This window comes from Rhineura floridana, chromosome 1 (genome assembly GCF_030035675.1).
Source record: "Rhineura floridana isolate rRhiFlo1 chromosome 1, rRhiFlo1.hap2, whole genome shotgun sequence".
Lineage (NCBI taxonomy): Eukaryota > Metazoa > Chordata > Lepidosauria > Squamata > Rhineuridae > Rhineura > Rhineura floridana.
In genome coordinates, this window is record NC_084480.1 from 321,002,510 (window position 1) to 321,142,633 (window position 140,124).

General features: G+C 48.5%; 5 protein-coding genes across 15 annotated transcripts; 2 read left to right on the top strand and 3 right to left on the bottom strand.

Moving 5' to 3' along the window:
• Positions 1-2,641: 2,641 nt before the first annotated feature.
• On the bottom strand, positions 2,642-13,877 carry LOC133376332 (ras-related protein Rab-13-like). Its single transcript, XM_061608253.1, has 6 exons — positions 13,765-13,877; positions 11,499-11,604; positions 7,595-7,917; positions 6,544-6,706; positions 5,774-5,893; positions 2,642-3,375 (listed from the first exon to the last, which is right to left on the bottom strand). The coding sequence occupies exons 3-6, from the start codon at positions 7,781-7,783 to the stop codon at positions 3,251-3,253; spliced, it is 597 nt and encodes a 198-aa protein (XP_061464237.1). The 5' UTR covers positions 7,784-7,917; positions 11,499-11,604; positions 13,765-13,877; the 3' UTR covers positions 2,642-3,250.
• Positions 13,878-14,081: 204 nt separating this feature from the next.
• On the bottom strand, positions 14,082-21,926 carry TMEM276 (transmembrane protein 276). Of its 9 annotated transcripts, none has more exons than XM_061607147.1 (5): positions 21,853-21,873; positions 20,171-20,304; positions 19,892-19,998; positions 17,755-17,857; positions 14,082-16,816 (listed from the first exon to the last, which is right to left on the bottom strand). In XM_061607147.1, the coding sequence occupies exons 3-5, from the start codon at positions 19,897-19,899 to the stop codon at positions 16,307-16,309; spliced, it is 621 nt and encodes a 206-aa protein (XP_061463131.1). In that variant the 5' UTR covers positions 19,900-19,998; positions 20,171-20,304; positions 21,853-21,873; the 3' UTR covers positions 14,082-16,306. The 9 variants fall into 9 exon arrangements, with proteins under 9 accessions (XP_061463131.1, XP_061463129.1, XP_061463130.1 ...); XM_061607145.1 differs by lacking the exon at positions 21,853-21,873 and adding an exon at positions 21,681-21,795; XM_061607146.1 differs by lacking the exon at positions 21,853-21,873 and adding an exon at positions 21,579-21,670.
• Positions 21,927-26,838: 4,912 nt separating this feature from the next.
• LOC133376335 (flap endonuclease 1-like) lies at positions 26,839-49,367 on the top strand. Of its 3 annotated transcripts, none has more exons than XM_061608266.1 (11): positions 26,839-27,010; positions 32,195-32,285; positions 33,163-33,286; positions 33,917-33,953; positions 34,166-34,251; positions 36,080-36,213; positions 38,386-38,446; positions 39,316-39,447; positions 42,458-42,609; positions 46,163-46,310; positions 48,736-49,361. In XM_061608266.1, exons 1-11 carry the CDS (start codon positions 26,929-26,931, stop codon positions 48,805-48,807), a joined length of 1,119 nt encoding a protein of 372 aa, XP_061464250.1. In that variant the 5' UTR covers positions 26,839-26,928; the 3' UTR covers positions 48,808-49,361. The 3 variants fall into 3 exon arrangements, with proteins under 3 accessions (XP_061464250.1, XP_061464259.1, XP_061464269.1); XM_061608275.1 differs by having other exon boundaries at positions 33,163-33,265; positions 48,736-49,360; XM_061608285.1 differs by lacking the exon at positions 46,163-46,310 and having other exon boundaries at positions 48,736-49,367.
• A 3,475-nt stretch (positions 49,368-52,842) lies between these two features.
• Positions 52,843-102,422, top strand: KIFC2 (kinesin family member C2). The gene is made up of 20 exons (XM_061612186.1): positions 52,843-53,061; positions 69,142-69,232; positions 70,267-70,430; positions 72,479-72,734; positions 72,947-73,134; positions 74,127-74,192; positions 77,824-77,961; positions 79,725-79,916; positions 81,358-81,519; positions 84,829-84,879; positions 85,908-86,055; positions 86,641-86,771; positions 87,153-87,264; positions 91,273-91,454; positions 93,018-93,122; positions 93,654-93,784; positions 97,536-97,659; positions 98,500-98,629; positions 99,489-99,718; positions 101,239-102,422. Exons 1-20 carry the CDS (start codon positions 52,918-52,920, stop codon positions 101,362-101,364), a joined length of 2,871 nt encoding a protein of 956 aa, XP_061468170.1. The 5' UTR covers positions 52,843-52,917; the 3' UTR covers positions 101,365-102,422.
• A 4,912-nt stretch (positions 102,423-107,334) lies between these two features.
• Positions 107,335-109,916, bottom strand: LOC133376349 (forkhead box protein H1-like). The gene is made up of 3 exons (XM_061608298.1): positions 109,580-109,916; positions 108,909-109,013; positions 107,335-108,256 (listed from the first exon to the last, which is right to left on the bottom strand). The coding sequence occupies exons 1-3, from the start codon at positions 109,838-109,840 to the stop codon at positions 107,408-107,410; spliced, it is 1,215 nt and encodes a 404-aa protein (XP_061464282.1). The 5' UTR covers positions 109,841-109,916; the 3' UTR covers positions 107,335-107,407.
• Between the last annotated feature and the right edge of the window lie 30,208 nt (positions 109,917-140,124).

The window sequence follows — 140,124 nt, forward strand, 5'->3', positions numbered from 1 at the left end:
CCACTATTTTTTTTTTTTACTGATTCTGGGTCGTGGACCTTGAGATAATAAAGAATGGATGTTGTTCCTGCAGTCCTAAAGCCAGTGAGGCTGGTGGCTCCGATGTCAGTGGGGCAGTGAATCCGGGTTTTAGTGTAAACTTTCAAGGTGCTGTCAGGGACATCTCCTAAGACTTGCTATCTGGGCTGTATCCGTAAGCTGGGGCAGGGTCGTTGTGATCCTGTAGATATGTCTTAGAGAGAAAAGGTTGATTGATTAAATCAAAACACGCCATTCTACAAAATGCTCTTTGTATAAAACAATTTATGCGATTATCAATGGGCATATTGGTGTGCTCTAGCTCACACCAGTGAAAAAGACTAAGCACATTCCAAAACACATAATCCAATGAAACATCCCCACAATACAACTGCTACTCAGAGCTTGGAAAATTTACTTTTTTGAACTATAACTCCCATCAGCCCCAGGCAGCATGGCCACTGGATTGGGCTGATGGGAGTTGTAGTTCAAAAAAGTAAATTTTCCAAGCTCTGCTGCTACTGTATTACTACTAGTAATTGGGTGTTAGAACAAATTAAAGAACTATCACTAGAAGCTAAAATGATGAATCTGAGATTGTCATACTTTGGACACATCATGAGAAGACCTGATTCACTAGAAAAGACAATCATGCCAGGGAAAACAGAAAAAGAGGAAGGCCAAACAAGAGATGGATTGATTCCATAAAGGAAGCCACAGACCTGAACTTACAAGATCTGATATGTATGTATGTATGGACTGCCTTCAAGTCGATCCTGACTTATGGTTACCCTATGAATAGGGTTTTCATGGTAAGTGCTATTCAGAGGAGGTTTACCATTGCCTTCCTCTAAGGCTGAGAGGCAGTGACTGGCCCAAGGTCACCCAGTGAGCTTTGTGGCTGTGTGGGGATTTGAACACTCCAACAATCCAACCACTACGCCACTCCAACTCTCCAACCACTATGCCACACTGAGAGGTGTGGAAAAGAGGAAGACCAAACAAGAGATGGATCGATTCCATAACGGAAGCCACAGACCTGAGCTTACAAGATCTGAACAGGGTGATTCACAACAGATGCTCTTGGAGGTTGCTGATTCATAGGGTCGCCATAAGTCGTGATCGACTGGAAGGCATATAACAAGAAGAACCCACAAGATCTGTGTGTATATCACACCTCCATTTTGCCTCTATGTCAACAGGCCAGTCCATTCAGCCATCCTTGTGGACTTTTCTTTCTACGAAGCACCATTGAGACCAAACAGTGGGCCCAAGAGAGCCACAAGGCTGAGTTGTCATAAAGGAAGAGGTGTATTGAGTGTGAACATATTTTGATTATTGGGAGGAAACGGTCCAGCAGCTGGGACAATTTACTAACTGTAACTCCAAGTGCTGCTCCCTTTTGAATATGGCTCTGTGGGGTATCCTAAGTAGAGCTGCTACATATGACTTGTGTGATTGAGGTACTGAAAGCTGGCTGAATGGACCATAAAGGTGAAAAAGAAAAGAGACTGTGGCATGTGAGGAGGAGAACAAGTACGGCATACCGCAGTGGATCCCAACCTGGGGGCCGTGAAGTAATCCAGACGGGGCCACAAACAGTATAGAAATGAATTGTTTTTTTTTAAAAAAGGTCTTCACTCCCTGAACGCTGTCTGCTCCCCACTGCTGCTGCAGATAATGCCCCTCCTTGCTCCAGAAGAGAGGGGAGGACTTTTGCTGAAGCACCCAAGCGTGTTTCAGGCACACCGAGGGCAGGAATCTGCCTATAAAACACATGGCAGATGCCGAAGTAGACTGAGGATTGATCTACCAGGAAGAAGAGGGAATTACTATCACCGACTCCCATCTCCTTGCACTGCCGCTGCTGCTGACACCCTTACTCAGAATGAGAGGAGAGGGCTTTTTGTGGAGCAAAAAGGCTGCAAGGAAAGGCTGCTTTCCCCCTTCTTAGAATTATAGAATCATAGAATAGTAGAGTTGGAAGGGGCCTACAAGGCCATCAAGTCCAACCCCCTGCTCAATGCAGGAATCCAAATCAAAGCATTCCCGACAGATGGCTGTCCAGCTGCCTCTTGAATGCCTCCAGTGTCAGAGAGCCCACTACCTCTCTCGGTAATTCCTCCTGGCAGCCAGCCTGTCTCCCTGGGGGGAGGGGGTCACAAAAAATTTTTAGCTTATAAAGGGGGTCCCATACTCATAAAGGTTGGGAACCACTGGCGTACCGCTATGCATATGCGTTTTGGAACACTGACGAGCCAAGGGGGAAATTACAGCATTCAGGAAAAAGGCAAGTATTGCACTCTCGTGTCCACATCTGGTTCCATGGTAACTCAGAAGCTACAATTCCCAGACAGTGGTCATGCTTAAGCAGTGCTTTTCATAGGGGTCTGTCTATCTGTTTAGCATCCTGCAGGAAATGGTCCACAGTAACAGTAAAGGACGCTGGGCCCAATGTCCTGTAGGACCCTGCAGAGTTGCGCTGCGGAACAGATAGTATTGAGCAAGGTTATGTGTGTGTGTTTGAATCTTTACTAAGATTCTACCTTCCCTGCAAATTAGTCAGACACAGACTTTAAGCTTTAAAATAAGAAATAACTACTTTATTCTGGAAGTACATGTTTGATAGGAAAGAGTCCTATATCTAGCTAACTAGTTATGTTGAAGCAACGAGCACTGAGCCCAGTGCTCGCCCTCATGCTGGAGGAGAGGGAGAGATAAAGGAAAGATGTCTGCTCCCCTCTCGAGAGAAAGAAGAAGACTGGGAAGGAGGGAAGGAACTGGGATCAACATCCTCTGCATATCAGTCTAGCACGAAGAGACAGCAGGAGATCAAAGGACAGGTGTAGCCTGGCAACCAAGAGGTCTCCTCTCTAGCTACCCTTTTTAATCCCACGCAGCCTCAACCCACAAGCTGGAGTTGAACCTCATACATTCCAACAAACAGAAGCATCTCTTTGGAAGTGAAGCAAGAGAGTCTGGCCAGTACCAACCAAGGGCACCAGCACCACTGGGGCACTGGAAACTGCTGAGCCCCTCTGAGTCGGACTTCCTCCATAAATAGCCCGCTCATCTCCAAATATCCAGTGGCAAATAACCAGATCTGACGTGCAGCAAGTGCACGGAGAAAGGCTGCCTGGGATCCATGGCACAGTTTAAGAGGCTCTTGGGCAGTCTGTTAAACCACATTGCAAAAGGATTGGGATTTTGGCCGGGAGAATTATCCCACCCCTCAGCACCCACAGTGGCTGTAGTAGCCAACTTCTTGCAGTGGGGTGTGGAGGCCACTGCGCTGGAATTCCTTCTTGACAAGGAGGTGCTGTAATATCTCTTGCAGGCTCCAGTCCACGTTCTCACCTGGAAGGGAAGAGATGAGAGGAAGCCTCAGACAGGCAGGAGCCAGGAGGCTGTGGTTATGTAAGCCTTGTTTGCATATGTTTATTATTAAATCTATATCCTGGTCTTCCTCCCAAAGGAGCCCAGGGCAGTAAACACACAAGTAATAAGAAACCTAAAAAGAGATCTTCCTGAAAAAAAGATACTGCCCACCCATAGAGGAAGAGCTGGCCGTTTTACGTGGGGAGTATGGAAGCCTTTGATGTATGTACTTGAAAGGCAGACAGCCTGGCTTGGATAGAAGTCTGTCTTCTCTGGAAAAGCACTTAGGGGTCATGAATTCTAGTTCCAGTTTGCCAAGAGAAAGGTCTGCATTCCCAACCATCCCCTTTCCTAATGCAGGACTGCCCTAGTATTAGTCTGCTGCATAGACAGTTGCGACCCTAAATTGCAATTCTAAGCACACTTACTACTACGGTGTGAGTCAGACAGCAAACATACTTAGCATCATACAGCATCTGACCCATCCTGTCTACACAGATGTATCCCCCGGGTCAAGCCTGGGCTGAACCAGGAGCTGCAAACCCTAAACAATTTCCAGGGGATTCAAAAGACAGGGGGTGGGGTGAGCCCTGAGGCCCTCACCCCACCCCACCCCACCCCGTCTTTTGAATCTGAGGGAGGCTCTCCGACGGGATGGTGACGCCACAGTCATGGCAGAACCATCTGCACAGACCAGTCTCTGCTCCACCCAGGCACTGACCCAGAAAACCATGCAATTATTCAATATTAGCAAAGCATTTTCCTTCGCTGGTGCTTGTCGGTCCGGAAAGAGAACCTGCACCATGCACCCAGTCATCATTTCCGCCTTGAGATACGGGCAGTCCTTCAGAAGTCTGGTGACCCCATTTGCAAGCCCTGACCCCACCTCTAGCTTCCTCTGCCTGTCAGATTGGCTCTGTGCTTCCTTGTGGCCTTGCTTGGTTGCCAGAGGGATAATTAACACCTTCCCACCCTGCTGCAAATTTTGCATACGAAGCTGGTGTCAGCTCATAAACCCTATTTAAAGCAAGGCTAGGCAGCCCAGGGTGGCCCTTTGCCTAGTTCTGTGCAGGGTGGAATTGGGGGGAGTCCAGAGGAAGAGAAGAATGGTGGGGGGGGGAGTCAAAAGAGATGGAGCAATGGAAAAAGGTACAGGGTGGGAAAGCGCCCTGCAAGCTGTTAATCTGAGCCCTGCTAGGCCCATCAGCACTAATTCAGAACTAGGGTTGCCAGGTTCATGGCCTGAGACGGATCCTGTATCTTTAGGAGAAGAGAAAGTCAGCCAAGTGCAGGTGTTCTTGCAACCCTGTAATGGGACGTATCTTTAAAAGTTGTGCAGGGGGAAGGGAGAATTCCACCTTGTGGTTTTTCCCATTACAGGGTTGCAAGAACACCTGCACGTGGCTGACTTTCTCTTCTCCTAAAGATACAGGATCCGTCTCAGGCCCTGAACCTGGCAACCCTATTCAGGACTAATAAAATGGATGCTAAATTCGGCTCTGCGCCACTTTGTGGAGGCTGCATGGAGCTTTCTGCTGACTTTCGGTAACAGCCGTGTGTGGCTCTCTTGGCTTCTCAGGAAACGTCCTCAGCGGCTCAAGGACACGAAGAGATCCAACGGGGGTGCCTCAGCAAATGGGGAGTCACAACATCATTGGAACTGGAATAGGGTGGAATATGTATCCGCGTGATCCAAGTACAGAAGAAGCGCTGGAGACACAGAGGTCTCTGTCGCGGACACACTGTATTTCCCTTCACCCCCATAGGTAATAGATACCCCTAGTGGTCTCTACATTGGGATGGGGAACCTTTTCCAGACCAAGCCTCCTTTAGGGGGTGGGAGGACATGCCAGTGGTGGGCAGGGCCAGAGACAAAAAGTGGGCGGAGCAACTAATGCAAATTGTACCACTGTCCCTCAGGCCCTGTGGCCAAGTGCAGGCCTCTCTGCCTGGCCCTTGAGATTCTTCCTATGCCACACCCCCTCCCCAGCCAGACCTGTCACTGGCCCTGCTTCGCACCCTCAAGTGTTTTTTTCCTGGCTCAGATATGTCCTTGAACTTTGACGATGCCTCTGGCTCGGCTGGCTGTAAGATAAAGAGGTGCATGCAAGTGTGGATTGGGTCTAGAAACAACCCCACCCACTTTTGGCTCTGGGTCCTCCCATCCCAAGCATGTGCCCTTCAGAAGGTTCCTCTGAAAAGAATGTGGCCCTTGAATTGAAAAAGGGTCCCCCACCACATGTGGGTTCTTTTCCTGCGCTGCCTAGAACTGTTTGAACGACTGACCCAGCAACAGTTCCCCTGGCGACCTTTTGCAAAACTTGTCTTTCATCTCAGCAGGGTCAGCTAGAAGGCCAAGGTGACCCTTGGACCTTACCTGTCTTGGCAGACACTTTGAACCTCCCGGATATTCCATGCTCCGCAGCAAACCTCTCAGCCTTCTCTTCCGGGACGTGACTCTCCAGGTCGCTCTTGTTACCCAGGAGGAAGATGTCAGCTGGTTGTGGGGAGGGGAGATGGTGAAGAGGAAGCACAGGAGGTCATGAGGACTGGTGTGGTGGTGGGTAACGGCACTGAGCCACTGCCAGGAAGGGAGGTGGCCAGTTTATGTACTGTAGGTGATCTTTGTAGGTCTCATAATTGAGGAGATTAATTCCAAAGGTTATTGGCAGTGCTTACTATTATTTGTGAGGTGGGACTATCTGTGGGCTTCTTTACTCTCCCTCACACAGACCCCCTCTACCCAAATATATCATTTCTACCCCCTCCACTTTCACTGTGTCTTTCCTCCAACTACTGAACTGCTCCGTGTGAAGGAAAAAATCACTCCACGTTTTGCCTAAATTCACATTTTGGGTTTCAAACCCATCAGCTCGTGCTCAGAATCTGCTCGTAACAGGAGAAGGCCATCTTTCCCACCACCAGGACTAGCACCTTGTGTCTGGCCCTGTGCCTTTGACATCAGCTTCACAGAGTGGAACATTCTTGGAGATTTTTTTTCCTGGTGTGAAGGTGAAGCAGAAGTTTTCCCGGCAAGATGTCTGCGTGTCAGATGCTGATGAAAGGGACAGCGGCCAAGGCAGAGAGAAAAGCGGCAACCGAGCCCACTTGCGCCCACCCACCACTCCTCCCTCCCCTCTTGCCTACCATCCGTGCAATACTGCCGGGCCATGTAGCGCCAGTGCGAGAGGTTGTCAAAGGAGAGGAGGTGCTGGAGGCTGTACACCAGGAGCACGGCATCCGCACTGTGGTAGTAGCAGTTGCTCAGAGATAGGAAGCGCTCTTCACCAGCTGTGTCCCACAGGGAGACCTGCATAGGCCAGAAGAGCAGACTGTTAGAGGGGGTAGCAGAGGAACTCCCTGCTGCATGTAACGGCTCAGGCAAGTTTAGAAATGGGACTCTGCACTAGAGAAAGACTGGAAGTAGGAAGAGGATTTTCCTGTATACCTGTAACCGCCTCTCAAGGCGCCATGGGACTCTCTTGTTTTTGTTGCAACAGACTAACATGGCTGTACCCCCTTTGAAGTTCATTCCACGAGTTAAACAGCAGGGAGTAGAAACAGAGGAAGGCCAAACAAGAGATGGGTTGATTCCATAAAGGAAGCCACAGACCTGAACTTACAAGATCTGAGCAGGGTGGTTTATAACAGATGCTCTTGAAGGTCGCCATAAGTTGTAATCAACTTGGAGGCACATAACAACAACAAATTTGGTTGTGGACGGTGTGCTGTTCCCACCCCCTTTCCTTCTTCCTTATGAAAAATTCCACAAAGGTTCTGATTATTTAACAGTTGCAACAACAGAAAGGAGAAAGACTGTAGCTCAACGGTGGAGAACCTGCCTTTCATTCAGAAGGCCACAGGTTCAGTCGTTGGCATCTCCAAGTTGGGCTGGGAGAGGCCCCTGCCTGAAATCCTGGCAAGCCGCTGCCAGTCAGTGTAGACACTTCTGAGCTAGATAGACCAATGGTCTGTTTTTCCAAGCTCCCCCTCCATTAAATCACATGGCAAAGGGCACCACAAGCAGAGGGTCTTCAGTGCGAATATCCCCAAGTTACCTTGCAAAGTAACATACGCTCTTTTGTTTGTCTCTCTCTCTCTCTCTCTGTACCCTCCTGAGGCAGAGAGTCCCAGGGGTGAGATGCCAACCAAACGGGTCAGGCCATTTCCCAGAGCTGCCTGGGAAACGGGCTCTTACCTGCACCTGGAAGTGGCTACGATTGAGTTTAATTGGCAGGGTTTTTTCACACATGCAAAAGTGCTGGCCCAGGGCATGTGCCACCTCCAGGAAACATCCTGTCCTGACGCGGTGGAAGAGTGTGGTCTTCCCAACGCCAAAGTCCCCCAGAAGAATCAGCTTGAACTGTGGGCTGTTGGAGGCTGCCATGCTAGGCTCTCCCTGAGTGGGGCACAGCTCTCCTAGAAGCAGGTGCTGAGTTCTTGGTGGGCAGAGACGCCCTGGCCGAGTGAGATAAAGAGTTCTCCAAGCAATGCAGGTTGACAGCTCCTGCGAGGAGACAACTGCAAGGAGGAGGACAAAAGGAAACATTGTGTACAGTTGGGCACAGGCAGGATGTTCGCAGGGTGGCGAGTTGGTTTTTGGAGGAGGAATCCATTATGCAAACACTTACCGGTTGCCTGAAGTGGTATAGTGCATACACAAGTTCACCATCGCCTCCACTAATGATGAGAACTAGGCCCACGTTGTATCACATTTGTCTGTACCTTACTTGAAGTACAGCAACTGCTGCTTGACATTTCTTCTGTAGTAGCTTAACTTTGGCTAAATTACAGCCACAGCACTTCCTCTTGGCAAAGCAACTCAGCCAGAGAGCAGCCACTACTGCATGCCATCTTTAAACAAAAGAAAAACTAACTGCAGTGCTAAGGAAAATGAAAATGGTAATGGCCTGCCTTCCAGTCGATCCCGACTTATGGCGACCCTCTGAATAGGGTTTTCATGGAGAGCGGTATTCAGAGGGGGTTTCCCATTGCCTCCCTCTGAGGCTGAGAGGCAGTGACTGGCCCAAGGTCACCTAGGGAGCTTCATGGCTCTGTGGGGATTCGAACCCTGCTCTGCCAGGGCGTAGTCCAGCACCTTAACCACTACACCATAGCTGGTCCCTTTTTGTTGTTCAAGCACTACCTTAAATTAATAAAGAGACTCTAATGTCCGGTTTTGACAGCTTGCCTCTTAAAACAAGACTATTAATTCCTTAAATGTTGTCCTAGCCTAAATCTCTGGTTTTATACAGGTAAAGAAAAAGTTTTTTTTTAAAAAGCATAATCAACAATACACCATTGTCTGTATTTTTATTTTGTACATTGTGTTTTATGTTTTAACGTTGTAAAGCACCCTGAAAAGTTATATGGCAGTATGGAAATACTCTTGTAAGTAAAACAAATCAATAAATTAAAATTTCTGTTAATGCATGTTTCTGAATAGCACAGAACTGTTCATCAAGTAGATGAAGCTATTCAATTAACAGAATTCTCTGTTACTTATAAGCTTGCATGTCCTACCAACATGAACCAGTGGATGCGGTCACTATCTCTACAAGACCGTGTTACCAAGACAGTGTTATTGCTGTCTTAAAAAAACTAAACACTTGCAGATGCATTGGAGAGTATTAATGTATTGAACACATTAAATGAAATTGGATAATTGCCTTGTCCATGTGAGAAACATACACTTGAGGCACAAAAGAAATTATATGCATGTGAAGGAACAGGGGTTTTAGCAGTTTTGTGTTGGTTTGTAAAACTTGGGCTTTCCTTTAAAGACTCTCCTGCATAAGACAACCAGAAGTTCAGGTCACAGTACAAGATGCTTGCCACATGGTGCTTCCCTTCTGTTTTCCCCGGCATTATTGTCTTTTCTAGTGAATCGTGATTTGTTTATATCTGTTAAATTTTGCTTTAGATTATTTATTGCGTTTTATTGTTGATCGATATTTTTAACAGTTTTAAAATGTTTTTATTGTATTTTTTAAAACACAAGTCCTGGGCTTCCTTGGGAACAAGGGTGGGATAATGAAGAAAGAAAGAAAGAAAGAAAGAAAGAAAGAAAGAAAGAAAGAAAGAAAGAAAGAAAGAAAGAAAGAAAGAAGGAAGGAAGGAAGGAAGGAAGGAAGGAAGGAAGGAGAATTTTAGGAACTTGGCAGTTAAGGAGAAATAGAAACTTAACCAAAACTCTCCTTTCCTTTCCTCCCAATTGGCTAAAAGATAGGGAGGGTGTGTGAAAAAAGTGCACATTGTACAATATCGCATATAAGTCAAACTGGAAAATGGGGTAGTTAGAAGCATGTAGAGTCAGAAACCTGAAGATCTGCAAGAGAGAGAAAAGGCTGGATCAGTTTTAGATAGGTGGAATGCTGGAGAGTGTTGATGGCATCATTGGGTAGTACAGTGGGAAGTAGCCCGGAGAAGACCACAAAGGGGACCCAGAAGCTAAACTGAAAGATCCAAATTGATAAGTATTGGCCTGGTTAGGAAAACCAGTCTAGGAAAGATATACTGGGATTTGTTTTATATCTGTTTATTTTGTTATTTGTTCTAATAGGTAATTATGGAAATTGGAAAATTGGTCCCACACACACAAATGATTTCCTCAAAATCCTTTTTTAACTTGCTGCCTTACCAAATCCTTAAGAAGCACAATTTGTGGGGGCTTTTTTGGGGGGGAGGGACATGGTCTGAGGCCTTTTTGTCAACCCTGTGCCTAAATGCCATACACTCTACCCATGACTGGTTGGGCCACTTCAAGTCCAGAAGGATATGGCTGGTTTGTCCCCTTTGCCTCTTGCAACATAAGAGACAGTTGAGCTGCCACAGTGCACAATGCCCCTTAACTAGGGTTGCCAGGCTCAGGGCCTGAGACTGCTCCTGTATCTTTAGGAGAAGAGAAAGTCAGCCAAGTGCAGGTGTTCTTGCAACACTGTAATGGGAAAAACCACGAGGTGGAATTCTCCCTCCCCCCTGCACAACTTTGAAAGATACAGAAGACCTCTTGGAGGTTGGGCCTGGCAACCAAGAGGTCTTCTTTATCTTTAAAAGTTGTGCATTGAGAAGGGAGAATTCCACCTTGTGGTTTTTCCCATTACAGGGTTGCAAGAACACCTGCACTTGGCTGACCTTCTCTTCTCCTAAAGATACAGGATCCGTCTCAGGCCCTGAGCCTGGCAACCCTACCCTTAACAGTAAGCAGGTGCCCAGAGGAAGCTGCCATATCAGACTCTTTGCCCATACAGCCTGGTGTTGTCTCCTGGGTTTGTGGCAGAGAAAGATCTTAACATCTTCTACAAGGCCCTTTCAGCTGGAGATGCCAGGAATGCAACCTGGGACCTTTTAGATGCAATGCATCAGCTATACCAGAGTTACACTCCCTCACCAACTGCTAATTTATTTTCCACTGTGGTTTCTCCATAGTGCCATCCACCACAGGAGAACATGTGCAGCCCATTCCTGTGCATGCCCCACTTTTTGTGAGATTGTACCTTTAACCATTCCCAATGTAAGATATGGTTTGCCAGTCCTGAGGGGGAAGCACAAAAATAGGTGCCCTTGTTTGGAACAACCACTCAGCTGGGGTGGGTGGTAGTTATATAACACTGGGCCCAATGTCCTGTAGGACCCTGCAGAGTTGCACTTCGGAACCGAGAGTATTGAGCAACCTTAGTGTGTGTGTGTTTGAATCTTTGCTAAAGATTCTACCTTCCCTGCAAATTAGTCAGACAGAGACTTTAAGCTTTAAAATAAGAAAGAACTACTTTATTCTGGAAGTACATGCTTGATAGGAAAGAGTACTATATCTAGCTAACTAGCTATGTTGAAGCAACAAGCACTGAGCCCAGTGCTCGCCCTCATGCTGGAGGAGAGGGAGAGACAAAGGAAAGATGTCTGCTCCCTCTCGAGAGAAAGAAGACAGGGAGGGAGGGAAGGAACTGGGATCAACATCCTCTGCATATCAGTCTAGCCGGAAGGACAAGACAGCAGGAGATCAAAGGACAGATATAGCCTGGCAACCAAGAGGTCTCCTCTCTAGCCCCATGCAGCCTCAACCCAAGTTGGAGTTGAACCCCATATATTCCAACAGTAGTTACCTCCAGACTGTCCATGTTTTGCAGGAGAGATTCAATGGCATACCAGAAATTAAGATTTGCGCAATTAAAGTGGATTAAAGCAACTTGGTCCTCTGGCACAACAAATCTATTAAAAAACACAGAAACTTTTGTAGTTAGGGAAGGGCTCCTCCAAGCGATCTGTTTATTGAGCTTCCATCCTGATTTGCCTGCACAAAGCTTACACAGAAGGTGAATTTGTTCTGATTTGTTTGTGGGGAAATTATTTGACAATGAACATTCTGATTTCATCCCAATTTGCTTGTGCAGAGGTTATGAGTCTTCCCATTCATCAGTCATGTTATCGCACCCCGTTTTGTGCATTTCCCCATCACTTTGGTCATTCCCAGACTTTATTACAGCTAGTAAAGTGAAAATAGTGAAATGATGAAAAGGGTGGAATAAACAACTGATTAATTGTCCCAGTCTGCAGTCCATCTTCACTGGAATTGTATTTAGATGTTTTTAATGTTTTAGTGTTTGCCGCCTTGGGCTTCTTTGGGAGCAAAGGAGGAATATAAATGTAATACGTCATCTTTGTCATCATCTCTGCACAAGCAAATCAGAAATGACTGTTCATTGTTTGTTTATTTATTATTACATTTATATCCCACCGTTCCTCCCAAAGGCAGCAGAGGGTGGCAAACAGATGATAAAGCACAAAAATATGTTTAAAACAAAACATCTTAAAAACAGTTAGAATACAGATGCAGACTGGGATAAGGTCTCTACTTAAAAGGCTTGTTGAAAGAAGAAGGTCTTCACTAGGCACCAAAAAGACAGCAGAGATGGCGCCTGTCTAATATTTAAGGGGAGGGAGTTCCACAGGGTAGGTGCCGCTACACTAATGGCCCGTTTCCTATGTTGTGTGGAATGGACCTCCTGATAAGATGGTATCATCTCACCTGCATTGTTGTGTAATCTCCCACAACCAGAATGCTCAGTAAAGATGGACATGGTACTGTGTAACTTCTGCGTAAACTTTGTGCAAGCAAATCAGTATGAATGCTCAATAAATGGCCCATCTGGAGGAGCCCATAGTCTCCAACGCTCTGTAAAAACCAAACGCAGAAAATAACAGCTCTCCCAACTTCCCACGTCAGTGTGTAATGACAGAGCAGCTGCAGGGCTGCTAAGGCATGGTGGTGTTAGTGGTGATGCTTGGGCGGCGGTGGGGGGGGGAGGTCCTCCTCCTAGCAATTCTCCACTGGAACTTTGTCCCTCTACTTCCACCTAGTGTCGTATTCTGTGCCTGCCTGTCCTCTTCTTCGATGTGGTAAGTGATATCAAACTACAGTTGGCAGGAAGATCAGAATCCATGCCTTACCTAGAACTTTGTGCCTCCTCACCACAGACTGCAGCATCCAGCTGGCTTGGGAAAAGGCCTGAAGACTAAGAACTGAGGGCCACGGCAAGCTTTGGTGTAGCCAGGGTCAGTTGCTTTGGCCAGACATGCTCTTTAATGGCTTTAGTGGATGACGCTACGGCTCACGTTGCACGTCTACATCAATAGCCTTGGAATGGATTTCATCCAAGCCCAAGGGGTCTCCTAGATGGCTGGAACCTCCAGAGCCAACTGAAACCATCTCCAAGAGAGGGCAGTCCAGTCTCAGAAACCTCATCAGTCAGTTTCCACGCCTTCTTTGGGCAATGGGTCCAACAGCCCAGCCCTTCTTACAGTAGAACAGCAGTGAGGAGCCTCTATTATTGGACTCCAATTCCCCCCATCCTCAGCCAGCGTGGCCTATAGCTAGGGACGATGGGAGGTGTGGTCCAGCAACATCTGGAGGATAACAGGTTTCCCACTCCTGAGCTAATTTTTTTTGTTTCCAATAGCTGAACTGCTGAAGCCTGGCTCCCTTGCACCTCATCCTCCCATCACTGGCAAATGGCTGCTCTTAACCAGTGGCCTTTGCAGAAACCTGGTAACCTCTATCATACCTGTAAGAATGTGTCCCTCCAAAGGACCCCAGTAGGGACCCCTCACCCAGGGACCCCATACCTACTAATTAGCTACTGATCAGTCTGTCATCACCCTGCCCCAGCGAGGGGATTCCAAAGCTCACAGCCCTATAAGGCTCCTCTCTCCCCTTTCTGACAATGAGGAACACACCAACAGAATCTTTAAAAAGTGTTCCTGAGCCTTAAGGGATGAAAAGAGGCACGGCCCCAACCCGTTCCACTGATTGACACTTCACCAGCCCAACAGGGGAGGGTTGCTGTATGGTCAGGGGAGCCGTTAATCTACCTTGTGTCCAGGTAGCTCTGTCCTCGCCCCTGCAGTCAGTCACCCACTTGGCAAAAGCCTTTCTGCTCCAAGGGATCCCTGGACAACAGATCATCATCCTGCAGCCTCCTCATCCTGGGAGTCACATGCAAGTCACAATGACGCCTCTCAGCACACAGAGAGAGGGGTGGGGATCAAAGCACCATCTGATCTCCTTCGGGAGTGCCTGAAGAGGCCGTAAGCCTTCCAAAGCGTGGAAAGTTGTTGTCACTAAGGGCCACCTTCCTGTGACCCAGCCTAGTTTCCTGTCTCTGATGGCAAGAAGCAGGACAATTGGCAAAGAGTCCACAACAAACTAGGTATTTATTGGGTTTTTTTAAAGGTTTACAACTTTGTTATGGCCTTAACGTGCAACACTTCCTTGCCTCACTTCTGAGTCCAGAAAGGCCGAGTTTGTGAACCAGGAAATGCAGGCATCCAAAGTACCATGAAGAGCTCTTGAAGTTAGCTAAGTGGCGGAGAAAAGGAGCAGGTGGCAGGCTCAATGAGGGAGAGGCACAGCTTGGAGGTCTTAGGACACTGTGTTGCAAGTTACTGCTGCCTCCACAGATATGCCTTGCATGTGGGGAAACCTGCACGGAGGCAGGCTGGGAGTACGTTGTCGCAGGTGTTCCCAGAGCACAAACTCCCTACCTGGAAGCAATATCCATGCGAAAGATCACTGCATGTGAAGCACCAGCGCTTTCCACAATTTAGAGCAGGCCTGTGCAGTAGGTGACCCACCAAGGTGAAGAGGCATCCCACTGGCCAAAATATGATGGCCTGCCAAGATCACTAAACTGGACTTCTTGCATTTGCTGCCTGATTGAGCTGCTGGCAGACTTCAATTCAGCTTGGTGAATCGCCATTTGTGCAGAACTGGTTCGGACTGCAAGCTGTTTCAAGCAAGGGTCTGTAGGTTCGACACATATGGCACACCTAGTACATTTGCAAGATGCTACAGTGAAATCGTGCGTTAATAACGCCCATCGTAATCTGACACATCCCCCATTTTATTAGAAAGGCAGATCAATTATTCTGTTTCCTAACCTACGTAGGTAGGTTTTACAGCCGAATGTTTGGGGAGACAAGTTCATGGAGGCTACTGACGGCTACTAGCCATGGTGGCTGTGTTCTGCCCCCACAGTGGAGGCTGTAGACTGGGAATCGCAAGTGGGGAGAGAGTGCTGTTGCCCTCTTGACCTGTCTATGGGCTTCCCATTGGGGCATCTCATCCCATTGGGCCATTGGCCTGATCCAGCAGCCAGGCTCTCCTTAGGATCTTATACAGGAAGCCTGCAAGCCCAAGGCCAAGGAAGGGTTCTTGTTCCCCATCCTGCTGTTGTCAGTGAGGCTTGTGCAGAAGAACCTCCTGATGGATCGAGCCTGGTGATTTCAGATGGCTGTTAACATGGAAAGGGGGTGTCTGCTGCAATCCCCACCTTGGCTCTCAGTTCTGCTTTGTTTCCCTCCCCATTAAAAAAAGACAGAACGAGGGTGGGGGGGGGAACCTGCCATCAATCCAGCACTCAGTGCCACCCCAGAGGGAGGGAAGGAGAATCCAAACTGAGGGCCTGGGCCTGACTTCTAGGTGAGCTGGTGACATTATTATTTATTATCAGCTGCTTTCTTAAAACAAACAAACAAACTCAGAGCCACTCAGAACTGAGAAGCTGGCCCAGAAAGCTTGGCTGCATGCAGCTCTTCTGCAGTAGAGACACCCACAGCTGAACCAGGCCCTGCAGAAGCTAGACCAGAGGGGGTGAGCCAGGCTACCTATATTTGCTGCCTGAAGCACTGGAGGTCTCCCTCTATGGCCCTTGGCCAAGGACCTGGGAAAGGAAGGCTCCACCTCACACTCCAGAACGCTCCACAACCTGCCTGGGCCCTCCAGTCACGCCATCCCAGTGGCAGCACCTGGAGAATTTGTCAGGTGATGGCAGCTAGCCAATCCCCTCCTGCTACCTCTTGCTCAGCCTGTCCCATCTTGCTCAGACACCAGCAGAGGACTCCTCCCCCCATAACCTGACCTCTCCCTAAGGTTTCCCAAAGCCCCTTAAGAGTCTGCTTTTCCTGCTCTGCCCTCCTCAAATGTAAGGGGCCCAATTTCAAAGGAGAGTCATTCACATTCCACCTGGCTTCCTGACTCCTGAAACACAGAAGCACCAACAGGCCAGGCAAGGGATCCCAGCAGGGGTCTTGGTGGAACTTCCAACACACACCACCGCGGCACCCACACATCCCCACCAGCCCAGGGCCAGGCTTCTCATGGGAGGGGGGCTTATGCCTGCAGTTCCACCACTAACTCCAGCCATGAACCAGCCTGCGCTCCGAGAGGCGTAGTGCCCAGGATCCCTCGCACAGTCAGCAAGGATGCTGTGTGCACATCCCCCAGGGTTGCAGGCCAGCCCTCTTAGAGCCCACATCTCAAACTTGGGCCAAATTGCTTTGGCCAGATTCTCCTCCATCTAACGCTGCACAGGCCACACCGTCAGCTGGATGCCCCGGCCGACGCCCCCCGCCTTCAGTCCAGTTCTCGTTGCTGCATCTGGAGCGCCCACCGCAAAGCCAGGTTCGCTGCTGCCATGAGACCGCAAAGGGCGTCCCCTTTCCTGAGCACCAGCAGCTGCTGCAGCTGGGTTTCCACCAGGAGCTCAGCCATGCCAAGCAGGAGGCTGCCCACAATGCCGTAGGCGTTCCCAGTGAAGACGGAAACAATCAGGATGGTGATGGAGGCCACAGACCTGACGGAATGGGCCACCATGGCCCTGCCTTCCTCTGAGTAGTAGTCCGAGCCTCCAGCCAGCAGCAGCGCCCCTCCCAGGAGGACATTCGCCGTGGAGCAGTCCCCGTTCAGCCAGTGGAACCCGAATGCCAGCAGGGGGAGCCCCACCACCGTGCAGACCCAGGCATCATCTGGGCAGCAGCGGGCAGATTCCAAAGACAGCCCCAGGGGAGCAGGAAGGAGGGCAGCCGTATCCAACAGGGGCACAACAGCCTGGAGGAGAAATCCAGCGGCAGCCCCTCGATTGATCTGCAGACGGAGAGGCGGTGAATGTGAGTGGCAGACTAAGGCCATATGGGGAAAACTCACGGTCAAGCAGAGAAAGTGCAAAAGAGACACTCGCGGCAACATTCATGGTCAAGGTGCCTCTGATGGGATTTTATGGTAGCTTGTTCTAGTTAAGCTTTTCGTTCTAACATTGTTTAAAAGATGTTTATTCATATGAAAAAATGTACATCAGAAAGACTCCAAACAAGACAAAATAAAGAAAAGGAAAATTCAAAGCCTACAGTTCTTCCTAAGTGCATTACAGTAAAACATGGACCTGATAATCTTGTTATTCTGGGTTACGAAAGGTTTTAACATGTTTTTAGTATCTGTGGTTATAAAAAATATTTTATAAAGTTTGAAGGTGCATGTCTAAATTTATTACATATTTTTGATACCATGGGGTGGTATTCAAAGCTAGTCCTACTCAGACCCATTCAAGTTAATAGACATGTCTAACTTTGGTGCATTAATTTCAGTGGGGCTCCTCTTGAGTAGGACTTAGTTGACTACAACCTATATACCCTAACTTGGTGGCTGTTTTCTCCCCCGCTGCATCAGTAGCTGCTGGTGCACCCTCAAAATAACGGTGCTCACTGCCAGCTGTGTCACACAAGCACCCTCCTCCCAGTTCCAAGCTTTTCCCAACGGCAAAAGGCTTAAGAGTGGAGCTTCCTTTTACCCTACAACAGGGAACCTGGGGCTGTCACACAGCATGGCCAGTCAGGGATGATTGGAGTTGGACTCCAGCAACATCTGGAGGGTCACAGCGTCCCCATCCCACCCATAGAGAAACAGAGCAATAATTTGCTACCCTCATCCCAAAACATCTCTCTAGCAAAGGCCAGGGAACCAAGAGGTCAGGCTGGCAAGCAGAAACACCAGGTGCCTCCCCAAATAAAACTCCACCCCTTTCACACCTGGAAGGTTTGAGCCGCAGAGCCCAGGCACACGCCACACAGCAGGAGGTTGGTGAGCAAGGCAGCCACCTCATCAGGCCGGCCGGGCATCAAGGCAGAGGCTCTGCAAAAGAAGGCAGGGAAAGGGTTATTTCATGCCCTGTGGGGAGGCAGCCTGTGACCAAAGCTAGGTCAGCTGCAGGATCAACCCGAACAAGTCACTTGGGGCAGTTAATGATTTAGGGACAGCAGAGAACCCACGCACAATCCAGGAGGTGTACCCCACCATCCTCTGTGCCACTGCATTATTATTATTATTATTATTAGTAGTAGTAGTAGTAGTAGTAGTAGTAGTAGTAGTATATCCTGCCTTTCCTCCTGGCAGAAGCCCAGGGCGGCAAACAAAAGCACTAAAGACATTAAAACATCATAAAAACAAACATTAAAACAAAACATCTTTGAAAACGTTACTTAAAAAAGGCTATCAAAACATCTAAGATTAAAAACATTTTCAAAAAGAAAGTTTAAGAACATACTACAAAGCAATTCCAACACAGACGCAGACTGGGATAAGGTCTCTACTTAAAAGGCTTGTTGAAAGAGGAAGGACTTCAATAAGCGCCAGAAAGATAAAAGAGATGGCATGTGATCCCGAGGCACACCTGTCTGTGTTAGCACAACCACTGGAGATGGAAGAAGGCCTTTAGGTACTATGAAGGACCTCCCTAGTTAGCTGGTTCGGGGGCCACACGTTTGTGCCCTCCCCAGAGATCCAGGCCTTAGAGCCCATCTGACTTAGCCATAAAACTAGCAAAGCCCAGGGGCAAGGGGTTCTTGGCACCCTACCCTGCCTTAAGAGGAACTTCCAAACTGTTAGAGCCATACGACATTGGAACCAATGACCTAGAGAGGCAGTGGGCTCTCCAACACTGGAGGCCTTCAAGAGGCAGCTGGACAGCCATCTGTCGGGAATGCTTTGATTTGGATTCCTGCATTGAGCAGGGGGTTGGACTTGATGGTCTTATAGGCCCCTTCCAACTCTACTATTCTATGATTCTATAAGTGTGGCTTATTTACCAGCCAAAAGCAGGTTTCTACATGCCAGAGGGCTCCTGGCACAGACTTTGTCCTTGCTGCTGAAAAAAACTGGGCTTGTGATGGAATTCCTTTACTGCTACTTTAAAATTTGGCACAGAAGCAGAGTTGCCCCCCGCTTCTCTGATAATACTGTGTATTTTGCGGTGAACCAATGAAATGGATTAACAGGACATTCACGACACGAAGTCCTTCTTAAAAGAATTGATTTATGGAACTCACAGGATGCAGCAGCAGCTACTAGCTCAGACGGCTTTAAAAGGGGATTAGACGAATTCATAGAGGATGAAAATATTTATTATTATTGTTGTTGTTGTTGTTATTATTATTATTATCTTTATTTTTACCCCACCCTATTTTCCAAACTGGAACTCAGGGCGGCTTCCAGATAAAAATACATATAATTAAGAACATACAATAATCTAAATTAAACAGAATTACACTTTCAATATTAAAACCATTCAAACATACACTTAATAAATCAACTCAATTTAAAAGTACAATTAAACAATAACAATGCAGCACCCTCTTCAAGCCCTGACCTTAGCAACCTTCAGCTCCAAATGCCTGTTGGAATAAGAAAGCCTTTACCTGCCGACGGAAGGATTGCAAGGAGGGGGCCATTCTTGCCTCCCTAGGAAGGGAATTCCAGAGCCTAGGAGCAGCCACCGAAAAGGCTCATCTAGTCATGATGGCTAGGTACTACCTCCGGGATCAGAGCCAATGGAAGAGGGCAACTGCACTCATGTTGTGCTTGCAGGCTTCCTGTAAGCACCTGATGGATCACAGGATGCTGAACTAGGCAGGCCTTTGGTCTGATACAGAAGCCAGGCTCTTCTTACCGTCTCATTCAGCCCCCCTGAGCTCCTCTGGGAAGAAGGGCGGGATAGAAATTTAATAAATAAAAATAAAATAAAGTGTTGGGCTGCTTGTGGTTCTTATCTGAAGATGTCACAGAGAGCATCCTGGTGGAAGCAAGTCTGCAAACACAGTGAGAGGAGAAAAGCCATCCTCTGCAGCCAACCGATCCTCCAGCAATCTGGTCTGATTCAGAGACACTTACTCAGCCATGGCGACTTGGCGGGGGCGGCCTTTTTCTCTGAGAGGAAAGGAGCATGCACTTTAAAGAGCCCAGGACCCAGGATGAGGCAGCTTCACACATGTATCAAACTGCAAGACAATGAATGTGCAATTGAGGCGCTGGAGAGGAAGTTCTTGCTCTCTGCATCTCATAACCAGGAGACAATTTCAAAAGCAACACCTTAAATCTAATAAAACGTCCAGCACTTTCCCTAAGATTCAGGGCAAGGAATGCAAGAGGATCAGCTGAATGCAGACTCACCTGGGCTCAGCCCCAGAACAGAAATATCTGAGCACGGGTAGAGTGCTTTCCCCTCATTACAACCAGTCTCACACCCAGCTAGAAAGAGCTCAGCAATGCGATTTCTGGGTAGGCCTCGGAACCACCAGCTGTCACTTGAGAAACAGGGAACAGCATATTTTAAAAAATTTCCTTACACCAGCTCTGCAAGGCAGGCCAATAGAGAGGAACTGGCTTCACAGAGCCAGATGGTGAGTCCCTGGCTGAGTGGGCCCAAGTGAAAGATTGTAATTCCCAGGAGAACACGCCGGCCACTCTTGCCTACCAGGAAGGGGCTTCTACCTATCCTCCCTGCTGTCAGCAAAGGACCCCGCTTTTCTGCTCCAGGCCCTCCCTCCCCTTTCTCACCCAGAAGTTGTGAACGTGCTAGGGGCCCTGTCTCTAACCAGAAAAAAAAGAGGTGCTCTGCAAGATTGAACCCTCATCCTTGCTTAGGATATGTCTTATGGCCCGATTGTGATTGTTGGATGCAGAATGTGGAATACCATGGCAAACGCCCTGTGCAAATGCGAGCAGGCCAGCGCTGGCTTGGTGCTCAAGCTACCTTTTGTTATTATGCCCCCTATTGTTTTCAGAAGGCTTCAGAGAAAGAGACAGGCATATTTTGGCTAAGATGGGGTGAGGGGAGAGAGTCAGAGGATGGGGCTTCTGGATTCCCCCCGCCCAATTCGAACAGCGTGCTAGCTCCATCCAACTGCGATGTGCATAACCAGCAACGGTGGCGGCGGCGGAGTTAACCTGGAGAAGCTGCACTGGGTTCCTCAGTGTCGAATAGCTCCAGTGGGAGAGCACCTGCGTTGCATGCAGAAGGCCAAAGGTTCACCCCTTGGCATTCCCTTAAAGGCGTTTAGGAAAGACCCTTCTCTGCCAAAGACCCGGCCCAGAGAGCTGCCAGCAGTCAGAGGAGACAATACTAGGACTTAGTGATCTGACTCAGTATTTGGCTGTTATATCTGTTAAGTACTAATTATACAGCACAGAAGCCCAGATGCCAACGTGATGGGCACTTCATAAATAAGGAATACAGTAATGAGAGATCAGTAATATTCCTTCTATCCTTGAATTTTTCCATCCCAGTTGGCCGTTACAATAAGTCTGTAACTAAGAACGAGTGCCAAAGTTTGCTTTTCATTTCTCCTCCCTCCCAGCTCCTCTTCCTTTTGTGCCATATCTCCTAGCTGCAAGCCTCTGGGAACTCCCGCCTTCTTCAGCTTAACAGCAGGATGAAATCCTCCAGATAAGTAACCCAATAATGGCAGTTCAGAGCAATCCAATCTCAAAGAAAGAAAGACTGTATACAGGAGAGAGGAGCCCAGAGGCCAAGGGGATGGGCACGCCAGAGATAATGGCCCCACGCCTGGCCACACACCCAGTCAGGGGAGGAAGCCCAAAGGCGAAGGTGATGTCTGCCAGGAGTGGCAAGGGCCTATAATCCGGCCCGCGCCTCCCTTCCCAAGTCCCCGCTCCCTACCCTGCCCGCCCGTCTCTCCCCTGCCAGGCGCCAGCGGTCCTCCAAACGTCCGACAACAAGTTCTCCACGGCTAGAGCGGCAGACCGAGGGGGCGGGAGAGCGAGCGAGCGAGACCGGGAAGGCCATAGAGTGACTCAGGCTAGAGAGGCAAGAACGAACCATAGAGACTTACAGAGAGGTTTGTGGGTGGGAAACAAACCCATTCCGTGAAATGATAGAAGGGTAGAGTTGGAGGGGCCTTATAAGGCCGTCGAGTCTAACCCCCAACCAGAGCTTGGAAAAGTTATTTTTTTGAACTACAACTCCCATCAGGCCAATCCAGTGGCCATGCTGGCTGGGGCTGATGGGAGTTGTAGTTCCAAAAAAGTAACTTTTCGTAGCTCTGCCCCCAACGAATGAATAAGGGAGATTTCTGGCAGCGGGAGAGGCGCTCGGCCTTTCTCTTTACGTATTTTGGAGCCTTCTGAGTAATCCCCAGACTAGACAGAGGATAAAATGCCTTCCCCCTCCCTTCTTTCTTGGCCTGTTCTAAGTTAGACTGGAGCTTTCAAGTAAGGGCAAGGAAAGAGCATTGGCTTCAGGGACTGCCACTGGGCAGTCTCTCAGGGTGAACTGAGCACGTGCAGTAAGTTTATATTGTTTATGTATTTATTTATTACTATGTAAATAAATACAGCTTATATTTAAACCAAACTAGCTGGTTTACAACATAAGTTAAAACAACAAATACAGAAGAAGAAGAAATACCACAGAATTTCGACATTCTATAAAAGATAACAAGTTTACAGATCATTCCCTTTAGTATCAAAATAAACATACGTAAAGTCAGCTAAAAATATAAGAAAAATTAATAACAAACATAGCAGACAACTAAACAAAATATCCTCTAGGCATCAGGTAGTAAAATTACTAATAAAAGTAAATAAAAAGTATAAATTCATCCTTTTAAAATGACATGAAAAGTCAACTCACTTCTCAACCACTATAAATCAATCAGTCATATCATTAAACAAACCAAAGCAACGAATTTGCCAGGCACTATATTGTAATGAGCACGACTCAAACTTTAACTGGAAATACATTTTATTGAGTTCACTCAGGAATCCCTTGATATGATCAACACCTACACATCAATCAAACATTTCAGTACTCTGAACCAAGGTACTCAAGCTTAGAATTGCAGCACACCTCAAACCACACTCTCTCCAATCTAAAAGCCCTCCCATAATTTAATCTCCCATCCTACATCAACAATCCACTCACATGTCTACACACCATGAGAACTAGCCAAAGCTAAATAAATACAAGCAAGCAGTGAGAGCCAGTGTGGTGTAGCAGTTAAGGTGTTGGACTATGACCTGGGAGACCAGGGTTCGAATCCCCACATAGCCATGAAGCTCCCTGGGTGACCTTGGGCCAGTCACTGCCTCTCAGCCTCATGAAAACCCTATTCAGAGGGTCACCGTAAGTCAGAATCGACATGAAGGCTGTACAAAAAAAAAAAAAAAGCACACAGTGTGCACCCCTCCCCTAAATAAAACATACCAAGCACTCCTGGGGGAGAGGCAGAATCTATCCTCAATAACAGTCTCTCATCCACCTTTCCAACATACTAGGCAATGACAATTCCCATGTCTCTCCCCAGAGGGACCAAAACCTATCCAAATATTAAGCTTTCCCCCTAAAAAGAGTCAGGAATCAGTAGTACCTTACAGAAAACAAAATAAAGTATGTTTGCTCCAAAAAAGCTCAGGTTGTTTAAGATCAGGGGATGTTTGCATGGCCATCAGACCCCCCTCAGTTGGGAATCATAGAATTGTACAGTTGGAAGGGGCTTATAAGGCCACTGAGTCCAACCCCCTGCTCAATGCAGGAATCCAAATTAAAGCATCCCTGAAAGGTGGCTGTTCAGCTGCCTCTTCAATACCTCCAGGGTTGGAGAGCCTACCACCTCCCTAGGTCATTGGTTCCATTGTTGTACCACCCTAACAGGAGGTTTTTCCTGATGTTCAGCTGAAGTCTGGCTTCCTGCAACTTGAGGCCATTATTCTGTGTCCTGCACTCTGGGGCAATCGAGAAGAGATCCCAGCCCTCGTCTGTGTGACAACCTTTCAAGGAGTTGAAGAGTGCTATCATATCTCCCCTCAGTCTTCTCTTCTCAAGGCTAAATATGCCCAGTTCTTTCAGTCTCTCCTCATAGGGATTTGTTTCCAGTCCCGATCATTCTTGTTACCTTCTTCTGAACCTGTTCCAGTTTGTCTGTATCCTTCTTAAAATGTGGTATCCAGAACTAGACATAGTACTCAAGATTAGGCCTAATCGGTGCCAAAAAGACGAAAACTAGTACTTCACACTATTTGTATTCTGTTAATGCAGCCTAAAATAGCATTTGCCTTTTTTGCAGCCACATCAAACTGTTGGCTGATATTCAGCTTGTGATCAACAACAATTCCAAGATCCTATCTAGGTCCATCTAGCTCAGTATCATCTACTACACTGACTGGCAGTGGCTCTCCAGGGTTTGAGGCAGGCATCTCTCAGTCCTATCTGGAGCTGCTGGGGATTGAGGCTGGGAGCTATGGCCCTTCCCCATATTCAAGTAGCTTTCCCCCCTTCAGAAGGCTGTTTTGGACTACATCACCCATCAGATCATACTGGCTAGGGCTGATGGGAATTGGTAGTCCAAAACAGCTGGAGGGCACCGGGTGTGTGTGAGGAAGGCTGCTTTAAGACTAAGGCTGTAATCCAACATGCACACTCTCATTTTAATCAGTGGGACTTACTTCAAAGTACACATTTATTTATTTATTTATTTGTTGGATTGATTGATTGATATCCCGCCCTTCCTCCCAGCAGGAGCCCAGGGCGGCAAACAGAAACGCTAAAAACACTTTAAAACATCATAAAAACAGACCTTAAAATACATTAAAACAAAACAACTTTAAAAACATTTTTAAAAAGAAAAAAAAGCTTTAAAAACATCTTTTAAAAAAGGGGTAAAAACATATTTAAAAAAAATATATTAAAAGCAATTCTAACACAGACGCGGACTGGGATAGGTCTCAACTTAAAAGGCTTGTTGAAAGAGGAAGGTCTTCAAAAGGTGCTGAAAAGATAGCAGAGATGGCGCCTGCCTAATATTCAAGGGGAGGGAATTCCACAGGGAAGGTGCCACCACACTAAAGGTCCGTTTCCTATATCGTGCAGAACGAACCTCCTGATAAGATGGTATCTGCAGGAGGCCCTCACCTGCAGAATGCAGTGATCAACTGGGCATATAAGGGGTAAGACGGTCTTTCAGGTAACCTGGTCCTGAACTGTATAGAGCTTTGTACACCAAAACCAGAACCTCGAACTTGGCGCAGTAGGAAATGGGCAGCCAGTGCAATTCTTTCAGCAGCGGGGTGACTTGCTGGCGACACCCTGCCCCAGTGAGCATCTCGCCGCCGCATTTTGCACGAGCTGCAGCTTCCGGACCAACATGATTAAGATTGTAATTGTAACACGTTTGTATTGGCACCAGCTGTCTTGGACCACGGCTCACCCAGGTACATGAAGTTATTCCTAAATTAGCAAAGCATATGAACTCTGACATTACCAACCTGCCACGAATCGTTCTCCCCCTTTTGTCAAAGCATGTTTACACACAAGAGGAAGCTGCCTTATACTGAGTCAGACCATTGGTCCATCAGGCTTAATATTATGTACACTGACTGGCAGCAGCTCCAGAGTTTCAGGCAGGGAGTCTCTCGCAGGCCTACTTGGAGATGCTAGAGGGGACTGTCCTTGGGACCTTCTGCTTCCAAAACAGCTGCTTTAATGCAGAGCTGCGACCCTTCTCCCATATGCAGTTGCTGGGGAAGTGGGAGGAATGCGGGATAATTGTCACTTTCTCAGGGCAGGGACCTTTCTCTTAATGCCAGCTGCCTGCTCCTCCTCTGTCTCTCTTTTGGCTCTTTTCAAAACATGCCTACATGCAAAACCGCTCCTTCTATGGGGTGGGCCATAGTTCAGTGGAGAGCCCACCTTCAACCCTCAGCGTCTTTAAGTAAGGCTGGGCATGTCCTGTCTGAAACCTTGGAGAGCCGCTGCTGGTCAGTGTAGAGAGTACTGAGTTAGATGGACCAATGGTCTGACTCCGTATAAGGCAGGTTCCTGTGTTCCTCTAGCACAGCCTTTCCCAACCAGTGTGCCTCCAGATGTTGTTGGACCACAACTCCCATCAGCCTCAGCCAGCATTGCCAATGGTCAGGAAAGATGGGAATTGTGGTCCAACAACATCTGGAGGCACACTGGTTGGGAAAGGCTGCTCTAGCAAGAGAAGGCTTGTCATACTGCAAGCGCCTCAGGGCAGAGACCAGCCTGCCTTCTTTGCTGATGTCCCTCAGTCTCCCCCATTGCCCCGTGCCAGCCATTACAATGATTGTAGGTTGTGACTGGGTGCAATCCAATATCCAAATAAAAAGAAACCTGCATTAAAACATTAATTTTAACAATGGAATGCTCTGGCTATGTTTATAATTATAGATTACAACATAAAACACAGCGCAGCAGCATCAAATGAGATACACGCTTTTAAAAAAATTAATAAATTTATATTGTGCCCTTCCTCCCAGAAGGAGCCCAGGATGGCAAATAAAAACACTAAAAAAACACTAAAACATCTTAAAAACAGACTTTAAAATATATTAAAACATCTTTTTAAAAGCTTTCCACAGGGTAGGTGCCACCACTCTAAGGTCCCTTTCCTATGTTGTGCAGAATGGACCTCCTGATAAGATGGTATCTGCAGGAGGCCCTCACCTGCAGAGCGTGCAGTATATAAGGGATAAGACGGTCTTCCAGGTATCCTGGTCCCAAGCTGTATAGGGCTTTGTACATCAAAACTAGAACCTTGAACTTGGCCCAATATCTAATGGGCAGCCAGTGCAATTCTTTTAGCAGGGGGCGACATGTTGGTGACATGTTGCCCCAGTGAGGATCTCAACGCCATATTTCGCATGGATTGAAGTGGCTGGAGGGAGAGGCCCTCTGCACATGTTCAGCGGCGGCGCTCTTAGGTGCCTGGGCTTAGCCGTCATAGCGGACAGGGCTGCTTTTCCGGCGAGGTCCCTGCTGGGCCAGCGCTCTGCTTCCGCGCGCTCCCGGTTCCAGCCGCTCGGCTCGGCTGGCTCGGCTCCTCCTCCGCCGCCGCCCGACTTAGCCCCAGAGGCAGGGCGCGCCTGTCCGGGCGTGCTGGGCATCGGCCATGGGGATCTCCAAGCTGGCCGAGCTGATCAAAGACTATGCACCGGACGCCGTGAGCTCCGTCCGCCTGGAAGAGTACCGAGGTGAGCTGCGCCGCCGCTTTCCCCGCCCGTCCCGGGGAGCCAGCGAGATCGGGGGCAGGAAAGTGGGGAAAGGGAAAGCGGGGGGGATCGAGCAGCCCCTGCCCTTTGCGAAAAGCGCGAAATTGGGTGGACATAAGTTAAAGCCCCAGGTTTGCCGAGCCGGGGTGAGAACAGAGATTGACTCTGAGCATATGCAGAGTGCCTGTCCCTGCAACCCTTTCATAGGTCCTCCTATGCAATAGCGGGACCGAGTGTGAGCATATGCAGAACACCTTTCCTCCGGCTGTTTCATGGTCCTTCCTCCCCCACACGAAACGACCACCCGTTGGAAACGAGGCACAGCTGTGGCTCGCCCCTGTGGTGTTTCGTGTAGGAGAAACCGCACGTCTGAAGGCGCCCGGGGAAGCGGGTCTATCCGAGAGTCCAAAGCAGGGCTGTGGGGCCAGCGGGCTTGGCTTGCTGGCCCCACACCTGGCTCCTGGCACCTCTTCTTTCAGAGAGGAAGGAGCGGGGGTGGCATGGCAGACCTCAGCTCCTACAGGAGCCCCCCCTCCTGTCTTTGGAAGGAAGGGGAGGAGAAGAGAGTGGAGCCGTCTTGGACTTTTCATGCGGGGGGGGCATCTTCAAACAGACAGACACACCTATGATGCACCACTGCCTGGGAGAAAACCCATTGAACTCAACAGGGTTTACGCCCAGGCAATCCTCTGGGTATGGTTTGAGTGCCACCTACACCAGCCTTTGACAACCTGGTGCCCTCCAGATGTTTTGAACTACAACTTCTATCACCCCCAGCCAGCACCTGCTCTGTGGTTGTAGTCCAAAGCATCTGGAAGGCACCAGGTTGGGGGAGGCTAACCCACACAAACATCATACCTTTTTATTGAATTCATTTGGAATAAAAATTCATCTTAGAAAAACAAACAGCCCATTCTACCCTGAAAAGAAGTTTGGAAATGGACCAAAACTTGCTCCTTTGCCACTTTCTTTAACAGTGGGTTCCATACGCCACCATCTTTTCAGTGTGTGCTTTGAGGCTTGGTGGAGGTTCTGTTCTGCATTGTTCTTGTTATTTGCTTTATATCCCGCTCTTCCTCCCAGAAGGAGCCCAGGGCGGCAACAAAAGCACTAAAAACTTTAAAACATCATAAACACAAACTTTAAAACACATTAAAACAAAACATCTTTAAAAACGTTTCTTAAAAAAAGCTTTCAAAACATCTTCCAAGATTAAAAATATTTTTAAAAAGAAGGTTTAAGAACATATTACAAAGCAATTCCAACACAGAAGCAGACTGGGATAAGGTCTCTGCTTAAAAGGCTTGTTGAAAGAGGAAGGTCTTCAACAGGCACCGAAAAGATAACAGAGATGGCGTCTGTCTAATGTTTAAGGGGAGGGAGTTCCACAGGGTCGGTGCCACCACACTAAAGGTCTGTTCCTGCGTTGTGCAGAACGGACCTCCTGATAAGATGGTATCTGCAGGAGGCCCTCACCTGCAGAGCACAGTGATTTGACTGGGTATATAAGGGATAAGATGGTCTTTCAGATATTAGTTCCATAGCCTGGAACTGGAAGGAATTATTTATTTAGTCCATTTATATCCCGCCATCCCAGAAGTCAAAGGGGTGTACATGCGGCTTCCCAGGTGGTCTCCAGTCCCAACACTGGCCAGGTCCAGACCTCCTTAGCCTCATCACGGTGGCTGCATCATGTGCTCTCATGCTGTTTCCTAACACACGTATGACTAATCAGGGTGTGACACTTTGTGTTGTCAGTTAAGTGGTAGCTGATCTGTGTTAAGCGAGCTTGCAGAGTTAAGATAAGGCTACCAATGGCTCCTAGCTGTGATGGCTATGCCCTCCCTCCTGTTGGAAGTGGGGCAAGAGCAACTCCTGTTTTGTTCTTTTGTTTATGTTCCAGAAGGGAGATAAAGTCAGGGTCCTCCTGGATGGATAGGCTTGACTACCTTTACCTGGGATGCTCTGACTGACTTCCTTATATCTTAGGGAAGCTTATCTGCCTCTCCTCCTTCCGCCCTTCCCTCTCTTCTCTTCTTTGACTGTCTGCATCATGTGCTCTCATGCTGTTTCCTAACACACGTATGACTAATCAGGGTGTGACACTTTGTGTTGTCAGTTAAGTGGTAGCTGATCTGTGTTAAGCGAGCTTGCAGAGTTAAGATAAGGCTACCAATGGCTCCTAGCTGTGATGGCTATGCCCTCCCTCCTGTTGGAAGTGGGGCAAGAGCAACTCCTGTTTTGTTCTTTTGTTTATGTTCCAGAAGGGAGATAAAGTCAGGGTCCTCCTGGATGGATAGGCTTGACTACCTTTACCTGTGATGCTCTGACTGACTTCCTTCCGTCATTAGACTGATACGTCAGCAAAGAAGGGGTTCTTTGCTGCCTCTATTGCGTCTGCAGAGTGCTGTCCCAGGAGGTTGTTCCAAGTGGTCCGAAGCCTGGTTGGTCCAGTTGCTCAGGAACCCTTGGAACAGTCTAAGGCCTCCTGTGACAAAGCACAGCAAAGCACTTTGCTGACAAAATCGAACATTTACAGAGCTTGATTCCGTACGCCGTGGACACAGTAAATGAAACAGAGTTGGCCAGTTGCAATCCGGTCAAATGGGATCGGTTTCGACCTCTTCCTTCTGAGGATGTGGACAAGGTGCTCTCGACTGTGAAGCCTACCACCTGTCTAACTGATCCTTGCCCATCGTGGCTCCTTGTGAGCTGCAAAGAGAAATTGGGCGAGGGGATTAAGGCGGTGGTCAATGCATCCTTGGAGGAGGGTGTAATGCCATTAGCACTCAAGGAGGCAATTGTAAAGCCCATCTTAAAGAAGTCCTCCTTGGATCCCCAAGTTTTGAATAACTTTTGCCCAATTTCGAACCTACCATTCCTGGGCAAGATCATTGAGCGAGTGGTGGCTAATCAGTTGTCGACACACTTGGATGAAACGGATTATTTGGATCCATACCAATCGGGTTTCAGGACTGGACATGGAACTGAAACAGCATTGGTCGCTCTGGTTGATGATATGAGGAGGGCATTAGATAGGGGAGAATTCACCTTTCTTGTCCTCCTCGATCTCTCAGCGGCTTTTGATACTGTCGACCACAGTATCCTTTTACATCGCCTGGAGGAATCGGGAATAGGAGGCACTGTTCTACGGTGGTTCCGTTCCTTTCTTTCCGACAGGCATCAACAGGTAGCATTGGGGGAGGAGGTTTCAGACCCTTGGCCTCTCAATTGTGGTGTGCCACAGGGCTCTATCCTCTCTCCCATGCTATTTAATATCTATATGAAGCCGCTGGGGACAATCATCAGGAGATTTGGGCTGCAGTGTCACCAATATGCGGATGACACTCAGCTCTATCTCTCGTTTAAATCTTCACCAGAGTCTGCTGTGGAGACCATGTCCAAGTGCCTGGAATCCGTGAGTGGATGGATGGGAAGGAACAGGCTGAAGTTGAGGCTGAAGTTGAATCCTGATAAGACTAAGGTGCTACTCGTGGGAGACAAGGGAAGGCTGGGAGATGTTGACCTGGTGTTCGATGGGGTGAAATTGCCCCTGAAGGACCAGGTCCGCAGCCTTGGGGTTGTTCTTGATTCCGGGCTGTCCATGGAGGCTCAGATTTCGGCAGTGAGCCGGGCAGCTTGGTATCAATTGCACCTCATTCGTAGACTGCAGCCCTACCTTCCTGCTCATCAGCTCCCACTGGTGGTACATGCCCTGGTCACCTCTCGGTTGGATTACTGTAATGCGCTCTACGTGGGGTTACCCTTGAAAACAGTCCGGAAATTACAACTTATACAGAATGCTGCGGCTCGACTGCTTAAAAACTGTCGCCGCCGGGAACACATCACCCCAGTGTTGTTCGACCTACACTGGCTTCCAGTTATTTTCCGGGCCCAATTCAAGGTGTTGGTATTAACCTTTAAATCCCTATACGGTCTCGGCCCAGTTTATCTTATGGAGCACCTTCAGCGCCACCAACCATGCCGCCCAGCAAGATCAGCCACACAGGACCTTCTCTCAATCCCGCCAACTAAAACAGCTAGGTTGGCGGGGACAAGAGAGAGGGCATTTTCAGTGGCGGCCCCCACTCTCTGGAACTCCCTCCCGTATGACCTTCGACATGCCCCTTCCCTGAATGTATTCCGCCAAGCTTTGAAGACCTGGCTCTTCAGACAGGCCTTCGGGACTTACGGGGAGGGTTAAATTTTTACGACCAATAGCCTACTACTCTGTACTGGAACTGTTTTATTGTTTTATTGTTATATTGTATTTTATTATGTATTTTATTATGATGTAATGTATTGTTGTTAAATTGTACGTCGCCTAGAGTGGCCATTGGCCAGATAGGCGACCCACAAATTAAATTATTATTATTATTATTATTATTATTATTATTATTATGTCTTAAGGGAAGCTTGTCTGCCCCTCCTCTTTACGCTCTTCTCTCTCTTCTCTTCTTTGACTGTCTGAGAGAGAGGAGACACCTTTGTCTCTGCTGTGTCTCCTAGCCATGGGGGCAACTCCCACACCTGGGCGTTAGGTCTCCAACTTATCTAGTTAGGTAGAACTAGGTATGCCTTTCTACCTACTATGTATTTCTATAAATAAAGTAGCTTTTCTTATTTTACTAAGTCTTACGTCTCAGTGATCTCAATGCAGGGCAAAAGCCTGCTTTCTTAGGTAAACGCACACACTGGCACACGGACATTTCAGACCGCTGTTGTTCTCTGCTTAACAAATATACCAATTTACACAACAACACCTCCACAGTCTGAATAACAGTAGCTGGAAACTGCTCTTGAGCTCAGGAGTTGCTTGTACGCTTCCCAGAAGAGGCATCTGGTTGGCCACTGTGAGAACAGGCTGCTGGCCTAGATGGGCTGCGGGTCTAATCAAGCTGGCTCTTATGTAAAGCTTTGGGAACTGGGTGAGTGGATGTGAAAGCTTGGGAGCCAGTTGTGTGCCTCTTTCCTTGGCGATAGGAAGGGTGGAAGGTGTGGCCATGACTTAAGGTTAGTGACAAAAGTGGGAAGGTAAGTGGGATGAACAATTATTTCCTCCTGAAAATAATTGGGGTGGTTACATCTGCATCCCATCCTATCTGCGGCTCTGCTTAGGAAGCGGCAATAACCTTTGCCTTCCCCCTCCCCTCCTGCTTGGTTTAGGCCGTGTGGTGGCCTTGGATACCTCCGTGGCCATCTACCAGTTCCACACAGCCATGCCAGAGATCATCAACCGCCACGGGCAAAATATCAGGTGAGCAATTGCAAGCAAATAAAAAAGATGAATGTTTGTTTATTTAAAAGCATTTTAAAATGTAAATGTACTGCCTTCAAGTCGATTCCGACTTACGGCGACCCTATGAATAGGGTTTTCATGAGGCTGAGAGGCAGTGACTGGCCCAAGGTCACCCAGAGAGCTTCATGGCTTTGTGGGGCTTCGAACCCTAGTCTCCCAGGTCCTAGTCCAGCACCTTAACCACTGCACCACACTGGCTCTCAAAAAGCATTTATTAACTGCTTAATATTTTTTAAAAATTTCTGATGTACAACATAGAAAGAATAAACCATATTTTAAAAAAACACAGATACAACATGCAACTAGTAAACATTGGTATAAAAGCATACGGAAACAAATAAAAACAGGAATTCAGGAAATTCCAACAAAAAACATGTGCAATCTTATGAGTCAGGGAAAGACTGGGCAAAAAGATTTGTCTTTCAAGATGTTTGAAACAACTAATGGTTGCTGGTTCCCATCTGGCCGAGGGAAGGGCATTCCAGAATACAGGACAATTGCAGAAAGTGCCTGCTTTGGGGTCACTGCCTTGTGATACTCTGTAGTGTGTGGTACCACAAGCAGAATTTCCCTAGACGATCTAAGAGTGAACTGACAGGTCTTGCAAGTTTCTCTCACTTTCCAGGGCAATTATGGCTCCAGCTAGTTGTTAAGTTGTTGCCCCCAAGTCCCCCCCCTGGACCCTTCCCCAGTGGCAGTGAGGCATCGGTAGGGGTCCTACCTCAGAGCTTTGCCACTGTCTTCCTGCTCTCCCCTTATCCCCATCCCTGGTTCCTTCCATGGGCCTGCTTTGCTCTGCCCCCTCTCCACTCCACGGCTTGGTCTTCTTTTTCAGAGCGTTGCAGGGGCTGTTCTACCGGACGTTTCATCTGCTGGAAAATGGCATCAAACCGGTGTTTGTGTTCGATGGGAAACCCCCGGACCTCAAGCAGAGAGTGGTTCGTCAGAGAGAATCCCTGGTGTGCCCAGAGGGGTGGGAGGATGAAACCCAAACCTGACATGACGTCATGTTTTGTCTGGAGAAGGGCAGTGCTTCAAAGGAGTAAGGAGCTTAAAGTGGGCTCCTGATTGTTCCTTTGCTGGAGCAAGGCGTGCTCCTCTCCACCCTTCAGCTGATGGGTGGTGGGAGCGCAGCTTGTTCTAGGAGTGGAAGCGCCGTCCATTCAGTGGAAACTACGTCTCCCTCCCAGCACTGCTCCTTGAAGCTGCTTTGTGTTGCTTCTTTAAGCCTCTGAAGATTGGAGCAGCGTGCAGCTGTTTGAAAGCCCATTGCAAGCAGCCTTGCAAAGGGCTTTCAGACAACCCTGTGCTGCACTTTGAAGTCCCGACAATTGGGACTTTGAAGCTCAGCATCTCCTGGTGTCACTATGATGTCAGGTGATTGACAGGTGGGCAGCCTCGCTCACCCATCAAATTTCACATACCAGGGGTCGAGGTGATAACGATGTAGCCTGCTGGTCAGAAAAGGTTCCCCACCCTGGTCTACAGGAAAGGGCTCAGGGTGTCCTAGGGATTAGAGGGCATGTGGGGAAAGGAGCTCAGGAAAGGGAGAAGCAGTTCTGTAACTCTGTGCTCTTTCTCCCCTGCAGTTGGCCAAACGGGCCGCAGCCAGGAGGAAAGCTGCAGGTAAAACCATTCTGGACTCCCCCACAGTACCCCTACTGGTGGGTCACTGCCACTGCCCCTTTCAATGGTGGTGGTGGTGGTGGTGTGTTATGTTAGCACTGGAGCATGCTGGATCAGGCCAGGGGGCCCATCTAGTCCAGCATCCTGCTGTCACAGTGGCCAACTGGATACCCCATTGGGAAGCGTCCTGAAGCTGTCCTTGATTCTTTCAGATTCTACCACGGGTGAAGAACCACAACAGCTCCCAAAGAGAGACTGGGAGACCCTGTTGAGCTGCTTGGGAGTTCCCTATGTGCAGGTAACAGAGGCGTCCTCTGGGGGTGGATGGGTGACACTTCTGTGGGTCTCCATTTCTGCCTCTCCAGTGGGGGGAAAGTTAGTCTGCTGTTGAAACAATGTGAAGTTGCCACCCTGGGCTCCTACTGGGAGGAAGGGTGGGATATAATTTTTTTAAAATTATTATTATTATTATTATTATTATTGACTCATAGAATCATAGAGTAGAGTTGGAAGGGGCCTATAAGGCCATCAAGTCCAACCCCCTGCTCAATGCAGGAATCCAAATCAAAGCATTCCTGACAGATGGCTGTCCAGCTGCCTCTTGAATGCCTCCAGTGTCGGAGAGCCCACTACCTGTCTAGGTAATTGGTTCCATTGTCGTATGGCTCTAACAGTTAGGAAGTTTTTCCTGATGTCCAGTCAAAATCTGGCTTCCTGCAACATTATTCCGTGTCCTGCACTCTAGGATGATCGAGAAGAGATCCCGGCCCTCCTCTATGTGACAACCTTTCATGTCCTTGAAGAGTGCTATCCTATCTTCCCTCAGTCTTCCCTTCTCCAGCCTAAACATGCCCAGTTCTTCCAGTCTCTCCTCATGGGGCTTGGTTTCCAGTCCCCTGATCATCCTTGTTGCCCTCCCACCCCCTCCCATCTATTTTGGAGCCCCTTTAGCAGTGGGGTGGGGGTGGTAGGCAGAGATAGTTGTAACAAAAGCTCCTGCCTAGCTTAGGCATTGCACCCAGGGCAATATCTTTTCTACCCTTTGCTATGGCTTTAAAGAAGAGTTAGACCAATTCATGGAGGGCTATCAGTGTCTGCCATCCACAGTAGCTATGCTCGCGCTCCACTCTCAGAGGCAGCATGTTTCTGAGCGTCAGTTGCTGGAAACAGTAGGAAAGGAGAGGGCCCTTGTCCTGGGGTCCTGCTGGTGGGCTTCCCAGAAGAGGCATCTGGTTGGCCACTGTGAGAAGAGGATGCCGGACTGTGATGGGCCCCCTTGGCCTGATCCAGCCATAGGGCTTGTCTTATGTCCTTAACCTGTTGCCCTCCAAATGTTTTGACTACTCCTCTCATCAGCCCCAGCATACTGTGGACATGCTGGCTGGAGCTGATGGGAGATGTAGTCTAGAGGGCACCAGGTTGGTGAAGGTTGAAATCTGCCTCTCTGCCTTCAGGGTGAGCATTAGACATTAGTGTGGCAATATTCTGTGCATCAGCTGTTAACCTACAGGAGAGTGATGATGGGAAAATAATAGTCTGTGTCTGTGTTAGAATTGCTTTAATATGTTTTCTTCAACAATATGTTTTTAACCCTTTTTTAAAAGATGTTTTTAATGCTTTTAAAAAAATGTTTTTAGTGTTGTTTTGTTTTAATGTATTATAAGGTCTTTTTGTGATGTGTTAAAGTGTTTTTAGCATTTCTGTTTGCCGCCCTGGGCTCCTGCGGGGTGGAAGGGCGGGATATAAATCAAATAATGATGATGATGATGATGATGATAATAATAAAGCCTTTTGGGGGCTTTTTGCCCCCTGGGGCATTTATTCAACACCATTAGAGTCGCATTAATCCATGTTGCAGCTTCCTGCACTGAGCAGGGGGTTGGACTTGATGGCCTTATAGGCCCCTTCCAACTCTACTATTCTATGATTCTATGATTCTTTGTTTCTGTCTCTGTATAATGTTATGTTTTATAGTGTTGGTCTTTGACCGTAATAAGTAATTGATTGGTTGATTGACATTAGACACAGAAATGCATTCACATTTCTGTATCTAATGCAGTATATTTATGTAACTTCACTACAGGGGTCTACTCTCTCCCCACCCCTTCTCTCTGTCTTGGTCTAAGGCTCCAGCCGAGGCGGAAGCGACTTGTGCAGCTCTGGTGAAGTCTGGGCACGCCTGGTGCACGGCCACAGAGGACATGGATGCGCTGCCCTTTGGAAGCTCACGCCTCCTGCGGCATCTTAATGTTAAGAAGCGGTGAGCATTCTGGACATGAGAAGAAACAATGTAATCCCTGGGCATGTGCAGCGTGTCCTAACTCCCACAGATCCGAGGCAGAGAGCAAGTGGAAAAGACTTCCAAGAGCGTATCACTTCCAAACAGGCTTGAGCCCTAAAATGTTTATTTTAGAAGCAAGTCACTGAGCAGGTGGCGTTATATGTGAGGGGTCACAACCTGTTAGGGAGGCAACAATTGTTTGGAGTTAATGGCACCTTGCAGGAAGTTTTAGATACAACCTAATGAAACATAATAATTTTTACTCTCCCTCTGTTCAGCTTATCTGACCCTGTCTCTATAGCTGTTTCCTCTTCATGTTTCCCAAGAATCTGAGTTGGCCTAATGTTGCAAATGTTGCAACACACATTTGCAACAGGATATATTTCAATACATAGGGTTGCCATCCTTTCCTTCTGGTGCTGCTCCTCTGCTCTTGACAATAGTTTTTCCACACATAACTTTAGCAGGTGATACTGTTCCTGCAACTGAAAATGGTGAGAAAAGTCTCAACGGTTAAATTTCAGTGGGTTAAGGCAAGGATTATTGTTAAAGCTTAGGAGCAGTAAAAAAAAGTGTTAGCTCTAAACATGAGCTGACATCACAGCTCTGCTGGCTTATTTATTTAATAAATTTATATGCCACTTTTCAGGGAAAAGCCATGTGTTTTCAACCTGCCTTTCTATAGCTTTGTCAGGACTAGGCAAAGTGCACTCTTGTGAATGCTTCCTGTGTTCACAATGCCAGTTCACCAAGAATCAATCCACTGGCAAATAAATTCAAGTTTTTATTTTTAATTCATTTTTTAAATTCTGCTTTTTATGGTATTCACCCTTAGGTGGCTTATGAGCCTATCAATAATAAAGTCACAAATTATTAACAAAGCAAACCAACAAGAACATCAAAATAACAAGTAGAGAAAAGCTTTATTAAAACACCATGCCACAAAATTTCTCAAAGGCAAAGAGGAACGAATATGTTTTTTAAGGGTCTTCTAATAGCCAGCAAAAGCCATGGGAGGCATTACGTATCTCCTCAGCATCAGCATGTTGAAAGGTTAAGAACGGGATGGGGGTTAAGCTGGCGCTTTCTAGTAATGACTCCATGCGACTCTGTGAGTTGTGTAAATTTGTATATTTGTTAGCAGAGAACAACAGTGGTCTGAAATGTGTGTGTGCCAGTGTGTGTGTTTACCTAAGAAAGCAGGCTTTTACCCTGCATTGAGATCACTGAGACTTGAGACTTAGTAAAATAAGAAAAGCTACTTTATTTAAAGAAATACATAGTAGATAGAAAGGCATACCTACTTCTAACTAACTACGTTGGAGGTGTAACGACCAGGTGTGGGAGTCAGCCCCATGCTCGGAGAGAGCAGAGACAAAAGGGATGTCTCCTGTCTCTCGGACACTCAGAGGACAAAGGAGTGGAAAGGGCGGAAGGAGAGGGAGCAGATAAGCTTCCCTAAGACATATCAGTCTAGAGATGGAAGGAAGTCAGTCAGAGCATCCCAGGTAAAGGTAGTCAAGCCTATCCATCCAGGAGGACCCTGACTTTATCTCCCTTCTGGAACATAAACAAAAGAACAAAACAGGAGTTGCTCTTGCCCCACTTCCAACAGGAGGGAGGGCATAGCCATCACAGCTAGGAGCCATTGGTAGCCTTATCTTAACTCTGCAAGCTCGCTTAACACAGATCAGCTACCACTTAACTGACAACACAAAGTGTCACACCCTGATTAGTCATACGTGTGTTAGGAAACAGCATGAGAGCACATGATGCAGACAGTCAAAGAAGAGAAGAGAGGGAAGGGCGGAAGGAGGAGAGGCAGATAAGCTTCCCTAAGACATAAGGAAGTCAATCAGAGCATCGCAGGTAAAGGTAACCAAGCCTATCCATCCAGGAGGACCCTCACTCTATCTCCCTTCTGGAACATAAACAAAAGAACAAAACAGGAGTTGCTCTTGCCCCACTTCCAACATGAGTGTAATGAGTAGCCAAGCCATTCAAGAAACCTCTGGTGGAATGTGCCATTGAATGGGGAGGGAGGTCTTCCGTGGCTGGCCAGTGTGGGACAGGACAGAGAGGAGAGCAGGCAGGTCTCTTCTTTCTTTCCTTTCCTGAGTTGGTCCTGTGTGATTTGCTTTGCTTCTCTAGTGTCTTCGAAGAGATCTCCTTGCCTGTACTTCTGCAAAAGCTGGGCATAACTCAAGAGCAGGTAAGGGGAGGCGTGAGGGGAGGGGGTTGGTTTAATTTCCAGTGTCCAGCCCCCTTGCTCCACTGAGTTAGCACTGCTGAAACGACAGTTCAAGGGAAAGCGTCCTTCAACTCTGGCAAGCACAAAGACAACATAGACTCAGTGACCATGTTTACAGCTTCCCCCTCTGGCTAGCTCTGATGTGATCTTATGCCATCCCTTCTTCCTCTCGCCACATGCCAGGCCCCAAATTTGACCCCTCACCACACCAGGATCAGCTGTAGTTTCTTCATCACTGTGGGGGTACACAGACTGGCCTTGCGTGTGGTTCAGGCTGCTGGCACAGCAGCTCATCAACGTAGAAATGTGGGTTGCTCCAGGGTTAGGGGAGCCAATTCGAATTCCCAAGACGAGTGACCTCGTCTGTGTATCTCGTTGCAGAGAGGAGACAGGCGCAGGCAACGTGCTGGACTTCCACAGGGCTTAGTCTTGGGCCCGCTGCGTTCTTTTTGACCAGCCGGTTTTGTTGCTTTGGACCAAATTGTCACATTTATGCCTATGATGTCCGGTTGGGTTGCTCTGCTGCAAATTTGCCATCTTCTGTGATCTCCAGTGTTGCTTATCTCAGCTTTTCCCAGCCTGGCGCCCTCCAGATGTTGTAGATTACAGTTCCCAGCAGCCCACAACATCTGGAGGGCATCAGGATGGGGAAGGCTGGCTTTCAGTGTTGTTTGCAATTTCCTCCTGGGTGTCATCAGAGCGGAGAGGCGCAGGGAGGAAACTGTGGCATTGCAGAAGCAGAACTGCGAATGGTTGCTCATTTTGCTCTATGAAATGATGTTGGCGTCTTTCTCCCTCCTCCTGCCATCCCTGCCCTCTTCTGAATGCAGTTTGTGGACCTCTGCATCCTGCTGGGCTGTGATTACTGTGAAAAGATCCGAGGCATTGGCCCAAAAAAGGCTCTGAAGCTGTTGCAGAAGCATGAGAACATTGAGCACATCTTGCAGTCCTCCAGTCCTCAGGTAACAGCACTGTATCTCCTCTGTATTTGAGTCTAAGAGAGAGAGCTGATTGTTGGAAGTGGGGCAAGAGCAACTCCTGTTTTGTTCTTTTGTTTAAGCTCCAGAAGGAAGATAGAGCTCGGGTCCTCCAGATGGAGAGGCTTGTTCACCTTTTACCTGTGATGCTCTGACTGACTTCCTTCTGTCGCTAGGCTGTGACGCCTTTAGGGAAGCTTACCTGCCCCTCCTCCTTCCGCCCTTTCCATTCCTTTCTTCTCCGGCTGTCCACGAGAGAGGAGACATCCCTTTGTCTCTCTCTCTCCGAGCATGGGGATGACTCCCAAGCCTGGGCGTTGCACCTCCAACGTAGCTAGTTAGTTAGAACTAGGTATGCCTTTTCTATCTACTATGTATTTCTCTAAATAAAGTAGCTTTTCTTATTTTACTGTCTCCAGTCTCAGTAATGCTGTTGCGGGGTAAAAGCCTGCTTTCTTAGGCAAACGCACGCACACGCTGGCACACTTGCATTTCAACATCTGCTGTTACTCTCTGCTGCTGTGGTGCTGCTTTTAAATGAAATTAAGCAACACAACTACACACAGCGCAACAATTGGCACCTTACTGTTTTTAGGTATGCACTTAAAAAACAACAACTTAGGTACACACCTAAGCATACAGACTCCTCTGGCACAGTTCTCTGTTTTAATTGCCCAGCTGGTGTGCTTTTTTTAACAACAGCTGAACCCACAGGAAATTAGCAGGTGAAGCGTTTACTGCTATGGAAATAATCAACGGGAAAAAACAACACCTGTTAAATTTCTGTGCTCCAGACTGTTGCTAAAAGCACAGGAGTTGAGACAGTAAAAAAAAGTGGCAACCTTAAACATGCTGGCTTAATGAACTCAAAGGTGAAATTGCTGATCTGCTAACTAAAATATGTAACTTGTCCCTCGGGTCCTCCTCCGTGCCTGAGGACTGGAAAGTGGCAAATGTAACGCCAATCTTCAAAAAGGGATCCAGAGGGGATCCCGGAAATTACAGGCCAGTTAGCTTAACTTCTGTCCCTGGAAAACTGGTAGAAAGTATGATTAAAGCTAGATTAACTAAGCACATAGAAGAACAAGCCTTGCTGAAGCAGAGCCAGCATGGCTTCTGCAAGGGAAAGTCCTGTCTCAGTAACCTATTAGAATTCTTTGAGAGTGTCAACAAGCATATAGATCGAGGTGATCCAGTGGACATAGTGTACTTAGACTTTCAAAAAGCGTTTGACAAGGTACCTCACCAAAGGCTTCTGAGGAAGCTTAGCAGTCATGGAATAAGAGGAGAGGTCCTCTTGTGGATAAGGAATTGGTTAAGAAGCAGAAAGCAGAGAGTAGGAATAAACGGACAGTTCTCCCAATGGAGGGCTGTAGAAAGTGGAGTCCCTCAAGGATCGGTATTGGGACCTGTACTTTTCAACTTGTTCATTAATGACCTAGAATTAGGAGTGAGCAGTGAAGTGGCCAAGTTTGCTGATGACACTAAATTGTTCAGGGTTGTTAAAACAAAAAGGGATTGCGAAGAGCTCCAAAAAGACCTCTCCAAACTGAGTGAATGGGCGGAAAAATGGCAAATGCAATTCAATATAAACAAGTGTAAAATTATGCATATTGGAGCAAAAAATCTTAATTTCACATATACGCTCATGGGGTCTGAACTGGCAGTGACCGACCAGGAGAGAGACCTCGGGGTTGTAGTGGCCAGCACGATGAAAATGTCGACCCAGTGTGCGGCAGCTGTGAAAAAGGCAAATTCCATGCTAGCGATAATTAGGAAAGGTATTGAAAATAAAACAGCCGATATCATAATGCCGTTGTAGAAATCTATGGTGCGGCCGCATTTGGAATACTGTGTACAGTTCTGGTCGCCTCATCTCAAAAAGGATATGATAGAGTTGGAAAAGGTTCAGAAGAGGGCAACCAGAATGATCAAGGGGATGGAGCGACTCCCTTACGAAGAAAGGTTGCAGCATTTGGGGCTTTTTAGTTTAGAGAAAAGGCGGGTCAGAGGAGACATGATAGAAGTGTATAAAATTATGCATGGCATTGAGAAAGTGGATAGAGAAAAGTTCTTCTCCCTCTCTCATAATACTAGAACTCGTGGACATTCAAAGAAGCTGAATGTTGGAAGATTCAGGACAGACAAAAGGAAGTACTTCTTTACTCAGCGCATAGTTAAACTATGGAATTTGCTCCCACAAGATGCAGTAATGGCCACCAGCTTGGATGGCTTTAAAAGAAGATTAGACAAATTCATGGAGGACAGGGCTATCAATGGCTACTAGCTGTGATGGCTGTGCTCTGCTACCCTAGTCAGAGGCAGCATGCTTCTGAAAACCAGTTGCCAGAAGCCTCAGGAGGGGAGAGTGTTCTTGCACTCGGGTCCTGCTTGCGGGCTTCCCCCAGGCACCTTGTTGGCCACTGTGAGAACAGGATGCTGGACTAGATGGGCCACTGGCCTGATCCAGCAGGCTCTTCTTATGTTCTTATGTTCTTAACTCTGCTTGTGTATATGAGTCTAAGAGGGATTCTTTGCACCTGATCATTTTTAGGTACATACTTTAAAAAAATACATAGGTGTACTGTGTACCTAAGCATATGCACTTAAAAAATACTTTAAATATATACACACAGACACAACAGCTCACTGGCAGATCATGCAGAAGGTCCCAGGTTCAGTCCTCCAGTAAGGTTAGGGAAAGATTCCCTGCCTGAAACCTTGGAGAGAGCTGTTGCCAGTCAGAGTAGACTGGCAGGAGGGGGGAGTCCTGCAGCAGGGGGGGCACCACAAAAAATGCCCTTTCCCACTCGGGTAGCCACCCATCTAACGCCTGACTAAGGGCCTCCATTGCCAGTCCCGATTGGCAAGTCTATTTGGGCAAAGATGTTCCTGCTCCTGCAACTGGCACTGGCCTCAGATTGGGGCAGGGGGTGAAGGCCGTGGAACTTTCCCTCTTGCAGGTTGATACTGAAGACCTTCCTTCTCTTTGCAGAAACACAAGTTGCCTGGAAACTGGCCCTTGGAACAGACGCGGCAGCTCTTTCTGCAGCCGGAGGTGGCGGAGATGAGCCAGGTGGCCCTAGAGTGGAAGGAGCCTGACGAGGAGCGGCTGGTGCAATTCCTTGCACATGAGAAGCACATGAAGTGAGTGTTGCTGCCCTGGTGTGCCGTAGCAAACAAGTTAAGGAGAACAACTGTAGAAAGGATATAGATCAGGGGTGGCCCTCCAGGTGCCGCTGGTCTATAAGCCTTTTAGGTTGAGACCTATCCCAGTCTGAGTCTGTGTTAGAGTTGCCTAATATGTTTTTTAATAATGTTTTTAACCCTTTTAAAAAGTTGTTTTTTAAAAAATGTTTTTAACGCTGTTCTGTTTTAATGTATTTTAAGACCTGTTTTTATGATGTTTTAAAGTGTTTTTAGCGCTTTGTTGCCTCCCTGGGCTCCTGCTGGGAGGAAGGGCGGGATATGAATCAAATAATAAATAAATAAATAAATAAACTCTCATCAGCTCTGGCCGTTGGCCATGCTGGTTGGGGCTGATTGGGGTTGGAGTCCAGCAATATCTGGAGGGTGGCCCCCTGATACAGATAAACAAAATCAGTGTTTATCTGAACAGAAAGAACTAGCAATGATCCATAAGCGTACTAATCAAAAAATTTTTTGTGTGTGAAAATAACATTTCATAATAAATGGGGGGGGGGAGAAACTGAACACACTTCGATCTAATGGGTCTTCCTCAGCGGTGCAATTAAACATTGCACATTTGCAACCTCTCAAGCTACCACGTTTGGGGAGCAGTATAGGGGGAGGAAAGTAACGTTTTGTATATTAAAATTTTGGCAGTGCCAGGATCTGAAAAATACATTTAAAAATATTTTACTCACACATCCAGAGCATATAGCTCCAGACACATCAATGCAAATGGCCAATTTACGAAAATATAAATAGGTGTAGGATTTATATTCTCATTAAAAGGGAGTCAAACTCCAGGGGAAGGCAGTACAATGTCCAGAGGGCCATAGAAGGAAAATATGTACAGAAGGTTCTAGCCCCATATAAAGGCTGGATCAAAAATTATGAAATTAAAAAATATAGAAATTATAGTGTCTGATCATCTGCACTATACATTTAAAGCAGTATTATACCACTTTAAACAGTCATGGCTTCCCCTAATGAATCCCAGAAACTTTAGTTTGTAGAACGAGTTGAGAGTTGCTAGGAGACCCCTCTTCCTTTCACAGAGCTATGATTCCCAAAGTTTCCTGGGAAGAAGGATGGATTATTAAACAACTCTGGGAATTGTAGCTCTGTGAGAGCAGTAGAGGTCTCCTAACAACTCTCAGCACTCTTAACAAACTACAGTTCCCAGATTTGGGCAGGGGAGGGGGAGTCATGACTGCCTAATGTGGTATCTTACTGCTTTAAATGTATAGCACAGATGGGGGTCTAATCAATGAACAAAAACCTTAGACTCAAAAACTTGTAGGTAAAAAAACTGAATTAAATTGAATTTACTTTTGGCACTCAATCAAAAAATCCCAGTGGAATATATCCATCTGTCTACTGTTAAAAATGAAGCTGGGGTAACTTAATTAACTCTGTTTTCACTCTTAATCAGATTTCATGGAGGATAAGAGTATCAAAGGCTGCCAGCCACAATAGCTATGCTCTGCCTCCATGGTCAGAGATAGTATGCTTCTGAATACCCATTGCTGGAAACCACACGGCAGGGAGAGCGCTCTTGTGTTTAGGTCCTCCTTGCGGGCTTTGCATTGGGGCATCTGGTTGGCTGCTGTGAGAACAGGATGCTGGACTAGATGGGCCACTGGCCTGATCCAGCAGGCTCTTCTGATGTTCTGATGATGGAAATGCTTTGATTTGGATTCCTGCATTGAGCAGGGGGTTGGACTTGATGGCCTTATAGGCCCCTTCCAACTCTACTATTCTATGATTCTATGCTGGGGCCGATGGAAGGACAGATGTGCTAGCTGAGGCGGATGGGAATTGTGGTCCAAACAGCCGGAGGGCACCTGGTTGGTGAAGGCAGGCTTAGATGACTTTAAAACAGGTATGGGGAACTTTTGCCCCTTCAGATGTCATCTGAACTACAATTCCCATCAGCCCCAGCAAGCATGACCAATGGTCAGGGATGATGGGAGGTGGAGTTCAGCAACATCTGGGGGGGTAAAAGGTTCCCCACATTGGAGGTCTGGCTAGACAGGATAGCTAAATGGCATCTATGAATGCCAGCTGTTGGGGATGGGGTGGAGGCAGGCTGCTAACCTTCACGTGTTCTTTACGGGCTTCCTAGAAGCCACTGTTCAAAACATCCAGATCAGGGGCAGGGCACTTATTTATTTATTTATTTATTTTATTAGATTTTTAAACCGCCCTATAGCTTTCTAGCTCTCAGGGCGGTGTACAAAAAGGTAAAAACAGATTAAAATACAATAAACATGATAACAATACACTGTAAAATATAAAAACAAAATCAAGACAAAGACAAATTAAAATAAAATTAAATTAAAATGCCTGGGCAAAGAGGTAGGTCTTTACCTGGCGCCGAAAAGATAACAAAGAAGGCGCCAGGCGTATCTCATCAGGGAGGGCGTTCCATAACTCGGGGGCCACCACTGAGAAGGCCCTAGCTCTGGTTATTACTCTCCGGGCCTCCATATGCGTTGGAACCCGGAGAAGGGCCTTCGATGTCAAACGTAGTGAACGGGCAGGTATATAGCGGGAGAGGCGTTCCACCAGGTATTGCGGTCCAGTGCCGTTAAGGGCTTTATAGGTAAGAACCAACACTTTGAATCTGGCCCAGAAACATATTGGTAGCCAGTGCAGCTGGGCCAGGACAGGGGTTATATGATCATATTTTTTAATCCCAGTAAGAACTCTGGCCGCAGCATTCTGCACCAGCTGAAGTTTCCGAACCGTCTTCAGAGGTAACTCTACATAGAGTGCATTACAGTAGTCCAATCTAGAGGTTACCAGAGCATGGATAACTGTGGCAAGGTTCTCCCTGTCCAGATAGGGTCGTAGTTGGGCTACCAGCCGAAGCCCCCTAGACAGACCACAGCTCTCAACATCGCTGACTACTGGCCATCCTTCCTGGGGCTCATGGGAGCTGGAGTCCAGCAACATCTGGAGAACCATAGGTTTCCCAGCCCAGATCCAGATGCTCAATTCACCAGATGAATGTCTAATGGGACTGCTCTTTCATCCCTAGAACTGCCTCCTTGGCTTAAGAAGAAGGTATTGTTTCTCTCTGGAATAATCTGAGATACAGGAGCCCTTTTTACATCCACCCACGTGCATGCCATCTTCTAGGCACCACAGAAGCAATGTGCAGGCTGCTCTAGCCTGGGTGTGAGTCATTTCACAACAGCTGGTGCTTGGAATAGGAGCACAAGGATGTATTTTGGGGGAACGGCCGTAGGTCTGTGGTAGAGCATCTGTTTTGCAAGCAGGTCAAAGTTCAATCCCTGGCGTTTGATCAACTCCCAATCTTAAACCTGGGGAGCCGCTGCCAGTCAGTGCAGACAGTATGGAGCTAGATGGACCAATGGGCTGATTCAGTATAAGGCTTCTCAGGTTTCTTGAAAAAGACTGGTCTTCTTGGCTGTATTTCCTGGCCTTCCCTCCGTTTCCCTTGTTATCTGCTATGGCGAGCCTTTGACGTGAGCCCGTTTCACAGTGAGAAGCGTGTTCGTGGACGAATTGAAAAGTGGCGGAAGACCAGCCAGAAGAGCACCCAGCCCCAGTCACCTGGCCCCGTCGCTAAGGGCAGCAGGAGGCAGCAGAAGGTGAAGGAGTTCTTCCAGGTCAAGAAACGGCCACACAAGGTTAGAAGAGGGTCCTTTGCAAGGCAAAAAGAGGATTCATGAGGCAACTGAATGGCGGAAGTGACATACTGGCCACATTCACAATGTACATTTATTCCACTATTGTTCCACTTTAAACAGTCATGGTTTCTCCCAAAGAATCCTGGGAAGTGTAGTTTGTGAAGGGTGCTGAGAGTTGTTTGGAAAGCCGTATTCCCCTTACAGACCTGCAGTTCCCAGAGTTCTCTGGGAAGAAGGACTGACTGTTAAACCACTCTGACCACTGCAGCTCTGGGAGGGGAATAGGAGTCTCCTAACAGCTCTCAGCACCCTTCACAAACTACACTTCCCAGGATTCTTTGGGGGAAGCCATGAGTATTTCAAGTGGAGTTTTAGTGCAGTACATGTACAGCGTGAATGTGGCCACTGTCAATGCAGTGATGCACAATGGGCCAAAGATCCTAATGCCCCAGAAAATAGGGTCTGAATTGGCTGTGCCCACCCAGGAAAGAGATCATGGGATGTTGGTGGTGAAAATGTTGGCTTGGTTTGCAGCGTCTGTGAGAGAGACAAAAGTGATTGTTAGGAGTTATCAGGGAATGGACCAAAAATAAAACCACCAAATAATCTTTGTGCCACTATTTCAGGTCTGTGCCATGCCCATTCATGGAAGGCCGGGTGTGGTTTGGACAGATTCACAGTAGATAGTTATGAGTCTGGGGAAAGGGGTCAGTTCTGGCCTAGAGCACAACGACACGGAAGGGACGTGAAAAGGGTGTTTGAGCATTGTACGGAGTGGATGGAGATAGTTTTTCTCACCTGCAAAGTACTAGAACCTGGGATCATCCAACGAAATTGATAGGCTGTACATTCAGGGCAAACACAGGGAAGTAGGTTTATTGCAGAAAAAAACAATTTAGATTATGGCCTTCACTGCTGCTGGCTGTCGGTTGTGACGTCTGCTGCTCTGAAAAGAGTTAACACAAATTCATGGAGGGTCTATCTACTGGCTGCCCTCACTGGTAGGAGATAAAGCCACTCTCATTGGAGCTCCAGGTGTATGCAAATGGATTTCTGTGCACCTGTTTCCGTGTACACAGCCAACATGGGCATCACTGCTAAAACTCAAACCACATTTGGAGGCAGTGTTCCAGATGCTAGGGGCTGCTCCCATTTCGTCTTGCTTGGATTCTTCCAAGGGGCCTGTGCACTCCTGGGCTTGACAGACTGTTTGGATCTGTCCGAACTGAACTAGGTGATTCTTACATTCCTATGGGGCAGGCAGAATGGGGGTGTGGAAGGTCTCTTGGTCGTAGCGGGAACATCTTGCCACCCTCAGCTCCTACTTGGAGGCAGGGCAGGAACGCCTGCAGCACTGGCAGACTGGAGAAGACCTGCCCTGGGCGTGAGACCTGAACAACTGGGTGCTTGCTTGCTTGCTTGCTCGCCCCTTTGGGTTGTTGTCCCTTGAGACAGCTGAAGTCCCTGGTAAGTGCTGCAAGGACTGGGACCCCTGCCTGGCCCTGGCTCCAGAGAGAGGCTGCAGTTCATCTTGCAGCCTCCTGCATCAGCTGCTGGCCGGGTCAGGAGGCATCAAAGCCCAGCTGGCCTTGGGTGGTGAGTCTACCGCTAGCGGGGTCACCACCAAAGGGAATTGTCCCTTGGGGAGTTCTGAGGGCAAGGGCACTACCCCCTCCTGTTTCTTTTGTTTTTTAACGAATCTAGAAGAGATTGATAGTGGGGAGGGCATGTGGTGCATGTGTAGTTCCGGCAAAGGGTGAGAGCCTGTGCAGTAAACTGAATGATAGGAGAAGGTCTTCAGATGCCTTCATTGTGAGAGTCTGCAACTGGTAGAAGGCTGGCCCTCCCTGGGTGTGAGATGGGGGGGGGGAGTAGATGTGCCCTGTATGAAAGATATTGAGTGGGTCTGACTGTTCCCAGTTCTCTCAGAGGTCTACTGGGATAACTGGTTCAGGCAGGTTTAGTCTGTGTTAGAATTGCTTTTAATATGTTTTCTTTAATATGTTTTTAACCCTTTTTTTAAAAGATGTTTTTAAAGCTTTTTTAAAAAAAAGTGTTTAATGTTGTTTTGTTTTAATGTGTTTTAAGGTCTTTTTAGGATGTTTTAAAGTGTTTTTAGCATTTCTGTTTGCTGCCCTGGGCTCCTGCTGGGAGGAAAGGCGGGATATAAATAAAATAATAAATAAATAAATAGAAATATCTTATTGGGTATGTTCACAGGACACTGTTTACATGTTTGTAAAATGGAGTAATGATGATTGGAGGGTGAATGAGAATAGCTGCCATAGCACACTTTGTTCTGTAAGGTGTGCTGGACAAGATTAGAAGCAATAATTACTACATTCTTTGTCCTGCTCGTTACTGTCAAAAAAGTCTCATGTCAGAGTTGTGCAGCTCAGTCTGACTTGGCCATTCTTCTCTATAGGAACCAAACTCTCAGCCTTGCAGGAAGAGGAAGAAATCCCAGGAACAGTCAGAAACGGCAGTGGGGACTTGAGCAAGTAGCTCCCCTTCACTCCAGCTTGTGAGACCCGCATGCCAGCAAGGCCGCTTGAACATTGTTACCTAGGTGTCCAGTCTTGCTGGCATCCTGGGCATTTATTTTTTCTTTTTAACAAAAATTATATACCATTTACTTGACAGAAAAGCTTTAAGTGGTTTATAAAGAACAATCTAAAACATTCATTAAAAATACCTATAAAAGCAAACGTGAAAAGCAAGTCACCATAGCCTTTTGTAAAAAATAAAGATAAAATCTGGAATTTTAGAACAATTGGATGTAATAAAATTAGATTTTAAATATTACATGTGAAATGTGTCTGGGTAGACTTTCTGGAAGAAAAATGCTTTGAGCAGGCACCAAAACAATACAGTGAAGGTGCCTGTCTAATATTAATGACCATTAACTGCTTCGCTCTTTCAGCTTTGCTCTATAGGTGACTGTGCAAGGCAGGAGTCTTTGATAGAGGAAGCAAATCCTGACAGGCACTGGCTGCCCTATAAAGTCACGTTCATTGATTGGGGGGAGCAAGAGCTCCAGGTGTATGCAAATGGCTTTCTGTGCACACAGCCAACTCAGGCATGCATCTCTGCTGGGCTGCTCTTTGGCCCTAGCAAGAACAAAAACATATTTTCAAACAGGTGCTGTCCTGCTAATAAACTGATCAGCAGTTGCCCTGCATCTCTTAAGGTCTGGATCCTTCACCTCCTTTTTGCACATAGAACTGTGTTGGCACCTGCAGTTTTGCATTTGGCACTCTGTGTAAAATACAGTCTGGACTTAGGATCCCTTTTCAGTTTGTACATGATGCCCACCTTTGCTCCCTAAGTCCACCCCTCATGCCTCCCCTGTCCTGTTCTCTTGCCTCTTCTGTGTGCTTGTTTTACTTTCTTCGGGGCTAGTCAGAGACCTGAAGGGGACACTAAGCTGTTTATTCTGATAATTTTTCTGCTTTTTTGCAATTTTGGAAGGGTTTGAGAAGAACCCAGTTACTGAGTGCTGCACTGTGTGTGGTTCAGGGTGACCTTCCTTCCATCATTTCTGCCTTTCTGGGTGAAGCTCGGCCTGCCAAGGCAGATTGTGATTTGCACCCAGGATCCTGAGCTTAGCCACTCAAAGAACGCCGAGATACAGGAGTGACCCTAAATTCTCAGGTCACTGTGATCCTCAGGAAGCCCCGGTCCTCCTCTTCTCCTCTGAATAGGCAGCTATCTGCCCTTGGAGCCTTCCATTTCCGCCAGCTCCGTTTCCCTGATTTCCCTGCCCTTTCTGCCTTCATGTGGCCCCAAAGCCCTGCCCTTTGCATGTTCAAGTCCTCGCCATTGCTCCTTAGCCAGCATTGCAGCCTGCCTGATTCCAGGGGGGCCCGCCCCACTTCTTGCACTGCAACAGTAAGATTCCCTGCCTCAGTCTCTCTCTCAACTATAGAAATAAACAAATGCAAGCTGCTGGTCCAGGCAGGATGGTGGTTATGAAATCTAGGTACTGTCCAGTTCTTGCGGGTGCTTGAAGCTCAGATAAGAGGGGGAGCAGGCAATGAAGTCAAAATCAAATTTCACAGAAAAGCAGGACCTTGGACAGCTCCACGTGGGCCCTAAATGAGACATTCTCCTCTTAAAATGGAAATGGCCTGCCTTCAAGTCAATCCCGACTTATGGCTACCCTGTGAATAGGGATTTCATGGTAAGCGGTATTCAGAGGGGGTTTCCCATTGCCTCCCTCTGAGGCTAGTCCTCCCCAGCTGGCTAGGGCCACAGCTTCACAAACCAGCCCCTTCCTTGTCCGCAACTGCCTAAGGCAGCTGCAAAAGATGTCTCTGCATGGAGTGAGAGCCCACCGAAGTCTGACTTGGCACCATTACCTTCTTTTGGGGACCCTCCCAGCTGGAGAACACAGCTCTTTCAGCATCCTCTCTCTGGCTTAGAATGTGAGCCCTTGTGCAGTGCCTCTGTGACTCTCTCCAGCATTGCAGACGTCAAAGACTACCAGCTAAGGCTAGGGCCCTTGAAGCAGCCAGCCAGGTCTTCCAGGGAGGTAAAGCCCAGGATTTCAGACTGGGCATATTCCCAGCCCTGCTTGGAGATACTAGAGGGGATTGAGCCTCGGACCTTCCGCGTGCAAGGCAGATGCTGTACCACTGAGCTATGGCCCTTTTTGACTTTTTGCCATGATTATTATTTCTATAGCAATGCCACACCCTCTCTCTCTCTCTCCAGCTCCTTTCTCAAAGCCTACCTTTTCCCTCTGCCTACCCTGATGGGAATTGTAGTCCAAAACACCTAGAGAGCATCAGGTTGGGGAAGGCTGCCCTACTGTCTGTCTCTCATGGGTTAAAGTTCATCATGCAAGTTGTTGGCACCATATGAGGAAAGAATAAGCAAGGAACATGGGAAGCTGCTGAATACCGCATCAGACCATTAGTCCATCTAGCTCAGTATTGTGTGCACTGACTGGCAGCAGCTCTGCAAGGTTTGGGAGAGGGTCTCTCCCAGCCCTGCCCCACCACCAAGTATGGCCCTTTTAACAATGGCTGAACCTGTCACAGTGATAAAATTCTACACTGTATCTGAGTTACAAGCAACTTTCATCTTGAGAAGGGCAAAGAAAGATCAAGGCTAGAATACACAGGCATACCTAGGATTAAGCCCCACTGGATGCAGTGCCAGTGGGATTTACTTTTGAGTAAACATGACTATGATTGTGCTATAAGGTAAGCCTGGATACAGAATTATATTACAAAAAAAATTCTGAATAGCATAATAGACAACTCTTCTCTTCAGAATGGTGTACCTGCTGCAGTCATAGAATCATAAAGAGCATCTGTCATGAACCACCCTGTCCAGATGTTGTAAGTTCAGGTCTGTGGCTTCCTTTATGGAGTCAATCCATCTCTTGTTTGGCCTTCCTCTTTTTCTGCTCCCTTCTGTTTTTCCCAGCATTGTTGTCTTTTCTAGTGAATCAGGTCTTCTCATTATGTGTCCAATGTATGATAACCTCCATTTCATCATTTTAGCTTCTAGTGAAGATACATCCAAACTCAGAGGAAGGCAATGGTAAACCACCTCTACCTCTTACCACGAAAACCCTATGAAAAGAGTATCCAAAAAGTATGTAAGTTCTTTAACTAAATGCATGCAGAGGACATTGCCACTCTCTCTGTCCTGGATCAGGCCGTCTGCAGCAGTCAGAAGTGTGAAGCTCCTACACTGGTCTTGCTGAGGATGCCTCAGTCCTGCAGCAGGAATGATGGGCACACAGGCACCTGCCTTCTACTGAGTCAGACCATTGGCCCATCTAGCCCCATACTGCTTGCATTGACTGGCAGCTGCTCTCCAGGATTTCAAGCAGGGGACATTCCCAGCCCTACCTGGAGATGCCATTGGGGTTTGAACCTGGGACCTTCTACATGCAAGGCAGATACTCTCACCACTGAGCTATGATACCTCCCCAGTCTGGCTTTCCCAGATTAATTAGGAACAACCGAGGAAGGCAATAAATATAGCTCAGTATTGTCTACACTGACTGGCTGCAGGCAGCCCCCCCCCCCGGATTTCAGGCAGGAATCTCTCCCAGCTCGACCTGGACTGAGCCTGGGTGGGCCCTTCTTCCGCGTGCCAAGCAGCCGCAGGCAGAAATCTCGGGGGGGGGGCAGGAGACCGGCAAAAAAGGGAGGGGGGGCAACTGCACATGGACGTTGCCAGTCAGTCAGGCTGCCCCCTCCCTCCCTCCCTCCCTCCCTCCCTCCCACGTTGCCGGCGCCAGCTGGCCTGTGCATCCGAGGGAGGCGGCCGGGGGGTCCCCTCGAGGCTTCATCTGGATGCGGTGGGGGTGTGTGGAGGGGGAGCCCCCGGGCTGCCCGTGCTCCGGGCTCCGCGTGACCTGGACGTGACTCGCGCGGGGGTGGGGGCAGCTGGGAGGGAGGAGGTGCCAAGAGAGGCGGGGCCCGAGGGGGGCGGGCCAGGGCAGAGCCGGCGCCGCTCCCCCCCCCGATGCCGCTGCCCGACTGGAGGGGAGGCGCGCGGCTGGCCGGAGGCCTCCATTCCCCCAGGGGAAGCCCGGCGCGGCGGCGGCTGCTGTGGGGGTGCCGCGGCGGCAGCGCCCAGCCCCATGTACGCCTTCTATTCCCTGCTGGTCTACATCTTCTACACCCTCTTCAAGAAGGATGGCGGCCAGGGGGGGGCGGCGGCGGGGGAGGAGGGGGGCAGGCAGCCGCCGCCGCCGCCCCCCGAAGGACAGGACAGCAGCCCCCAGGTAAGGCGGGGCGCCGATCCTGCAGCTGGGGGGTGGGATGGGGCGGGTGGCCCGCAGGGCAGCACCCAGGCCCCTTGGATTTTATGGGACCCCTCCCCCCTCCCCGGCTCTGGATCTAGGCCGATGGGGCGGCCCTCCCCCGGTGGGCGGAATGCCAACGAGGCACCTCCCTGCGGCTGAGGAGGGGGCCAAGAGTGGAGTGGGGGTGGGGGGATCAGACCTGTGGCCTCTGCGCAGGCTTCCCCTCGAGGGTGGGGGTGCAGCAGGAGGAGGGGTGCTGAGGAAGGGCTTTCCTCCCCGGCAGCTCCCCTCCCCCTTCTCAGTGCCCCTGCAGCTGACCGTGCCACGCTGCCCATTTCTCCGTTGAAAGAGGCCCTTGCAACGGCAGCAGAGATGCTCTTTTACCTCCTTCATCTAGGGATGTGCACCAAAGGCAGGAGGGATTTGAGAGAGGTTTGTTGGCTTGTTGCTGCCCTGCTTAGCTTTCGATGGGCTCTGTTGCTTCTCCTTCCCTAGAGGTTGGCTGTTCTTCATACTGCAGGCCTGGGGACCACAACCTGCCGCGGCGGCTCCATGTCAGTGGGGCAGTGGAATCTGCTCGGGCTTTCAGTCCTGCCACTCAAGGAGCTGTCCACGGTGCTGAAGCCCCATTGTCATGGACTCCCCCCTCCCCCGCCACTGGCTGCCTGTAGTCTCTTTTGAGCTCAAGGTGTCTGTGCACATTCCTTCCAGCTCCTAGTCCATCCTTCCCCAACCTGGTGCCCTCCAGGGGAGTTGTAGTCCAAAACAGCTGGAGGTTGGGGGAGGACAGTTGGTCTTAGGGCTCATGTGAACTCACTAAAAGCTGTCCTATGCCATTAGACTGTTGCTTCCCATAGTATCACCTATAATCCGAATGGCTCTCCAAGTTTCCGAACTGGGTCTTTGATGGCCTGGTGATTCTTTGGATGGGAGATGCGGGGAATTAAGCCAAGGATTTGCTACATCTGGCACTGAGTAACACGGCAGTCCCTATGCCTCAGGCCTCAGGGTAGACAGACAGTGGCTCGCATATTGTAAAAACAATTAAATGCAACCGGGCAGAAATGACAAATTACTCTTTTTATTTGTTTCTATCTTGCCTTTTCTACAAGGACCTCAAGGTGGTATATATGTACATGGGACCTCTTTCCTCACTCCCCACACCCACTTAATCTTTACACTCTCCCTGGAGGTAGGTTAGGCTGAGAGTTGCTGACAGGCCCAGTCACCCAGTGGGCTTCATGACCAAGTGGGGATTTAAACCCACACCTCCGTAGAACATACTTCCTATTCCTGCTTAATTCTAGCTGCTAAAGGCCAGCTTTTTCAAACGGACTAGTTGCTTTAAAAATGTTCAGGTTCACAAGCTGAATATGAGCCAACAGCGCGATGTGGCTGCAAAAAAGGCAAATGCTATTTTAGGCTACATTCACATCCTGGTTTTCAGTGTCATGGAATATAAGAAAGAAGGGGAGGTAGTTGGTGTCTCCTCCCATCTTACTGGCTGCCCCCCCACCAGTCCAAACCCTCAGTCTCCCAGCTGTGCCTTTTATCTCTGCCTGTTCACTCCCTAGGTTGGGAATGCCATTTTCTCTCTAGGAAGAAGAGCTTAGCATTGCTCATGTGCTCGTGAGTTCATCCAAAGGTCTGCAATGTTTTTAATGGCTCATTGCCTGTCATGGAAACTGAGTGACAGAAACTGGCGGTCCGCAATGCTTCTGCATGGGTTCTGCCATCTTCCAGCGGGCAGGGAAGGGGTGTGCGACTTCTAGACTGAGGCTGGATGGGTACTGAAGGGGATGAAAGTTCTGCAGGATGTGACATGCTCCAAGCTGTCTTTTCTCCATGCAGTCCTGTCACTCTGGAGGAAGAAGGGAAGAGGCAGGAATTCTCCAGAGGGAAAGAATTCAGGCCAGCATGAGTGGCACTGACATGCCCAGAGTGAAAGGCATGTGATGTTAGTAGCTTCTTTATGTTTCTTGAAGGGGGGCATCTAATGGCTGTTTTTGCAGAGAGACGATGGGGGGATGATGGGAAGAAATGGCTGCAGACAGAAGATAGGAAATCCTGTATTCCCCACAGAGCAGGGAAGGGGCTCAGGACTGCCTGGAAGCCACATTTCAGGGACAATTCATCTTTTTGAATCCTTTTGGTGTCATTTTTACGGCCAACAACGATTGTTGTTGTTGTTATGTGCCTTCAATTCGATTATGACTTACGGCGACCCTATGAATCAGTGACCTCCAAGAGCGTCTGCCATGAACCACCCTGTTCAGATCTTGTAAGTTCAGGTCTGTGGCTTCCTTTATGGAATCAATCCATCTCTTGTTTGGCCTTCCTCTTTTTCTACTCCCTTCTGTTTTTCCTAGCATTTTTGTCTTTTCTAGTGAGTCATGTCTTCTCATGATGTGTCCAAAGTATGATAACCTCAGTTTCATCATTTTAGCTTCTAGTGACAGTTCTGGTTTATTTGTTCTAACACCCAATTATTTGTCTTTCTCGCAGTCCATGGTATGCGCAAAGCTCTCCTCCAGCACCACATTTCAAATGAGTTGATTTTTCTCTTATCCGCCTTTTTCACTGTCCAACTTTCACATCCATACCTAGAGATCAGGAATACCATGGTCTGAATGATCCTGACTTTGGTGTTCAGTGATACATCTTTGCATTTGAGGACCTTTTCTAATTCTCTCATAGCTGCCCTACCCAGTCCTAGCCTTCTTCAGATTTCTTGACTATTGTCTCCATTTTGGTTAATGACTGTGCCGAGGTATTGATAATCCTTGACAAGTTCAATGTCCTCATTGTCAACTTTAAAGTTACATAAATCTTCTGTTGTCATTACTTTAGTCTTCTTGACGTTCAGCTGTAGTCCTGCTTTTGTGCTTTCCTCTTTAACTTTCATCAGCATTCGTTTCAAATCATTACTGGTTTCTGCTAAGAGTATGGTATTGTCTGCATATCTTAAATTATTGATGTTTCTCCCTCCAGTTTTCAAACCTCCTTCATCTTGGTCCAATCCCGCTTTCCGTATGATATGTTCTGCGTACAGATTAAACAAATAGGGTGATAAAATACACCCCTGTCTCACACCCTTTCCAATTGGGAACCAATTGGTTTTTCCATATTCTGTCCTTACAGTAGCCTCTTGTCCAGAGTATAGGTTGCGCATCAGGACAATCAGATGCTGTGGCACCCCCATTTCTTTTAAAGCATTCCATAGTTTTTCATGATCTACACAGTCAAAGGCTTTGCTGTAGTCTATAAAGCACAGGGTGATTTTCTACTGAAATTCCTTGCTCCGTTCCATTATCCAATGTATGTTTGCGATATGATCTCTGGTGCCTCTTCCCTTTCTAAATCCAGCTTGGACTTCTGGCATTTCTCACTCCATATATGGTAAGAGCCTTTGTTGTAGAATCTTGAGCATTACTTTACTTGCATGGGATATTAAGGCAATAGTTTGGTAATTACTGCATTCTCTGGGATCCCCTTTCTTTCGAAGTGGGATATATATTGATATATATTGAACTCTTCCAGTCTGTGGGCCATTGTTTAGTTTTCCATATTTCTTGACAAATTTTTGTCAAAATTTGGACTGATTCAGTCTCGTAGCTTGTAGCAACTCTATTGGTATGCTGTCTATTCCTATTCTTCCAATAATTTTAAGGGCAGCTTTCACCTCACATTCTAAAATTTCTGGTTCGTCATCATATGGTTCCTCCGTGAATGAATCTGTCATCCTGGCATCTCTTTTACAGAGTTCTTCAGTGTATTGCTTCCATCTTCCTCTGTGTTTCGCTGTTGATTATTCAACATCCCTACTCGTGGTTTAAATTTCCCTTTCATTTCTCTAATCTTTTGGAATAGGGCTCTTGTTCTTCCCATTTTGTTGTCCTTTTTATTTCTATACAATAACTATTGTAATAGTTTTGTTTGTCCCTACGTTCTAGTCGTTGTATAGTTGCACTTAGGGTTCTGACCGTGTTTCTATCTCTTTTTGCTTTTGCTTTCCTTCTCTCTTTAACCATTTGAAGAGTTTCTTCAGTCATCCATTGAGGTCTTTCTCTCTTTTTAACAAGAGGTATTGTCTTTTTGCATTCTTCCCTGATAACATCCCTGACTTCAGTCCATAGTTCTTCTGGTTCTCTGTCAACTAAGTTTAAAGCCTCAAACCTGTTCCTTATTTGATCTTTATATTTTTCTGGGATGTTATTTAAATTGTATTTTGGCATTATGAGTGCTTTGTTGTTCTTCTTTAGCTTTACTCTGATTTTCAATACGATCAGTTCATGATCTGTATCGCAGTCTGCTCCTGGTCTTGTTTTTGCAGAAAGTATGAAACTTCTCCATCTTCTGTTTCCAATTATAAAATTAATTTGATTCCTATATCGACCATCTGGTGATGTCCACGTGTACAGTCGTCTTTTTGGTTGTTCAAAAAATGTGTTCGCAAGAAACAAATAATTGGCTTCACAGAATTCAATAAGTCTTTCTCCTGCTTCATTTCTGTCACCTATTATTATTATTATTATTATTATCTTTATTTATACCCCGCCATTTTTCCAAAACTGGAACTCATGGCGGCTTCCAGATAAAAAATACATATAATTAAAAACATACAATAAAATAAGATTAAACTATTTCCAATATTAAAACCATACACACATATAGCTAAAAGAGTTCAAACTAGTTTAAAAATAATAGACATTAGCAATGCAGCACCCTTCACGCCCTATCCTTAGCCTTCAATTCCAAAGGCTTGTTGGAATAGGAAGGTCTTTGCTTGTCGGCGGAAGGACGGCAAGGAGGGGGTCATTCTTACCTCCCTAGGAAGGGAATTCCAAAGCTTAGGGGCAGCCACCAAGAAGGCCCTCTCACGCGTCCTCACTAGTCGTACTTGAGAAGATGTGGGTATTGAGAGAAGGGCCTCTCCTGAGGATCTCAGGGCCTGGGCAGGCTCATACAGGGAGATACGGTCTGATAAATAGCCTGGACCTAAGCCGTATAGGGCTTTATAGGTCAACACCAGCACTTTGAATTGTGTCTGGAAACAGACTGGCAACCAGTGGAGCTTTTTTAACAGGGGGGTAGTACGGTCCCTGTAACCAGCCCCAGTTAACATTCTGGCTGCAGCACATTGCACCAACTGAAGTTTCCGAACAGTCTTCAGAGGCAGCCTCACGTAGAGCGTGTTACAGTAATCTAAACGGGATGTAACTAAGGCATGTGTCACCGTGGCCAGATCAGACAGCTCAAGGAACGGGTGCAGTTGGCGCACTAATCTTAATTGTGCAAAAGCACTCCTGGCCACTGCAGAAACCTGGGACTCCAAATTTAACGCTGAGTCCAGGAGCACACCCAAACTGCGAACCTGTGTCTTCAGGGGAGTGTAACCCCCAGCACAGGCTGTATCCCTATTCCCTGATTTGCCTTACGACTGACCAGGAGCACCTCTGTCTTGTCTGGATTAAGCTTCAATTTGTTCACCCTCATCCAATCCACCACTGATGTCAGATACCGGTTTAAAACTGAGACAGCTTCCTTGGAATTAGGTGGAAAGGAGACATAGAGTTGGGTGTCATCAGCATACTGATGGCACCAAACCCCAAACCCCCGGACAACCTCTCCCAGCGGTTTCATGTAGATGTTAAATAGCATAGGGGATAAAAGTTGTTTAAAAACACTATATTAGAAGCTCAAATGGAGTGCATACCGCAGATCAGAAAAGGTACCGCCAGGGCCAAGAAGATGCCAGCATGGTTAACGAGCAAAGTCAAGGAAGCTCTTAGAGGCAAAAAGTCTTCCTTCAGAAAATGGAAGTCTTGTCCGAATGAAGAAAATAAAAAAGAACACCAACTCTGACAAAAGAAATGCAAGAAGACAATAAGGGATGCTAAAAAAGAATTTGAGGAGCACATTGCTAAGAACATAAAAACCAACAACAAAAAATTCTATAAATACATTCAAAGCAGGAGACCATCTAGGGAGGCGATTGGACCCTTGGATGATAAGGGAGTCAAAGGTGTACTAAAGAACGATAAGGAGATTGCAGAGAAGCTAAATGAATTTTTTGCATCTGTCTTCACAGTGGAAGATATAGGGCAGATCCCTGAACCTGAACTAACATTTGCAGGAAGGGATTCTGAGGAACTGAGACAAATAGTGGTAACGAGAGAGGAAGTTCTAGGCTTAATGGACAATATAAAAACTGACAAATCACCGGGCCCGGATGGCATCCACCCGACAGTTCTCAAAGAACTCAAATGTGAAATTGCTGATCTGCTAACTAAAATATGTAACTTGTCCCTTGGGTCCTCCTCCGTGCCTGAGGACTGGAAAGTGGCAAATGTAACGCCAATCTTCAAAAAGGGATCCAGAGGGGATCCCGGAAATTACAGGCCAGTTAGCTTAACTTCTGTCCCTGGAAAACTGGTAGAAAGTATTATTAAAGCTAGATTAACTAAGCACATAGAAGAACAAGTCTTGCTGAAGCAGAGCCAGCATGGCTTCTGCAAGGGAAAGTCCTGTCTCAGTAACCTATTAGAATTCTTTGAGAGTGTCAACAAGCATATAGATCGAGGTGATCCAGTGGACATAGTGTACTTAGACTTTCAAAAAGCGTTTGACAAGGTACCTCACCAAAGGCTTCTGAGGAACCTTAGCAGTCATGGAATAAGAGGAGAGGTCCTCTTGTGGATAAGGAATTGGTTAAGAAGCAGAAAGCAGAAAGTAGGACTAAACGGACAGTTCTCCCAATGGAGGGCTGTAGAAAGTGGAGTCCCTCAAGGATCGGTATTGGGACCTGCACTTTTCAACTTGTTCATTAATGACCTAGAATTAGGAGTGAGCAGTGAAGTGGCCAAGTTTGCTGATGACACTAAATTGTTCAGGGTTGTTAAAACAAAAAGGGATTGTGAAGAGCTCCAAAAAGATATCTCCAAACTGAGTGAATGGGCGGAAAAATGGCAAATGCAATTCAATATAAACAAGTGTAAAATTATGCATATTGGAGCAAAAAATCTTAATTTCACATATACGCTCATGGGGTCTGAACTGGCGGTGACCGACCAGGAGAGAGACCTCGGGGTTGTAGTGGACAGCACGATGAAAATGTCGACCCAGTGTGCGGCAGCTGTGAAAAAGGCAAATTCCATGCTAGCGATAATTAGGAAAGGTATTGAAAATAAAACAGCCGATATCATAATGCCGTTGTATAAATCTCTGGTGCGGCCGCATTTGGAATACTGTGTACAGTTCTGGTCGCCTCATCTCAAAAAGGATATTATAGAGTTGGAAAAGGTTCAGAAGAGGGCAACCAGAATGATCAAGGGGATGGAGCGACTCCCTTACGAGGAAAGGTTGCAGCATTTGGGGCTTTTTAGTTTAGAGAAAAGGCGGGTCAGAGGAGACATGATAGAAGTGTATAAAATTATGCATGGCATTGAGAAAGTGGATAGAGAAAAGTTCTTCTCCCTCTCTCATAATACTAGAACTCGTGGACATTCAAAGAAGCTGAATGTTGGAAGATTCAGGACAGACAAAAGGAAGTACTTCTTTACTCAGCGCATAGTTAAACTATGGAATTTGTTCCCACAAGATGCAGTAATGGCCACCAGCTTGGACGGCTTTAAAAGAAGATTAGACAAATTCATGGAGGACAGGGCTATCAATGGCTACTAGCCGTGATGGCTGTGCTATGCCGCCCTAGTCAGAGGCAGCATGCTTCTGAAAACCAGTTGCCGGAAGCCTCAGGAGGGGAGAGTGTTCTTGCACTCGGGTCCTGCTTGCGGGCTTCCCCCAGGCACCTGGTTGGCCACTGTGAGAACAGGATGCTGGACTAGATGGGCCACTGGCCTGATCCAGCAGGCTCTTCTTATGTTCTTATGTTCTTAAACTGAGCCCTGAGGGACCCCACAGGTCAATGGCCAAGGGGTCGAACAGGAATCCCCCAGCACCACTTTCTGGGTTCGTCCCTCCAGGAAGGAATGGAGCCACTGCAAAACAGTGCCCCCAAGTCCCATCCCAGCAAGGCGGCCCAGAAGAATACCGTGGTCGATGGTATCAAAAGCCGCTGAGAGGTCCAGCAGAACCAACAGGGATACACTCCCCCTGTCCAGTTCTCTGCGTAGGTCGTCCACCAAGGCGACCAAAGCCGTCTCCGTCCCATAACCAGGCCTGAAACCAGATTGAAATGGATCCAGATAATCTGTTTCATCCAAGAATCCCTGGAGCTGGGAGGCCACCACACGCTCTATTACCTAAGCCCCATTTCCCCACAATTCCTAGTTCTTCTCTGTTCCCTGCTTTTGCATTCTAGTCCCCCATGATTATCATCATATCTTGTTTTGGTGTGTGATCAATTTCCTCTTGTACTTCTGCGTAAAATCTCTCCAATTCTTCTTCTTCTGCATTTGATGTTGGAGCATAGACTTGGATGATGGTTATGTTAATAGGTTTCCCATTTAATCTCATTGATATAACTCGCTCAGACCTTGCGTTGTAGCTCTTAATTGCTCTTGCTACATCACTTCTCACTATTAAAGCAACCCCATTTCTTCTTAATTTCTCATTTCCTGCATAAAATATTTTGTAGTTGCCTGATTGAAAATGTCCCACTCCAGTCCATTTTAATTCACTCACGCCAAGTATTGTAATGTTGATGCGTTCCATTTCTTGCTTGACAATTTCTAACTTTCCCTGGTTCATGCTTCTCACATTCCATGTTCCTATTGTGTGCGTTGTACAACTCCGGACTCTCCTTTTGCATCTGTGCGCATCAGCCTGTGGTCTTCCTTTCGGCTTTGACCCAGCTGCGTCATTAGTCACAGCGCTACTCGTGCTTGTCCTTTGTTCTTCCCCAGTAGCTCGGTGAGTGCCTTCTGACCGGGGGGGCCTCATCTTCCAGCACTATCTCGTGTTGCATTTTGGATACTCTGTTCATAGTGTTTTCATGGTAAGAGGTATTCATAGGTGGTTTACCGTTGCCTTCCTCTGAGTCTGGATGCATCTTAGTCTGGTGTCTCCGCTTTGACCATTCCGTCTTGTGTGCCCCTGCTAGGAGTCTAGCCTCTTGGTCTAGACTCCTGACGGCATTGCTCTCAGCTTCTTCAGCACTCTCAAACCCCCTCACCACGTTAAGGTGTGCATCCTAAAGGGGGCCAACAACCTATACGGTCAATAAATGCATTGTTTCTGTGACCTCCAAGCCTGGCCTGCTCAGGGACACGCCACATGCTGTGGATTTCTCAAACAGATGGTGCTGCAATATAGGATGTTTGCATATGTAAGCACGCATACGTAACAATCTTCACATGCGATATATAGGCAGTTGCATGTGCGCACACACACACAGAGGTTTCACATGACTATTTCTTACATGATCATTTCTTACATGCAAGTGTTTTCTGTCTAGGAAGTCCATGATGTATAAAGTGACCATGGTGCCTGATGCTTGGGAGCTGGTTGTTGCTAGTGAGTGTTGGGAGAAATGCACTCTGTGCATGCTCAGAGATGCCATCTTTATTAGTGCATCAGATGTCCCAAGGTTTACTGCAGGGGTGGGGAACCTCAGTCTCAGAGACCATTTGTGGCCCTCTAGGCCTCCCTGCCTGGCCCTTGGAACCTTCTCCAGACCAAATCCCTTACTGGACTTGCTTTGCACCACAAATATTTTCGCCTGGCTGAAAAGTATCCTCGAACTCTAATAATGCCTCTTGCTTATCTTTAAGGAGAATAGAGAGGGTGTGTGTGATTGGGTATCGAAATTAGCTTAGTGTACAAAGATAACATTTATATTTGTTGCTCTGCCCATTTTTGCCCTGGCCCCGCCTGCCAATGGCATATGGCCCTCAGAAGGTTTCCCAGAAGGGAATTCGGCCCTCGGGCTGAAAAACATCCCCCTCCCGCTGGGCTACTGGCATAAGAAAGTGATTTCAGAGCGTTGTTCTGGTGAGCCCAGGCTCAAGTTAACTTCTGAAGTGGGCCAGCCCGTTTGGTTCCAAGGGAGCTGCTGTTCCTGTCAGCAGTCGTGTCTGGCGGCTCCATGTCAGTGGGGCAGTAGAATCTGTTCTGGGTTTTACTCCAAGCTTTAAAGGAGCACCTGAGAGCTCCTTCAAGATGCGGACCAAAACCTGGAGTGGATGCCACTGCTGCACTGACATGGAGCCACTAGACACCACTGCCTGTGAGACGTCTTTATTTCTGTTCCCTGGAGCTTTTAAATTAGGCATGGGGACTCTTTGGCCAGCAGTGTAGTGTCATACTGAGAAGTGCAGGGTCCCTTCATGATAGTCGCAACCACGCCCCTCTCATCCTTTTGGTTTGTTTTGCTGCTGAGTTGAGAATGAAATCCTTGTCAATGCCTTCTTCCACAACAACAGACATCTCTAGGAGCCAATCAGCATGAAAGAAGAGAGTGTTAGCTACTGAGAAGAGTCTTCTCAGTGGCTGACTCACCTCCTTTCACTCTGGCTCCAATCAGCAGGAAACAACAAGGAAGCATTTTAGAAGAGTCTCAGTGACTAATACATCCCCCTTGCATGCTGATTAACTTGTAGGATGCTGGAGACATAGAGACCATGCTCCCAAAAAAGTAAAGGGTCTAAGACACACACCCCGAGTCCCTGGACGACTACACCCACCTTTGGCCCTCAAGATGTTGCTGAACTACAACTCCCATCACCCCTGTCCAGCAGCAACTGAGGACCAAAGGTTCCTCACACCTGCTTTAAATTAATTAGTCCCCATCTCTGTGGGTTGGATGTGTGTCCATTTCTTGTCAGGTGTGGAGAGGGAGGGATCAATCCGGATCTGCCTATCTGCAAGCAGGCCTCAGACAAATGGGCCCATCGCTCAGTGATGCTGTTTCCTTAGCACCTGTCACCATGGAAATGGAACTGCTTCCCACCTAGGGTGGCCAGGCAGGCGCTGCTGATTGGAAGGGGGGCATTTGAGACCTGCCTGCTGGAGAGACAGTGCCTGGGTGCGCGTTGGGTGTAAACGAACATTTCTCAGTTACGAGTGTTCTATTATTTAAACACATGCACATTTACCATTGCATGCACATTTACCATTGCATGCACATTTACCATTGCATGCACATTTACCGCGGGAAACACCCACCCGTCTCCGTCAGTGGGACAGCGTTTGGCTTGGTGAGGGCAAAGGAGCAGCCTCCATTTCTATGGCTCCCTTAGCTGGTGGAGTGGAGTTATGGTTGGCTCTGGCAGAAGGCTGATCAGTAGTGCCAAGACAAGGCCTGTAATTGCCAGGGAATGAAGCATAAAAGTGCGGGGGTGGGAAAACAGTCTGGGAATGGGCCCAGATCTGGAAGAATGGCAGGGGCAGGGTGAGGCCTAGCGTTGGCAGTTATTTTCCAAAGCCAGGATTCCCCCACGGAATGTGTACCCACTGAGTCAGGGGCCATGGTGGCCAATGTGGCAAGGGGGAGTCTGCCCGTGGGACCAAGAGCATTTGCACAGTCAATGTGTTGAATTCAGGCGTCACACGGGGATTGGTAACCAACAGGCTTATTCAAACTTGTTTCTTTAACTGGCTTCCTGAGGGGTCTCTAAGCACAGGCCTGGGGCAGGGAATCTCCTTGTGAAAGGATGCTCTGGGTTGGCCTTTAGGAGTCTTGCTGTGCCTGCATAGAACTGACCCAGCAGGAGTTGTGTTTAACATTCCACAATGAATTACTCTGGGTTGTTTTCAACTTAGAGTTTCTTGTTATGTGCCTTCAATTCAATTACGACTTATGGCGACGCTATGAATCAGCGACCTCCAAGAGCATCTGTCATGAACCACCCTGTTCAGATCTTGTAAGCTCAGGTCTGTGACTTCCTTTAGGGAATCAGTCCATCTCTTGTTTGGCCTTCCTCTTTTTCTACTGTTTTTCCCAGCATTATTGTCTTTGTTGTCGTTGTTGTTGTTATGTGCCTTCAAGTCGATTACGACTTATGGCGACCCTATGAATCGGTGACCTCCAAGAGCATCTGCCATAAAACACCCTGTTCAGATCTTGTAAGTTCAGGTCTGTGGCTTCCTTTATGGAATCAATCCAACTCTTGTTTGGCCTTCCTCTTTTTCTACTCCTTTCTGTTTTCCCCAGCATTATGGTCTTTTCTAGTGAATCATGTCTTCTCATGATGTGTCCAGAGTATGATAACCTCAGTTTCATCATTTTAGCTTCTAGTGACAGTTCTGGTTTAAGTTGTTCTAAAACCCAATTATTTGTCTTTTTCGCAGTCCATGGTATGCACAAAGCTCTCCTCCAGCACCGCATTTCAAATGAGTTGATTTTTCTCTTATCCACTTTTTTCACTGTCCAACTTTAGGCACATTGAAATTAAGGAACCTGTGAGTTGTGCCTATTAATTTCAGTGGGCTTACTCTTACTAGGACTAGTTTTGAATACCATCCTCTGTGTTTTGATAGCACAAAAGCGAGTGCAGTTTCAGGGTTCTGTTAAGAATCTTCAGAGGGGAAAGGGAATCGGGGCAGTGTGCCTGTTCCGTCTAAACCAGAATCCAGAATCGTACTCAAAAAAGTGCTTATCAATGGTTCCTTCTCAAACTGGGTGGAAGTAACGAATGGGGTACCACAGGGCTCAGTCCTGGGCCCAGTGCTCTTTAACATTTTTATTAACGACTTGGATGAGGAGGTACAAAGCATGCTTATCAAATTTGCAGATGATACAAAGTTGGGGGGCATAGCTAATACCGTGGAAGACAGAAAGAAAATTCAAAGGGACCTTGATAGGCTGGAGCATTGGGCTGAAAACAACAGAATGACATTCAACAGGGATAAATGCAAAGTTCTACACCTAGGAAAAAGAAACCAAATGCACAGTTATAAGATGGGGGATACTTGGCTCAGCAGTACGACATGTGAGAAGGATCTTGGAATTGTCGTTGATCACAAGCTGAATATGAGCCAACAGTGTGATGTGGCTGCAAAAATGGCAAATGGTATATTAGGCTGCATTAACAGAAGTATAGTTTCCAAATCGCGTGAAGTACTAGTTCCCCTCTATTCAGCACTGGTTAGGCCCCATCTTGAATACTGCATCCAGTTCTGGTCTCCGCACTTCAAGAAGGATGCAGACAAACTGGAATGGGTTCAGAGGAGGGCAACAAAGATGATCAGGGGACTGGAAACCAAGCCCTATGAGGAGAGACTGAAAGAACTGGGCATGTTTAGCCTGGAGAAGAGAAGACTGAGGGGAGATATGATAGCACTCTTCAAGGACATGAAAGGTTGTCACATACAGAAGGGCCGGGATCTCTTCTCGATTGTCCCAGAGTGCAGGACACGGAATAATGGGCTCAAGTTGCAGGAAGCCAGATTTCGACTGACCATCAGGAAAAACTTCCTAACTGTTAGAGCCAAACGGCAATGGATCCAATTACCTAGAGAGGTAGTGGGCTGTCCGACACTGGAGACATTCAAGAGGCAGCAGTCATCTGTCGGGAATGCTTTGATCTGGATTCCTGCCTTGAGCAGGGGGTTGGACTCGATGGCCTTATAGGCCCCTTCCAACTCTACTATTCTATGATTCTACGATTCTAAGCCAAATCCCGAAACACTGTGCCCTTCCCTGCCAAGGTTTAATGAATCGCTCGGCAGCACCAGATGACACTTGATAGCGCTGAGTAAACCTTGCTAACTCCCTCCTTTACATTGGCGAAAGGCATACCTGTGCCTGGACCGCTGCCCACCCTCTGCTCTCTCAGCGTGCTTGTACAAGATCATGTTCTTTAACCCCACATTCATACCCAGATTAAACACGCGCTCTCCCACATTTCTGCTTACACTCACTAAGGATGCATGCCTCCCCCAATATTCCCTCTTGCAGATCTGCTGCCCTTTTAACTACAGATCCAGGCTGACTAAGGAGTTAGGGAGTTGGCCTGTTCCTTTTCAGCTACTTGGGATACTGCCAAGAATTCTTGCTGCACCAAGTATCTGCATTGCATGATCTGTGTAGTTCAACGCAGGATGCCTTGCAATAGTGTGTGTACTGCACATGCTCTGAGATTTGCCCCCATGGCGTCTTCTGCGGCATCACAGTGGATCAAAGGATTTACCACCAGGACTGTAGATGCTGCTTCAAAAAACGCATAGCGACAACGACAAAAAAGGACAGTCTCAGAGGACAGATCTTCAAAGATCTGTCGAGTGATGACAGAGAATCAAATCAAGACTGTAGTCAGCCTTTGGGTCCCAAGATGTTGATGGACTACAAGTCCCATCAGCCCCTGTAGCCAGCATGACCAACGGTCAGGAATGATGGGAACTGCAATCCAGCAGCATCTGGGGAGACAAAGTTTGGGAAAGGCTGCCCTAGGCCTCTTCATATGGCTGTCGGGACTCTTTGCAGGTCACACACACACACCAAACCACCACCCGCTCCCCAGCCCTGATTGCACACTCCTTGAGTGGTTTTGCCTGGCTAGAACATGTCCTTGAAGTCTGGTAATGTCTCTGTCATAGAGGATAGCGAGGGATGTGTGGATGTGTGTAGAAATGAGCCTACTCCACAAAGGTAAAGTTCATGCCTCTTGCTCTGCTCACTTTTCCTTCTGGCCCCACCCACTCACCCCTGGCATATGTTGCCTAAGGATGTGACCATTGAACAGAAAAAGGTTCTTTCCACCCCCCCACTTGCTGTGGGTCCTCAGCAGCTCTCTTCCTTGCCCAGACAGAAGCGATACTCACTGGCCTTCTGCAGCAGCTGTATCTGCGCATAATGCGCCATGAAGGAGGGGGAAGGCAGGCCGTGTGCTGTGATGGCAGGCAGGGGTACCGTAATGGTGGACTTTAGATGCAGTGGGCGGCAGGGGAGGGGAGGGGAGAGAAGTATTATGAACATTCTCATCCAATTTGTGTGATTTATTTTATGCTACCAAAAATATCCTGCTTCCCCCAGTGCTACCAACCATTGGCACTGCTAGAACAGATTCAGGACTGGCTCTAGATTAGGGAGTGCCCTGGGCGAGGAGTGCCTTCACTCCCCCCCCCCGTGGTCAGTTTTGCAGGGCCACCAAGAGGGTTTATGGGGCCTGCTGCAGGCCCTGCTGCGGCCCCCCTGCAAGGGCCCATGGACGTGTGTACAAAGCTGGGGGCTACAGGCGAGAAGTATTGCGTGCACAAACCACATGTGAGAATTCTCGCCTGCAGCTGCTCCTTGCTCCAGGATCAAGCAGAATGATGGATGTGCTCTGTTTTTTTCATACATGGGGATAGGGGAATAGAAATGGACATGGTCTGCCCTCAAGTCAATCCCGACTTATGGCAACCCTATGAATAGGGTTTTCAAGGTAAGCGGCATTCAGAGGAGGTTCACCATTGCCTCCCTCCGAGGCTAGTCCTCCCCAGCTAGCTAGGGCCTGCTCAGCTTGCCACAGCTGCACTTGCCAGCCCTTCCTTGTCCGCAACTGCCAGCTGGGGGGCAGCTGGGCTCCTTGGGACTCTGCAGCTTGCCCACGGCTGCAGAGGTGGCAGGGCACGTCACCCCTGAGCCACTCCCTGTGGGGTGATCTTTAGCTGGCCCTTGACACCCAGGAGACACGAGCGGGGATTTGAACTCACAGACTCTGGACTCCCAGCCGGGCTCTCCTCCCCACTGGGCTATACCAGCGGCTAGGGGAAGAGGGAACCTTCAAATTCTGGCAGAGCTGCTTTCTGCTCCCCGGGGCTCACAGGTCTTCTAGTCTGCCCTGCTGCCGGCCTTCTCCACTCTGGAAGGATCCCTCCCTTAATATTCTCCCAAACATCTTGTACGTTGATGCTGATGCCATGATGGCTGGTGTCCACTGGCCTCCACGGTTGAAGGCAGTATGCCTAGTCTGAATGCCAGTTGCTGGGAATCACATGTGTGTATGTGTTTGAGGTGGGGGTTGCTGTTGCGCTCAGGTCCTGCTTGCAGTCTTCCCACAGGGGAATCTGGTTGGCCACTGTGAGCACAGAGTGCTGGACCAGGTGGGGCCCTGGGCCTGATCCACCTGCCGCAGGGCTGTCCCGCTGTCCTTACGCCCTGCCTCCTGCCACACACAGGCTGGCAGAGCATCTTGTACGGAGCCACCAAAGAGGACAACGAAGACCCTGCTGTGCAAAGGCCTCTGGGAAGAGCTAACTGAACTGGACAGTAAGTAGCCCTGGCCTCTCTCCCCCTCAGCTCCCCCAGCAGAAGCATTCCAGAGAGCCTGGCATTGCTAGCAAGCCCCAAAGCCCTCCTGCCCTCCGGAACGTTGACCTTGTGTGAGAGCAGCGGTGGAATCTTATTTATTTTATTTTATTTATTTAAAATATTTCTCTCCCGCCCTTCTACCCTGTAATAGGGCACTCAGGGCAGCTTACAAAAATAAAATCAAACACGTACATAATAAAATTGTAAACAATAAAATCACAAAAACATTAAAATAAATTAAAATGCATAAAATGCAATTAAAATACATAAAATACTATATATATATATATATATATATATATATATATATATATATATATATATATATATATATACATACACACACACACACATACATACACATATATAGGGGTTGGTACTAAAGGGAACTACAAGGGTAAAATTTAACGTAGAAGGCATAAAATCATGAATCGTCACCATCCGCAATAAGGCAGGAATGCTCGCCCATGTACAGTGCCGTTGGAAGCAGTTTAGGAGTCTGCTGTCCAGAGGGGCTCCACGGTGCTCATTCCTCAGGCTTGACCAGCTGGCACAGGTTCAGATCAGGAAACCTGCATGCAAACATCTGAAGCTGCCTTAGTGGGAGGGAGGCCCAGTCCACCTAGCTCAGTATTACCGACACTGATTGGCAGTAGCTCTTCAGGGTTTCAGACAGAGGGGCCTTTTTCCCAGCCCTACCCTGAGCTGCCGGGTTTTGAACCTGGGGCCTTTTGCATGCAAAGTGTGTGCTCTGCCCTCAGCTGGGATGGCTCTTCCCAGCTGCACTGTGGTCCTGTGGAGGAGTTCCGAGGCATGGGTCTTGAGCAGCCCCACACCCTGAGCTCAGCAGGCCAGGGAGGTCTTGTGGCCTGCAGGCTTTGCAGGCCAGGCGCAGGTGGGAATGCATAAGTCAAATGGGCTTTTTGAGGGCGGGTGTCAACCCCGAAGCACAGATGCTGCAGGGCTTGGTGGCCCTCTCGCTTCTCTTTCAGTGTGCAGCTCAGACAGTGAGAGAGGAAGCACTGAGGAGGAGGAAGAAGATGAAGAAGGTCCAGGCTTGGGGGACATCCCCACCCCGCTCACCGAGTTCCGGTCCCTCAAGCAGGAGGCTGCTGCAAAGCTCCTTTTTGCGGAAAAAGAGCCCGCTGGCGGAAAGGTAATTGCTCACCCCACGTCCTTTCCAGTTCTGTCGTGTGGAGGGTGAAAAGTGGCCTCCTCCAGTGGAGGAGTGTATTAAACAATACACACACACACACACATGCAGGCACAAGAAGATGCCTTCCCTGAATCCGACAGTTGGTGTACCTGGACCAGTATTGTTTACTCGGACAGGCAGCAGCTCGTTGAGGTCTCCTGCAGAGGGAGGTGTCAGGCACATGTGCTGCGTTGCCACCGGACATTCTTCTCCCTCTCCCACCATACTTGGACCCAGTGGGGTCATCCAGTTCAGGGTGATTCAGGACGGACAAGAGGAAGTCCTCCTTCACTCCGCTTAGAGCCTGGAATTTGGTTCCATACGTTGTAGTGATGGCCCCCAAATTGGATGGCTTTAAAGTGGGATTAGAGAAATTCATAGTGGATATATATATATATAGAGAGAGAGAGAGAGTCAGGACCATTCAGACTATGGTATTCCCTGTTGGAATATGTGGTTCAACTTCAACTTGTGGGTTGAGGCTGCATGGGGTTAAAAAGGGTAGCTAGAGAGGAGACCTCTTGGTTGCTAGGCTATACCTGTCCTTTGATCTCCTGCTGACTCTTCCTTCCGGCTAGACTGATATGCAAAGGATGTTGATCCCAGTTCCTTCCCTCCTTCTTACTTCTTCTTTCTCTTGAGAGGGAGAACAGACATATTCCTTTGTCTCTCCCTCTCCTCCAAGCATGAGGGCAAAGACTAGGCTTAGGGTTTGCATCTCCAACTTAGCTAGTTAGCTAGATGTAGAACTCTTTCCTACCAAGTATGTACTTCCAGAATAAAGTAGTTATTTCTTATTTTAAAGCTTGAAGTCTCAGTCTGACTAATTTGCAGGGAAGGTGGAATCTTTAGCAAAGATTCAAACACAGCTAAAGGCTCACTCAGTCTCTCCATTCCCCATTTCGCCACTCTACGACAGAAGTGTGGGTCGAGGGAGGTAGGGAGATGCCTTCTCCCGAGTCAGGCTCAGGGTCCATCCACCAAGCTACAGTCCTGGCTGACATTTTTGCGAGAGGGGCTGTGAGTGACGGGAGTCCGACCTCCCTGGCCACTGAGGGCGTGTCCCACTCGCGGGCTTCACCCCGGGGGACCCAGATGGCCACTGTGACAACAGAAGGTTGAGCTAGATGGGCCCCCTTTGGCCCGATCCTGCAGCCAAGCTCTTCTTCTGATGTGCCTGAGTTCAGATCACCAGCCAAACTCCTCCCATCCACCCCAGGTCGAGCATCAGAAGTGAGCCTGGAGGCACAGACCATGGGGCAAAAGGTGTGGGGAGAAGGGGAGGGGCTCAGCTCATCCCATCCGTGTGGCCCCTTTCCTGTTAAAATCAGACTCCCCCATCCTCTGCTTTGCAGGTGGGCAGGACAAAACATGGGAACAGCGTGAATAGCTGCAGGGAGAATTTTAGTGCGCTATAGAATAGGGAACACAACTCCATAACGGCTCTTTCCTTTTGACCGGGTGGCCCTTCTGATTCTTTGCACGCACAATCTCCTTTCCTGGGGGATTTGCGCACTCTGGTGATGAGAGAAGAAACAGAATTGGATCCAGGGAGAGGGCATGTAAGGGAGGAGTGAGACCACAGATGCCCTCTCCCACTTGGGGCCAGGGTAGCTAAAACCCTGGGTGGACCCTGATCATCTCACCCCTTATATACCCAACTGATCGCTGCACCCTGCAGGAGAGGGCATTCTCTTATCATGAGGCCCATCCTACACACTGTTGGAACTGGGCCTTTGGTGTGGTGGCCCCTACCCTTTGGAACTCCCTCCCACTGCATATCAGGCAGGTGGGCATCTCTGTTGTCTTTTCAGGGCCTGCTAAAAACATTCCTCTTTCAACAAGCCTTCTAAGTGGAGGGGTTTTCTTGTAAATCCCGGTCTACATCTCTCCTGGACTTGATATTGTGTGTGTGATGTGACGTTTTGTGATGTTTTTATTCTGTTGTATCTCACCCTGCCTTTTTCCCTGGGTCCTGCTCACTCCCGGGCCTTTCCTCATCACACCAGCCTCCGGAGTCCCCCCTCATCTCTGTGATGTCCCACCTTCTCTTCTTCCTGGAGCACTATGCCCAGATGCAGCAGCTACAGGAGAAGGCTGGCGAGTATCGCTCCCGCCTGCGTAAGGAAGAGAGTCGCCGTCGCAAACAGCTGTGCGGACTGAAGAGGGCCTACCGGCAGCGGGTAAAAGACAAGCTTAGCCTCATTGGAAGCCTGGAGGGCATCATCTCTGAGCAGCAAGGCCTCCTGGAGAAGATGCATGAAGGTGGGTCCCGGGGTGTTCCCAAGTGCTGCCTTTCCTTGAAAGTTTGGTCTAAAACCCGGAGCGGATTCCACTTCCCCACTGACATGGGGCTGGCCACTGCTTTATAGTTTGCACTAGTTCTGCTCTGTTCCACCTAAAGTGCCTCTCCCTTTCCTCAATGTGACGTCACTATTGGACCCCTCCTACACAACCCTTCTCCCTCCTCTGGCCAGGTGTGAAGCTGCCCTCAGCTGGCCTGCTCTACCCAGTGGCCCCCGCAGGTGTGCACCAGCTGGTGGAGTCCATCAGCAGCCTCCAGGGGGAGAGGAGCCGGCTGGCCGAGGAGGTGACGGGCCTCAGGCAGCAGGCGGAAGTGCGGGAGAGTGAGAAGCAGCAGCTGGCCGGGAGTTTCCACCACCAGGTGAGGCCGGTGTTGGGTTGCTGTGTGTTTAGCGGGGTGGTGGTGGTGGACCCTGGGGGCCCCCAGATGATGTATTTATTTATTTATTTATTATTTGATTTATATCCCACCCTTCCTCCTAGGAGGAGCCCAGGGTGGCAAACAGAAATACTAACAACACTCTAAAACATCATAAAAAGACCGTAAAATACATTAAGACAAAACTATGTTAAAAACATTTTTAAAAAGCTTTGAAAACATCTTTTTTTAAAAAAGGATTAAAAACATACTAAACATATTAAAAGCTGTTGGACTGCAGTTCCCATCGTCCCTGCCTGTTGGCCACGTTGGCTGGGGCTGATGGGTTCAAAGATCTGGGGTGGGGGCACAGGTGAGCCACCCCTGACGTATAGCTTTGTTTGGTTTGTTTGATTGTGCAGCTTCCCTCCTTGTAGTTCAGGTCAGCTGCCTTGAGCTTTTGGGGAGAGGCAGGGGATGAATGGACCGAATTGACCAATCAAGGCCCCAGTTGATTGCTAAAAGGAGAAAGATTTGTTTCTCCTTCAGGCCCCCCCTGGTACTAGAGGGTCTGGTTACTCTGTGAGGGCCCCGGAGCAGCGTCAATCTTACTCCCATTAACATAGTGCTACCCATGCGCACGCACGGTGTGTTACAGAGAAACATTTGCACAGCCTCCTCGGTTTATTTATTTGTCATTATTATTATTTGTTAGATTTATATCCTGCCCTTTCTCCCAGTAGGAGCCCAGGGTGGCATACCTTAACTCATACCTTTGGGGCTAGCAGCAGCTTCAGTCTTTTTGCTTAGCTGCCAAATTTGACTGTGCACCAGAGAGCCCGGTATGAAGAAGGTGCTGTCGAGAGACCGGCACGTTGTAGGTGCAGGTCTGGTTTCTGCCTGCTCTCCTGCACTGGGGTGGGGGTCTCTTTGCTTGGGGGAGGGGTTTTTGGGACTGAGGAAGGGTCACTTGCCTGTCGCTTCTTCCTCGGCAGATCCAAGGTCTGAAGCAACGGATTCAAGAGCGCGAGGAAGAGTTGGCACGGCTCCGCATGGGCACGGTGAGGAGAGCTTGACTCCCCCAGGGGCCTCCCACTTGGGGGAGGGGGAGAGAATCCAAGCTTGAGCCTATGTGTTGGGGTGGCACAGGAAGAGATGGATGAGAAATGGTGCCAACTTGTGGGATTGCCTTAATCCAAATGTGCTCAGTTGACCGCTTTGATCAGTGGAACTCGCGCTCTTACAGATGCCACATAATCCTGCATTTGTGAGAAGTTAATCTTTTAGGGTGGCAACACCTGCCCTTTGGAACTCCCTGCTTATTGACATCAGGCAGGCACCTTCGCTATACTCGTTTTGGCGCCTGCTTAAAGTTTTTTTGTTTCGGCAAGCCTATGCAGACACGTAGAGACTGACGTGTTTTAGTCTCTCTTTAGCTCACTGTTCAATTTAATTATCTTTTCATTATTTTTAATTACTTGGTTTTAACTGGTTTTTATACAGCCACGGGAGAGAGCATGGATTTTTCACATCCCGCAAAGTTTAATTGAAAATACCCCCCATGCCATTTTGCTGCTTCCCATTGAGCGGGGAGCTCTTCCCCATCTGCTCTCACTGTCCTAGGAGTCAATCCCCAGCCTTGGGCAATTGATCCCAGCAAATCCTGGTTTGCCAAGGTTGTGCACGCCAACACCAACCCTGCAAGGTAGTACTGCCACCACCCTTCAACTGGTTAGCTACTCTGGGGCGAAGGGAACCCCAGAGTCCACTTAAACACCTGAGCCTCTCAGGACCAGAGGCTAGATACCCTCCTGGCCCCTTCTGAAGTCTTAGGTAAAAACGTTTCTCTGTTACACGGTAGTTGTGATCAAATGGCAAGGACTGAATTTAGGAACTGACCCCTTTCTCTAGAATAAACACACGTTGGTTTAAAATAATTAAAGTTTATTAAAAAGACAATAAGAAAAGCATAAAAAGGTTACAAAAAGCAAAAAGGTACACACAAATAATTTGTAGCAGCAAATTGAATCCTAAAACCATACACCCAAACGGGTAAAGTATTTGGTAACAAAGGTAAAGGAAAGTTTCTTGGCACAAATCAAAATAACAAAGCTGTTTGCCTAGCTATACTTACAAGAGCATAGGATCTCTCAATGGATAGCCTTCTTCCCCTCAGGGAGTTGCAAGTCAAGATGTAAATGGAGCCACAACAGAACATCACCATAGGCAAGGTGGTGCTCCGAAGTGGGACACAAACCCAGAGTTCTGAGCCTCCTCTTATGGAGGAAAATTCCCTCCCAGCCGGAGACAATTAACCAATTAACATTTTCATCAAAGGAATTAAAAAACTGATGGAACCAGGCCCCTTCCACTGATAAGAAGGTGCAAAATTACTGTAAGCTGGTACAGCTGTGGTGTAAAAATCACCAAGTCACAGTGATGAAAGAACATCATAAATTTAACTGCTTGCTAGCAAGCTAACAAGGAAGATGTCAAGGGGAAGAATTCCCCATAAGGCTTTGGGAATTAGCCATTTTAACTACAGGCCAGGGTAAGGCTGGCAAGCTGGCATGACACCCATAAGCTCATTTCAAAACAAAACCTTGCAAAACTTATAGGCCTGAACTCAGAAATGCTTGCTTAACAACCCTTTAAGTTTTCATGGTGATACACACAACAGAGTCGAGAGTTCAAAGTGTAAAAAGAGAGAGAAAAAACCCAGACCCCTTTTGGATTTTTTTCTGTCAGAGTTCTCAAACTTTCTTGAAATAAATTAATAATCAGCCATGTTCACAGAGTACCTGTAATCCTGTTAATGACCTTGCCCTATACTCTGACCTTCATCTTCTGCAGTTTTAAAGTTAAAAAAAAAGCCTGGCTGATTTTTAATTAGTTTAAGAAATGTAACATTGAAGTCTATTATAGCGTCGGGCATGCTCAGTAAGAACCAACTGTCAGTGTTCTAAAAGCCAGACTCACCGCTGCTTGGCTTGGCTAGTTAGGGGGCCACACGCATGCCAGACCTTTATTCCACTTTAGATAGTTCTGGCTTTCCTCAAAGAGTCCTGAGAAGTGTAGTTTGTGAAGGGTGCTGAGAGTTGCTAGGAGACTCCTATTCATCTGACAGAGATCCAGTCAGCCACTCTGATTGAAGCTCTGTGAGGGGAACAGGGCATCTTCTGCTCTATACCCCTCACTCCCCTCCCCCCTCCCCCCTCCCTGCTCCTCCCCCAGGTCAATTTCACCTGTCCTAAGCATGATTGTACAGGAGTAAATCTAACTGAACTCAAAAAGCATGCAAATGACCAAACCTGCCCTCCCCTCCTGCTCCCTCATATCCCCTCCCTCTTGCCCCTTCCCTCCCCCTTCTTTTGCCCCTCCCACCCTCTCCCCTTCCAATTGACTCCCCCCTCTTTCTCCCCTCCCCTTCCCTCTCCCCTTCCCTCCCCTCTCCCCTCCCCTCCCCTCCCCTCTTCTCTTCCTCCCCCATGGTCAGTTTTACCTATCCTAAGCATGATTGCATGGGAGTAAATCCCATTGAACTCAATAAGCATGCAAATGATCAGACCTGCTTTTCTCCATCCCCCTCCCCTCTCGCTCCCTTCTTCATCCCTTTTCCTCTTCCTTCTTCCTCCTCCCCTGCCTACCCTGAACCCTGCATTAACAGCTGAATCTGAAACTGCAGTTTGATGTAAAATCAGACTGGTTACAATATGTTGTTACTTAAGCAATGAATCTAGCTGTTGAAAAAAACAAACTTGTCCTGCCCAAGATGCATGGGTTCAGCCTGCTATGTTTAAACAACTCGATTTAAGGAAGGGTGGGCATGGTCTATTAAAACCTAGAAATTTGCTAGAATATACAGTATTTCACCTCCCACTGTTTCATCGTGTGCAAACTGAGACACTCCTCATGCCCATTGGAGACTGTTCTGCAGAACAGTCAGTGCCATTATTCCACAATTGTTTTTAGAGTTTTTTTTTTAGTGTAAATTTTGCAAAGTGTTGCTGTACTTCACATATTCACAGAAACAGAAGCAAAATAAAATGATTTACTATAGGAAACTTCTCTAAAATTGCAAAGTAAATCAAGCATATTTAAAGTGACTATCTGAACTCTGTCAACTGTTTTAATATTGTTGCTTCCTCCCTGCTAAAACAACATCAGCACAGCACATGTCTTGTTTCTCTTATTTGGACTGATTGCAGGTGTTGCTCACAGGAAATGGATTGGACTGTGAAAGACCAACCCAAATTGTGTTTGCATTTTGACAAATTTGTAGAGCATTATAATATCTCAGAGAGGAGGTCAGGTCTCCTGCTCCCCTGGTGCATTCACTATAGCTGCCCAATTTCCCTGCATTTTAAAGTTTGATAGAAATGTCTGTTGGCTAGAGGTACGTTCTTATACTGCAAGGGTTTTTTTGCCTTAGTGAATGGTTAATTTTAATATTTTTTGTATCGCTTTAGAGGTTTTATTATAGTCAAGCCATATATAAATTTTGTTTTAAAAAAATAACTAGAGGGGCTTGTGAACTGGGGCTGTAGGCTGTGGCAGTGCTGGGGGTATTGCTCCTCTAGGTTGCCCACCACCTTTCCTCTCCAAGGTGCCCGATGCTTGCAGAGAGATTGGAAGGAAGTCTTTGTAAAGCAAATTCTCAAGTTGTGTCTTATCGCCACCACCCCACTCCAGGGAGTGACGGACTCGGAGAAGCGGATCCACAACCTGACAGTGGAGAACGAGGGTTTGAAGCAGAGCCTGAATATCACCCAGGGGCTCTTGCAGCAGTTGGTCACAGTCTCCGCTCAGCCCCCTGCCCAGCTGGCTAAGGTGAGACCTCTCCTCCCATCCTTTCCTTAGACCATCGTCCTTGGAGGAGGAGGGGTACTTTTCTAATAACTGGCTCTTTGCCTCTGTGCAAAATCTGGCCTCTTTGGGATCTAGTAGGGGGCATCCTTGCATTGAAGTACACAGCTCAGGACAGTCTTCCTTAGCCTGGTGCTTTCCAGGCTTTGATGAACTCCAACTCCCATCAGTCTCAGCCAGCATGGCCAACAGTCAAGGATGATGGAAGCACCATCTGAAAGACACCGGGTTGTGGGAGGCTGGTATAGAGAGTGTCTTGGAGAAAGCAGGTGTCATATTCATTGGGGATGGGTGGGGAAAAAACCACTGTAAGTGCAGAACAGGTATCCCTCTGCAATCTCTGCTACATGGGCAGGAGCACCTTCCACTTCTTGGCTGCTAGAGCAGGTGGGGGCTTGTTGTGGTGTAGGATGGCAAAGTGCTGACACGGCACATGTGATATTGCTGCAGCATGGAAGTGCCCTTGCATAGGCTGGCATGTTATTCATGACTTGTTTAGAAAACAAACAAGCATTGGTTGCTGTACTGGTCCATGTGGGGACAAAACCCAAATTCATTAGCTATGGGGGCTGGTGGCTCCATGTCAGTGGGGCAATGGAATCAGCTTCGGGTTTTAGTCCAAACTTTCCAGGAGCATCAGCACCTTGGACAGCTCTTTGAACATTCAGACTAAACCCCGGAGTGGATTCCACAGCTACCCATCTCCACTGGTTATTAGGACCAAACAAAACATCATTAAAATGTGAGCAGGGTTTCTGAGTTCTCCAGAACTCTTCATCAAGCCCAGTGTTAAAGACGCAATGTCTGCAGACTGCAATAGTCTTAAGACTGATTCCCGGAGATTTTGTGCAGGCTTAATAAGATTAGCCTCCGCTAGGTGTTAAACAGAAACAGTACGGCCCCTCTTTATGGCGCTTCGCTAATGCGGCGGTCTCAATTAGACACAATTAGACTAAAGCCCCACTCATATGGCGCTTGTTCCGCTTTTACGGCAGTTTTCGGGCATCGCTCGGCATTCTATTCAATGAGTTCTGCTTTTCAGCGGTTTTTGCTTTACAGTGGGGGTCCGGAACGTAACCCACCGTATGAGTGGGGCCCTATTGCATCCAAGCTGCATCAATATGAGGAGGATGGAACACAAGATGCGGGAAGAAGAAACAAAAATGGCTGATCTCCCTTTAAAAAAAAAAAGTAACATCTAGCGGTTTTCTGGATCTGTTTAGAGGTCTGATTGGGACACGTAGCTCTCATGAGAGGCAGATGACAAACGTAAACAGAAGTAAGGTAGATGTATTGACAAAGCTAGAGATTAATTTTAGGCATTTGCTAAGTAAAAATAGAAGCCAGTTGGGCTGTTGTTTCCTAGTGGTTGGAGGGCATGTAAACCCCTGCCCCCAAATTGGGGTGAGCTTCACAGCTGAGTGGGGACTGAGTTTGGGTCTCCCATTGCTACGCCAGCCCTTGCTTACGCATGGCCTTGCCAATCCTGTGACCAAGTTCAACAGGGCTGCAGATGATCCATTAGGCAATGCAGAGCGAGCAGTAAAGGGCAATGGTTCCAGCCTGCTCAGCAAGTGGGGGCAGAGCTTGGGAAAGTTACTTTTTTGAACTACAACTCCCATCAGCCCATTCCAGTGGCCATGCTGGCTGGGGCTGATGGGAGTTGTAGTTCAAAAAAAGTAACTTTCCCAAGCTCTGAGTGGGGGTCACCCTCCCGCTCTTCCCAGGAGAACAAGGACCTCTGCACCCAAGTCCAGCAGCTGCAGGCCACCTTGCAGCAGAAGGTGGAGGAACTGCTGTGCCTCGAGGTGCAGATGGACAGGCTGCAGTGGCGCAAGGAGGAGGAGGCGCACCACCTGGAAGAGCACCTGCTACAACTCTCTTCGGAGGCCCCAAAAAAGCCGCCGCCGGAAGTGCAGGTGAGTGGCGTCGCGCTTCCCTTTGTGGCCACTAGAGGGCAAGCACAACTCCCCAGACTTGGGAGATTCTGAAAGAGTTCCTGTCCTTCCTGATGAGGTTAATGGCATGGCTGATTCTGGGCGCTTCTCCCCCCACTGCAAAAGGACTTTTCTAGAGGGAGGCAGGGAGGGAGGGAGGGAGGACAGAAAAATGGCAGAGAGAGAGAGAGAGGTGGCAAAGGAAAGAAGAGAAATGAAGGGGTCTTGCAGACAATGGAAGCATTCCCCAAATTTACTAATTTTACCATTAATAAGGTAATGAAGATGGAATGATCTATTCATCTTCAGTTTCTATACCTCTTTATTTTTTTCTCATCTCTTTTTAAGAAGCAACTTAGGTCCTTATTAAGCTTTCTATGCCCAACTGCACAAGATCTTTATTTCCCTGTCAGTGTTCCCCCCACCCCCCTACACAAAATGTGCCCAGCAGACTGAATATCCTCTGTTTTAGGGAGGGGGTGGAGTTTATATCATGGCGTGGTGCAGATGGGTCTGTGCACGCACACACACACACACACACCCTGACCTGCAGGGTCTGACCTGCGGGGCGTAAACTGCCAGGAAGGTCTTCTGCCCTCCCTGCTGGAGGCAGTGTACCTCTGACCACCAGCTGCTCGGAATCACAAGTGGGGAGAGTGCTGCTGTTGCCCTTAGGTCCTGCTTGTGGGCCTCTTCCCATTGCGGCAACTTCTTCTGTGCTTATCTCCTGCACAGGCCCCACCGAAGTGAGCAGGAGTTGTGCAAGAGCATGTTAGTGAGCTTCAGAGGCAGTTTTCTCAATCACTTTCCCCATGAGAGCTGCCTTTATGGGGCCTGCTTGCCAAGATGACCACCACAAGCTCAATCCTTGCTGCATGACCCGTTCTGGCGTGGCTGCTTGGGTGGCTCTTGCAGATGTGGCAGGTTACCCTACAGTTCTCCCCACACATGCACACTCCTGGCTGAGCCAAGCTGCAGTGCGCTGGCCAAGTGTGTGCCTGACACCCCCAGGCCTCAAGGTCAGGATCTGGACCAAAAGGCCCCTCTCTGGTTTGCCGGGATGCCAGAGAGACAGATCACAAATACATTTCGTTTTAAGCACACACGTGAAAATGCAAAGTGTGACTGAGCGATGGGGATAAACTTGTACTTGACACACATGCACTTCAGTGTCAATCATCATGTGTGAAAACGCCACAAACGGCTAGCATTTCCACCGCTGAACTGGAAGGTGCAAGAGCTGGTCACAAGCGAGTCAGTCTCTTAACAGTCACCCACCCTGATGCTCACTGGGGAATATCGGCGACACCCATTTGTTGATGTGTTGCCAATATGGAGTAAATATTCACACTGCAGAGAAGAGTGTCAGATCTCATCACAGATCCTTGCTGGTTTCCCTCCCCCCCCCCCGTATATCACCAAGACAGTGGAGGTGGAGTCCCCCGGTACCCTTCGGGCCCTGGCAGAAGCTGAGGAGAGGAACCGGGCCTTGATGGAGCAGTTCTCTGCCCAGGCTGAGCGGTGCCAGCAGCTGATGGAACAACTGCATGGCTCTGAGGAGGTGACAGCCAGGCTGAAGCACAAGGTAACACAATAGAGCGCAATCTGCCATTAAATATTGCTGGTGGAGGAAGAGAAAATTCAGAGATAATCAACTGTGATTGGACAAAGCAGAGGCCAATTAGGGCTTTTTCTTTTTTTTTTTTTTTTGCATAACAGCTTCTGAGCCTTCTGAGCAGGAGCAGTTTATCTGAGCAGTGAGAACTTGGAATTTCAGCAGCAGGGCCTTAAAGCAACAGTGGGGAACCTCCGGCCTATATTAGGCCTGCCAGTGAGACCATGACACTTGGCGCACAGGGATGCTTTGACCAAGCCATGCCCATGCAGCCTGTCAGGGCTGGAGCATTTAAAGGCAGCACTTGACTGAAAGGAGGCTTGCAGGCACCTCTCCTTTATCTTATGTATTATTTATTTATTAAATTTATATCCCACCCTTCCTCCCAAACGGAGTCCAGGGCAGCTCTCATCAGTGGCACCTGCAAAGCACAGGCCTTTCAAAAGCGCCAACAGCCAGCTGATTTCAGGGCTTTCAAAGCTGTGCACTCTGCCAGCGATCAGCTGATCCATAGTGCCTGCAACAACCCTTTAAGCTCAAGCTCCATCTGTAACCGCCCCACACCTGTTGTCGAACTGTGCAAGCAACAGTGGGTCACCTGACTGAAAGGTGAGGGAGAAGCAGTACCCCTCCCCACCTTAAAAGGTCCACACTCTCTTAACTCACACTGGTGCTGGTTCCTAAGCAGAGCAGCCTAGAACTGGGAGCTTGATAGAAATGACTAGTGGCCCTCTCCGGGACCCAGTGGCGGCTAGTGGTTCCATGTGAATGGGGTAGTGGAATCTTTTCCAGGGTTTCACCCAAACTGTCATGGAGTGGACAGCAGTGCGCTGATGATACCCAGTTCTATTTCTCTGTAATCTGAACTGGGAGAGGCCATGCAAGCCCTGGACTGGTGCCTGGATTTGGTGGTGGGCTGGTTGAGGGACAATAGACTGAGTCTGAATCCTAGCAAGATGGTGGCGCTGTGGATTGGTGGTTCCCGAGTTCGGATAAATGGTCAGTTGCCTGCTTGGGGTCTGGGGGTGCTCCTGTATCTATCTATGTTGCTAGAGGCCCAGGTGACTTTGGTGGCTGGGGTGCCTTTTACCAGCTTTGGCTGGTAAAACAGTTGTAGGCTTTTCTGGCCTGGGATAGCCTGACTACTGTTGTCCACGCACTGGTAACCTCCAGGCTGGATTACTGTAATGCGCTCTATGTGGGGCTGCCTTTGAGGTTGGTCCAGAAGCTGCAGCTGGTGCAAAATGTGGCGGCGAGACTGCTCACTGGGGCAGGGTATTGCCAACATGTCACCCCACTGCTGAAAGATTGCACTGGCTGCCCATTGGCTACCGGGCCAAGTTCAAGGTTCTAGTTTTGTTGTACAAAGCCCTATGCAGCTCGGGACCAGGATACCTGAAAGACCGTCTTACCCCTTATATACCCAGTCGATCACTGCGCTCTGCAGCTGAGGGCCTCCTGCAGATACCATCTTATCAGGAGGTCCGTTCCGCACAACATAGGAAACGGACCTTTAGTGTAGTGGCACCTACCCTGTGGAACTCCCTACCCTTAAATATTAGACAGGCGCCATCTCTGCTATCTTTTCAGTGTCTATTGAACACTTTCCTCTTTCAACAAACCTTTTAAGTTGAGACCTTATCCCAGTTTGTGTCTGTGTTGGAATTGCTTTTTAAGTTGTTTTTAAACCTTTTTTTTAAAAAAAGATGTTTTAAAAATGTTTTGTTTTAATATATTTTAAAGTCTGTTTGTACGATATTTTAGAGTGCTTTTAGTGTTTTTGTTTGCCAGCCTGGGCACCTACTGGGAGGAAGGGCGGGATATAAATAAAATAAATAAATAATAATAAAACCTGGAGTGGATTCCGCTGCCCCACTGATAAGGAGCCACCAGTGCCACTGTTTCAGGCCCACAACATGAGGATTCTATGTGGGCAGGACTGTTTTTAAAAAGAAAGAAAGGTGTTGACTGAGGGGAAGCGTTCAGGAGAGGTTTTATCAAGGTGGCAACAAGCTGAGAAAGCAAATCCTGTGAAGTTCTCAAAGAACTCAAAGGTGAAATTGCTGATCTGCTAACTAAAATATGTAACTTGTCCCTCGGGTCCTCCTCTGTGCCTGAGGACTGGAAAGTGGCAAATGTAACGCCAATCTTCAAAAAGGGATCCAGAGGGGATCCCGGAAATTACAGGCCAGTTAGCTTAACTTCTGTCCCTGGAAAACTGGTAGAAAGTATGATTAAAGCTAGATTAACTAAGCACATAGAAGAACAAGCCTTGCTGAAGCAGAGCCAGCATGGCTTCTGCAAGGGAAAGTCCTGTCTCAGTAACCTCTTAGAATTCTTTGAGAGTGTCAACAAGCATATAGATAGAGGTGATCCAGTGGACATAGTGTACTTAGACTTTCAAAAAGTGTTTGACAAGGTACCTCACCAAAGGCTTCTGAGGAAGCTTAGCAGTCATGGAATAAGAGGAGAGGTCTTCTTGTGGATAAGGAATTGGTTAAGAAGCAGAAAGCAGAGAGTAGGAATAAACGGACAGTTCTCCCAATGGAGGGCTGTAGAGAGTGGAGTCCCTCAAGGATCGGTATTGGGACCTGTACTTTTCAACTTGTTCATTAATGACCTAGAATTAGGAGTGAGCAGTGAAGTGGCCAAGTTTGCTGACGACACTAAATTGTTCAGGGTTGTTAAAACAAAAAGGGATTGCGAAGAGCTCCAAAAAGACCTCTCCAAACTGAGTGAATGGGCGGAAAAATGGCAAATGCAATTCAATATAAACAAGTGTAAAATTATGCATATTGGAGCAAAAAATCTTAATTTCACATATACGCATATGGGGTCTGAACTGGCGGTGACCAACCAGGAGAGAGACCTCGGGGTTGTAGTGGACAGCACGATGAAAATGTCGACCCAGTGTGTGGCAGCTGTGAAAAAGGCAAATTCCATGCTAGCGATAATTAGGAAAGGTATTGAAAATAAAACAGCCGATATCATAATGCCGTTGTATAAATCTATGGTGCGGCCGCATTTGGAATACTGTGTACAGTTCTGGTCGCCTCATCTCAAAAAGGATATGATAGAGTTGGAAAAGGTTTAGAAGAGGGCAACCAGAATGATCAAGGGGATGAAGTGACTCCCTTACGAGGAAAGGTTGCAGCATTTGGGGCTTTTTAGTTTAGAGAAAAGGCGGGTCAGAGGAGACATGATAGAAGTGTGTAAAATTATGCATGGCATTGAGAAAGTGGATAGAACAAAATTCTTCTCCCTCTCTCATAATACTAGAACTCGTGGACATTGAAAGAAGCTGAATGTTGGAAGATTCAGGACAGACAAAAGGAAGTACTTCTTTACTCAGCGCATAGTTAAACTATGGAATTTGCTCCCACAAGATGCAGTAATGGCCACCAGCTTGGACGGCTTTAAAAGAAGATTAGACAAATTCATGGAGGACAGGGCTCTCAATGGCTACTAGCCGTGATGGCTGTGCTGTGCCACCCTAGTCAGAGGCAGCATGCTTCTGAAAACCAGTTGCCAGAAGCCTCAGGAGGGGAGAGTGTTCTTGCACTCGGGTCCTGCTTGCGGGCTTCCCCCAGGCACCTGGTTGGCCACTGTGAGAACAGGATGCTGGACTAGATGGGCCACTGGCCTGATCCAGCAGACTCTTCTTATGTTCTTATGTTTTATGTTCTTAAGCCTGAAAGAGGTGAGTATGCGTCGCCAAGGGATAACGGTGACTGAGGCTTGTTTATGTGGGACACGGATCAATTTCAAGAGAGCCGTGACAAAGAGGAGGGTGGGAACAATCCTCCTCTGATCCACCAGGGACCAGAGAACGGCCCCTGGGCTTAAACCACAGCGAGGGAGATTTAGGGAGAGCAGATTTAGTGGGATACGAGAGACATGCCACTGCAAGCAAATCCTCACGCACCCAGCATACCCAGAGGGGTAGAATCGTAGAGTTGGAAGGGGCCTATAAGGCCATCAAGTCCAACCCCCAGGAATCCAAATTAAAGCAGCCCCGACAGGTGGGTGGGTAGAAGATGGGTAAGGAGGCAAGGCTTTGTATTGGCAGTGACGGGGGTGTGTGGACTTTAAAAAACAAAGCCAGATACTGGTTGACCCTACACAGCAGGGAGGGCACTGCAGAGTCCCCGCAGAATTAGTCACAGCTTCCCTGAAGCTGCCCACCCGAGAGAGAGGAGGGGCGCTGACGTTGCCTTGCGTACCCCGCCCCATGGGTTCAAGCCAAGGGATCGCTCAGCACCTGCAGCAGGGAGACCTTTGTCCCTCAGCTGTGCAGCCCCAGCACACACCCCTCTCCCGCCCCCATTGTTCTCAAGTGAGAGGTCTGTCCCTGGCAGATTGCCGCCTACGAGTCCGAGATTGCTGGGCTGCGTCAGGAGCTGCTGTGGAAGATCAGCCGGCTGGAGGCGCAGAAGGAAGAGGCTGTCCGAGAGGCCTCTCAGTGCTCCAAGCAACACCTCCAGCACCTGCGCAAGCAGCTGGCAGGTAGCCATTGGGGGGGCAAGATCTTGGCTGGGGGTCCCACAGACCATATAGAACTGGGCCCTGGAGAGTGGGAACTGAGATGTGTGTCCATGTTTCCCAGTAATGACTGGGTAAGGATGTCTGCTGCTCCTGGGACATCTGGGAGTCATAGAATCATAGAATAGGAGAGTTGGAAGGGGCCTACAAGGCCATCCAGTCCAACCCCTGCTCAATGCAGGAATCCAAATCAAAGCATTCCCGACAGATGGCTGTCCAGCCGCCTCTTGAAGGCCTCCAGTGTCGGAGAGACCACGACCTCTCTAGGTCATTGGTTCCATTGTCGTATGGTTCTAACAGTTAGGAAGTTTTTCCTGATGTCCAGTTGAAATCTGGCTTCCTGCAACTTGTGCCCATTATTCCGTGTTCCGAGTCAGAGAGGAGGGGAAGTGTTTGGGGGTCAGCAATCTGGGTTTAATGCCCTGCCCTGCGTTGCCTTCTCTCTTGGCCTAATCTACCTCTCAGGGTTGTTGTAAGGCTAATACGCTACACTCCCCAAAAGAAGGGCAGGCTGTAAGCGTAGCAAGCCAATGTTCCTCCTCCTCCCAGGAGTACGGCAGCGCCTGGACTCCCTCCGGCCTCTCCTCAGGGGCATGACATCCGACTACAGCAGCCTGCGTGGGCAGGTGGGCGGTTTTGCCGACTGTTACGAAGCAGCGCTCAAGGACGCTCGGCAGCAGGTGAGACCCACGGCCAGGCGATGGGCCTTGGCACCCTCGAGGCTCTCCGCTGGGATGCTGGAGGCTGGGCTGAGTCAGTCAGAGGGGGTGCCTGGCCCCCGCTCTTCAGTCTCGGCGTCAGGGAGCTGATTGTGCGGGAGAGTACCAGCGGCTGCTTGGAATGGGCATCTTTTCGGCATGCAGTCCGAGTGGTGTTCCCTGGGACCCTGTGCAGTGCCAGGGAGCCGTCCTTGGGCTGCCCCCAGAGCTTGTTGGGAGGGAGAAGTTGGCGAAAGGCCAAGGTGGGCAGGTGGCCATGGGGCTGTGCTTGACCCCTCTCCTCTGGAGGCCAGTGAGCGCGTGGGGGAATTTGGGGCAAGTGGTGCTTCCTTTTGCCCCCAGATGTGCTCGGCTGTCAGTGAGGTGTCACATGCCAACCAGCTGCTGCAGGAGCGCTGCCAGCGGGAGGTCCAGCTGCGCAAGAAATACCACGGCCAACTGCTGGAGCTGAAAGGTGCGCACAGCTGGGGGGTGCGCAGGAGGTGGGTGGGGACGAGCCTTTCCCAATGAGCAGAGCTTGGGAAAGTTACTTTTTTGAACTACAACTCCGATCAGCCCCAGCCAGCATGGCCACTGGATTGGGCTGATGCGAACTGTCATTCAAAAAAAGTAACTTTTCCAAGCTCTGCCAATGAGATATCTCTGGGGCCTGGAACGTGGCATGGTCACTCGCCCACTGCACCTGTTCCCAGGGTGGCCTCCAGAGCTCAGCGGCAGAGCCACCTGCAGGGCCCCCGGTTCAGTCCATGAGGGCATCTCTGGGTTGCGCTGGGAATGTCTGCTGCCTGAAACCTTGGAGAATACTGTCCATCAGGGCAGGCAAGGCTGAGCTAAATAGACCCGGGCTTTAGTTTAGGCAGCTTCCTGTGACCTTCTCCCTGCTCACTTGTTGGCTTTGGTGAAATTGTGTTGACTCTGCTTGGCAGTGTCCGGTTTCTGGACAAATCTGATATCCGCTCTCCGAAACGTAAGTGCTTCCCCCCTCCTGTGCACCGTCTCCCATTTCACAACATGGTTTCAACTTTTTCCTCTGGTGGTTTTGCCCCCTTTAGAGGTTGTGTGCTCCCCTCCCACCCCCGAGCAGCACCTCTCCCATAGTATGAGAAACCAATTCCCTGAACACCCCCCCACCCCGAAAAAACTGTCTGCCAGGTGCACAAGCATCTCTGCTTGCTTCCGCCGCATGAGGACTCAAACTCCATCCTCTTGGGCTGGGGTTGAAGGGTTCCTGAGCTGGGAAGGAGGAAAGGTTAAAAAAAAAAAGAGGAGAAAGACAAGGGACCCTGGAGCCTTCTTCGCTGTGTGGTATAGTGTTTAGACAACCTGGGTTCAAATCTCCTCCCTCCCCACCAGCCATGAAGCTCACTGCGTGACCTTGGGCCAGTCACTGACTCTGAGCCTAACCTACCTCACAGGGTTGTTGTGAGAATGGAAGGGAGAATTTATGCTTCTTGGAGGAAAGGTGATTATGGAGCCTATCTAGATAGGTGAGACAGTCAGGACAGCAACAGGGTGCAACCGCCATTCATGTTTATTTAAAAATGGGGGGGAACCTCTGAGAGTCATCCTATTGGCCTCCTTCCTCCACATGCAGACCCTACAATAAGGCCTCCCCACCACCCCTTTAAAGTACCTCCCCCTCCCCACCCAGCCCATCATGGCTCAGGCAAATGCCTGCCTGACCCTTTGGTATTCCCCAGGCCCCCTTCCTTTCTGGGGAAGGGTCAAGACATTTTGCAATCTCTCTCTCGCGCTCTTAATATCAAATTTATTAGTTACTCTTCTTCATAAAAGTGGACCCAAAGTGACTTGCAGTCAATAAAAAAGTTAAAACCAGTATCAAAACAAAATGAAAAAGTTTTAAAACACATAAATATAACAGCCCACCCCTAAAAGAGGCTACGACATCAAAACGGAAATGGACTGCCTTCAACTTCATGCAGACTTATGGTGACCCTACGAATAGGGATTTCATGGTAAGTGGTATTCAGAGGGGGTTTCCCATTGCCCCCCTCTGCGGCTAGTCCTCCCCAGCTGGCTAGGGCCTGCTCAGCTTGCCACAGCTGCACAAGCCAGACCCTTCCTTGTCCTCAACTGGGCTCCTTGGGACTCTGCAGCTTGCCCACGGCTGCACAGGTGGCAAGGCACGTAACCCCTGAGCCACTCACTGTGGGGGTGATCTATAGCTGGCCCTTGACGCCCAGGAGACTCTAGACCCCCAGCCCAGCTCTCCCACCCTCCACTGTGCTATAAGAGCCCTCCAAATTTAGGGGCCGGATCCTGCATGGCTGCCCTGTGGTATCTGAGAGGAGTGCCCCTTTGATTCATTCCTAGGAGATGACTAGTGTGCTCATAGCCTCAGACACAGCACAGGTTGTATCCATATTACAGCCGTTAGCGCTACTGGGAAATTGCTTTTCTGTGATTAATTAGAAGCAGAATTGAAGTGGAGCTTCTTCACAGCACCTAACATTGTGCTGCATTATGCCGCAGCGCAGACTGGGGTTGGTGGGAGCTGTAGTCCAAAGGATCTGGAGGGCACCAGGTTGGGAAAAGTCTGCAAAGGAGAACTCATTTATTTATTTAAACCATTTATATACTGCTTATATTTAAATAAAACTCTAAGCGGTGTACAACAAGTCAAAACACCTTAAAACAGCAGATACAAAAAACAATCAAAATACAATTAACTGAACAAAACATCATCTTTAGTATCAACATAACATAAACACTGCATATAAAATTAAGTACTGTACAAGAAAAAAATCATAACATACATAATAGGCTAAACAGACTATTCCCTAAGCTTCAAGGGGTTAAAAAAGTTAAAACAAGCTTAGTTTTAAACGTAATTGATTAAACAAATCAGCTCATTTCTTAATCACAGTATAATAAAAAGCAAAACAATTAAAACAGCCGTCCCCCCCTTTGTAACAGAATTTCATCTAACTACAGTTGAAAAAAAGGTATCATTTAGTTTGCTCAAACACACCCTTACAAAATCAGCACATTTGTATTTAAACATATCAGCATTCTAAACCAACACACTCAGGCTTACCTCCAATCACACTCTACAAACACTCACACAATTCAACATCACTTCCTAAAAACAGCGCCTGCACATATCCATGCCATGAGAACCACTCACATCTACCTACGTGCAGCCAAATAATGCACACACATATTCTAAGTACAGCATTCATACCAAACACTCCCCCTTGTCTCTCACTCAAGGGGGCAGACACTTTGCCCACCAGGCTCTCCCCCTGGGGGTATAGAAACCACTTTTTCCAACATAGCCGGCCATGACACTTCTCTCATCTCTCAACTGAGGAACAAAACCTATTCAGGTATCAACTGTTCGCCCTAAAAAGGGCAGGCTGTCAATCACAACAACTTGTTGGTTTGCCTTCTTTCTCCAGCACTTGCAGCAATGGTTTTTCTTGGCGGGCGATGGATTCCAGACCCCGAGACAATTCGCTCAGAGTTGCACTTTGTGTGGCGGGCAAAGTTGTGGGCAAATGGCAACAGCTAACTCACCTGACATCCCCATTGGCCACAGGGTGGGGTGGGACCCCGGTAACGGCGAGCAGAAGATCCCTTTGTGTGAAAGATGGGGGGGGGGGCTCTTGTTTGAAGACTGTGTCTCGGATCCAAACAACTGGATACTACTGGATAAAGGTGTGTTGTCTGAAACTTGGTGGTGCTTTTCATTTTTGTGTTGATGTTATTCTTGCCTATTTAGTTTAAGCCATTGAACAAGGTTATCTGCTTCCACAAGAGGGGGCGATGCTGCCAACTTTGGAAGTCTCCAAAAGAGGATTAGATAAATTCATGGAGGCTAAGGCTATCAGTGGCTGCTAGCCATGATGACTGTGTTCGACGTCCACTGTTGGAGGCAGTGTAGAATCATAGAGTCATAGAATCGTAGAGTTGGAAGGGGCCTGTAAGGCCATCAAGTCCAACCCCCTGCTCAATGCAGGAATCCAACTTAAATCATCCCCGACAGGGGGCTGTCCAGCGGCCTCTTGAAGGCCTCCAGTGTGGGACAGCCCACCTCCTCCCTCGGTCATTGCTTCCATTGTCGTATGGCTCTGAATACCTGTTGCTGGGAACAGCAGGAGGGGAGCGTGTTCTCGCACTCAGGTTCTGCTTGCAGGCTTCCCTCTGGGCATCTGGTTGGCCACAGTGGGAACAGGATGTGGGACTAGATGGGCCCCGGTGGCCTGATCCGGCTGCTGGAGGGCTCTTCTTAATCCTTATACTAGCTGCTTTGCATTGTTTCATACAATGTCGTACGGATCGATTGTGATTTTTTCTAATTGTTTTTAACGTGTGTTTTTTAACAGCTATATTTATTGTCATTTGATACGTTGCAAGGCAAATTTTTGGGGAAAGCAGCATACAAAGGAACAGACGATGGTGATGATCCTGTGTCCCGAACTTCCTTCCTTTCCCACAGGAAACATCCGGGTCCTGTGCCGCCTGAAGCCGCTGACCAAGGATAATGGTCAGGAGGGGGAGGTTGGCACCACTGTGGATGCTGACCCTGCTGACGAGGGCTGCGTGACGGCTTCCTACAAAGGCAAGGAGCACACCTTCAAGCTGGACAAGGTCTTCTTGCCACAGGCCACCCAGGAGGAGGTGAGAACGCCCTGCCCGATGTGTCTGTGCATGATGCTCCATGTGCATCCCCTGGGGATCCCTGTTGTTATGTAAACTTGTATAAATGAGCAGAGATCGTCAATGGTCTGAAATGCATCTGTGCCAGTGTGTGTATTTACCTAACTAGCAGGCTTTTATTCTGCATTGAGATCACTGAGACTTAAGACTTAGTAAAATAAGAAAAGCTACTTTATTTATAGAAATACATAGTAGGTAGAAAGGCATACCTCGTTCTAACTAACTAGCTAAGCTGGAGGCGCAACACCCACGCTTGGGAGTTGCCCTCATGGCTTAAGAGAGAGAGAGCAGAGACAAAGGTGTCTCCTCTCTCTCAGACAGTCAAAGAAGAGAAGAGAGAGAAGGGCGTAAGGAGGAGGTGCAGGTCAGCTTCCCTGAGCACATCAGTTTACAAGGGAAGGAAGTCAGTCAGAGCATAGCACAGGTCAAGGCAGGCAAGCCTAGCCAGCTGGAGGACCCTGACTCTATCTCCCTTCTGGAACATAAACAAAAGAACAAAACAGGAATTGCTCTTGCCCCACTTCCAACAATCCCCTAGTGCCATGCCCCCACCCACTCACCTGAGTGGTACCTCAAATCAAATCAAATTTTATTATGTGGTCAGAGACCCAATATACAAATGATTAGTCAGACTGACTGTGGTATCTCCCTGCCTGAGGCTGAGGGCTGAAACCGGCCCACCAACCCTGAGGGGCACATGAAGACATGGCGCTTGGCACGGCGGGTGAGGATTTGGGGTCTTAGGAGGTGCGTGGCAGCCAGGAAAGATGGTGCTGTGGCAGAAGCCACCTGCTACAGCCTGCCCCCCAGAGACATGGGGGGGGAACTCTGGAAAAGAGTTTCTGGGGTTGGCTGGGCACATGCTGGGTTCACCACCCAGGAAGGGGGCTGTGCCTAGGGAATGTCTGCCTGCTCCTCCCTCCCTCTCTCCAAACACCAGCATCTTAACCCTCAGGGGCAATCTGCTCGTGCAGGGCCCTGAAGAGAGATGGAAAAAATGGCAAGGAAGGACATCTGTGCCGGCTGGGGCGGATGGGAGTTGCAGTCCAAAATCTCTGGAGGGTAGCAGATTGGGGAAGGCTGGCATAGAGGGGCCTTGCATCACCCAGCAGGAGCAGCTGCTTGAGCAGGGGGTTGTGTGTGTGTGTGTGAGGTCAGAGGGAGGTGGCGTCTTTTCTCCTGGGCTCTGGCGCCCTGTTGGTTTGGGCAGAGCTTGACCTGCTGCTTGCTGCTTTGTGACTCCTCGATCCCTCGGAGCCTGCCAGGGGAGAGGAGCCACAGACCAGCCCGAGTTGTGGTTGCCACAGGAGCAGCAGGTAACTCCCTTGCTCTGAGTCTGGCCCAGCACAGCGTCAAGCTGTGCCCTACTGCAAGCGGGTCTGCTCACGTCCACCTCCCTCTGAAGTGCTGGCACACGCAGAGCATCTCCTTGCACCCTCCGCACAGCCTCACTGCAGCCCCCGCAACTGCCACTGAGTGTGTGTGTGTTGCTCATCCTTGCCTGCTTCCCTGTGTGCCCTGCAGGTCTTCCTGGAGATTGAGCCGCTGGTCATGTCCTGCCTGAATGGCTACAACGCCTGCATCTTTGCCTATGGACAGACTGGCTCAGGCAAGACCTACACCATGGAGGTAGGGCCTCGCTAGCGACACAAGTGCATGGTGCCCCTGAGCAAGGTGGTTTCTTGCACAAATTGCACCTCAATTCATTAACTGGGGTTCATGCATGGCAGGCAAAGTGGGGGGGTGGTACTGGAGGGAGGGGAGCTCTTCTGCCGTTGCTGTGACTTGAGTGGAGGCAGTTACTCTGGGGCACAAGTGGAGCTGGCACCAATATGGGCAGTGCCCAGAGCCAGAGCCATGACCCCCCCATGAAGCCTAGTCCCTGCCTTGCCTCCATGCCCACCCTGTCTTGTCATGTGTCTTTAGTGCCCCTGGTGTGCCAGGTGCCGTGCCAATGGGCCTGCGCGGGGTCTTCGTTGCATGGATCCAAGTAGCTGGGGGTGGGGGGAGGGCAAAGGAGGAGCAAAGGAGGGGGGTTCCTGGGGAAGGGAAGGCTGCCAGGCTGAGCCCCCCCCGCCACACCCTTCAAAACCCTCTCGCTAGCCACCCTGTCGCCTTGGGGCAGAAGCCTCAGGGCCTTTCCTGTGCCTCTTTTTCTAGGGCACCCGAGATGACCCTGGGATCAACCAGCGGGCGCTGCAAGCCCTCTGTCAGGAGATGGAGGCCAAGGGCGTAGCCTGGGAATACTCTGTCAGCCTCAGCATGGTGGAGATCTACAATGAAGTGATCAGGTGAGAGACGCCGTAGAAGGCTGCAGCCCCAAAACGTCAGGAAGGTCGAAGAGTGGCAAAAGCTGCTGTAAGAAATTCTCCCATTCCCTTGCCCCCCCCCACCTGCCCAGGGACGTTTGCCCCCTAGTGCATTTTGTTCACACAATAAAGGGCAACAGCAGCAGCAAAAATGTTGGAAACTTGTTTTAAAAACTATAAATATTCTTATGACATCTGAAAGACTAACAAATGTATTTATTTATTTTATTATTATGTATTTATTATTCTGGTCTAAACTTTTGTAGATTAAGTCCTCTTCTTTAGCTGCATGAAGGATAATCCTCAGTTGGCAGGTATACATGGGTGCAGAAGAACTGTAAAAATTGGAGTTAAAACGGCAATGAAATGCAAAAGTATAGCGTGCAATAATTCAATTATTCAATAATTCAGTTGCAATTAAAACTTCAATGTACACACAATAAGATGCTTTGAAAGCTTATGGAGAAAACATTGAACAAAAGGTGATAGATACTATCTAAGCTGTGCTAGTGATTGGATGAGGCTAATTGGCCATTAATGAAATGATTGAAGGACTGTAGTTGTGTGGGAAGGAGAAACTCTCTTATACAAAAGCCTTTGTTTGCTCTAGTTGTGACTGAGTGAAGGAATGGGCCTGGCAAACATGCTGAACAAGAATTGCACTGTGGTGCTGAGCAGAAGATTCTAATTTGTGAGGACAAAATCAAGGGATGGGTCAAAGGAATGGAGCGACTCCTCTGTGAGGAAAGGTTGCAGCATTTGGGGCTTTTTAGTTTAGAGAAAAGGCGGGTCAGAGGAGACATGATAGAAGTGTATAAAATTATGCATGGCATTGAGAAAGTGGATAGAGAAAAGTTCTTCTCCCTCTCTCATAATACTAGAACTCGTGGACATTCAAAGAAGCTGAATGTTGGAAGATTCAGGACAGACAAAAGGAAGTACTTCTTTAAAATATAGTTTGTTTATATACTACTTTTTGATTAAAAGGCCCCCAGAGTGGTGAACAGCATATTATAAAACATATTGCAAAAACATATTAAATAACAAATATACAGTAGAAGTACAATGCGTACAATAGATAAAACCATGTTTTAAAAATAGCATGGCAATTCAATCAATAACACCAATTGTGTAATAAGATCTAGTATTCAATCGGTGTGGCCCATCAGAGGTGGAAGAACTCTGCTATTGTAAGTGGCTTCTTTGCAGAAGGAAGGAAGTAATCAGAGCCACAGCATGTAAGATGTTGAGCTGTCCAAAGGCTAACCCTTTGCCTTGCATCTCCAGGTGGGATGCCAAGTGTCACACGAGTTGCTGCCTCTGACTGCCCTGCCCTAAATGCCATTCTGGAAGGCAAATGTTAAACAGCAGATAATCCTCCTCCCCTCTCTTGAGCAGGGGGACAGGCCCTTGCCCTCATTCACCCCCAAAGCGGTGTTGGAGTCCAGCTTATGTCCCCCAGCCCAAGCAGATGACACAGTTCAGCTGGAGGGCCTATGGAAAACTGCTAGCTTAGGTCTCAGTCCCGCAAAGAGGCACAAACCCACAACAGTCCCAGGAGTCCCAGAGTGCAGGCAGGAAGAGGCAGCAAAGTGGCACAGCTCCCTCTCCTTCGCCTACAGTTGCTCCTTCTGGTCCTCCCTCTCTCTGCAGGGGTCCTGCACCTTTTTCACAGGTAGTGCGTAGTCAAGCTCCTCCCACAAGAGGGAGTGATGGCCACCAACTTAGATGGCTTTAAAAGGTAATAATGCTGGGAAGAACAGAAGGGAGTAGAAAAAGAGGAAGGCCAAACAAGAGATGGATTGATTCCATAAAGGAAACCACAGACCTGAACTTACAAGATCTGAACAGGGTGGTTCACGACAGATGCTCTTGGGGGTTGCTGATTTATAGGGTCACCATAAGTCGTAATTGACTTGAAGGCACAGAACAATAACAACCTTATAAACGTCTGCTTCTCTTATTTGCCGCCCGGCAAACCTGTTTTTTGATGTTGGAATATTGCAGGACAGAAATGGAAAGGAACCTGAAAGGGAAGTCTAAGGGTGGACCCATAATAATAAGTTCTAAATTTAACCCCATATGGTCATATGACTATACCCAACATATCTCAGTTTGTGTCTTGTCCCAAATAAACTCTGCAGCCTGAGATTACCTGGAGAAGGCCTGTTCTCACTTCTGCCATTCACAGAGACTAGGTTGACACGGGCTAGTTGAGTTGCAAGACAGGCTTTTTAATTCATGTTTTGCAAACATTTGTTTATTTCCATCTATATCTTAGGTCTTGATGCTGGTTTTCAGGTATTATCATTTCATGTATCGTTTGGAATTCCCTCCCCTTGAATATTAGACAAGCACCACCTCTGTAATCTCTTCAGCACCTACTGAAGACTTTCCTCTTTCAACAATCCTTTTAGGTAGAGACCTTATCCCAGTCTGCATTTGTGCTGGAATTGCTTTTTAAGATGTTTCTAACCCTAGATGCCATAGCTCACCTCATCGACACAGGCGCTATAGAACAGGTGCCAATGAATCAGCGTGGGTCAGGGGTCTTCTCTGCCTTTTTTACAGTGCCCAAACGCAATGGCGATTTCAGGGCCGTTTTAGACCTGAAATTCCTGAACCGGTTCATCCGGCCCAAGAAATTCAAGATGGAGACACTCCAGTCCATTGCGGAGGCGCATCACAACAAGAGGATGAGACAAACTCACGCAGTAGAATGAGGCTACTAGCCGTGATGGCTGTGTTCTGTTTCCACAGTTGGAGGCAGTGTGCTTCTGAGTCCATCGGGACTGTGGGGTGTTTAGGGGTTTTTGTTGGGGCCAAAACTTAATTCTGAAGGTAGTTATTCTTGCTGTTATTGGGATTAGGGTTTTGTATTTTATTGTTGGACCTTATTATGAATTATATGCATATTGTTTCAATTTATTTTATATTTCTTAATAAGATGTTTCTTTAACATTGTTTGACTATTTTGAATTTTGTTTTGTAACAGGGAACTATGTAACTTTTTCAAGTTGTGAGCCGCCTTGAGCATAAATTACTATGGGAAGGTGGCATATAAATAAACCGTGATGATGGCGGTAATGATGATGAATCCCAGTTGCTGGAAACCACAGGAAGGGAAAGTGCTTGTTGCGCTCAGGTCCTGTTTGTGGGCTTCCCAGAAGAGGCACCTGGTTGGCCACTGTGAGGACAGGAGGCTGGACTGGATGGGCCCCTTGGGCCTGATCCAGCCATAGGGCTCTTCTTATGTTCTTAAAATGAGGGAGTGGCATTACATTTTATTTGGTTTCGTTAATCTTTTGTAAAAGACTCTGGTCCTGTGGCTACCCTGGTATGTTTGGTTGTGAGCTCCACATCACTGGCAGCCTCCCAACAGGGCAAACCCTGCATGCCTCCCTCACCCCCTGGAGTTTCAGATCCCCTTCCTGGCTTGATCCAAGTGGCTGCTGATGGAACTGTGCTTTGCTCCAGAATTAGCTGCCTTTCTGTGAGACAGCCTTCCTCGACCTGGTGCCCTCCATCTGTTCTTCATGTGCTGGCTGGAGAAGATGGGAGATGTAGCCCCAAAGAGATATCCATCCATCCGTCTGTCCATTCATCCATCCATCATACAATTCAGTCTTACCCCTGCTAAAGAGTTTTTTGACCAGACAGCCCCCTTGGGTAGTTAATGTGTGGGAACCCAGCCAGAGGAAAGCTAGCCCCTCTTCTTTCTCCCTCCTCTTAGGGACCTTCTTGGCAAGGACCCCCAAGAGAAATTGGATGTCAAGTTGAATCCGGATGGGAGTGGCCAACTCCATGTCCCGGGCCTGACCAGCGTGGAGGTGCGCAGCCTGTGCGAGATCAGAAAGGTAGCCAGACTGGACATCAGTGTTGGGAGCTGGGCCAGGGGGTGTTGCAACAGGGGCAAGGCTGAGCATGAGCTTGGGGGGGGGGCTGCCTAGCGGAGCTGGTGTCTGACCACACTGCAGGTCAACACATCTCCCTCCACTGACACAGCGGCAGAGTGAGTGGATCTCTGACCCAGCCATGCTGCTGTTGTGCCAGTGGAATTAGGTTGCATTTTGGAGACTCGGGTTCAAATTTCCAATCCGTGCTAAAGTTTCCTGGGGGTCTTTTTGGCAATGCCAGGCCACACATGTAGCGGAAAGGAGGTGTCTGTTGCCGGGGAGGGTGTCCCTCTTCCCACTCTTTTAACAACCTGGCCTTTACATTTTGATCCTCTTCCACTGTCGTGTTTACCTCTCTGCCCCCTTTCCACTCAGTGTAGAGGAGAGAGCTGGAGACCAGTGGATTCTTTGCAAAGATACATTTGTCTACAAACGAACATCCTGGGAAGGGCACCTGGGCCAAGCAATGCTCCACCCCAAGGCACGGATCAGTGCAGCCCCACCACCCAGCCAAGTCCAGCGGTTCTCCGTTTCTCCTCTCCAACATGCCAAGTTCAAAATCTACCCTCTTTGTTCCTCTAGGCCTGCACTTTAATCAACCAGACTCCCTCAGCCTGGTGCCCTCCAGATGTTTTGGACTACAGCTGCCAACTCCAAAACAGCTGGAGGACACTCAATTTAGGGTGTGATAGATCCTGACTGTGACTTCTAGGGTAAACTTGTGTTGCAAGTGGATGACTCCCTTCCCCAGCAGCTTTAACCCTCTTGAAGTGGATCTCCATCCTTTTGCCTCCTTCCCAGATGCTCTCACTGGGAAAGCGGAACCGTGCGACCTATTCCACCAACATGAACGAGCGCAGCTCCCGTTCACATGCCCTGCTCACCATCACCATCACCAGCACCGACCTGGCCAGCGGCACCAAGGCCACAGGTAAGTGCTGCAGGTGCTGTTGAGCTGTCTGGGTTGGGCCAGGGCACCCCTTTGTGGCAGGAGGCCCAAGAGATGCCGCTGCGGGCATCCCTTACAGTGAGGAACATTCATTTCAAGCCTGTCCAGGTGGCTGAAAGGCATTGGCCACCTTCTCCCTGGAGGACAGGAAGGAAGCCTCCTTCAGTTGTGGAAACCCTTTTGGTCTGGCAGCCATAGATGTAGTCCTTTCTCCACACGCACACACCCCAGTAGTCTGAGGGACCTTCACTGGATGCTTTCCTCAGAAATAGACACAAGAGCCCTGTCCCTCCAGCGGGAGGTTGCAGACTTTACCACAGCCACTCAGTGTTTTCCAAGGGCCTTGCGGCTTTTCTCTCATAGAATCATAGAATAGTAGAGTTGGAAGGGGCCTCTAAGGCCATCAAGTCCAACCCCCTGCTCAATGCAGGAATCCAAATCAAAGCATTCCTGACAGATGGCTGTCCAGATGCCTCTTGAATGCCTCCAGTGCTGGAGAGCCAACCACTTCTCTAGGTACCTCTCCTCTGCCTCTGCTCCCAGCATCCTTTGGGCTGCCCCTTTCTCTGTTGGTCACGGGGACCCCAGTTCCAACAGCCGTGTCTCCTTGTGACTCTGCATAGAGTTTGCTACTGGGGTGGCATTTAATCAGTCCCCAGAATGGCAAGTTGGGGACCGGTTGCTCCAGCGCTTGAGTAAAATGGCACCAGAGAATAGCCACAGGGTGAAGCAGGGGGCCACCATCCCCATCCCCACTGCCTGAGACTTTGCAGGCCTAGCAAAGGGGTGACAGACCCCCCCAAAAAACACCCCCGCTACAATCCTATTTCATCCTCCCCAGGGAAGCTGAATCTGGTGGACTTGGCTGGCTCAGAGCGGGTGTGGAAGTCTGAAGCGCAGGGGGAGCGGCTGAAGGAAGCCCAAAACATCAACAAGTCCCTGCTGGCCTTGGGGGAAGTGATCCAGGCGCTCCAGGCCAAGCAGGCCCATGTCCCCTTCCGCAACTCCAAGCTCACCTACCTCTTGCAGGACTCTCTGGGCAAAGGAAGCAAGACCATCATGATGGTACAGGTGAGAGGAGGGAGGCAGCCCAAGTGGGGTGGTCTCACAGACGCAACTCTTGCAAGGCTGAGGGACAAGGACACACACGATCACCAGTGAGTAAGACCGAGGAGCAAATTGCCCTGTGGCTGCGGAGAATCCCTCAGACTCTGTATCCAGTATGCACCTCTGAAGGTCAGTTTTTGGAAACCGCAAGAGGAGGGAGTGCTCCTTGCACTCGAGTCCTGCTTGTTGGCTTCACAGAAGGGGCATCTGTCCAGCAACAGTGAGAACAGGATGCTGCCCTCTTTGGTGCGACCCAGAAGGGCCGCTCTTACGTTCTTATGTACTAGTGACCATTCTTAGGAGGGAAACACCTTTCTGAACTCTCTCTCTCCAGGTGTCCTCTCCACCCCACCCCACATTCTGCCAGTTCAGGGGGAGGCGGGTGGGCGGGCGACCAAGTGTGCTCCAATGGCCCCCCGCCAAATACCACATGCAGGAAAAAGGGCAAAGGGACCCCATAATGAACCAGAGCTTCATCTGAGCCAGAGCATCTCAGTTTGGCCACCAAGCCTCTTGGCGGGCCCAGACCCAGAAACGCAGCCCTCTCCTTCCAGCCCGCCAGGCTACAACAGTCTGCCTGCCACCGCGTTGCCTGCCGGCCCAAAGCCCCAGTTGCGTGCCCATCCACCCTTCTCTGACCCGTTGGTTGCCACTTGCACCTGCCGCCCTGCTTGTTCCAGGCGGCTGGACGCAGAAGGGCTGTCTAGGCCAATGGGCGAGGGGGCGCTGCCTCTGTGGCTGCAAGCCAGCCGGCTTCGCCCGCTTATGGAACACCGGTCCTGCCACATGCGCTGGCGAAAGGCTGCATCTGCATTGGAATTTCTTTTTGTTTTTTTAAAAAATACGTTTTAAAGATTTATTTTTAAAGATGTTTTGTTTTTAAGGTGTTTTTATTCTGTTTTTAAGATGTTTTAAGTATGTTTTCAGTGTTTCTGTTTGCTGCCCTGGGCTCCTTCCCGGGAGGAAAGGCTGGTTATAATTTAATTAGTTAATTAATAATATTGATACAAACAAGGAGAGTGCCTCAGAGTATGTGTGCAGCCAGTGAAAGGGTGGGACTGGGACTCCCAGCTCAGAAGACATATCCGATACCTCTCATTTTAAGACCCAGCACCTGCCCCCACATGCAGAAGACCCCTTGCTGCCTCAGCTATTGCCCACAGATGAGTGCCAGGCTGGGAGAGGGCGGGCTTCAGAGCTGCTTCTCCTGCCTGCGGGCAGCCAGGAACAGAGCAAGCTGCCTTCTACCGCTGGCCCGTCCAGCCCAATATTGCCTACACTGGCTGGCAGCAATAGCTCTCCAGGGTTTCAGGCAGGGAGTCTCTCTCCTGGCCCTACCCAGAGATGCTGCCGTCGGGGGCTGAACCTGGGACCTTCTGCATGCAAGGCAGACGCTCTCCCTCTGCCACTGAGCCATGGCCCCTGCCGGTGCATGGTCAGCATGCAAGCCCCCTCCGCCTGCCCTGTTCCTCTCTGTTTGCCAGATCTCTCCGCTGGAGAAGAATGTGGGTGAGTCCATCTGCTCCCTCAAGTTTGCCCAGCGCGTCTGCAGAGTGGAACTGGGCCCAGCCTCCCGCCGCATCGATGTGTCCACACAGCGCGAGGTTTGAGCCTCTCGAGTCCCCCTTGCTGGCCTCGTGGAAGGAGGAGGACCTGGAGCCGCGGCAATGGAAGGGGACTCCAGTGGGGTTGGGGGTTGGGGGACTGAACAACCCCACCCCCCTTAATGGACGAGCCCTGCCCAAAACAGGCTGGTCCTGGGAGCAGAAAAGCATCCTCCTGTCCCCTACCTGACCACCGATTTCCACAAAACTATGGGCGACTGGGATAACTGCACGCATCCCCCCCCCCGAGGACAGCCCCTTCATTGCCTCTGGGACACCCTTCTCCCACCTGGTGCCCCCCAGCCCACACAGTGTGCTATGTCCAAAAACAGCTGGAGCGCACCGGGTTGGGGAAGGCTGCTTTAGGATCCCGTCTCAGCCAGCTCTCCCACTTTGCAATGCCATTGTCCTTTGTGCTCTGCCCTGGTATTTGGAGCTTGTCATATTTGCTGCTGTCCAGTCCCCACCATCTCTTTGCCTCTGTCCTTGATCGCCTCCTCTTCCCGCTCCCCAAGGTCCCTTGCAGGGTCCTTTGTAACAGCGTGGAGGGGTTGCTCTGTTGCAACTTGTAGGGGTGTCCTGGCACCTCTTCCTTTTGGACTGTGCCGACAATCGGCTGCTGTGAAATCAGGGAGCTGGGTGCCACATTGTCCCGGCGAGATGGATCCGGCTACGAGCCGTGCTACTGACGGAGCCCTCCTCCTGACCTGGCAAGCATGGATCCTGAGACGCATGTCTGAATGCACAGGTCCATCCATCGCACTCTCCTGGCCACGTGGGCCTTTTCCTTTTCCTCTCCCGCCTGCTTCTTCAGACCTGACCTTTATGAAAGACATATTCAGAAGAATGTCATATGGATTAGCTGCCTGCTGGACACATTTCAGCCTCCCTTTTAATCTTGCTTGCAGTCAGGCTGCCCCAAAGCTACGCTTCATTGCATGTTTTAGGTGGGGAGCAAGGATCCCTCGAAAAAGGCTTGTTGCTGCCCATTAACTAGTTGCTCCTTCCACACGTGATGCTGCGCTCACGATCAGAGTGTGTGTGTGTGTGTGGAGGCAGAGGCTTCTGGCTGGCTTCTCCACCCCTTGCCTGCATTTCATTGCTGGCAGAGGTAGCGCTACACCAGTGGAGAGTGAAGGCTCTGGTGTCAGTGGGGCAGTGAATCTGCTGAGAGCACCTTGGCCAGCTCTTCAGATGTTCGGGTGAAAATCCGGAGTGGATTCACTGCCCCACTGACATCAGAGCCTTCAGTCCCCATTTCTCTAAGCCTCAGCAGGGACAAGAGTGGCTCCCGTTTTCTTGGCTGGTGGCGTGTTCTTGCGAATGTGGTGTTTGGGGAAAGAGGGAACAGAGAGACGGCCGGCCCTCAGGGCCTTTCGGAACCGGCCGTGTTCCCTTGACAGCCTTCCCTGCACAACTCTTGGGACAGAACCCTTCAGTTTCTTGAAGGTGCTGCCTGTCAGAAGCAGCTGACATGGTGGCCTCCGGATGCTTAATTGCAACGTCCATCATCCCTGACCCCTAGGAACACAGGAAACAGCCTTATTTTGAGTCAGGCCCCTGGTCCACCTAGCTCAATATTGTCTACACTGACTGGCAGCAGCTTTCCGGATTTTCAGGCAAGAGTCGTTTCCCAGCCCTGCTTGGCGATGTTGGAGGGGATTGAACCTGGGTCCTTTTGCCTGCAAAGGTGGCTCTCCAGCACTGAGCTGTGGTCCTTGGCCATCTGGGGTGGGGCCCAGGGCAGTGGTAGTCCAGCAAAGTCAGTGTCAGCCACCACATTAGCTACCCCTGCAGAGCCTGGCATAACTGACTGAAAGCCAGGAAGAGCTGCCCTGTCTGTTTCTGACATGTCCTGGAGCCACTCCAGCCCTGAACGGGACTGTGTGTCCCACCAGCTTCCTGGTGTTCAAGCTTTACCTCGGACCCGACGGGGGCTGCTAGACTTTCTTCTTGCCTCCTAGACCCCTCCCCCCCACCAACTGGATGCTTGCCAGGACAATAAAGTGAATGGTACCCCCCCACCTCTGTGCTGCGGCTTATTGACTGGGGGGGGTGCCTAAAAACCTGCAGGGCTGCATTTATGGAAAGTACAGAGAAACACTTGTGGTGCCATTCGTGACTCTTGGGGATTGCAGCCCCTTTCAAGCCCAGGTCAGTGTTTCCAGCCTGAGGCCGATAAGAGCTTCTGGCCCCACAAGTCAAAGCCACTTGCTGGTTCCTGACAAATAGCCCCAGAAGGCCTTTCTCAATTACAAATGGGCCAGTCAGGAGAGTCCTGCATGTGGTGCAGCTGGAAAGGGGATAAAGCAGTCGATGCAGCAGTCTTGAGCCCATCTCTTTTTCTCAGCCGTGCCCTAGCCAAAACTGAATTTGCCATTCAAGGTGCCTTGCTGGTTCAGTGCCCCCAGCCAAAGTGTGGGACAGCCACATCTCAGCTCCTTGCTGCTCCTCCTGCCTTGCAGCACAAGGGATGCTGAACTTTGCCCTCCTGGCCAATCATTAAGGGTTGACTAAGAATGTCCAGAGGGCCCAGCATGCATTGCTTCTTGAGAGCCATTTTGCCAAGGCTCAATAGGGCCAGAGAGCCAGTGTGGTGTAGTGGTTAGAGTGCTGGACTATGACCTGGGAGACCAGGGTTCGAATCCCCACAGAACCATGAAGCTCCCTAGGTGACCTTGGGCCAGTCACTGCCTCTCAGCCTCAGAGGGAGGCAATGGGAAACCCCCTCTGAATGCCGCTTACCATGAAAACCCTATTCAGAGGGTCGCCATAAGTTGGGATTGACTTGAAGCCAGTCCATTTCCATTTCAATAGGGCCAACAGCAAGTTGATGGGAGCCATAAAAAATTGTTTATCAGGGCAGTGGGGCCATTTTAGGCAATGGTCTTACAGGGATGCGGGGGAGGCTTTAAAGAGTTGTGTGTATTATACACGAGAGTGTGCTACAGCCAGTGTGGATTTTTTGCATTCTGCAATGTTAAATTGAAACACACACCCCCTGCCATTCTGATGCTTCCCATAAGCTCATTTCAAAACAAAACCTTACAAAACTTATAGTCCTGAACTCAGAAATGCTTGCTTAACAACCCTCTTACTTTTCATGGCGATACACAAAACAGAGAGAATCGAGAGTTCAAAGTGTAACAAGAGAAAAGAACACCATAATTTTTTGAAATTATATTTATATTATATTTGATATTTCTATCAAACTTTAAAAAGCAGGGACATTGGGCAGCTATAGTGAATGCACCAGGGGAGCAGGAGACCTGACCTCTATGAGATATTGTACTGCCCTACAAATTTGTAAAAATGTAAACACAATTTGGGTTGGTCTTTCACAGTCCAATCTGTTTGCTGTGTAGCTTGATAGAAATATCTGTTGGCTATAGGTACATTCTTAAACCCCACGTTTTTTGCCTATTAGTGAATTATGTTAGCAGTGAAGCATACAATTCACACACAAACACACAGTGTCCCTTTCAAACAGTGGGCCTTGGGCCACTTTTATGGGCCTCAGTGCCACAACCTGCCCATTAGCAATTCATTTTCCTGCCGTGCGGCTGAGAAGTTTGGGTGGAGGTGGGGGAGAGCCAGTGTAGCATGGTGGATAAGATGCTGGACTACGGCCTGGGAGACCCGGGTTCGAATCCCCACCCAGCCATGAAGCTCACTGGGTGACCTGGGCCAGTCACTGCCTCTCAGCCTCAGAGGGAGGCAATGGTAAACCCCCTCTGAAGACCCTTTACCATGAAAGCCCTATTCACAGGGTCACCATAAATCGGAATCGACTTGAAGGCAGTCCAAGACAGACTGGGAAGGAAGATTTCACCCCTCTGAGGGGAAAGGGCCAGGAAAATGAGAAAGCCAGATAGAAGGAAATCAATGCAATAAAATAAAGAGGAGGAAGGCAATGAGAGAGGCAAGCTGTTACCGGAGGAAGACGTGAATGTAAAAAGACCAGGGATGAAACATGCTGGCAGTTGGGGAGGAATAAGGTACAAACTGAATGTGAATGGGAAATGAGAAGTACAGGAGATGAGTAAAAATGCTTCGGAGGCATGTGGGCGTGGGGAAGGGAAATTCCAATTTGCATATCTGATTGAAAAATAGATTCGCCAGCAGTAGAAAGTGGTGTCAGTACTAATTGCCAGCAGATTCTCTCAGAATCTGCCTCTGGCCTGGCTGCAGGCGAGTCCTGCGGGTAAAAAGTTCAGACAACCCCCTGTATAATAGCAAAGAAAACATGTGCCATCCCCGATTCTGAAGAAACACTATGGAGCACATGCAGTTTCACATTTACAAGCACCACAATTGCTTCAAGGATAAAATAAAATGGGCTTTGCTTCCCCAGTCTTGTTTGCTGAACACATTGACTTGGCAATAAGCACCATTGTGTTGTAGAAAATATATTTTTAAAGCAAAAATAAACATACCTGGCTGGCTGCAGACTCTAAATTTAATGGGTGGTATTCCACGCTAGCCTTACTCAGAGCAGACCTATTGAAGTTACTTACAGTCTCATTCATTTCAGTGGGTCTTCTCTTAGGACTTAGATACCACCCAATGTTTTTAAAACTAAGAAATGCTGCTGCGCCAGTCAGCGCCAACCTCAGCCCACCCACAAGTATGAAGGCTGTTTGCCTCTGCCTCAATCATCTGCCTTTCTCTGGGTCGTCACTGGGGGCCCTGGACTGCAGCCCTAGCTGTCCCACCAACTGTGATCAGAGTGGAACAAAAGGGTACACAACCATATGTTGCTGGACTCCCTGTCAGCCCTAGCCAATGGCCATATAATCAGGGATGAGAGTTGTAGCCTTCCATCAAGAGGGTCACAAGTTGCCCATCTCTTGTGGAGTGCATCCAGAGCCAACATGGGGGTGGGGGTTACATCCTGTTTGGAAAATGGCCCAGCATTAACCTCGCTGGAAAGAGGGACAGTGAAATGCACATCCATGATATTTTAAAAGTCTCTTTCCCCCACTCCAGTTTCGAGGCCACCAACTTGGGGAAGGTTGGGACTAGACCAAAAAGCCCCATTTTATCACTGTTAACGATAAACAAGGTACAGATGTGCCCCTATAATGCTAGGCATCGCTCAGCAAAAGGTGAAATGAAGACCAGGGCCGCCCTACAAGCTTGCAACCTTAAATGAAATGAAGCAAAAAGGAAGGTGTAAAGGCACAGCTAGTGGACTTGGAGATGATGGTAGGGGAGACCCTGGCTTTGAGGGGAAGCTGAGGCCCCAAGACCCCCGTCAAGCTGTGAGATGGGGGGGGGGAGAGAACAGGAGAGCTTATTTTTATACCATCCTCTCTCCAAAGGCCGCAGAACAGTGAAAATCATGTCTCTGCCTCCGCCCCCCTTTGCAGCTATGAGGTAGGCTGGGCTGAAAGAGATGGAAAAACTCAGAGCCACCTTGCAAGCCAGCCATCGCCAGCCTGGTGCCCTGCAGGGATTTTGAACTATAACTCCCACCAGCTGGCCAAAGATCACGGTCAACTTTATGGCCAAGAAAGCATTTAAAAGCCAGCAGTTATATTTAACAAACTTTTACTCAGCGTAGACCCATTGAAACAGATGGCCATGACTAGCTCTGGCCCATTAATTTCTGCGTAGTTGACTGCAACCCCAGCTTGGACAGAGGCCAGAGCACGAGAGGAGCTTCAAAAAGGCAAGCGCAGCAAAGAGCCCAGTCATCGCGGTTTGTCTTAGGGCAGGAGCAGAGAGCCTTTGGCCCGCTGGATGTGGCGGAGCTCCCACTCCCCGTCAGCCTTGGCAGGAGTTGCTGGGGCTGGCGGAAGGGGTCGTTGGGCAACACTGGGAGGGCCAAAGACTCCCTACACCTCTTCTTTATTTTTTTTATTTTGTTTAAGTATTTATAAACCACTATCTCATATTTTTAAAAACCACATAAGGTGCTTGGAACATACATACATCAGAATAAATCCAGAATTCCCAGCCCGCCCGTTCTAAACAGAGTCCATACAAATAAGGCAAGGCATGGGCGAGAGTGGGAAGGGGGCCTGCCCCTTCCAGCAAAAGATGTTCAGAAGGGATAGTAGCGGGATGGGCCTGGTGGCATCTGGCAGGGGGCACAGCAAGGTGGGAGGGCGTAGGAGGGAGCATTGCGGGGGTCCAGGTAGGACAATGTGTGTCTTGGATGCAGGGTGGGCGAGTGAGGTGCCGCCGCCGGGACCACTGGCTCCCAGTGGGCAGGCCTTGTGGAGTGTGGGGGGTGGCTCGCACAGCAGGGCAGGGCTGTTGGGGGTATGAAGGCCAAGAGGCCTTGGAGGGGCAAAGGGGCACCCAAACGGGGAGCCACACCACTGCTGTAGAAGGGGAACAAGTGGGTCCAGGGTGTCACAGGGGTCTGCTGGCTGCCAACAGAAGCCAGGGGAAGGAGAGAGCCTTCTGAGCCCCAGGCTGGAGGGGCAGCCACTGCAGGGAGGGCGTCTGAGCCCAGCCAGCCCCTGTCCCATGGGGAAGACAAGGACGGATCAGGGCTGGAGATGGAATTGCCACAGCTATCCAGGGACGCCCAGGAGCAAGGCGATGACTTAAGGGAAGCGCCTGGCGGTTCCGAGTCAGTATCAGAGTCAGAGTCCGACTGGTGCAGCAAGGAATCGATCGTGAAGGAGCTTTTCCTCTGAGGCGGTCTGGAGGTTTCCATCCTGGGGGCATCTGGAGCCGGTTGGGGTGCTGGCGAAACAGTCCCGTCAGGGGTGGCGTAGGGGCGGCCGTGGAGCACGTAAGGGGTAAGGTCAGGGGCAAAAGCCAACTGTCCCTGACGCGAGAGGGGCGTATTCTGCAGCTTTAGAGCTTCGGGTGGGATGCGCTCCACGTCCACCATCCAATAATTCCCCTTTGCAGTCGGTTTGGAGCTGTTTTTGAGCTCCTAGGAGAGAAGAAAAAGGTCAGTGGAAGGACAGGAGAGCCACGGACGGGCTGACATGTTTGTTTATTTTATTAGAATTATGTCCCACTCTTCCTCGCAGTAGGAGACCTTCCTCACAAAAAAAGGCTGAATTCCCCTCCTTTATTAATTTCAACAGCATCTGGTGGGCAACAGGTTGTGGAAGGGTGATCTGCTCTGACTGGCAGCCAGAGGACTCTCTTTCAGCAGAGCCTGCCGGCTGGATCAGCCCACAGGGAGCCCATCTCGCCCTGCTCTCTCAGTAGCCAACCACACCCCATGGGAAGCCTGCCAGCAGGCACCTAGGCACACAGCAAGGCTCCCCTCTGGCAGCTCCCAGGCACTTGGTATTACACCAAGCCAGACCACCTAGCTTGGTGTCACCCACACTGACTGGCAGCAGCTGCTCCCTAGGACTGCGGGCAAGGAGTCTCTCCCACTTCGACCCAGAGATGCCATCACGGCCTGAACTTGGGGCCTTCTTCTGCCACTACACTAGGGCGCTTCTCAAGAGGCATCGCTGAGGGAGAACGTGGCCATGGAGGCCAGAAAAAGAAGGCAGGGGACCAAGGCACAGATCCCTTCCTCCTGAGCCCCCCCCCCTTCGCAAACACACGTGCACAGGCGGGCTTACCATCCTGAAGCAGCTGTTCGAGGAAAGGTTGTGGCGGATCGAGTCCTTCCAGCCCTGGTAGCCCTCGTTAAAGACGGGGAAGAGGGTCTTGATGGCCAGGATAATCTGAAAGAGGGAGAGCGAGGCGGGGTCTCACTTGAGAGGGCCTTTCCCCCATCGCGGCTTGCCCCTGGACTTCCTCCGTCGGAAGTCCTCTTGCCCTTCCCAAAGCTGGTCCCGCTCTGGGCGAGGGGCGCCCGTCACCCCGTCCACTTAGCAGCCCCCTCCGGCTCTTGCGCCTCTCTCACTAGCCCGCGGCCGCCCACCTCCCGCAACCGACGGCTGCCGCGCAAGCAAAGATCTGAAGCAGCCCGCTCCGCCGCCCGGACTCATCCTCCGCAGCCCCGCAGGGCGAGAGAAGCACCCCCCCCACACACACACAGCCTGGCCTTGGGAAGCGAACGGCGTCCAAGCCAAGACGCCCCCGCCTCTCTTGGACCGGGGAGGGAGCAGCGACACTTTCCTCCCGGCCGTCAGCTAGGAGCGGGGCCGCCCGCTTGAGGCCCCGCGGCTAAAGGAGGCAGCCCACGGCTCCAGCGAAGCTCTCCGCGTCCTTGCCTCCCGGGGCATGGCCGGGGTCCAGGGCTCGGCTCCGTTGTGGTCTAGAAGCGGGGAAGGTGGGAGCCGCTCACCTGCCTTAAGGTCAGCCGCTTCTGCGGCGACCCCTGGATGACCAGCGCGATCATGCCCAAGTAGGTGTAGGGCGGCTTAGCGTGGCGGCAGTAGGGCTTCTTCCCCTTTTTCCTCGAAGGGGAGCCCAGGCCTTCGGCTGGCCCCGGGGATATTGCGCCCGGCTCGCCCTGGGCGGGAGACGGAGGTGTCCTCGCCTGGCTGGGCGCTTCGGACGTGGGGCTTTGGGCCCCTGTGGCGACCACGTCGATGGAGTCGTCCATGGGTTAGCAGCAGGCTGACAGGTCCGGCCTGGGCTTGTCCGTGGCTGGCTGACCGATCCGGGGGGCGCACGGGCAATGGTGCCCCCTGGCGCGGGGCTGGCCCCTTAAATCTGCTCCGGCCAGGGGGGCGTTTTCTCATGCTGATAAGGCAGACCCTTCGGCACCAGGCCGGGGGGGGGCAATTAGGACAGCTGTGCTAATCAACGGGCGGGGCGGGATCAACAGCCCGGCTCAAACAACAGCCCCGCCAGGGAAGATGCGCCCGGCACAAAGCCCCGCCGCGGAGCGCCCCGGGCGGCTGTGGATTAGAGCGGGCCCGGCCTGCCCGGCCCGGCCACGGAGGTCAAGGGCCGGAAGCGGCCCATCCGATGGGCCTGTGCCCGCCGCGCGCCGAGGGAAGCTGCCCCGGGCAAAAGGCCCGCCAAGCACGGGGGGGGGTTCTTCCGAGGTGGCTGGCCCGGATCGCCGGAGCGGCACAGCCTTTCGCCTGGGGATTCCACTGGGCAGCCAGATGTTCTCGGCGACGGCTCCCATCAGCCCGAGCTGGCTGGCACTGATAGGCGTACCAGGCCGGAACATCTGGAAGGCCCCAGGTTGGCCCTGAGAGTCAGGAGCCGCTTGGCCTTCTCTGCAGTAAGAGGCCACCAGTACAGGACTACTCAGAAGAAAGCCCCACTGAATTCAATGGGACTTACTCCCAGGAAAGTGTGCATGAGCCTGCAGCCTTGCTCTAAGCCGGCCGCCCCCAACCTGGTGCCCTCCAGATTAGGGTTGTCAGGTTCAGGGCCTGAGACTGATCCTGTATCTTTAGAAGAAGAGAAGGTCAGCCAAGTGCAGGTGTTCTTGCAACACTGTGATGGGAAAAACCACAAGGTGGAATTCTCCCTTCCCCCTGCACAACTTTTAAAGATACAGAAGACCTCTTGGTTGTGGCCTCCAACCCCTTGCGTCCCCTCTCCTCCCAAGCCTGTGGATACCTCCCTCTTGTGTATTTGTCTGGTGCTGTTTTGGCTACATAAGAATGAGTTTGTTGTTATTAAATAATAATGATATTCCGGTTGTTTTAAGGGATCGATGCATTCTCAAAGCTTCTCAGGCACACCTGAGGTCTAGGACAAGTCACTCGGGACTGCTGCTTGTAAGGGGGGGGGGCGAAGGGAGGGAAGGGCCCCAGGAGGAGGGGGAGGCTGAGGGGAAGTGAATCTAGAAACAGGAGAAGCTGGGCTGGCTCCCTCCTCTGGACTTGTGTTGCCAGCATTTTGCTCCCTCAGAGCTCCTGTGCCTGTCTCACCTGCACTGCTGTCAAAAAAGGACTGTAACTGAGGATTCTCCTTGCCTCAATACACACCAATAAACACCTTAGGAGGATCTCATGGGTTTGGAAAGCTCTTTTAGTTGTAATATGCCTGCTGGGGCTGGCGAGGAGCTTGCTTCAGGATCCATCGATGACAACTTTGAAGAGCCTCAGTGTAATCTAAGAGCTCAGCATCTGGGCTTTGAAGAGGACCTGGGTTCAAATCATGCCTGCACGGGAAGGGGAGATGTTCTTTTCTCAGCTTCCCCTTCTCCCTCCCTACCTCACATATGCCACCCTGGGCTCCTGCTGGAAGGAAGGGCGGGGTATAAATAAAGTAATAAATAAATAATATTTACAAACTGGTTTGTGTGTATCTGTGGTTCCCCTGCTGCCCTCCCCCAGCTTTATGCAGCTTTTGGTCTATTTGGTATCATTATCCTCATTTTGCAGGCTGGAGCTGAGGCTGAAGGAGAGGAGGCCAGCTAAGGCTGCCTGCCGAGGCCATGGGACAGCTGCAATATCTTTATTATTTAATTTATATCCCACCCTTCCTCCCAGCAGGAGCCCAGGGCTGCAAACAAAAGTACCAAAAACACTTTAAACATCATAAAAACAGACTTTAAAATACATTAAAACAAAACATCTTTAACAACATTTTTTTTAAAACCTTTCAAGACTTTTTTTAAAAAAGTTTTAAAACACTGGTTTTTTTTAAAGTTTTACAAACATATTAAAAAGCAATTCTAACACATAGCAGCCTGGGATAAGGTCTCAGCTTAAAAGGCTTGTTGAAAGAGGAAGATGCTAGAAACTGCTGGAGGGGAGAGTGCTCTGGTGTGCAGGCCCTCCTGCTTGCAGGCTTCCCACAGGCACCTGAGGTGCTGGACTAGATGGGCCCCTTTGGGCTTGATCCAGCTGCTGCTGTGAGGCTCTTCTGATGGCTCCATTGGCCCCCAGCCAGCATAGCCAGCGTTAAGGGATGATGGGAGTCCAATGTCGCCCTGGAGCCCATCCAATTCAGCCTGGTTTGCACAATAAAGTAAGGCTGCAATCACAATGCACACTTACCTGGGAGCAAGTCCCATTGAACCTAATGGAGCTTACTTTTGAGCAGATGCATATCGGATCACAGCCTAATGCAGTAACTGTGATCCTGGAGTAAAAAAAGGACCAGGGAGTTGCAAAGCAGCTGAAAGCGCCTCTCTATGGAAGCCTCTATGCTCCTGTGATCCCGGTAAACTATGGTTTGGCATACCATGTTGTGCGAGCCAGGTCCCAGAGCCCACTTGAAAGTGGCTGGGGTCTTGGTGGAAACGTCAGTCTCTTTTGATGTTCTACAAAGTAAAGCGCATGCATAACTCATAGTTGAATTACAATTTGTTTCTTCATCAACAGCATCAAAAGCAGCCAGGAAAAAAAGCCCAAGTGCAGTGTCAAATGTAGATATCTTCAGCTGTTTTATTTGTTTATTATCCATTTATTAAGTTTCTGTCCTGCCCTTTCTCCCAGAAGGAGCCCAGGGCAGCTGTTCCTCAGACACAGTTGGAGCCCCACTGCCCTAGGCCAACTAGCGAGTGACAAGGGAGATAAGGATGGCCGGGTAGGGAAGAGAAAGGCTCCTGCCCCATGTTAAGTGTGGTGCAATGCAAGGACTTTGGGGGGGGTTTAACAGGTGCAACAAGCAACATCTGCTGAAAAGCTCACTTCTGTGCAATGCTTAAAGGGGCAGGAGCCCAGCTCCGCTCCCTAGTGAGGTTCATGGCTGCTGCTTCAGCATTCCTTCATTTGCTTCTGCTGGGGTCACGCCAGGAGGGCTACTTGACATGTAGAAAGGTAGCACAGGCAACATGTCCAGGCCTGGAGGGAATCAATTTGCAAACAGTAAAACGAAACCAAACTCCTGCAGAGTGCCTCCTGGGGTTGCCAGGCTCAGGGCCTGAGAATGATTCTGTATCTTTAAGAGAAGAGAAAATTCAGCCAAGTGCAGGTGTTCTTGCAACACTGTGATGGGAAAAACCACAAGGTGAAATTCTCCTTTCCCCCTGCACGACTTTTAAAGATATAGAAGACATCTTGGTTGCCAGGCCCAGCCTCCAAGAGGCCTTCTGTATCTTTAAAAGTTGAGAATTCCACCTTGTGGTTTTTCCCATTACGGTGTTGCAAGAATACCTGCACTTGGCTGAATTTTCTCTTCTCTTAAAGATACAGAATCATTCTCAGGGCCTGAGCCTGGCAACCCTACCTATGCATGATCTTGGTAATGCTTATAGCAGCCTTTGCCAACCTGGTGCCCTCTGAGTGTTTTGGACTACAATCCCCATCAGTCCCAGCCATCACATCTACTGGCTGGGGGTGATGGGAGCTGTAGTCCAAAAAGTCCAGAGGGCACTAGGTTGCCAAAGGATGCCTTACAACATGCCTGTAAGGTTGCCTGGACTGTGCACTGAGCCCTTCAGCAGTTTGGTACTTTCTGTGAATGGTTTGCAGTGCATTGCTATATGGCACTGAACACAGTTTTCTTGCTCAATGTTTGTTCAGCAGCATTTGCCAACCTGGTGCCATTCATCCATTTTGAATGCTGGATTTAAAAAAGGATGTTAGTACTGGTGTTCAGAAGCTGTCCCTGATCATGGAGGCAGAGCGTAGCCTTCATGGCTAGTAGCCACTGACAGCCTTATTTATCCTTCATGTTTTTATCTAACCCTTCTTTAAAACCATCCAAGTTGGTAGCCATCACTTCCTTCTGTGTGGGTGGATTCCAGAGTTTAACTTGGACATCTTTTAAACTCAGAAAGTTACCAGAGCTTTGGTGTTGCTTATTTTTGCAATCTGGACCTGTTGCCCTGGTTTGGGATATGTGTATGTTGCCTCGTTGCTCTCAGAGAATAAGAAAACAAAAGCAGGTGTTTCTTGGAGTGGGGAAATGGCCTGTCTTGGCCCTGCCAGTCCAATCCAGGGTGTTTTCAGGTTGCTATTGGGAGCAGGTGGTGCTTAATGTTCCTAAAGGAAACGTGTTGGGGCCAAATTGGACCTGCCTCTCATGACATTCTCCCTCCTTTGCAAGCTGTGACTAGCTTGCTACTGGCTGCAGTTGGCCACCGATACGGAAAAGAGAGATTTTTTGTTGTTACATGCCTCCGAGTCGACTGTGACTTATGGCGACCCTATGAATCAGTGACCTCCAAGAGCATCTGTCATGGACCTCCCTGTTCAGATCTTGTATGTTCAGGTCTGTGGGAAAGGGACACTAGGAACCTACAAAGCTGCCTCAGACCATCCAGCCAAGTATTGTCTGCACTGACTGCCAGTGGCAATGACTCTGGATTTCAGGCAGGGGATATTCCCAGCCTTACCTGGAGACGTTTGGGATTGAACCTGCAGCCTTTTGCATGCAGAACTGAGCTACAGTCTATCTTACTTGTCCAGAACATTGCCTTGGCATGGAAAATAGGTTCTGGGGCTAAGAGATTTGCACCAAGAAAACAAACAGCTCCTTGCTTTTCAGATTCTCCCTGAAAGCTGAAAGAATTCGGAGGGGACGGAAGCTACAGCTGGCTTTAGAGGCATTCCCAAATGTGCTGCTTCTGAGTGCTCGCATTTAAACCCCCCCCTGATCTCAGAAGTCCCCTATTGCTGCTGGATCTCTTCTGGAGTGCAGACCTCTGGGATTAAATACTATTTCATTGGCACCTATTTAAAAAACAACACCTTTTGGGTGCTTGGGTCTATTCTGCCTGTATGCACTGGAAAATGCCTCGGGTGGTGGAGGAGGGGGCTGTCTCCAGAATGATCTCCAGCTAATTTCAAATGATTAGTGGTGCAGCTTCCTGAGATAGGAATTGGAGGGGTGGGGGACAGGGGCAGAAGCTCAGCTGTCTAAGGTGAGTTGCAAGAGCTGCCCCCCCTTTTAAAGCCTTGCATGGTTCAGTCAAGACCATGGTATTCCCAATCTCTATGTATGGATGTGAAAGTTGGACAGTGAAAAAAGTGGATAAGAGAAAAATCAACTCATTTGAAATGTGGTGTTGGAGGAGAGCTTTGTGCATACCATGGACTGCGAAAAAGACAAATAACAGGGTGTTAGAACAAATTAAACCAGAACTGTCACTAGGAGCAAAAATGATGAAACTGAGGTTATCATACTTTGGACACATCATGAGAAGACATGATTCACTAGAAAAGACAATAATGCTGGGGAAAACAAAAGGGAGTAGAAAAAGAGGAAGGCCAAACAAGAGACGGATTGATTCCATAAAGGAAGCCACAGACCTGAACTTACAAGATCTGAACAGGGTGGTTCACGACAGATGCTCTTGGAGGTGACTGATTCATAGGGTCGCCATAAGTCTAAATCGACTTGTGGCACATAACAACAATGGTTCTGCCTCTGCCCAGCCCACCTGGCAACTTTCCCAGAGAAGGAAGTGAACCTGAGCCGACCCAAGTTGGCTGCTGCCTCTCCCTTTGTTGTGCTAATGCACTTGGGCAATTGTGTAAGAGGATAAAGATGGCTTTTCTAACTGGGCTGCTAATGTCTGGCTAATGGTTGTTGATAGCCAAGACAGGCTAACAGACTCCAGCAAGGAGGTCAGAAGAAGGTTGGCAGGGTCCCCCCTCCGCCCCAAAATTAGGCTTCCTCCCTATAAGAGAATACCCAATAAATTAATCTTCGGTGTTGAACAGAGGAAGGGATGCCACTGCTAATAGGTCCATTGAAGAAAGGGCTTTTGTTACGCAATTTTATTGAGTAGCATCTACAACCAGAATAATCTAATTTACAGAGTAAAAAAAAAGATAAGTAATAATTGCCTTGATTAGCTACCAAATTAAAATTCCAGCAAGGGAGGAGACAATAGGCGGAAGAAAGAAAAGATAAGTGTTTTAAAAAAAACAAAAGTTTCTGATAGAATTACTGTTGAGTGTGTGGGAAGATTCTAAGACATGAAAAGTCCAGTGGCCCTCCTCCATTTGGCAAAACTTGGTCAGTCTTGTACTTTGAAAAAAATTCCAGAAATCTCCAGGTTGAAGAAGGGTGACTCCACACGAAATGCTGTCAAGTCAAAATATCAGGCCTCATCAAGCGGCAATGCTCAGTCCCATAACGGATAATTTATTGTTTGTTTATTATATTACATTTATATTCCACCTCCTCCATGGAGCTCAAGGTGGTGTACAAACATGGTTTTCCCCCTCCCCATTTTATTCTCACAACAACCCTGCAAGGTAGGTTAGGCTGAGAGAGTGACTGGCCCAAGGTCACCCAGTGAGCTTCACGGCTGAGTGAGGATTTCAACCCTGGTCTCCCAGGTTGACACTCTAACCACTATACCATGCTGGCTCAAGTGGCTGCTCCCTGGAGCGAAACACAGTGGCAAGAGGAGGGAGCAGCCTCCTCCTCCTCCTGAAAATGGGCCACCAGCAGAACTTCCTGCTTTGCAGGGGAATAGAATCAGTAATCACTGTAAGAAAAATCAACAAAATGGGCTCAGCTGGATGTGAAGAAATGCTGTTTAGGACATTAATAATACAGGTCCCTCAGTGAGAGAAGAGGAAGGGGGATGTTCTGGGCTCAAAGCCATAATGGTTAAAGGGCCAGACTGGGGCCAAGGAGTGGTTCAAATTTCCACTTGGCCATGAAACTACCTTTGGCTAATCGCTTTCTCTTTGCTTAACCTGCCTCACAAAGTTGTGACGATAAAATAGTGCGGGTGGCCGTGGCAGTGTAGACTGTCTTGAGCTCCTCAGGGGAAAAGTGAGCTTTAAATGTAATAATGCTTTCAATGTATTTAACCCTAACCCTCAAACCATATTTATTCAGTATGTAATATGTGTTGAATTAGCACTTCTTGGTGTTTATGTTTGGCTGGTGGAAGAACCAGCTTCCTTCTTTGGTTCTTAGCCATATTTAAATGGAATCAGAAGGCTGGAGTTCTGTTAGCTAATGAATGGTCTGGAATGAATGGTCTGGAAGCTGCAGCTGGTGTAAAATGCGGCGGTGAGACTGCTCACTGGGGCAGGGTATCGCCAACATATCACCCCACTGCTGAAAGAACTGCACTGGCTGCCCATTTGCTACTGGGCCAAGTTCAAGGTTCTAGTCTTGGTGTACAAAGCCCTATACAGCTCAGGACCAGGATACCTGAAAGACCGTCTTACCCCATATAGACCCAGTCGATCACTGTGCTCTGCAGGTGAGGGCCTCCTGCAGATACCATCTCATCAGGAGGTCCATTCTGCACAACACAGGAAACAGACCTTTAGTGTGGCGGCACCTACCCTGTGGAATTTGTTCCCTCCCCTTAAATATTAGGCAGGCGCCATCTCTGTTATCTTTTTGGTGCCTTTTGAAGACCTTCCTCTTTCACCAACCTTTTAAGTTGAGACCTATCCCAGTATGCGTCTGTGTTGGAATTGCTTTTTAATATTTTCTTTTAAAACAATGTTGTTTAACCCTTTTTAAATATGTTTTTAAAGCTTTTAAAAATGTTTTTAAAGTTGTTTTGTTTTAGTGTATTTTAATGTTTGTTAAAGCCCCCCTCTGGCATGGAGTCCCCAGAACGTTGCCCGCAAGGGAAGGCCATCCTTGGGCTGAACAATCTTCCCCAGCACAGTATGAGTACAGATGAAGGGTGGGCTATAAAACTTTTTAATATTAAAAGAGCAATCAAATAAATCATAGCTGAGTCACACCCACAATTGTGAGGTGTGTGAAGAGATGATGATGAGGCCTCCCCAGCTGTTGCCACAGGCTGTGGACTGCCTGTGGCATCACATAAACACATGGCTGTTGAGTGGATATAAAGGGGGGCCAAGTGGACTGAGGCAAAAGCATGGCCTGGTATTTCACTTGGAGAAGGCGAATTGGCAAATGCAAGGAGGTGATCATCTGGCTGCGGGATGCCATCATGGAGCAATAATGAGGCAAGTTTACTTGCTGAGCGGGATCACGGCTTGAAGGTGGCTGCTACTCACACCTGAAGCTGGTTGATGTCTAGCAATGGACCTAGTGGAAGCTGGCAGTGTGTATGGAAGCCAGTGGATTTCACATTCGGAAGCTGGCGGATGCCGCAAGGCTGAAGCAGGCTGATGTTTGTGGAGGAAGCTGTTTGACGGTCGATATTTGTGGGTTGAAGCCAGGGAACGAATGTGAATGGATGGGGAGGGTCGAGAAAGGGGCGGATGTTGTCGCTGGCGTTTTCACAAATGTCGGATGGCCGTGTGTGTGAGTGGAGTTTCGGATGCAGTAAAGGGGTTGGGTGGGTGTAAGTGTGTGAATGTGACAAACCGGTGGATGTACCATGACTAAATGACACCAGTGAATGTTGGCAGGTGGAAGCTAGAGGATGAAGTTGCCAAGGCGGATGCTGGCGGAGGTGCTTGGGTGAGGCTGCTGGATAGTTGCCATCCCCCTCATTGTCTGTGTTTCTTTCCTTCCAGGGATGTCTCTGAAGCTGGTGAGGTTTTGGGAGAGACTACCTGTGAGAGCAACAAAGAGGACTGCAAGGCTTAAAGAAGCCAGCTTTTATTTCTAAATAAAATGTTTTTTGTATTCATCTCCTGTGGAGTCCCTTGCTTTATTCAAAAACAGGTAATGGGAGATCAAATCCCAGAGCGTCATGGTGTGCCTCTCCCTGGTATCAGTATACATGAGGCCATAGCTATACATGAGGCTAGAAATATTTTAAGAATAAATGAATATATCACTGCTGCGGTGTCCTCACCATTGTCAGGCCGAGGGAGGTTGTGCTGTTACTGTGGGCAAGGGACTGCCTGTGATGTCACAAAAGGACATGGTGGCTGAGGGGAAGAAGGATGCCGGGGGGGGGGGACGAATGGAGGGAAGGAGCCCAGGAGGAGGGGGAGGCGCTGAGGGGAAGTGAATCTAGAAACTGGAGAAGCTGGGCTGGCTCCCTCCTGTGTATTTGAGTTGCCAACATTTTGCTCCCTCAGAGCTCCTGTGCCTGGCTCACCTGCACTGCTGTCAAAAAAGGAATGTAACTGAACAGGGTGGTTTATGATAGATGCTGTTGGAGGTTGCTGATTCATAGGGTCGCCATAAGTTGTAGTCGACTTGAAGGCACAAAACAACAACAACAGGTAGATTTTTACAGCTGAGTTTTCTACATGCTTCTGTTTCTTGCCAGTTTTGTAGAGAGCTAGGTTTTTCCTGAGCTTTTACCTACGGACAGGTTTGCACGGGTTTGATTTTTATAGATTCATTTTCCTTTCTTCCTGATTGGATTAGATTGGAATTCCTGTTCCCTGAAATCCCACTCTGGACGGCTGGTGCTCTATCTGTCCGTTCAGCTAAAAAGCTATACAATTAGGGTAGCTGGAAAGATAGTGATCTTTAGCTCCCAGGTGGTGAGAGCCTCTGGCCCATGGACAAAAGTGGCCCTTCAGGCCCCCTACCTCACCCTCAGCACTCCAGCCTGTCCATGGCCTTCACTGTCCCCGCTTCGTTCCCTCAAGGGCTTTTGCCTAGCTGCAATGCATCCTTGGGCTGTGATTGTGCTTCACTGGAAAAGAGGGTTGCCTGGTCTCCAGTTTTTGCCTGGAGATTCCAGTTTTTAGGGGTCCTCTCTGGGTCTCCAAGTGAGTCACCCCAATCTCCAGACTCTTAGCTTTCATTTTAAAAAGTTTCTAGTAGGGTTGCCAGGTCGGAAGCATCCCAAAACCTGAGATGTCATGGGGCGGGCCCTAGTGATGTCACAGGGTGGGTCCTAGTGACATCATGGGGTGGGCCCTAGTGACATCATAAAGCATGCTTAAGCCAATAACATTTTTCTAAATCCTGTGATGTTAAAATCTAAAGCTCTCCTAATAAAATTTTACTACATTTTATACATGATATATTATAGATTAATTACAGAACTTCTGAAATATATTTTCCTTATGCTGGAAGCACTAGTAGTCTTAAATCCAAGTATGGAACACATCCCTTCTAATCCAGCACCGGAAAGCACACCAGGGCAGTTGTTCCACAGAGTGTACAAACCTATAATAATTATAGATATGCCATGCATTAATTAGTGCATGGTGTGTGCACATCACCAGTGGCATCTTAAGGCAAAAGGAGGCGCCGTGTACCTGAGCCTCAGTGTATGAGGTGCAGTCAATGAAGGGGGGGCAGAGGGAGCTGCCTGCCACCAAGTCAAACCATTGGGTACATCTACCTCTGCCCTACATACTCTGACTGGCAGCAGGTCTCCTGGGTTTCAGGCAGGGAGTCTTCCCAAGCCCCACTGGAGATGAACCTGGGACCTTCTACATGCAAAGCAGGTGCTCTGCCCACTCAGCCACAGTCCTTCCCCAGGGAGTGTGGGGAGTTCCGGAGGGGGGAAAGGATGCCAGGGGTGGCTCAAGGCATGTCTGAGGGAGAAGGGAAACTGGGGGAAGGGGGGCTCTTTTGGCAGGAGCCCATACTGAAGTCAACCTGCAAGAAGGTGTGGCATGAGGGGGTGCCCACCTGCATCGACCCAAGTGTGCGAGGAGGGTTTGGTTCAGTTTTGTTTTTTGGGACGGGGCAGGTGGGAGACTATTAGAGGGTGGTTAATCCAGGCAGCGCCCTATCAGTCCTGGGGAGGGAGCAGCACCAGGGATCAAGGGTGGCTCTCTAGTCCTCATGGAGGATAGTGGGTTAAGAACCTAAGAAGAGCCCTGCAGTGCTGGATCAGGCCAACGTGGGCTCATCCAGTCCAGCACATCCTCTTCTCACAGTGGCTGACCAGCTGCGGGGCCCCTGCGCTCCCCTTCCGCAATCCGCAGCAGGATAGCAGGGCAGGAGCTTCAGAGCCGCCCACCATTCCCCTCTTCACCTACCTTTCTCTCTGCGGTTCTTTGCAGCAAGGGGCTGAAGCCTCTGCCGCCATCTTGGTTGATGGCAGCAATGCGAGTGTGTAGCTCACACGCGTGCCATCAACCAAGATGGCGGCAGAGGCTTCAGCCCCTTAGGCAAACCTCGGCTGCCATTTTGATTGATAGCAAACCCGTGCGGGCTGCAAAAAACAGCAGAGAGAAAGGAGAGCAGGGGAATGGCGGGGGGCTTGGGATCTCCTGCCCTGCGGCTAGCCCTGCTGGGCGGCCATGCCACACCACGCCAAAAACCTGAGATCCAGGGTCAGGGTGTGTGGTCTGGCTGGGGAGCCAGAAAACACCGCTGAAGCCGGAGATATTGTAACCTTAGTTTCTAGGTGGTCTCATTCAAGAAACATACAGCAAAATATGCCAGGTGGAAGGGCAGGATATAAATCAAATAATATATAAATAAATAAAATGTCAACCACTGCCCCTCACAACTTCAGTTAGGAGTCAGCTGCTCTAATCCTTGCCCTTTCAGGTTTTTAGCCAATAAGTGAAGTCAGGGTTGTGACTGAGAAGAGATTTGCTGACCTCCAGGCAATAGCTAGAACCCATTGCAAATCCTTAGTTTCCTTTTCTTGTTTGTCTACACATCAGAAGTTAGTGAGTGTATAGCTTGCAGCAGTGGCAATATTGCTTTTCTACAATAATATACCAGGAATTTTAGAAGATCACAGCAGGATCTTGGCATATGCAGTAAACAATTTCAGTTAGTATGATTATAATAAAAGTGTACATGTATGTTTTTTAAATTACTTGCAAAAATAGCGTATTATACTTTTTATCTTTCAAATGATTTTTGAACAGAAATTTGAAAAAGTGTACATGCTGCAGCTCATGATGCCATTACAGTATGTTGTACTTTTCTAATTATAAGGAGTCAAACAAGTTTAAATTTTACTGGGCTGTTGAAGAGGGCAGTTTATTTGTCTAATTCATAGCCTGTTTTGAAAACCACCTTCCCAATATGAAGCTTTAATCCTCTACCCAGTTTTCTGGGAGTAAAGCTGCAATGTTAATCATATGTGTGGTTGAATAGCAGCACGAGACAGATCTACATCAGATTGTGAGGTAGGGTTGGAAACCAAGGCAGCTCATAACAAGAAATAAATCAATTTAAAATCCAGTAACCATAAAGCAGATATAAAAGAGTTGCACAACAGCTTAAAGTGGCATGATTCTGAATTTTGAGTTGGGTGAGTGAAATTCCTTATAATTTAAGGTTGCAGTCTTCTGCACACTTCCCTGTTTGAGTAAGCCCCATTGAATATAAATATTTCTTCATACTATGTCCCAATATGTATCTGATTTCACACTATGGTTGTACATTATTATTTCTTCTACATTTTAAGTGTACCTTTCTTGCCTGGGGTGGTCATGGTCCTACTCTGTTGGTTTAAATAGAGAGATGGTGAGTAGCCCATGTTAACCAAGTAAACTTTGTATTTGATTTCAGTTTTAAAAAATAATTTAAATGATTTATATGCAGGCAAAGTTTATGAAGTAATGCAGATCCACACAATACATTTAAATCACATCCAACTCGCATTTAAAGAGCATGAGGTCCCCCAAATAATCCTGGGAAGTGTAGTTTCCCACTCACAGTTATGGTTCCCATCACCCTTAACTAACCACATGATTGTGTGGTGGGATTCATGTGCTTCAAATGTATGTTGAATGTGCTTTAAATGCATGGTGTTGATCTGCCCTAGGTATGTTATGCATTTGGATAGTTGGTCAATTGCCTGCTTTGAATGGGGTCATACGCCAGGTTCATAGTCTGGGGGTGCTCCTGGATCCATCTTTGTCGCTAGACGCCCAGGAGACCTCCGTGGCTAGGAGTGCCTTTTACCAGCTTCGGCTAGTAAGACAGCTGCGGCCGTTTCTGGACTGGGATAGCCTGACCACTGTTGTCCATGCACTGGTAACCTCCAGGCTGGATTACTGTAATGCGCTCTATGTGAAGCTGCCCTTGAGGGTGGTCCGGAAGCTGTCGCTGGTGCAAAATGCAGCGGCGAGACTGCTCACTGGGGCAGGGTATTGCCAACATGTCACCTTGTTTCTGAAAGAATTGCACTGGCTGCCCACTTGCTACCGGGCCAAGTTCAAGGTTCTAGTTTTGTTGTACAAAGCCCTATACAGCTCGGGACCAGGATACCTGAAAGACCGTCTTATCCCTTATAGACCCAGTCGATCACTGCGCTCTGCAGGTGAGGGCCTCCTGCAGATACCATCTTATCAGGAGGTCCATTCTGCACAACATAGGAAATGGACCTTTAGTGTGGCGGCACCTACCCTGTGGAACTCCCTCCCCTTAAATATTAGGCCGGCGCCATCTCTGTTGTCTTTTCCGTGCCTACTGAAGACTTTCCTCTTTCAACAAGCCTTTTAAGTTGAAACCTTATCCCAGTCTGCGTCTGTGTTGGAACTGCTTTTTAATACGTTTGTAAACTTTTTTTAAAAAAAAACACCAATGTTTTTAACCGTTTTTTAAAGATGTCTTGAAAGCTTTTTTAAAAATGTTTTTAAAGATGATTTGTTTTGATGCATTTTGGTGTCGGTTTTTATGATGTTTTAGAGTGTTTTTGGTGCTTCTGTTTGCCGCCCTGGGCTCCTGCTGGGAGGAAGAGCGGGATATAAATCAAACAATAATAGTCCAGTATATAGACCTGTGATTTTTTTTTAAATATCCACAGGAATAGCTGTATTAGTCTGTTACAGCAAAACCAGCGACATGTCTAATAACACTTTAAAGAGTGTTTAATAACAACTTTAAATAACACTTTAAATTTATAAAGTCATATGAGAGTCCACACTGTCATGGTCTCCGGGTGTCTGATGAAGTGGCCTCTCAGACTGCGAAAACATAAGAACATAAGAAAGGTCTGCTGGATCAGGCCAGTGGCACATCACGTCCACCATCCTATGGGGGTGCCTCTATGGGAAGCCCACAAGCAGGACTTGAGTGCAAGAGCACTCTCCTCTCCTGTGGTTTCCAGCAGCTGGGATTCAGAAGCATACTGGCTCCAGCTACGGCGGCTGAGCATAGCCATTGGGGCTAGTAGCCACTGATAGCCTTTTCCTCCATGAATTTGTCTAATCTTATTTTACTTATTTTTATTTATTTATTTAATTACATTTCTAGACCGCCCTATAGCAGAAAGCTCTCAGGGCGGTGTACAACAAATAAAATCACAATTAAAATATGAGCAAGTGTGAAAAATATAGTACAATTATAAAAACATTAAACATGATAAAAATCTGAAATAGAATTGCCATTGAGTTTATAAATTAAGATCCATATTAGGTTTAAAATATTAAATTTAAAATGTTTAAAATGCCTGGGCGAAAAGGTAGGTTTTTACCTGGCGCTGAAAAGATAACAGAGAAGGCGCCAGGCGTATCTCGTCTGGGAGGGCATTCCATAGTTCGGGGGCCACCACCGAGAAGGCCCTAGATCTAGTTGTTGATCTCCGGGCCTCTTTATGAGTTGGGACCCGGAGAAGGGCCTTCGACGTCGAGCGTAGTGAACGGGTAGGTACATAGCGAGAGAGGCGTTCCACCAGGTATTGCGGTCCGATGCCGTTTAGGGCTTTATAGGTAAGAACCAACACTTTGAATCTGGCCCGGAAACATATCGGTAGCCAGTGCAGCTGCGCCAGGACAGGGGTTATATGGTCAAATTTCTTTGTCCCAGTGAGAACTCTGGCCGCAGCATTTTGCACTAGCTGAAGTTTCCGAACCGTCTTCACAGGTAGCCCCACGTAGAGTGCATTACAGTAGTCCAATCTAGAGGTTACCATAGCATGGATAACTGAGGCGAGATTCTCCCTGTTCAGATAGGGTCGTAGTTGGGCTACCAGCCGAAGCTGGTAGAATGCATTCTGTGCCACCGAGGCTACCTGAGCCTCAAGTGACAGGAGCGGATCTAATAAGACCCCCAAACTACGTACCTGCTCCTTTAGGGGGAGTGTAACCCCATCTAGGGCAGGTCGAACGTCAACCATCTGGGCAGAGGGCCCTCCCACCAACAGCATCTCAGTCTTGTCAGGATTGAGTCTCAGTTTATTAGCTCTCATCCAGCCCATTATTGCGGCCAGGCAGCGGTCTAGTACATCAACAGCCTCACCTGACGAAGATGAAAAGGAGAAGTAGAGCTGCGTATCATCAGCATATTGCTGGAAACGCACTCCAAAACTCCTGATGACCTCACCCAGCGGCTTCATATAGATATTAAAAAGCATGGGGGACAGAACTGAACCCTGCGGGACCCCATATTGGAGTACCCAGGGACTCGAGTAATGTTCCCCAAGCATCACCTTCTGGAGACGATTCCCAAGATAGGAGCACAGCCACCGCCAAGCAGTGCCTCCAACTCCTAAATCCGTAAGTCGCTCCAGAAGGATACCATGGTCGATGGTATCAAATGCCGCTGAGAGATCAAGGAGAACCAACAGAGTTACACTCCCTCTGTCTTTCTCCCGACAGAGGTCATCATACAGGGCGACCAAGGCCGTTTCTGTACCAAACCCCGGCCGAAAGCCCGATTGAAATGGGTCTGGATAATCAGTTTCATCCAAGACAGCCTGGAGTTGGCGAGCGACCACACGCTCTAGGACCTTGCCCAGGAATGGAACATTTGCTACCGGCCTATAGTTGTCCAAATTATCAGGGTCCAAGGAGGGCTTTTTTAGGAGCGGTCTCACCACCGCCTGTTTCAGGCAGGGTGGGACCACTCCCTCTCGTAAAGAGGCATTAATCACCTCCTTGGCCCAGCCGGCTGTTCCATTCCTGCTAGCTTTTATTAGCCATGAGGGGCAAGGATCCAGAGCAGAAGTGGTCGCCCGCACCTGTCCAAGCACCTTGTCCACATCCTCGAGCTGTACCAACTGAAACTCATCCAGTAAAACAGGACAAGACTGTGCTCTGGACACCTCATTAGGATCAACTGCTACAATAATGGAGTCAAGGTCCCGGCGGATGTTCATGATCTTATCACGAAAGTGTCGCGCAAACTCATTACAGCGGGCAATTGATGGTGTTATTGCGTCCTGGGGACCAGAGTGTAAAAGTCCCCGGACAACTTTATAAAGTTCCGCTGGGCGGTTAAGGGATGACTGAATAGAGACAGCAAAGTACTGCTTCTTCGCTGCTCTCACTGCCTTCACATAGAGTTTGGTAGAGACCCTCACAAGTGCATGATTACAGCCGTCGGGAGTTCGCCTCCATTTGCACTCAAGCCGTCTAAGTACCATTACCTCTTGTGGGAGTGAATTCCATAGTTTGACTATGCGCTGTGTGAAGAAGTCATTTCTTCTGCCTCTCCTGAATCTTCCAACATTCAGCTTCAATGGATGTCCAGGAGTTCTAGTGTTGTGCAAGAGGGAGAAAAACTTGCTTCTGTCCACTTTCTCTATGCCAGGCATAATTGTATACACCTCTATCATATCACCTCTTACCTTTTTCTAAACTGAAAAAAATGAAATGGACTGCCTTCTAGTTGATCCCAACTTATGGCGACCCTATGAAGAGGGTTTTCATGGTAAGCGGTATTCAGAGGGGGTTTCCCATTGCCTCCCTCTGAGGCTGAGAGGCAGTGACTGGCCCAAGGTCACCCAGTGAGCTTCATGGCTGTGTGGGGATTCGAACCCTGGTCTCCCAGGTTGCAGTCCAACACCTTAACCACTACACCACACTGGCTCTCCTCTAAAAAGCCCCAAATTTTGCCACAATGCATTTGTTATGTCTTTGAAGCGCTACAAGACTTTATAGTGGTTTTATTTTTAACGTGTGATATCCAGCTAAGTCATACTGAGAATGGAGTCACTGATATTTTGGACTGCAAACCCCATCAGCCCAAGCCAACTCGATGTTGCACAGGCTTGACACCTCCATGTTGGTCAGGCCTGGCACACAGTTGGTCACTTCTCTCCAGACTTATCTGACATTCAATTTCTCTTGGGGGTCCCTGCCAAGTAAGTCCTGGCTCTAAAAGCAGGGAGAAAGAAGAGGTGATAGCAATCCTCTGGCTGTTGTTGTTATGTGCCTTCAAGTTGATTACGACTTATGGCAACCCTATGAATCAGTCACCTCCAAGAGCATCTGTCATGAACCACCCTGTTCAGATCTTGTATGTTCAAGTCTGTGGCTTCCTTTATGGAATCAATCCATCTCTTGTTTGGCCTTCCTCTTTTTCTACTCCCTTCTGTTTTTCCCAGCATTATGGTATTTTCTAGGGAATCAGGTCTTCTCCTGATGTGTCCAAAGTATGATAACCTCAGTTTCATCATTTTAGCTTCTAGTGATAGTTCTGGTTGAATTTGTTCTAACATTCAATTATTTGTCTTTTTTGCAATCCATGGTATGCGCAAAGCTCTCCTCCAACATCACATTTTAAATGAGTTTATTTTTCTCTTATCCCCTTTTTTCACTGTCCAACTTTCACATCCATACATAGAAATTGGGAATACCATGGTCTGAATGATCCTGACTTTAGTGTTCAGTGATACATCTTTGCATTTGAGGACCTTTTCTAGTTCTCTCATAGCTGCTCTCCCCAGTCCTAGCCTACTTCTGATTTCTTGACTATTGTCTCCATTTTGGTTAATGACTGTGCCGAGGTATTGATAATCCTTGACAAGTTCAATGTCCTCATTGTCAACTTTAAAGTTACATAAATCTTCTGTTGTCATTACTTTAGTCTTCTTGATGTTCAGCTGTAGTCCTGCTTTTGTGCTTTCCTCTTTCACTTTCATCAGCAGTCTTTTCAACTCATTACTGGTTTCTGCTAGTAGTATGGTTTCGCCACAAATCCAGTCTCCCAACGGGACTATCTACTGAGAAAAGCAGGCATAAGCCTGAGTTATATACATTTCTTTATTATCTTAAAGCAACCTTTCCTGAGATGGGGCTCTCCACCTGTTTTGGACTACAACTCCCATCAGCCCCAGCCAACACATGCAGAAAGATGGGGAGCATCAGGTCCGCCAGGGCTGTCACGCAGAAAGGCAGCTGATTCTAGAGCAAAGCTTGCATGGCTCCATCAGCAGTCACTTGGATCAAGCCAGGAAGGAGATCTGAAACTCCAGGGGGTGATGGGGGGGGATGCAGGATTTGCCCTGTTGGGAGGTTGCCAGTAATTTGGAGCTCACACCCAGACATGTGAGGGCTGCCAGTCACAGGGCTAGAGGGTTTCATGAAAGGGTAAAGAAAGAATCAAAACCAAAAGGAATATCCCTTCTTCATTTTGTCCTCACAGACCAGAATCTTCCTATCCAGGATCCCTTAATGCAACACAACCGTGTCTGTGTGAGTGAGTGAGTGAGTGAGTGAGTGAGAAGTTCCCCATGCCCCGCTTGCAGTGGGGGTCAGTTGCACCACCGGGTTCCCCATGGGGAACAGCCGGTCCCAGTAGGCTTGCTCAGTGGGGAGAGCAAGCCTCCCTCACCAAGGCAAAACCAGGTGTGCGCTTTATTATTACTGTTGTTGTTGTTGTTGTTGTTATTATTATTAAATTTATTTCTACCCCACCTTTCGGCCAAAGGCCCTCAAGGCAGCTTACAAAAAAAATAGGCAGAAGCATAAAAATACATCAATGAAGGCAATACAATTGACAAAAATTAAATAACAAATGTCAGTATTAAAATAAAAAAAAACAGCAATTCCAACATTATTTTTTTTAAAAAATTGCATCTTATTCCCCTGCAGATGTTGCTGGACCGGATTGGATGTGTGCATTGTCACCTTTTCCCACCTGAGAAACAGTGAACAGAAACTCCTGATGGCGTGTTGGCAGCTGTATCGCCACCCGCTCCACCTCTGATGTCATGCATGGCACGAAGGGGGGGGCAGGCGTGTGTTTTTGGGAAAAGCAGCCTTGGTGACTAACCTGGGACCCAGGCTAGGCCTAGCGAGGCCTGCAGGCTGGAGGTTTCCCTCTCGTGCAACAACAGCCACATTTTTATTTATTTATTTATTTATTATTAAATTTATTAGTTGCCCATCTGGCTGGTTATCCAGCCACTCTGGGCGACGTACAAAATAAAACGTACAAATGCATTAAACAAAGTCCCTTGTTCTTTTCTACAAATGCTGGCTATTATTGAGGTGCATGCAGGGCCTTTTCAGTGCCTTGCACCAAAGAAAGCCTAAGGGCCTGGAAGCAATTCAGCGCCATCTCACAGAGGGGCCCTCACCTGGGTGTGACAGCCTATGTTTGGGGCCAACACTCCCAGTTCATTGTTACTTACATCAGGAGTCATCACTTATTTTTGAGCATTGTGCAAAACAACTGTTTCAGCTGGAGAAAAGTATTGTGGATCTCCAAGGGGGCAGCTCCCCCACCTCACCCCTTGAGATACGGTGTGAACCAAAGCTTATGTTCGGAGCTGGGGATGTATCGATGGAGGCAGAAGAGCCGGCTTCTTGCCATTACTGCCAAGATGTTGGCTCAGCCATGAAGTGTTTTTTTCTTCCCGGGAGGCCTGGCACAACAGGGAGCCTGCAAGCGCCTCATCTGAATGGCTCCTGGGTCATCCCACAGCCCCATTTTGAACCCTACTAGGTGCAGATGTGGACGGCTTGACTAGCACCAATAGTCTTTCTCTCCTGCCCCCCCTCCACCCCTTGCTACCCTTGTGTTCTGTAACATCTAGCCAGGTAAAGAGTTGGGGGGACTCAAACTCTTGCATGTTATTGTGTCACATTTGGGTTTGCCTAATAAAGCTGTTGTTCTCATATGGCCTTTGGAATTTTTCTTATGGGCTGCTGCTGGCTTATATAGCTGGTCTAGCACAGTGGGGAGGAGAGCCTGCCTGAGAGTCCAGAGTCTGAGTTCAAATCCCCACTCGTGTCTCCTGGGTGTCAAGGGCCAGCTAAAGATCACCCCACAGTGAGTGGCTCAGGGGTGACGTGCCCTGCCACCTGTGCAGTCGTGGGCAAGCTGCAGAGTCCCAAGGAGCCCAGTCGCCCCCCAGCTGGCAGTTGCAGACAGGAAGGGGCTGGCTTGTGCAGCTGTGGCAAGCTGAGCAGGCCCTGGCCAGCTGGGGAGGACTAGCCTCAGAGGGAGGCAACAGGAAACCCCCTTTGAATACCACTTACCAGGAACACCCTATTTATAGGGTTGCCATAAGTCAGGATCAACTTGAAGGGAGCCCATTTCCATTTCCACTGTTGGATTTAGAGGCCTGGAACCCCTAGAAGTGAGGACTTGGAGTCAGGCTGTGCTTGCTAAAGGAAGAGGTTTATTTTAGACTTCTTTCTTTGCTCAAGGGTACATACAGACATCTTCCTTCCAAAGTTCTCCGTAAGATCTGGCGTGGACTGGTCTGTACTTCCTCCAGCGCATTCTAGAGCCCCGTTCTACATCAAATAAAGGATCTGCCGTTAGCATTCTAGCCACTGTAGTTACTTTTACAGTTGTTTTGGGTAAAGTAGAAACTTTAGTATTTTTAAAGTCTTACTGAACTGTGTTTTCAATCTTCATACAAATAAGGAGCTGGCAAGTATTTATTTTTCAATCAAGGCATAGGCCTCCTACTAATCTTGAAGCAATTTACAGTAAGAATCAAAACACTGAAATATACATTAAAACAACAATACATACATATGTGACTGTAAATAACTAAAATATGCAAAACAGCAAAATAAATAAATCAAAATATGCATAAAACACTAAGCATTCCATCTTAGTAGGCAGTAATGGGAAAAACCACAAGGTGGAATTCTCCCTTCCCCCTGCACAACTGTCTGTATCTTTAAAAGTTGTGCAGGGGGGAGGGAGAATTCCACCATGTGGTTTTTCCCATTACAGGTTTGCAAGAACACCTGCACTTGGCTGACTTTCTCTTCTCCTAAAGATACAGGATCAGTCTCAGGCCATGAACCTGGCAACCCTAATCATCTCCGTGTTCAAGCTGGAATATAAGGACTTAGGCGGTCCCAGTCGCAGGTTGTTGAGGGCTTTTGTGTATTAATTTGAGAGGCTTGAACCTGGACTGGTCACATAAGGGCAGCCAGCGTAGCAGACGTGTTGCACTAGCTGGACATTCCAGATCAGACCCAAAGGCAGACCCACATACAGTGCATGACAGTAGTCCAGTCTCGAATTTACCAGTGCATGGACTACAGTGGCCAAGTTGTCCCGATCCAGATATGGCCGTAGCTGCTGTGCCAGATGTGTTGGATAAAAGGCAGTCCTAGATGGCAGGCCACAGGCCACACATGAGCAAGGCCTCCTCTGATGATCTCAGCCAGCCCTTGTCAGCCTGGTGCCACTCGCATGTTTTGGATTGCAACTCGCATCAGCCCCAGTCAGCACAGCCATATGAGGCTGGCAATGGTGGCTGGTGGCTCCATGTCTGTGGAATCAGCTCCAGGTATTCGTCTGAACTCTCAAGGAGCTGTCCAAGGTGGATGGTGGGACTGATGGGAATTGTAGTCCAAAGCATTGGGAGAGCTCCAGGTTATTATTATTATTATTATTATTATTATTATTATTATTATTAGATTGATATCCCGCCCTTCCTCCCAGCAGGAGGTTGGTGAAGGCTGGTGTCAGGGATCAAATAGGGGAAGGTGATCCACTAGGTAACCTGGTCCCAAGCTGTTCAAGGCTTTATATGTTAATAACTGAGCCTGAACACGGCTCACTTGTTGCTAGGCAGCCAGTGCAGATCTTTCAGCATCATTAAGTGTGAGGCCCTTAGCACCCTCACCATTGCATGTTGTATTATTTATTTATTTATTTATTGCATTTATATACCACCTCATAGCCAAAGCTCTCTGGGAGCTTTAATTTACAACAATTAAAAACATTAAAAACAAGTATACAAATTTAAAACCATACCAAATTAGGCAAGTTAAAAACGTACTATTCAAATGCTGTTGAAAATGCCTGGGAGAAGAGGAAAGTCTTGACCTGGCGCCGAAAAGATAAGTGTTGGTGCCAGGCACACCTCATCACATAAATCATTCCATAATTTGGGGGCCACCACTGAGAAGGCCCTCTCCCTTGTTGCCATCCTCCCAGCTTCCCTCCAAGTAAGCACCCGGAGGAGGGCCTTAGATGTTGAGTGTAGTGTACAGGTGGGTTCGTGTCGGGAGAGGCATTCCATCAAGTATTGTGGGGCCCAAGCCATGTAAGGCTTTATAGGTTAAAACCAGCACCTTGAATCAAGCTCGGAAACATACAGGCAGCCAATGCAAGCGGGCCAATGTTGTATCAGCTGCAGTTTCCAAACCAGGCCCAACGTGACCATGAGAAGAAGCTACTGGATCCTCAGACCAATGGCCCATCTAGTCCAACATCCTGTTCTCGCAGTGGCCAACCAGGTGCCCCAATGGCAAACCCTTGAGTGCAAGAGCTGCACTCTCCCCTTCTGCGGCTACCGGCAACTGGTTTTCAGAAGCAGACTGCCTCTGACTAGGGTGGCAGAGCGCAACCATCACGGCTAGTAGCCGCTGATAGCCTTTTCCTCCATGAATTTGTCTAATCTGAAGACGAGTTAAGCAGCAGAGCGAGTTCGGCAGCAGGGCGAGGAGGCCAGGGCCCCCCACTCTGCCCGTCTGTTCCCTGACCTCAACTAAACCGCAGTCTCCAACCCATTGACGTAATAAACCTTAAACAAAGCTATGCAGGTAAGAAGCCAGCAGGGGTGTGGGGGCTTTCCAGTGTTTTGCACCGCCTGCAGCATGTACGACTATCTGCCTGTTGGACAGAAGTCGTGGGTGTGCTCTCGGTGCAATGAGCTCCTGGCTCTCCGGGAACGACTTCATTTCCTTGAGGCCAAGGTGGCGGACCTGGAAAAGCTGAGAGAGGCAGAGAGGTGTGTGGAGGAGGCCTTCAGGGACGTTATAGCTGTGTCCCACTCCAACGATGATAGCTCTCCTGCTATCATGGACAACGATAGTCTCGGGGAAGGAGAGCATCCAGCTGAGGAAGAGGGAAACGATCCCTTAGAAGGGACCCATTCCTTGGGGGATGAGCAGCTATCCTCTCGTGCCGAGGATATATCTCCAGGGGGTGGAGGGATCCTTGTAGTGGGTGATTCGATCATTAGGAACATAGACAGTGGGGTGTGTGATGGGCGTGTAGACCGCAAGGTGTTTTGCCTGCCTGGTGCGAAGGTTGCGGATATCGCCCGTCGTTTAGATAGTTTGGTAGACAGTGCTGGGAAGGAGTCAGTGGTCGTGGTGCACGTTGGCACCAACGACATGGGGAAATGCAGCCGTGAGGTCCTGGAAGCAAAATTTAGGTTGCTAGGTAGGATGCTGAAAGCCAGGACCTCCAAGGTGGCTTTCTCTGAAATGCTACCGGTTCCACGCGCAGGACCAGCCAGACAGGCCCAGCTTCGCAGTCTCAATGCGTGGATGAGACGATGGTGTCGGGTGGGTTTGGATTTGTTAGGCACTGGGGAACATTTTGGGACAAGCCGGGCCTGTACAAAAGGGACGGGCTCCACTTGAACCAGAATGGAACCAGACTGCTGGCACTTAAAATTAAAAAGGTAGCAGAGCAGCTTTTAAACTGACTGAGGGGGGAAACCCGACAGGAGCTGAGAAAGGTCTGGTTCGGAATAAACCTCCCCCCTGGGATAAAAACCAAAGAAATGATGAAATTTTAAAAGGGGTAGGCCTAGAAGTAGGCATTGTGAGAGCAGGGGCACAGGATATAAATTCAGAAGAGCAAAATTACCACAGGCCTAACCACAAGTGCCAAAGACACTTGAAGAGAGACACTGCTTACAAGTGCCTGTACGCTAATGCTAGGAGCCTCCGAACCAAGATGGGAGAACTGGAGTGCTTGGTCTTATTGGAGAGCATTGATATAGTGAGCATAACCGAGACCTGGTGGAATGGAGAAAACCAGTGGGATACGGTTATCCCTGGATATAAACTATATCGGAAGGACAGGGAAGGACGTATTGGTGGCGGAGTCGCTCTATACGTGAAAGAAGGCATTGAATCCAGCAAGCTCGAAACCCCAAAAGAGGCAGACTCCTCCACAGAATCGTTGTGGGTGGTGATACCGTGCCCCAGGAGGGACTTAATACTGGGAACGATCTATCGTCCCCCTGATCAAAATGCTCAGGGAGACCTTGAGATGAGATATGAAATTGAGGAAGCATCCAAACTAGGAAATGTGGTAGTAATGGGTGACTTCAACTACCCAGACATAGACTGGCCGCATATGTGTTCCAGTCATGACAAAGAAGCAAAATTTCTAGATATTCTAAATGACTATTCCCTAGACCACTTGGTCATGGAACCGACCAGAGGGACGGCAACCCTGGACTTAATCCTCAGTGGGGACCGGGACCTGGTGCGAGATGTAAGTGTTGTCGAACCAATTGGGAGCAGTGACCATAGTGCCATTAAATTAAACATACATGTAACTGGCCAATTGCCAAGAAAATCCAACACGGTCACATTTGACTTCAAAAGAGGAAACTTCACAAAAATGAGGGGATTGGTAAAAAGAAAGCTGAAAAACAAAGTCCAGAGGGTCACATCACTCGAAAATGCTTGGAAGTTGTTTAAAAACACTATATTAGAAGCTCAACTGGAGTGCATACCGCAGATCAGAAAAGGTACCGCCAGGGCCAAGAAGATGCCAGCATGGTTAACGAGCAAAGTCAAGGAAGCTCTTAGAGGCAAAAAGTCTTCCTTCAAAAAATGGAAGTCTTGTCCGAATGAAGAAAATAAAAAAGAACACAAACTCTGGCAAAAGAAATGCAAGAAGACAATAAGGGATGCTAAAAAAGAATTTGAGGAGCACATTGCTAAGAACATAAAAACCAACAACAAAAAATTCTATAAATACATTCAAAGCAGGAGACCATCTAGGGAGGCGATTGGACCCTTGGATGATAAGGGAGTCAAAGGTGTACTAAAGAACGATAAGGAGATTGCAGAGAAGCTAAATGAATTATTTGCATCTGTCTTCATAGTGGAAGATATAGGGCAGATCCCTGAACCTGAACTAACATTTGCAGGAAGGGATTCTGAGGAACTGAGACAAATAGTGGTAACGAGAGAGGAAGTTCTAGGCTTAATGGACAATATAAAAACTGACAAATCACCGGGCCCGGATGGCATCCACCCGAGAGTTCTCAAAGAACTCAAATGTGAAATTGCTGATCTGCTAACTAAAATATGTAACTTGTCCCTTGGGTCCTCCTCCGTGCCTGAGGACTGGAAAGTGGCAAATGTAACGCCAATCTTCAAAAAGGGATCCAGAGGGGATCCCGGAAATTACAGGCCAGTTAGCTTAACTTCTGTCCCTGGAAAACTGGTAGAAAGTATGATTAAAGCTAGATTAACTAAGCACATAGAAGAACAAGCCTTGCTGAAGCAGAGCCAGCATGGCTTCTGCAAGGGAAAGTCCTGTCTCAGTAACCTCTTAGAATTCTTTGAGAGTGTCAACAAGCATATAGATAGAGGTGATCCAGTGGACATAGTGTACTTAGACTTTCAAAAAGCGTTTGACAAGGTACCTCACCAAAAGCTTCTGAGGAAGCTTAGCAGTCATGGAATAAGAGGAGAGGTCCTCTTGTGGATAAGAAATTGGTTAAGAAGCAGAAAGCAGAGAGTAGGAATAAACGGACAGTTCTCCCAATGGAGGACTGTAGAAAGTGGAGTCCCTCAAGGATCGGTATTGGGACCTGTACTTTTCAACTTGTTCATTAATGACCTAGAATTAGGAGTGAGCAGTGAAGTGGCCAAGTTTGCTGACGACACTAAATTGTTCAGGGTTGTTAAAACAAAAAGGGATTGCGAAGAGCTCCAAAAAGACCTCTCCAAACTGAGTGAATGGGCGGAAAAATGGCAAATGCAATTCAATATAAACAAGTGTAAAATTATGCATATTGGAGCAAAAAATCTTAATTTCACATATACGCTCATGGGGTCTGAACTGGCGGTGACCAACCAGGAGAGAGACCTCGGGGTTGTAGTGGACAGCACGATGAAAATGTCGACCCAGTGTGCGGCAGCTGTGAAAAAGGCAAATTCCATGCTAGCGATAATTAGGAAAGGTATTGAAAATAAAACAGCCGATATCATAATGCCGTTGTATAAATCTCTGGTGCGGCCGCATTTGGAATACTGTGTACAGTTCTGGTCGCCTCATCTCAAAAAGGATATTATAGAGTTGGAAAAGGTTCAGAAGAGGGCAACCAGAATGATCAAGGGGATGGAGCGACTCCCTTACGAGGAAAGGTTGCAGCATTTGGGGCTTTTTAGTTTAGAGAAAAGGCAGGTCAGAGGAGACATGATAGAAGTGTATAAAATTATGCACGGCATTGAGAAAGTGGATAGAGAAAAGTTCTTCTCCCTCTCTCATAATACTAGAACTCGTGGACATTCAAAGAAGCTGAATGTTGGAAGATTCAGGACAGACAAAAGGAAGTACTTCTTTACTCAGCGCATAGTTAAACTATGGAATTTGTTCCCACAAGATGCAGTAATGGCCACCAGCTTGGATGGCTTTAAAAGAAGATTAGACAAATTCATGGAGGACAGGGCTCTCAATGGCTACTAGCCGTGATGGCTGTGCTCTGCCACCCTAGTCAGAGGCAGCATGCTTCTGAAAACCAGTTGCCGGAAGCCTCAGGAGGGGACAGTGTTCTTGCACTCGGGTCCTGCTTGCGGGCTTCCCCCAGGCACCTGGTTGGCCACTGTGAGAACAGGATGCTGGACTAGATGGGCCACTGGCCTGATCCAGCAGGCTCTTCTTATGTTCTTATGTTCTTATGTTCTTAAGACCACTGATGAAAGAACCTTTTAAACTGCGTTTTAGAATATTTTGACTTTTAGAATGTTTGTAATTGTAATTATGTTTTCATCTGTTTTTAGTATGTTTTTCTTGTTAAATTGTTTGTTTATGTTTGCCTCCCGGGGCTCCTTAGGGAGGAAGGGTGGGATGTAAATTCAATAAATAATAAATAAATCATTATCCTGTGTTAAAGCCATCCAAGCTGGTGGCCATCACTGCCTCTTGTGGGAGCAAAGTCCATTGTTTATGCGCTGTGTGAAGAAGTACTTTCTTTTGTTTGTCCTCAATCTCCCAACATTCAGCTTCTCCTGTTATGAGATAGGGAGAAAAACCTTTAATCAGTTTCTCCATACCATGGACTATCATGTCGCCTCTTACAGGCCTTTTCTGTAAACTACATAATCCAATCAGTAGTAAACAATTCCCCCATTTGGGGCTAATTCCCCCAATCGTTAGCACCTTGTAGACCGCATTATCCATGATTATGTTTTCTCCAAAAGCTTTCAACGCAGCTTTGAAATGTTTGCTTGCATACCTCCTCATATCTAATTTAATTGTCAGGGGCTGCATTCCCCCCTCCCCCTGCCAAGTGTCCATACGACCTTTTGATTAGCAAACTGGTCAAATGCGGACTACATGGAAATACTGTCAGGTGGATTCACAACTGGTTGGAAAACCGTACTCAAAGAGTGGTCGTTGGTGGCTCTGCTTCGGACTGGAAGGAGGTCTCGAGTGGAGTGCCACAGGGTTCTGTCCTGGGGCCGATACTCTTCAACATTTTTATCAATGACTTAGATGATGGGGTGGAGGGAAGCCTTATGAAGTTTGCGGATGATACGAAACTGGGAGGGATAGCTAACACAATGGAAGACAGGAATAAAATCCAAAGAGACCTGGATAGACTAGAAAATTGGGCTGAAATTAATAAAATGACATTCAATAAAGACAAATGCAAGATTCTGCACTTAGGCCACAAAAACAAAATGCACGGGTACAGGATGGGAAATACCCGGCTTAGCAGTAGTGTGTGTGAGAAGGACCTTGGAATTGTAGTGGATCGCAAGTTGAACATGACCCAGCAGTGTGATGCTGCGGCAAAAAAGGCAAATGCGGTTTTGGGCTGCATAAACAGAGCTATAGTTTCCAGGTCAAGGGAAGTAATAGTCCCACTATATTCTGCATTGGTCAGGCCTCATCTGGAATACTGCGTTCAGTTCGGGCGCCTCATTTTAAGAAAGATATAGACAAGTTAGAGCGGGTTCAGAAGAGGGCGACGAGGATGATAGCCGGTATGGAGAACAAGTCTTATGAGGAAAGGTTGAAGGAACTTGGCATGTTCAGTCTGGTGAAGAGAAGGCTGAGGGGTGACATGATTGCACTCGTCAAGTACCTGAAGGGCTGTCACATAGAGGAGGGTACAGATTTGTTCTCTGCTGCCCCAGAGGGGAGGACTAGGTCTAATGGTTTTAAGTTGCAGGAGCGTAGATTCAGATTGGACATTAGCAGGAACTTCTTGACAGTAAGGGCGGTTCGGCAATGGAACCGACTGCCTAGGGAGGTGGTGGGATCCCCTTCGCTGGATGTCTTCAAGCAGAGGCTGGACAGCTATCTGCGGGAGATGCTCTAGCTGTGGATTTCCTGCTGTGAGCAGGGGGTTGGACTTGATGGCCTACAAGGCCCCTTCCAATTCTATGATTCTCAGATTCTATGACCATGCTTGAGGTCTCAAAACACTGTTATTGTCTTGCCCTTTACATCAAGCTTGCAATGCTTTGAGCCCCTTATGGTGTGAAGGTTGGAGGCTGGTTTTAACAGAAATTATTTTCTAGTTCAGCTTCCCTGGCGGTGCAGAGTGATAGTGGGTGCGTGAGGAGATGGTTAGGGAAAGGATCCGAGGGGGATCCCTGACAATCCACTTTTTCATATTGATCTTACCAAGGAGTGTAGTCGTCTGTGTTTTCAGGTGGGGGTGGTCTTAGACAGTTTACTTTTTTGGGAGCAGGGTCCCAGCCAGGTCCCTATGTCTCCAGCGTCCTGCAAGCAGATCAGCATGAAAGGGGAGTGTGTCAGCCACAGAGAAGGATCTTGTAACATGCTTCCTTGTCCTTTTCTGGTGATTGGAGCAAGAGTGAAAGGAGGAGAGAAGTCTCTTCTCAGTAGCTAACACACTCCCCTTTCATGCTGACTGACTCATAGGGACATTGGCTATTGTAGGAGAAGACATATCTAGGAAGGACTGAGGAGATAATGGAGAGCAAGTGAGGGAGTGTGGCTGTGAGTGGGCACAGTGTGCTTATCATGTAATGTATTTATTAAATTTATATCCCGCCCTTCCTCCTAGAACACCCTAAAACATTAAAACAAAACATCTTTAAAAACACAACACAACAAAACATCTTTAAAAACATATTTTAAAAAAGCTTTTAAAACGTCTTAAAAAGCAATCCCAGCACAGACACAGACTGGGATAAGGTCTCTGCTTAAAAGGCTTGTTGAAAGAGGAAGATCTTCAGCAGGTACCGAAAACATAACAGAGATGGCGCCTGTCTAATATTTAAGGGGAGGGAATTCTAAAGTGTTGGAGCCACAGCATTAAAGGTCCACTTCCTATGTTGTGTGGAATGGACCTCCTGATAAGCTGGTATCTGCCATGACCTTATAATATGTCTACCCTCGGTTATCTGCGTGTGTGTCTTTGTAGTATTATTTCCCATTACAGAATGAAGATTTATGTAACTTTACAGTTGACAATGAGGACATTTAACTTGTCAAGGATTATCAATACCTCGGCACAGTCATTAACCAAAATGGAGACAATAGTCAAGAAATCAGAAGAAGGCTAGGACTGGCGAGGGCAGCTGTGAGAGAACTAGAAAAGGTCCTCAAATGCAAAGATGTATCACCGAACACTAAAGTCAGGATCATTCAGGCCATGGCATTCCTGATCTCTGTGTATGGATGTGAAAGTTGGACAGTGAAAAAAGCGAGTAAGAGAAAAATCAACTCATTTGAAATGTGGTGTTGGAGGAGAGCTTTGCGCATACCATGGACTGCGAAAAAGACCAATAATTGGGTGTTAGAACAAATTAAACCAGAACTATCAGAAGAAGCTAAAATGATGAAACTGAGGTTATCCTACTTTGGACACATCATGAGAAGACATGGTTCACTAGAAAAGACCATAATGCTGGGAAAAACAGAAGGGAGTAGAAAAAGAGGAAAGCCAAACAAGAGATGGATTGATTCCATACAGGAAGCCACAGACCCGAACTTACAAGATCTGAACAGGGTGGTTCATGACAGATGCTCTTGGAGGTCGCTGATTCATAGGGTTGCCATAAGTTGTAATTG

What these genes read in the sequence shown, in the direction of transcription:
- LOC133376332 (XM_061608253.1), bottom strand. Translation starts at nt 7,783, where the DNA reads ATGGCAGCCTCCAACAGCCCACAGTTCAAGCTGATTCTTCTGGGGGAC. An exon ending in GTAGCCACTTCCAGGTGCAG is followed by an intron (nt 6,707 to 7,594) that starts GTAAGAGCCCGT and finishes TGGCCTATGCAG; the next exon opens with GTCTCCCTGTGGGACACAGC. An exon ending in CCGGCAGTATTGCACGGATG is followed by an intron (nt 5,894 to 6,543) that starts GTAGGCAAGAGG and finishes CCCCACAACCAG; the next exon opens with CTGACATCTTCCTCCTGGGT.
- TMEM276 (XM_061607149.1), bottom strand. An exon ending in CTGCGGCTCAAACCTTCCAG is followed by an intron (nt 16,817 to 17,754) that starts GTGTGAAAGGGG and finishes CTCCGTCTGCAG; the next exon opens with ATCAATCGAGGGGCTGCCGC.
- LOC133376335 (XM_061608266.1), top strand. Translation starts at nt 26,929, where the DNA reads ATGGGGATCTCCAAGCTGGCCGAGCTGATCAAAGACTATGCACCGGAC. An exon ending in TTCGTCAGAGAGAATCCCTG is followed by an intron (nt 33,287 to 33,916) that starts GTGTGCCCAGAG and finishes TCTCCCCTGCAG; the next exon opens with TTGGCCAAACGGGCCGCAGC. An exon ending in TGCAGTCCTCCAGTCCTCAG is followed by an intron (nt 39,448 to 42,457) that starts GTAACAGCACTG and finishes TTCTCTTTGCAG; the next exon opens with AAACACAAGTTGCCTGGAAA.
- KIFC2 (XM_061612186.1), top strand. Translation starts at nt 52,918, where the DNA reads ATGTACGCCTTCTATTCCCTGCTGGTCTACATCTTCTACACCCTCTTC. An exon ending in CCCCTGCCCAGCTGGCTAAG is followed by an intron (nt 77,962 to 79,724) that starts GTGAGACCTCTC and finishes CGCTCTTCCCAG; the next exon opens with GAGAACAAGGACCTCTGCAC. An exon ending in CACAGGCCACCCAGGAGGAG is followed by an intron (nt 91,455 to 93,017) that starts GTGAGAACGCCC and finishes TGTGCCCTGCAG; the next exon opens with GTCTTCCTGGAGATTGAGCC.
- LOC133376349 (XM_061608298.1), bottom strand. Translation starts at nt 109,840, where the DNA reads ATGGACGACTCCATCGACGTGGTCGCCACAGGGGCCCAAAGCCCCACG. An exon ending in AGCGGCTGACCTTAAGGCAG is followed by an intron (nt 109,014 to 109,579) that starts GTGAGCGGCTCC and finishes TCCCTCTTTCAG; the next exon opens with ATTATCCTGGCCATCAAGAC. An exon ending in CGAACAGCTGCTTCAGGATG is followed by an intron (nt 108,257 to 108,908) that starts GTAAGCCCGCCT and finishes CTTCTCTCCTAG; the next exon opens with GAGCTCAAAAACAGCTCCAA.